This window comes from Lepisma saccharinum, chromosome 17 (assembly GCF_977018435.1).
Source record: "Lepisma saccharinum chromosome 17, izLepSacc3.1, whole genome shotgun sequence".
Lineage (NCBI taxonomy): Eukaryota > Metazoa > Arthropoda > Insecta > Zygentoma > Lepismatidae > Lepisma > Lepisma saccharinum.
In genome coordinates this window covers 39,034,992-39,150,968 of record NC_139245.1, presented here as the reverse complement: position 1 = coordinate 39,150,968, position 115,977 = coordinate 39,034,992, and the positions used below count along the sequence as shown (strand labels likewise).

Sequence of the window (115,977 nt, the reverse complement as noted above, 5' to 3'; positions counted from 1 at the left end):
AATTTCACCACTAAGGATGGAAGTTAGCAGCCCCCACTTAATAATATACCCCTTAACTGAGGAGATAACCCTAATTTTATTATTAACATTAATATGCCGCCTTTCTTTGGCTTCAGTCAAGTAAGCAAGGGTAATATATACCAATTTATTCAGGTCGAAACTGATTGCTCTTGCTTCTTGCTTAGTAAAGTAAATTGAATAATTCAATACCTTTTGAATGCAACTCAAATGTTATTATTAACTATTACTCTAGCATGCTCATTCTAGGGATCCTTGGGTTCATTCATGATACAAGCCTAAAAGTAAAATTAATAGAAGTAGGAGTCTAACACATAGTCAATATATTAATTTTGAATTAGTGATAATAACTGTTATTGGTAATAGTAATACAATTTCTACATCAAAGATTAAAAAAATTACTGCAATTAGAAAAATTTTTATAGAGAATGGAATTCGTGCTGAGGATTTCGGGTCAAATCCACATTCAAATGGTGATCTTTTTTCTCGGTCTGTAACTATTTTTTTTGATAGTAGTGTGGATAGTATTATTACAATTGATGTAATTATTATAATTAATAATGAAGTACTTATAATTATATTAATTATTTACTTTATTTTATTATAACCTTTTTAATTGGAAGTTAAATGTACTTTAAATATACTAAGTAAATTATCTACCTCATCAATAAATTGAAATATAAAGGAATAATCATACTACATCTACGAAGTGTCAATATCATGCTGCTGCTTCAAACCCGAAGTGATGTGTGGGTGAAAAGTGACATGAGATGTGTCGAGCTAAGCATACTCCTAGGAATGTTGATCCAATAATAACATGTAGTCCGTGAAATCCTGTTGCTATAAAGAATGTCGATCCATATACTGCATCAGCAATAGTAAACGGGGACTCATAGTATTCATATGCTTGAAGAATAGTAAAATATACTCCTAATATTAGTGTTAATATAAGTGCTTGCATTGTATGTGAATGATTTTTTTCTAATAGTCTATGATGGGCTCACGTTACTGTTACTCCTGAGGCTAAGAGAATTGCTGTATTTAATAAAGGTACTTGTATTGGATTAAATGGAGTAATCCCCCTTGGAGGTCATATTATTCCTAGTTCAATTGTTGGAGACAAACTTCTATGGAAAAATGCTCAAAAAAATGATACGAAAAATAGTACTTCTGAAATAATAAATAAAATTATGCCCCATCGTAGTCCTATTATAACTTGATTTGTATGTAATCCTTGATATGTTCCTTCTCGTGAAATATCTCGTCATCATTGAATTATTGTAAGGAGTATTGTTGTTACCCCTATTAATAATAGTGTTATATTTTGTTGATGAAATCATCTAATTATTCCTGTTGTTAATATTATTGCTCTAAGGGCTCCTGTTGCTGGTCATGGACTTTGATCTACTAAGTGATATGGGTGATTTTGATTTGCTGACATTAGTTATTTTGATTCTCTAGAATAAATAGCAATTAATAAGGCAAATACGTAAGATTGAATAAATGCTACGGCTGTTTCTATAATAATTAATATAACTTGTGCTAAAATTAGTATTGAAATTCCAATAACTTCTAATATTGTTCCTGCATTTCCAATTATTGATATTATTAAATGGCCAACTATTATATTGGCTGCTAATCGTACTGATAGAGTTATTGGACGAATTAGGTTTCTAATCATTTCAATCCCTACTATAATTGGTATTAATAGTGCTGGTACACCTTCCGGCACTAGGTGTGCTAATATATGTTTTGTATTATTAATTCACCCGAATAATATAAATGATAGTCATATTGGTAGGGCTAGGGTTAGGGTAAAGACTAAGACTAGGCTTGATCTAGTAAATACATAGGGTAATAATCCTATTGAATTATTAAATAGAATTATTGAAAATATACTAATAAATATTAGAGTTCTTCCTTGGTGGCTAATTATTCCTAAAAATGTTTTAAATTCTTCATGTAATTTTACTATTATTATATTATATAATATAGAGGTTCGTGATTGTATCAACCAAAATGGGGCTGGAATTATTAATAATCCCAAGAATGTTCTTATTCAATTTAGTGATATATTTATAACTGATGATGTTGGGTCAAATGATGAGAATAATCTTGTTATCATTTTCAGTATTTAATTTTTGGTTTATTTTCTATCTTAAAATTATTATTTAATAATTTATTATAATTATAATAGTTGACAATTAAAAATAAAAAATAAATTAATATAAATATTGTGAATAAAATAATTCAGTTTAATGGATATACTTGTGGGATAAAAAAGTATCTACGAGGATAATTTAGGTTTGACATTCCTATGTTATTATATATTAACTAACTCTTTTCATTAGAAGTAGTTGTTATATTACTATTTTGTGGTTTAAGAGACCATTACTTACTTTTCAGTCATCTAATGATTCTTGTATAATTTTTATTAATCAACTAATAAAAGATTTGTGAGTTGTAGTTTCAACAATAATTGGTATAAATCTATGATTAGACCCACAAATTTCTGAACACTGTCCAAAAAAGAGACCAATTCGACTAATATTTACCCCTGCTTGGTTAAGCCGCCCTGGAGTGGCATCTATCTTAATTCCTATAGATGGTATGGCCCATGAATGTAGTACGTCTGCAGACGTAGTTAACACTCGGATATCTATATTAATTGGTAGTACTGTTCGGTTATCTACGTCTAATAATCGAAATGAGTCTAAAGATATTTCATTTGTTGGGGATATATATGAATCAAATTCTGCCTTTATAAAATCTGAATATTCATAACTTCAATATCATTGATGCCCAATAGTTTTAAGTGTTAATGAAGGTTGATTAATTTCATCTAATAAATATAATAAACGTAAAGAGGGTAGGGCAATAAAAATTAGGGTAATTGCTGGCATAATTGTTCATATTGTTTCTAATGTTTGTCCTTCTAAAAGTATTCGATTTGTTAATTTGTTATTAAATAATGATGCTATTAAATATCCTACTAATACTGTAATTATAATTAAAATTAATATTGTGTGGTCATGGAAAAATATTATTTGTTCTATTAATGGGGAGGATCTATCTTGTAGTCCTATTTGATTTCAGGTTGCCACTTTTAAGTAAGGGATATCCCTTATATTTGAAGCTTAAATTCAATGCACTTCTCTGCCACCTTAAATATTAGTTGTTAGTAAGGAGTATTGGAAGTTCTGAGTATGTATGTTCAGAAGGAGGTGACATTTGATATCACTCGATTGATGATGCTTGTTGTAGATTAAATAATGTTGGTCGGGCGCTTGTTATACCTTCTCAGGTAATAAAAATTATAATAATTACTGCTGTAAATGATAAGATTGATCCTAATCTTGAAACAATATTTCATATTATATATGCATCTGGATAATCTGAATATCGTCGTGGTATTCCTCTTAACCCTAGAAAATGTTGTGGAAAGAATGTTAGGTTGACTCCAATAAATATTGAGATGAATTGAATTTTTAATCAATCTGGATTTATTATTACTCCTGTAAATAGTGGGAACGAGATAGGTTGTGAATAACCTAGAGTCGCCAAGCAAAGAGTCACAATAAAAGCCCCCTCCTGCAGTGGCGCGCGTTGTTTACGGTGTAAACGTCACAGATACTTTTGTAACAATGGTGCTAAACCCAGCACCCTGTTTTGCGAAAAGAAACCGAACATCTCCATTTGAGGAGTGGACGTGTTTCAGAACAAAAGATAGTAAACCGTCCGAGGGACCTAACCAATGTCTTTTATCTCTTCCGCATCTCCCGGTGGTAAAATCTAAGAGGGTGCACGGAAAACACCCTCAAGTTTGCCCTTTCTCAGCACCGACACAAGGGGTCTGCCATGCCTCTATTTTCGGACAGTAAATCGTAGAAAATTGTGTTCACAAATGAAGCTAACGTGCTGCTCTTCGTTGTCGGGTATTTTCCACAATCTTTCAAGTCGAATGCTAACAATAACAAATTAATTTGCCTTCTGCTGGTGTTCGGTGTACAGGTATCGTTAGAGGTTGGCACGCGTCCTGCACCATAATAAGAAAATAAATTACGTATGTGAAATATATTGGTGAAATATACAGCATGTCTTCCTCAATAATTGAAGATAACAATGCTTATGCTAGGGTTCACCCATCTGCTAGAAATAAACACACACACCCACACACACCGACACCCACCCACCCACACCCACACATCGTAGAGGCACAAAATCGACGTAAAATAACTAAAATAGAAATAGAGTTTGGGGTGGGATAAAATACAGCCATCTAAAAATAGTAATATAGTAAAAGTAATAAAATAATGTCCTAGCACAATTGAGTAGCGTTTGACATAATTTCACAGTTCAAACAGCACTTTTCACGGCTGAGTGGAGTTGCACTCCACCTCTCCCTCCATGTTCAAGTAAGATGAGCAGGAAACGTATTTTTGAGCTGGCCCTTGGAGGTTCCATGGCAATAGTTTATTAAGGAATTATCCCGAGAAATCAATAGGAGTGGCAACGCTGACGTGAGCCGGCTGAATGTTCCTTCCCCCTGCCCTTTCCCGCACCCGCCGGCGGGATGTGCTTCTGCGCAGGTTTTCTGCTTGTGGTTCCACTATACCAAAGAAAACCCATATCTAAGCTGGGATTCGAACTTGGGGCCACCGACATCACAACTTTTCGATTTCTCTACATATGTGTATTGACTATTTCATATCCAAAGACAATAGACCTATATGTACCTGCAAAATAATGTATACCAACAGTCTTACAATATACAAGTTAACTTAAGCATAGACTAACGTGATTGGTCAGTTTATTCGAGGATCTATAACATTTAAATATCTATTTTCCAGTGTTTCATTAGTACCCATGGTGCAGTCAACATAGCTCTAATTTATTTTGTCTAGAATTTGAAATTGAAATAGTTTTTTTTTTTTTTTAAATAACTGTGACAGTTTTGTTCCTTGTCAGTTGTTTCATAGAATTTCCAGAGAGGAAAACTTAAGTGCAAGAAATCTTGAAAGAAGGAAATATTTACATAGGGAGCATCAATACGTTTTACCGTTGTGGAACAATCTTGGGGTAACAATCTTGTGTAAATAATAACATCGCTATTTTGTTTCATTGCAAAGGGATTTTTAAGCAGCCTCTGTACCATATTAACTGCTTATGCTTCTTTTCCCCAAAGGGATTGAAGCTTTTTAAATTATTTTTTTTAATTTTTTTTATTTTAGAAGCAGCAACTACATGAAGTAAAGTTCACGCGGCTTGAACTGAATTTGGGGCAACCCTTTAATCCCTGTGTTTCAAAGGGAAGCAGCTGAGCCACGTAAATGATTGGCCTAGAAATTGAGTTGATGGCAACGGGTCAGCTACATTTTCATTACACGTTTATTGTAGCCGACCTGAAGAGCTACGTTAATTGCAAGCACCGGGGCCAATCCCGGACGAGCACCCAACTGGTGCGGTTCGAGAGGGGAAAGAATGACCCATGCGGAAGGCATCTGCTCCTGTGGCTTTACGCAACTCTAACTTCGTTACGAGTCTCTACGTCCAAGTTGTGGAAACTGCGATTTGCTTGGAGGTTGACGAACTGGTTTCCGATACGCACCCCACGTGAAAAAACGAACAAGTGTTCTGGAAACTTTGTTCGGAAGAATTTGTATACCCAGATATAATTTTCCGAGTTGTCCAATGACGTATTCAGTGCAAGTCCAGGGGGTGTGGACCCCCCGAAAGGCTAACCAAGTCCAAAATTAAATAAGCAAAATACTTGTTGCTCTAGTACAATACGAAGTTGATTTATTTGCGGAGAACTTATGCAGAGATAAGGATTAGACTGCGAATATATAGGGTGGGCCAAAAAAGGTAACCGAACACATAATACAACGGTTCTACATTTCTGTTACCTTTTTTGGGCCACCCTGTATAGCTTTGCGTTAACAGTACCTAAAGGCCTGCACAAGACCTGGAGCAGACCCGTTCGCGAGACATCGCTCCTGAAATGCCATGCAACCTGCGCAACACCCTCGCTTGAACAGCTTGTATGCCCACCTGCACAGATCGTTCCTGGCAGGCATTGTAGACCCGGCGGGTACCCGCAGTCTTACGATAACTAGTAGGTCTCAGTTCGTTCTTTCCATCAACTGCAGACCCCTCCCTCTGCATGACGTAGTTGCTTCGAGTAGAAACTGCACCTGGCCCACACCGTTCTGCAGTGTTGCCAACTGCAATAGATTTTCACTACTTAAAAAAGGGAACTCGAAGCTTCGTAAGCTACATCACCAATGAAATGAGATTTACGAATGTTGCTACCCCCCCCCACACACACACATTGAAATAGGTTTTCCGTGGCACAGGATCCATAAGTATATGTCGTAAACAACCAATATACGTATATATAGTGATATAGGACAGGACTGAAACATGCCACGTTCGACGCTGAGGTCGCGAGTCGAACAACACACTGTTCTACTGCGAACACCAGGGCCGTAGCCAGCCAGGGCCATTGCCGTTACCCTCGTTTGGGGGGTAGGGCCAAGTACTTGGATAAACGTGCCAACAAGAACAATCACAATAATAGTAATAAAGTAGCATGAAAGGCATTATTATCCTCATAAATCACGCAAAAAGGGGGTAGAAGTCGGTTCTCACGCATTTGTGTTGAAACAGAGGATTAGAAATATTTTTTTTCAACACGTCAATTTCACATTAGCTAATAATGGAAAACAAGCACACAAACTGTTTTTGAAAGAAAGAAAGTGCATGATAAATGCATTCCGAATGTACAGACATATGGCATGTAAAATTTCGATCTACAATATTTTCTTTTCACATGGAGCGACGTATTACATAATCAATTCATCCAACTCGTAACAAACCAACATTAATAGCAAATAATATCACGGGCCGCCATAGCATTCTCTGTTTTAAAACTTTTCTCACTTAGATCGTTCGGCGCTCAGGGCCGACTCCCGCTACCCCTTTGCTACGGCATTGAACTTGATGAGACTGGATAATATTTTATAATATATTTCTACTTTCATAAAATTTGAAATCAAGGGGTTGCAATTACCCCTCCATTCCCCCTCTGCAGGTGCCCTTGGCCGCCTGGAAGGAAAATGCAAGAAAAATATGAAAATTAATTCCATCTTGAGTACCCTTTAGCCCTGCTACTCTTAAATTCTGCTAGTCTGTTTTTTCTTGTACTTTAATGTTTGACCCCCACCCTGACCCTTCCGCTAGACTTAATTTCCGTCCAAGCTTGTGAGCAATGCACCCTACCTCCTCTGGTTGCGCCACTGCGTGCCTGGTTAAGGCACCATGCAATGAAAAGCAATTAGTTTTCAGTGAGGAGATTTTTGTTTGCTCGATCATTCATTTAAATAAATGAAGCTGTAATACTGCGTGCATTTCCTGGCAATAAGATAAAAACTGCTTACGCTGAACTGAAATCGCTAAGTATATAAATTCTCCTTGGAGGAGAGAGCTCCTCCTAGGACCTCGTAGGATTTACGAGCTACGTAAGTAGGCAACACTGGCTGAAGCTGTCCACGTGGTGATGAAACACCTGGAGCGACACGCTGCCGGAGGGCTGTTTCCTTCCAGCAGGTTTTGCAGGCTCCCGGGTCTTGTTGAATGCCCAGTTACCTTGTAAGCGCAGAGCGCCTGGAAGACGAAGAACCCGGGTAAAGACGCAAGTCGACTCGTTGTCGTGGGCAGGCTAGTAGGTATACCTGTCCTCACGGGCAAGCGGGCAGTGGGTAGGTAAAATGCAGACTATGCTGGCCTCTAAACCTATGAAAATTTATGTGTACCACTGCTAATACATGAAAATAATGATCAAGGGCTTACTTTTCATCATCTAGACCTAACAAGCTTTTTGTTATTCAATAAATTATCCAATACATTTTTTTTGACATTAATTTCTTTGGTAGAACAACTCTTTTAAAACAAATGTAATAGAAGTGTTATTGATATTAATGAAACAAACGCCAGATTATGAATACATGCTTCTTTTTATTTGTTCATGCAATAATATATAATATTTATTTAATATACTATTTATTTAAGTGATGAGCAGGATTTGACAACTAGGTACATCACATGCCAAAATTGGTCATACAAAATTACAGAATTGAATACATAATTCTAAAATAATACAGTGGATCCTACAATCTTATACATCATCATAAATTCAAATTGTAGGTTTCAACAAATTCAGTTACTAAACCTCTGACCTTATTTAGGCATGTATGAATTGAAATATACCTCTGGTAATGTCTGGGAATTTTATAAGATATGTTATTCAAAAAATGTTCACTGCCTATTTGTAAAGTTAAGATCTGTACAAAATTTATCCCTTTCATTTTTCTTCTTTCTTCTAAGGTAAACATATTCAACTGTGTTAACCATTCAGAGTTACGTTGGTCGTAGCATTTATTTTTAAACTTTGTGCATAATAACCTGATACAAAGTTTTTGAACTGTTTGAAGCAATAATAATAATAATAATTATTTTACCCATTTTAATAATATTATTATATTGTTATTAACATATTGATTATAAAATTTATTATTATTATTATTATTATTATTATTATTAAGAGGTGCGGTGGTCTATTAGGTAGGGCGTGTGACTGCCACGGGAGAGCCCCGGTTCGATTCGCGGAGTGGATGATCTGAGGTCGGAATTTTTCCTGTCTTGTCTCCACATAAAGCGGCTCTGGGGCTCACCCAGCCTAAAATCAAGGGGTACCTGCGGGCAATCCTGCTGGCTAAAGGCGCCCGGAGAGTGGAGTTGATCACACCTCCAAAATGGTCGAGATCGAGAATATGTGGGGCCCTACCTCCACATCCTCCAAATGTGCCTTCATGGCACTGTGCTATATGCACAGGGGAATTTTTACTTTACTTTATCTTCTTCTTCTTCTACTACTACTACTACTACTGCTGCTGCTACTGCTGCTGCTGCTGCTGCTGCTGCTGCTACTACTACTAACACCACTACTACCACTACATGCGTGTCACTTGCACTAGGAGTCCCGGCCTGGGCATGCGCGTTTGTGAGTGTTCCTTCATCAATTTTATCACCACTCAACCTCATCTTCGCGATTAGCCAAAAGTGACAGAAAAGCGAAGTAAAATTAACCAAATAAGTAAGTCAAAAGACCTACAGGTATCAGTTATGAATATCCGTTAATATATGTGTTAACAGCAGAAACATGATACTTCAACCAAAGAGGAGACGTACATGGAGTTTTGGCTTCCCTCTGCGAACCCCAGACGCTCCTGGATATCTTGAGAGCTCCGAGCCATGGGAATTTCATAACGCGGTCGCCGGTCTAATTCCCTCTCTGGATATTTGGCGAAATATTAGTGACCAGCGCTGAGACGCCTCTAAGCGTACCCATAGCTGGAGTTATTGAATTACGGCGGTTTCCTCTCGACCCATGATGTCTCGGTTAGGGGCGAGCATGTTGAGACGTCGCGTTTCATCAGCTGAATTAGATCAAGCTCTTTGAGCTTGGATATTGCGTGTGCCTTTCAATTGTGCCATTGAAAGCAGAAGTGGAGTAAATTAAAAATCGTAATTTGTGGAAATTTAGCGCCACAGCGAACCTTCTAACAAGCAATGTTTGTAAGTTAATAGTTTTTACAAGACACAGTTTTTTTTAGGAGGGAAAGTTCGCCCATAAAAAAACTCGATTTTTTTTAGGAAAGAAAACAAGTAATTACCTTCAAATGACTTTATCACCCTCAAAATAATCACCAGAGGAGGCAAAACACATTGACCAGCTTTTGTACAGGTCTTGAAAACACTGTTGATAGTCATTGACAGTAAGTGTTCGCAAAATACGCGTAACATTTAATTTAATGTCCGCGACGTCGTCAATCTTCGCCCTTTCATAGCCATCTTAAGCTTGGGAAAAAGGAAAAAAAATCAGCAGGCTATACGTCCGGAGAATATAGAGGGTGATTGATCACTGTCACGGAATTGTTAGTAAGGTATTGCTGTACAGACAATGCGGTATGAGGCCGAGCATTATCGTGTAAGAGAAACCATTGCCCAGAATCACAGAGGTCCTTCCTAACCCGCTTCATCCTGTTTCTGAGCCGACCAAGCACTTCCTTGTAATAGCACTGATTAATTGTTTAGTTTTCAGGGACAAATGCATGGTGGATCAGTCCTTGGGAATGCGATCAGCAGCACCTTTGTCTTCGATTTCGACATCCGTGCTTTTTACTTTACCGGCGAGAACTGTCCTTTCCACTGCACACTCTGTCTTTTCGTTTCGGGGTCATATCACCACACACTGCCCGTATCATCTGTAACGTTTCGGTAACAATTTGTAACAAAACTTTATGCTGTAACGTTGTTCCATCTTTGTGCGCGTATTTTGTACGCCGCCTGCAGACGACCTGCATCTGACGCACGCTTGCCCCGATACCGACTGCCAGTAACAGGTTGAAACATACACTGACGGGAAGTTTAGATATAGCTCTATGCAGAGTTGCCAGAATACGGTACCCATTTATTTGGTTTGGTTCTTTTTTTTTGACAGTTCGGTTTCTTTACGGGCGGACCTTGTATCTACCTTTAAAAGCAAGTAGCTGAAACTATAATAGATTTGATTATGATTTGATTTGCTGTTTTAAGTTCACTTTATGCACAGTAAGGCTAATCGGGACTGGACCTACAGTTCAAAGTGTGATCCGAACCACTTGTGCCTCCACCCGGTATCGAAACCGGGACCCCTTGATTACAAGGCGAAGATGCTACCTACCACTGCGCCATCGGGGAGGCCAACTATAATAGAGTTACAGTTAGTTATCAACAGTTTCTTTGCGGCATGTCCACTGTAAACTTCAAAATTTCTAACGTATGGCAATAGCTAAATTTGGGAACCCTGTTATCCAACTATATGTGTTCTCTGGATGCTAAGGTGAAATGATTTGCGTTGAATCGCTTAAGACAAAGAAGCTAGGCTTCGTTGCATGCTAAATTTAGAACATCTACGTTCTATTGCAATTAGTAATTTCTTATTGCACTTGAAGACTTCAATGTCTTGTTGTAACTTTTTTGTTATTGTAATCATATTAATATTGACTTAGATTATGTATGAGAGACATAAATAAAGCACATGTATATCTTCACATATTTATTTTACAATTAATGAATATTGGTTGTGGGCATTTTTTGGCAAGAACATTTCCTGCAGAAAGTAAGTGTAAAGGCAACTTACAGCTATTTTTCAAGTAGCAGTAAATGTAACCGACTTACTTTTTTTTTAAATGAGCAACTGTAAAAAAACTGAAGTTAAGTACAGTGTAATGGAGATACTAATATCCCCTATGCCCTATACACTCATTGCCAGTATCTCCAAAAAAATGCCTATTTAAAAGGGTTTCCTAATTGCCTACTTAAATTGAGGACCAGTCAATTTATATCTTAATTGGTGTATGCTGGCATCATTAATTTAGAAAATTCTCCGCCTGTATTTCACTTCATTCATCTTGGTTTTTCCGCAAGGGATTTTAGGGACCTTAACATGCAATTTGGAACATAAAAAATTAACTGCGACAAAAAGAGAAGAATATATTTTTCTAGTAAGCTCAGTCGTTTGGGCGTCTGACTACCATGCGAGAGACCCGGGTTCGATCCCCGTCGGGGTAGAACAAGGATTTTTTCAGCTGTTGGAGCGGCTCCGGCGCTCACCCAGCGTCGTAAAAAGTGGGTACCTGGAGGAAAGGGGGATATAGGCGGCCAGGGGCGTGGTGCTGATCACATCACCCCCACCTTAGACCGTGATCACGAAAGTGTGTGGCCCTAACTCCAAATCCCCTATACGCCTTCATGGCGTGGTGCATAGCACAGGGGAGCACTTTACCTTTTACTTTATTTTTCTAGTAACAAGTTTGCATAGGAAACTTTATCTATTTATTTGTTTCATTTCCTTTAATGACGTTACACTCAAGGCGTAGGATGGAAATTACATAGTTTTTTCACTCTTCGTTTTAATTCATTGATTTAATTTCCTTGGTTTCCTTTCCTATTCTGCCAGTTTTGGCTAATTGCGAACATTAAGATGAGTGATCACTTGATCAAACTGATGAAAGGACTTCACAAGAAATACCAATGCCCCGGCCGGGATTCGAATCCAAGACTCTTTTTGTCGTAGCACGCTGTAACCAATCCGGTTTGGCACCCTTCGTAGACACTATTTTATATTTTTTTAGTATAAAAGATACAGTATGAAGTAGATGCAACAAAGTATGTATGTTTGCATTTTCCCTTCCTTACTTCTCTCGCGACTAATACGTACCTATGTTACGGCTCTCGTTTGTGCACTCGATCTCCCACCAGAAGCTAGAGGCACATTACGCTACGGTAGAAGATGGAAAATGTGGCGAAACAGCTATTTACACGTGCTTTCATGCAACTGTAGCTCATTGGTGGTTAAAATTCTGGACAATTTTGGTCCAGATGGTACAATTTGGTACATTTTTTTAAAGCCTAAAACACAAGAAATGTTAAATTCTCGCAGTATATTTCTTTTTTAACAGACGAAATGTGGCCAGATTTGCGTTATTTCGCGATTTCGAATGCATGAAAAATATGTTGAGAACATGTCACTACTCATACATACCCACTTTTTTTTTGCAAAAAGTAACATTTTTCTGTGTTATCGCGTTTCCGAGAAAAGAATGTCCGTAGTAATTGCTCGTGTACCATCGAATAGGGAACACGTACCCTTACAAGCAGAGACGACGGAGTTGCAAAACGGTTGAGAACTTTATCAAATCTCATCACGTAACCCACGAATCGATTTTACCTTCCTATAGTGGGAGGCCGAAGGAAATTAGAGTGCGTACAGCGTACAGAGAGGGGGGGTGGGGAGAAAGGGCAATGGGACACGTACTTGGACTTCAGCAAGTTAACAAACGGAAGTGCAACGGACGTTAAGCCCGAAGAAGCATCTGGGATTCTCTGGAACTTCCAGGTTTATGAATTGGAGGGCTGAATTTGCACCCACCTGACGCCAGCAGAGAATATGCTTGGCGAGAACAGTTTCTGTTTTGCTGGGGTAGATTTTTGGAGCGTGGACTTTCCCATCGTTCATACGATATTATAGACAGCAATAGTCCGTTCATAACATTTCCTGAATATTTAACACCCATTTCCACTAATCCCAAGTTTACCTGGAAACGCAGGCAAATTTTCGTGCCTAGGGTTACGTTTTTATAAGCGAGAATAATTTTTAGACTAAATAAAATGAACTGTGAGTTACCTATATTTACTTTGAAGGTAATATTTCATGCACTGAGATAGATACGTATAACTTTAATTATATTAATTTATTGTGCAAAGAAAAACACATGACGAGAATGCAGTTTACAAACAGTTTGTTCCAATAGCCAACCAAAATTTGAAATGGAAAAGCACGGGGAAAATTCGGGACGGGGAAAATTCGTAGTTTCCCGATCAACTAGGAAAATTTTGGGACGGAAAATGTTGAAAATTTCCCGACAAAGTGAATACCTTGAATTCTAACCGCCATTTTCCCTTAAGTGATTGTTTATTGCATTTCTGGAAAAAATTGTAACAATTTATTCGTACAATAAGATTCAAACACTTACAATGCAGAAAACATATACCACTTTTAAACAAGACCATTTGGAATTTTCCAACTGTTCGGCATCTGGTCGGAAATTATTTCCCAGTTCTTTTTGGGATCCCGTACACCCCTAAATAAAATTGGTAGACAATGGATAATATTAAATAACCATAAAAAAGGTAAAGGTAAAGTGTTCCCCTGTGCTTAGCACCACGCCATGAAGGCATATAGGGGGTGTGGGGGTAACGCCCCACACTTTCTTGATCCAGTCGTGAGTGGGGGTGATGTGATCAGCATCACTCCCCTGACCGCCTTTACCACCCAGGGTTTCCCCCAGGTACCCATGTTATTCGACGCTGGGTGGGCGCCGGAGCCGCTTCCATCGTTAGAAAACCATTGCTTCTAATAAACAACCATTGACACTAACATTGAGAGAATTATTCAAATTTCTTATCGTCTACCTCTCCAATTTGGCACTCTGATTCCATCGAAAATCCCGAGAGATCAGCATCATTGTTGCCCGTGCTTCCTATACCAACAGAGCTGGTCCTCCTCCTCGTGGATTCCCAAAGGAGAGGAATGTATATATCCAGCATCTCCCCCTCTCTCTCTTCCTGGAACTTCGACTTCCAATATTCCTCCAGGCTTATATTTGCCAGACGATGCCTCGCCCATCTGCAGGGAGTGCCAGTGTGGTTTCCTGCCGCATTCCTTTCCCGTTCGCCTTCAGGGACATCATTAGATCGTGTTGTTTTGCGGCGAATTGGAGTTTCCAGAGCAACATGTTTTGGAGGTTTTCTTTTTCTATTAATGGATGCTATCTTGTGCGCTGTGTCGGTGACTTTTTTGGTGACAGAAACCCGGTAAGCAATTCTGCCGACGGTCAACTGCAGAATAGGGAACATTAAGAGTTGTTTGACCGAAGAAAATCGTGCCTAGGGTTACCACTGATCTTGAAATTCTGGAAAACTTTATGGAAACGGGGAAATCAAGTTAGTATTGAAGAGATCACTTGTAGGTCAGTTTGTAAGAACGTTCAATAACATTGGAAAATCAGGGAAATTAAGTGTGTCTTTATTTGCTTGTTATGATTTGAAATTGAAAAGTTTCATATTTTCCTTCCAACTTATTTTTTATTGGGATACTTTATGTAAAAGAGAGAGAGAGAGAGAGAGAGAGAGAGAGAGAGAGAGAGAGAGAGAGAGAGAGAGAGAAAGAATTGAATACATTGAGAGAATTGAGAGAAGTGGAAGAATAGATGAGGAAGTAATCAGAAGAGGACAAAGGGTGAATCGGTGGTGAACTCTATCAAAACATTCGAAGATTAATATGGAACAGGGATGTACCTATGAAATGCAAGAAGGTAATATATAACACAAACTATGTGCAAATAATTCCGTATGGAGCAGAGAATGGACAATGACAGAGAGAGAGACAAAAGAAAGATGCATTCAGTGGAGATGAAATTTTAAAGGAGTATACTGGGCAAGACTAGAGGTGATAGAATACAGAATGAGAAGACCCGACAGCCAGTGGGGGTGGTGAAGCTTCAGGACAGAATAGATTAGGTACAGATGAGATGATTTGGACACATGAAGAGGGTATGGGTGCAGAACTGCCATTAAGTGCTTACAATGCACAAGGTGTGGGAAAAAAGCCAAGGGAGAGACGAAAATTTCATTGGAAAGAGAAGATAATGGAGAGTGTTAGGAGAAGAGGACAAGATTGGAATACGTGGGAATACAGAAGTTGTGGAAGACCAGAAGAAAATGGAGAGACGTGACTTCTATGCCGACCGAGCCAGAGGCACGAAACGGCAAGGGATGATGATGACTTCATGTAAAAATATTGTTTTATTTTTTTCACTTATTTTCAACAATATTGAATGCACTTGATTAATTTAATTAACATGCAAATTTGAAAATTACGATGTAATAAAATGCTTTTTCTGTATGACTAAATACTAAATTCTCATAGCAAAGCTATTTTTATTTGTGCAAAATCGTAACATGTAAGTACTATTCCTCCCTGTAGGTATTCCATGTTGTTCGTAACGAAGTTTTAAGCGACAGCCATAGGCGTAACTTGGCAGGGGCAAGAGGGGAAGTTTTCCCTTCCCGATTTTCAGGTTATTATATTTAAAAGTGAAGGATAATTTTGTTAACTTCCTGGGATCTGAAGGTTTAAAGTATTGAAGATTATTTTTTATTATTGCACAAATGTAAGTGATTTAGTATGCTATATTTATTAGATGGAAAACTTGTCGATTCTGCTTCCGAAGTAAAGTCCTAAGTTTGATTCTGCCCCCTTCCCCAAGTTAATTTCCAAGTTTGATTCTGTCCACCCAAAGTTAACTCACAAGTTTGATTAACCCTCCCCCCAAATTGGGTCGCAAGTTACGCCCATGCAACAGCCACGTGTGATCTACTAGTTCTTGTTGCTACAAGTTACTGCTTCTATTTCAGCTTGTGAGATTGGAATTTCAATTCTGACTCTGTGACGCAGGGATACCTAAGGAATTACTGGCATGATAAACATGAAACTCTCTTCTGGGAACACCTGATACCAATGACTTCAGTCCGGTCACTTAATTACCCGAGTCTACCCTGCCATATCATTTAGTATAATTCATCACATACAGGAATAGTCATGTGTTTGACACCGCTTTCAACAGAAATGGACAATAATTAACTGATATTGTGTGCGATACAATGAGGAGAATCAATTGTTGGTAGACATCAAGGAATGTATAATTAATTCAGTTCCAAACACGTTTTATGCGACAATGAAGTTCGTTATTTATGTAGAAAAGTTAATATCAATGAGAAAAAAGCGGATCTCTACTGCATCTCTTGAAAGGATCTGTACGTGCACATAGCATACAAATTTCAATTACATGCCACTCTATTGAAAAATCCAATTCTGCTCTCAATATCATTAAAAAAAGCGGATATAAGTTCATTATTGCTCATTGTTAAGAACAGAAGTATTTCTACAATTAACTTAAAAACCATTTCAATTGCCCTTTGTTTGTAGAATTATCGATTTTTTGCCAATTAGAATTATCAATTAAGAAGATGGCCTATTCTGCAAGGTAATTAACTATTGAGTAAATATAACGGAGAGGCTTTTAGAATTCTTTGTTTTACTAATGTGTGCACTGTACTCGTTGAATGGTATGGAATTCAGAGTGTAGTTTTGCGTGTGTCATTCAAAGTTGAATATTTCCCATAAAACTTTTGCTAGGGCGTCGCTATTTTGGAAAAATGGCTGCAGGAATTTGAAATCATAAACGTAGAAGTCAAGCAGTTAGACGATGACACATTTTTTTTATATGTTTTTAATAATATGGAAATTGTGTCAAGGTTACAGCAGAACTAGTTGACATTGGCAACAGTGATTCTGTTCTGCGTAGTTACATAGTCACAGGATAGAAAATGTTCAAGGGCTCGTAGCGTCGAAACGAGGCTTCAGTGAGCAAGACGTTATCAAGAAAAGTAATAAATAATAGAAATTATATTTTGAACAGTCTTTTGTAACTGAAATATATAACTAAGAGACTGAAAATCGAAAAAAGATACGGCGAGGAATAAATATAGCATACAAATATAGCTGAATGAACAACTCCAGCAGCCTTTCCCCCATACTGTTTACTGTTACTTTTTCTTTAATAATGAAATAGCCCTCTCTTGCCACCCCCTCTACTTCAGATGTCCGTACCAGGACAAGATAATTGAAGAGCTCGGTTCTAAAACATGGTAAGTGACATTTTGGACATATCTGAGAACATTAAGAAAAAGTTATTAGAAGCTATACTGTAGATAAATTGTTTTCATGTTGTGTTAACCAATTTCAGAAGGCTTCACTGAGTAAAATGCAATTGTATGACATGGCAATTTCACTCGAAAATTGAAGGATGGCACATTTTACATTGTAACTCGAAAAGTGACCAAAATGACACTTACCATGTTTTACTCCCAAGACCTTCAATTTAGAATACAAGATAACCTAACCTCAGCAAATGGTTTAATGCGTCTTAAAACTCCCTAATCTTATGCCGTGGCTCTAGCAACTCGCTACGCTCTGCAGAATCATTAAAAGCTTATTTGATTTAACGACATGCATCCTCCTGAAGGCAGCCTTGCATTAAATTGGCACAGGGACTTCCCCTTGCACTCGGCAGACCTTTCTTATCATGGCAAACCCCAAGTAAATTTCACCCAAAGGGACTCCATCAGAAAGTTCCAAAGAATGAAAAAGAGGAGAGGTCCACATTGTTGTACTCATTGGTGACGTGTAAGTGGCACACTTTGTGAGTTACCGACCCGACGCTGAGGACGAAGTCTGCAAAGTTTTCACTGCATTAATATTCATGGAATCGGTAACAAACTTTGGAAATTCCTCCGGAAGGGGACAAAAAGGAGATCGGGCCATCTTGTTTGCATTTGAAAGCATCACGTACTACTCTGTATTTGAACCTTCCAAGTTTTTACAGCTCTATAACAGCATTGGGAAAATTTTTGGTGGCAACTAAAAGGAAAATTTTCGATTTAGCCGCAAAAATCTTTTGAGTGTAATAATCACACTGCAATGTTGATAGTGTAATTCCAAGAAAATGGAGTGATATTGTTGAGAAAGCAAAAGAGCAAAACGGAAATATTGAAAGTTTATTTAACATTCAAGCATTCGGTCCAAAGGAGAAGAAAACAAGAAGTTTCGATTTATTGGTCTGACGGAGAGTTGGAAGAAGAACAGTTTGTTTTCAGGAAGGAAAAAGGCAGAAGGGATGTAACTGAATTACTGCGGAAAATTGGTGAAAGATACCCAGAAAAAGGAAATGAAGTATTTATAATATTTGTGGACCTGTAGAAAGCATTTGATAGAGTGAATTGGATGCAACTTACAGAGATACTGAAAGGAATTGGTGTATATGAAACAACGAGTTAATAATAATAATTAGTAATAATATTATTAATAATAACAGTAACCAAATCGTCTTTATTAGAACGGGCATGTTTCGGTCTCAAGGGTCGTTCTTACAACAGACCCTTGTCTGAGAGATTAATACTATACAAAGAAATAAAGAGTATACATTGAAAAATATGAAAAGGATTACTCATAAGTACAGCGCCTTGAATAACGTAGTGTTGAAAACCCAAGAAACTAGTTCCCGAGACGGATGACAGTGCGATCAGTCCGAGTGCTAATTTTTTTATGAAAGTAATGCGACTTTGTTAGTTTTTGGAATATATTGTGTAGATTTGTTTGTCCTGAAAAGCGGTACGTGAATTGATGGAAACAGTTATATTTGTGGAGTGATTTGCAGTCACGAAACGGCATTAATTTGGAAAGAAAAGTAAAATAAAATTAATAAATAAATAGCATGCGTAACACAAGAAGAAACATCGCCAAGTGATTCCGGACGTCAGGTGATTGTGTACTAGAGTTTTATTTTCCTATGTTATTAGGATATAAATAGTATCCTGAGAGATATTTCATACCGAGGCGACAAACCACAAGTGTCGCTTAGAAGCGAGCAGTCTGTAATCAATGCAGCCTTTCGAACCATAGGGACACAAGCTCTGACTGCACCGTTTCCTCAAGGAGATTTTACACCAAAGCGACACGCGACAAACGATACGAGGATTTCACACCAAAGCGACACGGATCCTTCGGTCCAAGGCAACTTTCATACCGAAGCTACACATGTTGCTCGGAAACGAGCCAATCAAGAGCAACATTTCACATCGTAGCGACATGACGGGAAGCACAGGCCAGCATTCGGTTGTTGAAATCCTCAAGCGATAAGTGTCGCTTGCCGGTTGTCGCTTTGGTGCGCAATCTCCCTAAAGTAAGATACTCATTGCATCGCGCATGCGCGAACAACAAACCACGGCAACATGTTGCAACCTATTGAGGAAATGGCCCAGTTTGAGCGACGCACAAGCTTATCGTGTCGCCTAGATCTGTTGTTGTAATGTGCGGTTTATCGTGTCGCCTATCTGTTGATGATAATGATGATAATAATAATGAACCTAATTCATACACAAAAATGTGGTTGCCAAGAGCATTCTACGCGTATTTTTTCTCCCGTATTATTAACGAAAGCATGACGATAACATTACGTGGTCGACTGTCTAGAATGTTCGTTAATATCTTCGCGACCACTATACCAAATATCATAGCAATTATCACATTCATAGAAATGCTTCACGTAAAAGAATCAGACGTTGCAGCGAAAACTCCATTTACTTCCATTATAAGCAGACGAATGCCATGCACGTGTACCGACACCAGCGCCTCTAGCGGTATCATATTCGAGTGAAACCAGCCAGAGATGACAGAACAGTGCCGTTTTCCACACTACGTTATTCAAGGCGCTGTAATATAAGTGAGAATATCAGTGGCAAGACAAGCCTTTAATAGAGAAGAAGTGTGTTTGTCGACCTTTGGACAAATAACTAAGAAACAGACTAATGAAGTATTTGTGTGGAGTTTGGCGTTGTAAGGCGCTACGAAGAAGTGAGCATAAGCGACTAGAAACTTTAGAAATTTGGCTGAGGTGAAGAATAGAGCGTGTGAAATAGTTTGAGAAAGTAAGAATTAAAACTGTATTGAGAAGAGTTCGTAAATGAAGAGCAATACTGAAAGTGCCCAAGGAAAATTGAGAAGAAATTGGCTAAGACGCTGGATAAGCTGGAACCGATATCCGGGAGAGAAGATATCACATGATAGATGATAATAAATTAAGTGGATGCTATGTTGGCATGAATTATACGAGGGTTGGAGCATAAGTCATGACATGAGAATGCGGAACAGGCACAAAAATCCGAAATACAAATGGAAGGGGGCAGTGTATGGTGCTATAGAACATGTATGAACAATGTAGATCATGTGTATCAGGTGTAAGATAGGGAAGCGAGCAAAACATCCTTACAGACAGCATTGTTACACATGTGTTTACAAGTCGAAGTATACGTTAGCATCACAGGAACAAAAGAGGCCTAATCAACGATAGGACACTATTTCATACAGCTTCCACCAGCTCCATGTTGCATTCTCTGGAATTTCACTCCCGAAGAACGGCTATTTTGATACAGGAACGCTATTCATACAGTGCGACTTGTGTTGACTAAACAATTAATTACCACTGCCATCTGTATGTAACCGTACATCAATCACACTGGCATTTAGTGACGTGTTCACATAACCACGATCATATTGTAGTACCGGCGTTTACCTTTGAGAAAACATATCGTTTCCATTATCAGAGTAAAAGCGTAATTGTATCTTTGAGCTTGGTGTATCACAATTTCATCATTCGACGTCAAAGGTCCAGGGATCGAATCCCGGCCTGGTCGTGGTTGATTTTTGTGATCGTTCCTTCATCAATTTCTTCATATTATCACTCGCTCTCGTCTTCACGATTAGCCAAAAGTGGCAGAAAAGCGAAGTAAACTAAACAAAAATCAATAATCATTCATTCTTATTGTCTGAATTAACCCCGGTAAGCAGAAAGGCGCTTTAAATAACCGAAACAAACAAAAACGGAAATTCTCATAATAGTCAAGAAAAGGTAAAGAAATCAATAAGTAGCTTAAGAAGTCAATAAAAAGTCAATGACTGTGATTCATTTAGTTTATTTTACTTCACTTGCCTGCCCCTTTGGCTAATGAGGATGAATTGCAGTTTAAGACGGGTGAAGGGACAATCAGAAATATATAGGGAAGATTATAAGATTATACTGGCTGTGACTCCAGACGCTAGAGCCTCACAGGTCTGACACTTGCAGTCCAGGGTGCATTCATACATAAACCAAGTCTAATTTTCTTTTTAAATACAGCATCAGTTTTCATATTAACTGGCATTTTGCTAGGGGTTTTTCATTAAATAAATATTTATTTTCTTCATTGCTAATTCCCAAATTTGGCCGGGTAGGGGTCGAATAAATAAAGTTAAAAAATCGAAAAAAAGTCAAGAAAAATCATGAAGTCTTATTTTGTGAGAAATGGTAGTCACCAAGGCAGAAACTAAAATAACTCGTCCATTTATGTCCATTTATGTGGGAAACAGCAGAAAGGGTACATCCCTTCACCACTGTAGAGAGCAACAGGTGGTCCGTAAATTTTCGAGAGCAAGGAAATGGAGCAATCGCTTTAAACTGTGTTGAATGCAAGGTGCTGTGGTGATGAGATATTGCTATAGGAAGCCAGCTTGATATAGGACCTTAATAAGCTAATTCGGTTTAAGCACTGCTTTATCAGCGCACCGCAGGCCTCGACTTGCCAAACGATGCTTTCGGTGGGGAATATACCCCATTCAGGGCATCAGACTTCTCATTAATTTTGAACACCTCTCCGTCCTTGACCCATTGATACGTGCCGATCATATCAGCCGATCAATACCACGTTTTGCGATTGCAACTTGTGTTATGACCTGCTTCGATGCTTGCAACATTCTTCTCAACTCCTTGAAAGTTAGTTGATGGACGATTTCACAATATAATTTCGGCAATATACTTAAACTTGAAAATACACCAAAATTCAATAACTTTTTGCAGTGCAAATTAGAAACAGAATCAGTTATTGCAGATCAACAAGGTTCTTGCAATTGGAACTGCAAAACAGAATTCTCACCACCAATTTTTTCCAAATCAAGAACCTATAATTGGAGTAGCTACTACGTTGATTGTTGCTGAGTTTGTTTGCAAGTCCATTTTATGAACAGAAAGACTAATCGGGACTGAACTTACATTTTAGAGTGGGATGGAAATCAATATGTGCCTCTACCGGGTATCGAACCAGAAAACTTTTGATTACAAGGCGACAACGTTACCACTACCCTATCGAGAAAGCCCTGAGTAGTTAATACGTATTACTACATGTATTAAGCTTATTAGCCGACTCACGTGATGGAGTAGTTATTACAGCTCGCTACGACACCAAGTATTCACGGTTCGCCATATCATATCATCATATAACACGATCATAACTGCGGACTGCACTGGATCTTGCTAGTTTCCGCACGACGAACTGTAATCATTGATACTTTAAGCCAACAAAAACCTAGCCTTATGTTTTCTCGGATCATGTATAATAGACACTCTGGAGAAAATCCCTTCTTGAAAGCGCGAGTCCTTCTTTTAGAAATGGTTTTCCTCTTCCGTTCGTCGTCAACTTTTTTCTATCTTCCAACGTTTTCTCCGTCCTCGGAACAAAATTTCATCTGCAGTGGTGATCCTTGTCAAGCGAGGGAACATCCTTCGTCACCTGCTGCTAATCCCAGTAAATTATTTGAGAGTCTGAATTGCGCAGAATCAGAAATATCTGGAAAACTTATAGTCGCCAGGCTCTATTTTTTTAAACCCCGGCAACAAAAATCCAGAGCCGCTGCAGAACGGAACTTTTTCTTTGAATTGCATATTCCCGGTTTGGTGGAAGATTGACTGCTGAAATCCCTGGCGGAGAGGATTTGTGTCACGGGGGAGAGATGTCACTTCTAAGCCCCTTACGAAGGGAAATGCGAAATTAGATTTTGTGGATCTACAAAACGAAGAGACGTAGTAATTGTATGGCATTGATTATTATTGCAGCACTAATAATACTGTTTGGTGTTAGTATGATATTTAGCCTCCTCGGTGGCCAAGTATGTTGGTTGGTTGTCGCACGATCTCGCCATCAAGGCTTCCGGGTTCGAGTCCTGCCAGAGGCATGGACACTTCTTTTGTGAGTGTGTTTCAATTGCATCTCGTCATCGTTCACAAAATCGTCACAATGGACCATGAAAGATCGAAGAAAAGCGACGCAAGATATCCAAATACAACAAGAAGGTATTTCTTTGATTTGTGTAGCCTCGCTTTTCTGCCACTTTCGGCGTGATCGTGACGACGAGGATGATGTGATGGCATCACTCGCAAATAACACCAATGCCGAGGTTGGGATTCTAACCCGGGCCCTCTGGCGTCGTAACGCACTGTACTAACTACTCCGCCACGATTGTCGGAGGTAAATCATTTGTAGATATATGCCTGGTTGTGGTCACATGAATGTTAAAAGGATAAGTGAGGAATAAAGAAACCGCTGTGCTACTTTGTTGATACAATCCTGGTAAAAGTGATGCTATTTTCTTACTTGTTGTTTAGAGTATTTCAATTGGAAGTTTTGAAGTAGAAGTTTTAAGTTCATTTTATGCACAGATAGGTTAATCAGGACTGGTTCTACAGTTTAAACTGGGATCCGAACCACTATATGCCTCCACCGGGTATGGAACCTGGGATCCCATGTGATCAAAAGGCGTTACCAATTCGTCATCTCATCGGGGAGGCCAAAAGTGTTTCAAATATATATTTTCGTTTGTTTTCATGAAGTTCCTTCTTTTGTTTCCCAACACAATCTTTGGTATAATTATTGCATGTCGGTAATTTTGGGCACCATATTGAGAAATGGGTGCAGGAAAAAATTATAACATTCTAAAATCATGTCTTGTTGCTCTTGGAGTCCCCAAATACTCTGATTCAGCAAACTATCAGCACTCTCCCAAACATGCTCTAACGTCCCACTCTAAATAATTTGCTCTCAAGAAAATTCAATAATAACTAGGGCCCGGACTTTTAGGATTTTATAGAAATCATTTTAGGCTTTATAAAGGGATGATTTAGCCCTTTTTAGGATTTTTTCCCTACCCTTATTTTTAATGAAATCAATCACGAATCTTTGCATTTACATGAGCATCAATACTGCAAACACATTTTGATTTTCCTTCACATATTATATGTTTACTAAACTTAAAGCATACAAAAAAACACAGTTTTTAGAAAATACAGAAAATAATAAAAATTTAAAACGTGTTATTGTTAAGCTATTTCTTTTGTAATGCCAACTTTGCTTCCCTTATCTTTCTCATGCTCTTTCCCTTCTCTCATTTCCATTCCCCCTTCTGTGTGTGTGTGTGAGAGAGAGAGAGAGAGAGAAAGGGGAGGAGAGAGAGAGAATACGTTTTGATATTGCCGTACAGTTCAATCTGATGAAACAAAACAAGATTTCAGCATTTTTTGATTTTTTTTACATTTATTTAGCTGAAAAGTTTAGTTTAGCCCTTTTTAGGATCTTAACTCCTTTTAGCCGTTTTTAGGATCTATAGGATTCATTCATTTCATTAAGAAATGGCTAAAACAAAAATATATGTTAGAATAGTGACGTTACTAAGTAAGGAATAAAATAAATTAAAACCTGAGAATCTGGGACCTAATAATAACCATCAGAGGACCAGAATTTTTCTTTACATTAATTTAAAAATATCAATACAATCCTAGTTTCAAAGTGCTAGAATGAAGAGACGTGTGTTCAGTGCAGGCACATTTCATAACACTACAAATTAGTTCTTTCTTGCCTGTATGACATCAATGTAAACTTAAGATTTGAAAAACTACGTCATACATACATGTATGTTCTGGCGTTATTATAATGATACACACAAACAAACAAACACACACACACATACCTGGCGATCAGCCAAAATTGGTAGAAATGTGACGCAGACTCATTACATGAATCGTTATAATGATACATGAAGTCATTATTAACCTTTTCTTTCGTAAAACATAACTTTAGTATATAAAATTATAGACAAATTATTTTACACCGTATTGTAACGCCATTTGCACTAGCCGAAGATACATTTGAGAGGAATATTTTACTCTCCTGAACCTTTTTAATGATACGCATCGCAGAATATTCCAGATGAATAAAATATCTATTTTCAGTCTTAAGCGGGAGAGAATACCTTTGAAGTTTCGAATTAAATTCCTAAAAGAGAATGGAAATGCATCGTGTGAGAAGACGCAGAGAAATAAGACAGAAAATTTCCTTCTCATCTTCGGAACTTAAACAGCTCCTCCACTTGTCCTTTCACGACGTGGGAAAAAAGTTATTTTCTGCCAATGCAAGATAAAAGGAAAATCTGACAGCAGAAAATTGGGAACAGGAAGGAAAGAGGCGGTTGTGTTTATGTTTTGAAATTGGGTCCCTAATCTTCATTCTCTTTTGAAAGGAGAGAGGAACAAGAAAGAAAAGTGGAAATAAATGTTTGTATCATCTGCGTAGAGTTGAAAGTGAGGAATTTATACATTTTTTATTGTAGAAGCCAAGATGTAGGGAGAAATTTAATGAAAACATAAGTGAAATCGATTGATTCAAATCACACCGTTTACTGACGAGTTTAAAATTCTTCTTATCACTCTAGTGTTCGAGTGCCAATAAAAAGGTAGCGAATTGGATCAAATCTGAACGAGACTGCACCGTATTGAATTAGCTGCAGAGAGAGCCGAAACATGAATATTCGATTATCATCGCTGTTCGCTAATTAAAATGATAATTACCTTGTACATGCAATCGGCCTGAAATACAGAATTGAAATATTTTATTTTGGTTTTAATTTCGAGCACTCATTAGAATGATATGATCCTCCCGAACCATATCAAAGATTCGGTCATATTTAATATTATTCTTAATTATTTTACTTTTTATATTCACTATGAAAACGTTATGAAAGATGAGATATTTAATAGTTGAACTAATGACCTAATTCTGTCATTCGAGAAGTTTAGAATTTGTTATTTGCAAGCTTCTTGAAAGAAAAATCTTTCATTGTTGACAATTAGTCAAAAATATGTGTTCTCAGTTTTAGAATCAAACTATTATGAAAGCCATAAGAGCTAAATTTCAGTTGGAGTTATTAGTAATATAAGCCTTATGGACATTGGGAAGAAGTTTTTTAGAATGTGACAACTTTATAATAGAGAATATTATAGAAACTTTAAGGATCATAACTGTTGTTTTAGACATAGAAAAATGAACCTTATGGAACATACTGTTTAATCTTTAGAATATTGCCATTATACACAAATTAGTTCTGCATATCACAGCTGTAGCTATGTTTATCTTTTGTGTCACGGGAGGCGCTCTGCTTGACATGCGGGGGTATAAATACAGCTTCGGAACCTAATTCGGGGGCATTTTCATCACCGACTCCGATGGATTAACATCTTAAATACTCAGCTCCCTTTATGGAAGGGTTCAAGAACTCAGTCTTCGTTCCCAAATTAGCTTAGAGACATAGTTATTCTGTCGTATGGGTAGGTTCGCCCTGTGGACATGCTAACATGTCACCATACGAAAGAATAAGTTCATTTCAACTTTATTTTGAAGTTTTCTGAAATTTTAAATAAAATCTTCACAAAATAATGTTAAATTTCGACTCAGAACTTACTGTTATTCTGACGCATGGGTAGGTTCGCCCTGTGGACATGCTAACATGTCACCATGCGTGAGAATAAGTTAATTTACGATTTCTTTCAACTTTGTGATAATTCAGTTTGATTTCTTCGAAACATATACGTAATATATTTTCAATTTTTGCATAAAGCAACAGGACTTAATGTTATTCTGCCGTATGAGTAGGTTCGCCCTGTGGGCATGCTAACATGCCATCATACGGAAGAATAAGTTCAGATTATTTCGTCTCCATGATTATTATTTATTGATCAGGTTATTCATTATTGATATCTGGCATGGTTAGGTTTCGCCCTGTGAACATGCTAACATGTTGCCATACCCGATATCAAGTCGATGTCTCTAATATTTTACGAATTATAGCCGTTTGTATTTCTGCATATATCTTGAAGCCAGACCATACTGTCCAATTTATATTAAGATCGGAGTCAATACTTAAAACCTTCGCCAGTCACGTCAAAGTCATGCTTCATTATGTCAAGGAGAGTTCATAAAGTTCCAAGCAAGCGCCTGGTCATCTTTATATAACTGATATGACAGCTTGATCCATATTATGTAAAAAAACTGCAAAAGTCTTGTAGATTTAATTATAAGAAGGAAATCTGTTCTGTCCTTTATTTATGGAGATCTGTAACTAAGATGTAAATTTATAAAAGTATCTTGAAAATAAACCATCTTCAGGAAAATAATTGCCCATAAAGAAGCCTACTGAAGACGCAGACCTTTCTTCGGAAACAGATGTTATTCATTTATAAAATCTCCCTTTTCCATAGCCTGTAGTAGGTGGAACCCAACCCAACGTTACAGTGCATAAAGCAAGGTTGCCAACCCGCTGGTACTTTTGCCATAGCCTTTTACAAGAAAAAAAAAAGAGAAAGGGAAGAGTTAAACAACCGACAGCTTACCCACAGCCTTTTTTGCTCTAACCTAACCTAAAGCAAGGAGCTGGCAATTTTGCTTGTGCAATCAACCCGGTTGACCGCCCTCAAGTAAAAATCAGCGTTGCCAACTCCTCACTCGAAAAAAAAATCACCAAGGTTTTTTTTTGGTCTAACCTAACCTAAAGCAAGGAGGTGGCAACTTTGCTTGTGCAATCAACCCGGTTGACCCCCCTCAAGTAAAAATCAGCGTTGCCAACTCCTCACTCGAAAAAAAATCACCAAGGTTTTTTTTGGTCTAACCTAACCTAAAGCAAGGAGCTGGCAACTTTGCTTGTGCAATCAACCCGGTTGACCCCCTCAAGTAAAAATCAGCGTTGCCAACTCCTCACTCGAAAAAAAAATCACCAAGGTTTTTTTTGGTCTAACCTAACCTAAAGCAAGGAGCTGGCAACTTTGCTTGTGCAATCAACCCGGTTGACCGCCCTCAAGTAAAAATCAGCGTTGCCAACTCCTCACTCGAAAAAAAATCACCAAGGTTTTTTTTGGTCTAACCTAACCTAAAGCAAGGAGGTGGCAACTTGCTTGAGGCTTGCCTTACAGCGCATAAAGCAATTTTTGCCAACCTGCACACACTGGGCAAGGAGAGCCGGCACTGCCGTAAAAGAGAGAGAGATGGGTGGATGGCAACGCAGTATGTGTGTGCGTGTGTGTGTATAATATGTAGCATTATTAACTAGAGTGTGTTGGCAATTTACTTACAACTAAGAAAAATAGAGATGCCAACGTTGGTGTAAGATGAAGAGAGAGAGAGACCCGTGGCTGGCAACAGTAATAAGCGAATGCGCCATATCGTAATTTTCCAACTCCGTATATCGTGACCTTTGTAAACCTCTCTCGGGGGAACGATGTGCCACACACACGCGCGCGCGCGCCTTTTTGTGACGCAAGCGAACAAACAAATAATAATTGTTGTCTTTTAGGATACCTGGCCCCTATAACCTCGCGAGGGTGCGTGGTGCCCAACACAGTTCTAATGGCCACGGCTAACAAAGTCATGCCTCTGTAGAGTTTCACGTGTTTTTTTAACACCCCCATGACTCCCTACAGAGGACCTCCGTGTGTAATGTGTGTGTTTTATGATTGAAGAGAAGAAAAAATTTTGGTTAAGAATAGAAAGTGTAAGAAGTAAAAAAGTTTCCGTAGGGTGCTGCATCTGAAAGAAAAAAATATCCTCAAAATAGTGTACATAATATGATAGAAAAATATAAAAAAATGTGAATGCAAAAATTAGTGTGAATGATTGTTTTTTTTAAAAAAAACGATAGAAAAATATAAAAAAAGTGTGAATGATTGTTTTTTTTTAAAAAATAATAGAAAAATATAAAAAAAATGTGAATGCAAAAATAAGTGTGAATAATTGTTTTTTTTTAAAAAAAAAAAGTGGTACAAGAAATAATACATACTTTTTTGATGAAGAAGTCTAATGGTGCGAGCAGGTTTCTTCCTCGTCATGACATCCCCATTCTCGGGTGTGGATGTTGCAGTCCAGTAGCCTCAATTTGGTGTCGTGGGGATCAAGCGCCACTTTGTTGATCGTGGATGTGTACAACTGGTCGATGGTGCTCGTGATCCGATGTTCGGTCATGCGTTTGATTTTTTTGTCGAACAAGCACGACTTGTAATCTTCTACGTTCAGTTTGTTTGTGCTCGAACGCCCCACCCCTTTTGCTTTTTTTATTTCGGTCTCGTCCTGGATTTTCACGGCGTACATTTTCGCTCGAAGACCAGCAAACTCTGTGATGATGCGGCCGTTGACTTCATCCTTCATCTTCCCGATCGTCATTTTCTGGCTGTTGTCGAAGAGAGCGTGATCTTTTGGATAGTTCGAGAAGTCGAAATGCTGGCTCATGCTTTTTAGATCTTCGTATAGATCATCGGTGTGGATGTTGTACACGAAGCTGTCCGTGTCGGTGTACGCCACCTCGATCGCCTCTCCATAGCGTGGTTTCATGATGTCGTAGTGAAACTTGTACATGGCCAGCTTCGACAACTCGAGGATCGCGACTCCCACGGCGATTGGTTTGTCGAATGTTATGTGGCGGAGAGCACGTTCGATCAATACCAACGTGTCGCTCAGTATCGTGAAGTTCTTGTACGTGGGCTGAGCGACGAGCTTGTTTATTTTCTTCGGGTCGGAGACCAACTTGATATTTCTTCTTTTCCTCGCATCTTCCATGCTCTTGCCGTAGATGCTGTTGTTCATTAATTTGTATAGGTCTTTGTCTGCGGAAGAAGAAGCTGATGCTCGACGTTGAGTGTTGCCGTCGATATAGGGTGCTAGCCACCTGGTCTGTCTAAACTTCAATCCCGAGTGCACGCGCTTCAAAACCAATCCATGCTGGAGGTAGAATTGTAGGAGACGATAATGCACCACGTAATTCTTTTTGCTCTTGAAGGTGAGCATCAGCTTTTTCTCCGGAGCCGTTTCCATCACAGGTGCCATCGCAAATCCATGGTGTTCTTGATGAAGCGATGCAGGATATTCCAAATCTACTTTCAGGAAACATCCATTTTCATGATCTTCGCTCCATTCCAAACAATCTTGAAGTTCCTGCTCGCTCATCCATTCGTATTCTCCGATGGGCAGAGGCTCGGACATGGCATAACCATACAGGTTGTTCATGTCCCAGTATGCCAAGAAGTTTGTCGGTTTCCCTGCATCGAAATCGCCAACATATAGATTGTTGGCCTTGACGTATCGAAGGGGACACTGGACGATTCCACCGCGTTTTGCCTCTTCGACAAACAAAAATTGATTGATGTTTTTGATGAGCTCTATCTTCACCTTCGTGGATTTTAACATCGCCTGCCAAGAATAACCCGGTGTGGTGTAGCTGAAAGCGGGGTCCAAACCATATGCTGCCATTCCTCTCGAGCGATGGAGATGAAAACGGTCGCTCAATAGCGTAACATCCAGTTTCAGATACAGATCGTGATAGTCGGCCATGGTTTGACAAGATAATGTAGACCAGACGAGCTGAGCATGATGGTAGTCCTCTTCGCTGCAACAGGTGTCGCTAAGACGACTGTAGAATGCTTCTCTCGGTGGTAACGATGTTTCTGAGAATTTGGAAGCATCCGTCATATATTCGTAGGGGTAAACACCCTTGCGTCTCAACAGTGCTAAATGTTGGTCGCCGAAACATTTCCTGGTGGCGACCAAATCATCGTCGGTGAGTTGAGACGCGAGTGTCACCAAACTCGAAGACAGAAAGTTGTAGGAGTCCAAGAAGCGAATTTCTACGTGATTGCCATTTCCAACGTCGACCTTCTTGCTGAATGAAATGAATTTCTCGTTGGTGCGAGCTACGACGCTAATGGGTTGAGCGTCGCATCCCATCTCCTTTATGAAGATTTTGGCGTCGTAGCCCTCCAAATTGTGAATGAATACAGGAATAAAATTTGGTTTCTTGATTTGTAGATTACAGTTGTTACACAGGGGGGCCACATATTTTCCCGTGTGATGATTGTGGTGGCGAACTTTGATATTTTCGAGGGTGAAGTTACTTTCGCACACACCACACTGAGAGGCAAGGTCGTATGCTTTCTTCTCTTCCTGGGTAAGAGGCTCCATTGCTTTGTCTTCTCTTAGTAGAGGAGCGAATTGTATGGCCAGCCGTTTCAAGGTTTGAACAAATTTTTGTGGAGCATCATTGCCGCGATGTAAAATAACATTGCCTGTGTTGTTGACCATCAATCCAAAAGCGCAGGCTTCGTGATGTAGAATTTCGGTGGTGCTCGATACGCTGGGATTCGGTTCGCAGATGGCGAGTGGAAGTTGGAAACTTTCAAAGTCGGCGCATATCACCAAGGGATGCCAGAGTAACGCCTTGTAGTTGGAAAATGTCATGTCTCGAGAGGGCATTTTGATAGTCGTAGCCGAATGTTTACTGCACATTTCATGATGATCTCGGAGTTCTTCATCAGCATTCTTTTTTCCTTGACCGTAGAATATACTCAGGCATCTGTCGCATACTCCAATTTTATGGTGATCTGTGGTAATTTGACTTCTTGTTAATTTTGGAAGATTCTGGATTAGACAGTAATGATAATTATCATCATTTTCGATCAGGAGTAATCTGATGACGCGATTACTCTTAATGTTGCTGTGTCTGAGAACGTAGATGGTGTTGTTTTTGTCTAATCCGAAGATGTGTACTGCTATATTTTCGTTTTTATCTGTCTTGTACTGTGCCTCAAATTTACTAATGTCTCGTAGATTTACAGGGTAATTAATGCCAGCCATAGGTTTTTCAAATTCTGAGAGATATTCTGGCTTGTTGTAGTGGTATAAACAATGTTTGTTATTATTGGCTGGGTGATGATCGGCAATGATGCACCACAAAAAGCATCTGTTATCTTCATTTTGAATGTTTATTATGGCTTTCTTACTGGCTATTTCCCGAGGCAAATCGATGAAGCTGGATGCTCCCATCGGGTTGTATCGTGCTATCTTCAAAGTTAAAGTGTGAGGCGAACCGCAAAGTGTCCAACCCGATCCACGTTTTTGGAAAGTCTCGTGCTTGTTCAACAAAGCGTCAAACATCTGGTTGCAAATGGCATCCACCTCATCGACGTCGGCGGCGTGGAGGCTTTTTACACCAGTGTAATGATGGAAAGTTTCTCGCTTTTTTTTCATGTTTTCGTAAATGACGGAAACGATGAGGTGGATTTTCAACGAGCATTGCAACAAAACTTCGGTGATAGACGAAATTAACTTGCTTTTGACCGAGCGAAAAAAATTGTTTAGATCAGATGTTTCTTCAGATCGGAAAGTCTCCTCGGTTAAAATATTTCGAATAGTTTCGCCGGCACTCTTCTGCTTTTTTCGTGGCGCTTGATCGTCAGCATCGAGCTCTCTCTTACTTGATCCTTCGCCATGCACATTCTTCCGATGTCTTCTCAAGTTAGAAATGGATATATATTTCCCACATTGGTCGCATGCACGTTTCGCTTCCTTCTTCTCCATTTTTTTGCTAAGAAAAAAAGATGAAGTTACTAAATTGCACACATTTTTTTGTGGTGTTATTTATATTAGACCCCGAAACCCATAAATGATCTACCATAGATGAAGTTACTATTTGTAGTAATTATTTATATTAGACCCCCAAGCATAAATAATCTACCATGGATGAAGTTACTATTTGTGGTGTTATTTATATTAGACCCCAAAACCATAAATGATCTACCATAGATGAAGTTACTATTTGTGGTGCTGTTTATATTAGATATGTTCTCAATTTTTTTCTTAAATAACCAGCATGAATCTTTTTGGTTTTCGAAAACAAACCAACATGGAGGCTGTACACCGCACGACGACAGATCTACCTTCCATGTTAACTAAACTCAATGGTCTACTGATTGTTCATCTCAACAGTATTTGGACGAAATTGGATGATGATGTGGGCAAGATGTTTTACGTCTTCAACAACAATTTACATTTTTACGAAATTCCGATCGGTGGGAAACTTCAAATCACCGTGAATCCGGAAAACGTAGGCGAAATCAAAATATCTACCGGCAAGAATATTTTTCGAATCAAGCACGACAAGATGCTTTCTAACATTACGTACGATGTTTCTGCAGGAGATTATCTTTACGTTCAACTCCTAGGAGATTACGATAAACTTATTCCTCTCTTCGTAGAATTACGTATCGTCTATCCTATTATAAATAACCGTTAACCAAAAATGCCTAACGACATTTTCGGCAACACCAAGCGTGTAGACCACGCAGAAGAGATTCTCATGTTGGACGTCCGAATTAAAAAATTGAGGAGCGATTTGATCGCTTTGCAGGAGACCTTAAACAAAAGTTTAGAGTCGGAAATCGCTACGCTCCAAACGCAATGTCTCGACCCCATTCTGAAAATCGATTCTGAACTGAAAACGCTCATAAAAAATTATGTCGACGTACCTTCTTACGACAGCGTTCAAAATATACAGTTGAGCGTGGATTCGCTTCAAAATGATTTGGCCAAATTACAGCAATTTCAATCGAAAAATGAAGATTTGGAAAAATTGAAACTTGAAATCGAAGAACGAACTTCCGCAATCGAAAAAAATTTCTCAGAACTTCAAACCGTCGTGAAGGATATTGATGTAGAACGCTTGCACGTCGTCGTTTCCAAATTACAAGAAGAATTCGCCAGCACGTTGGAAGAAATTAAATCCAAGTTACAGACTTTGGAAGATACCATGACGAACCTACCATCGTCAGACGAACTGCAGGTCATCGGCAAGAGCGTTGCGAACATAAAAATTCAATTGGAGGCTTATCAAGATTTCGAACACATTCAAACCACCATCGCTACGCTTCAGGCATCCTTGGAATTGATCAACGAAGAAATTAAAAATATTCACGACGCTGAAGCGAGCGCGTTGACGAGCATTCAGGACACGTTAATCACGGTTCAGCAGAAGATCGAATATTTAAAAAATTTGAACGTAGAATCCAATCTTGCTCATTTTCATCACGTACTCGACAACATACAGGGTGACTTGGAATCGTTACGGACGAGCGTGCCTTCGAGCGAAGATTTGGAAAAATTGAAAACGGCGGTGACGGCACTATCCGATTCGAACGACATCAAAAGCTCGTTGAGCGATCTCGAGAGTAAAGTGGCCAATCTCCCCACCTCCAAAGAATTGCACGTTTTGAAAAGAAACATATCTCGAATGCTGAAACGACTAGAAACGGAAACGGCGAACGTGGAACAGATTCGAGACGAACTTGCTTCGCTGGTGTCGACGCTGCCCACTTCGCAGAGCGTCGCCGATCTTCACATGCAGTTTACCGAGATGCGAAGCATCGTGAACGATCTTACCGAGAAAAGTTCGAAATTGAATCAAGTCGAGAACCTTCAGAGTATTGTCGTCAACATCAGAGATCAAGTTGGAGTGCTGGAATCCACGCAGGAATCGACGCTGGCCTCTTTCGGTGCCAAGCTGCAAGAACTCAACGAAAACTACAAGCAGTTGAACGTGGAAGTGAAAATCAAACCGTCGTTTTCTGCCGTAACGGATACCATAGTCGAATATTTGTTGCCCGTACAAAATACACTGGGACAGCTTCACAGCAACCTCGTTAGCGTCGATACTAAATTCGCTAAACTGCATTCTCTGCAAGCCATCGAAATCAACAGCGTACCCAATCAACAGAGAATCTCCACGTTCGTCGAAGGTAACAAACTGTACATGTTGCATCCTTATCATCCGTACTACAAGTTTCTTCTCGATGGCACGATTCAGATAAACGAATTTTCGTACTGGTCTCACGGCAGGAAAGCTAGTGTTCCCACCATGACCTTGATATCGAATCGCGGTGTCCAGAAAGCAGGAAACATTCCTCTGGCACGTTGGAACGAAACGCGCAACGTATATGAAATACACGAAGACGAAGATCTCACCGTTTTCGACGTGAGTGCCGGCGATAAGCTGATCATTCAAAACACGAGCGAAGTGCCACCCTCTTTGAATCCCATCACGCTTGTGCTTCTCTTGAAACGTAATCTCTAAGAAAAAATGTCTAGGCAAGCCATCGTCGAAGAATTGCATAAACCTGCACGCCGTAACTACGAACGTTTGGCTGTGGTAACCAAGGGCATCGACGACCTCTGGCAAAGCGACCTCGTGGAGATGAGCAGCGGCAATTTGAAAAACGTACATAAATTGAACAAGGGCAACAAGTACCTCCTCACCGTCATAGACACGTTTTCGAAATTCGCATGGGCTCTGCCTTTGAAGGCGAAAACGGGAACGTGCGTCACGGAAGCATTCAAATTAATTTTTCGCGAAAGCGGCGGCAGACGACCACGGTTTCTGCAAACGGACAACGGTAAAGAATTTTACAACTCCGTATTCCAAAAGTTTATTCAAAAACATGACATTCGACATTATTCGACCTTCAGTCACATCAAAGCCAGCATCGTGGAAAGATTCAATCGAACCTTGAAAACACACATGTGGAAACGATTCACGCTTCGGGGAAATTACAAATGGGTCGACATCCTGCCGGAACTCGTCGACACCTATAATGATACGGTACACAGAACGATAGGCATGAAGCCAGCCGACGTTACGAAATCTGACGAGCAGCGTTTAATTTCTACCGTTTACTGTCCAAAGTACACTCCCACGACAAAAAAAGCTAAATACAAAATTGGAGACCAGGTGAGGATCAGCAAATTCAAACGCACCTTCGAGAAGGGATTCACAAAAAATTGGAGCACGGAACTCTTTAAGGTGGTTCGAGTTTTACCCGGAAACCGACACACGTATATAATAAAAGATAGTAGCGGCGAGATTTTGAAAGGAAGATTTTACGAAGAGGAACTCTCTAAAACAAAACACCCCGACACGTACCTCATCGAGAAAGTATTGCGTAGGAAAGGTGACAAACTGTTTGTCAAATGGCTGGGACTTCGGGAAAAGAGTTGGATCGACGCGAACGAAGTGATCTTGTGAGTACGTGGAACGTGGTGAAGCGTCTACCGGATCCGGAAAGTCAAACGAAGAAAAAGAACGGCAAGTTGCTTCCCGACAGCATCCGCTGTCTGATCGTAGGTCCTTCGGGGTGTGGGAAAACGACACTGCTCGTGGACAATTTTCTCCTCGCACCGAATTGGTTAGATTGGAAGAACAGGCACCTGTACGTGTTCTCAAAAAGTTTGGAGCAATCCAAATACCAGCAACTGATGAAACTGTACGATGGTCTGGACATTGCAACGTTCGCCTCGGAAATAAAACCACTCGACGATTGTCGTGAAAATTCAGTCGTTGTGTTCGACGACGCCATCCTGGAAAATCAAAATGAAATTCGCAACTTTTTCACGCAAGGTCGTCACAAGGGAATGGATTGCTTTTACCTAGCTCAAACGTTTTCCAAAATTCCAAAACAGTTAGTACGCGACAACGCTAATTTCATATGTTTGTTTCGTCAAGATCACACCAACCTCAAGCACGCGTACGATGACTACGTAGGCGGAGACATGAACTACAATCAATTTTCGGAACGCTGCTGCTCTTCTTGCTGGAACGGTGACGATTTCGGATTCGCTACGATCGACATGACGAGGAAACCCAACGACGGAAAATACAGAAACAAAATCAACGACTTTCTAAACGTTGCAACGTTGTGAGAAACGACGTATATAAATAACGTTCTGACGAAACGAAAAATCGAAGACGAAAATCTCAAGCTTCGCGATTACCTCGCAAAACGCTTCAAAGGTTGGAAATCCGAGAATCGCGGATTCTACGAAGAGAAGAAACGTCAGGATCAACCTGTGATCGATGCCATCAGCGGTCTAGGTAAAGAAATTAAAAGTGTCACGGAACAAAATAAAAATTTGATCAACGAACTCGTGCCGCTCGCAGCTAAAAGTTATGCTGTACCCACGCCCATTTCGAGCATTCCTTCGACGCCGTTCGAACTGAAGGACGCACCGGCACGACGTCGAGCCATAGGCAGCACGTCGTCTTCGGATAAAATCGAGTTGGGGCCTTTGGCACGAGACTACCTGAGTACGGGGAAGTTCGACAAAAATGAAGTGTTCGGATTGTATTCCAGCATGGAAACCAGCGAAGGCGGCGGTGTGATGTGGAAGATTGGGAAATCGAAGGTGACCTTCGAAGGCGACGATATTAAAGTCAATTTAGGCGACAAGGATAGTTGGAACAGGTATCCGGGTACGGTGGGACTGTGGGAACTCGTCGCCAAAAAGCAGCCGAAAGATTACACCGACGAAGATTACCAGAGTTACAAGGAAATTTTGATCATGACGGATGCCTTGTACCAGAACAACGACGCCTCGCAGAATAGGGTGAAATCGAGCAGCGGCGAGAAGTACAGGAATCTCATCAAACCGATTTGGAACCAGGTCAAAACGGGCAGCGGCGTCAAACGCTACAACACGTTACCCAAAGAATTCGTTTGGGTGGACGACGTTAGGAAGCTCGTGGACCGATTGTTGGTGATAGCCGGCGAAGAGAATGCAGGCAACCGTAATTTCTACAACGAGAAGGTTGGCATCGTGGACATGATCAGCACGAAACTTTCCAACTTCATCGTGAACGACGACAAGGGCATAGGTTACCTGATCAAAATCATCAACACGCTGCCTCCGAAATTTTGGAACGTGGCCGAAGGAAAGGGACTCGTGAACGACATCATCAACAAGTTACCTTTCGAGATGCATCTACCTGGCTACCAGTACTGCGGACCGGGTACCAAACTCGAGAAAAGATTGGAGAGAGGAGACAAGGGTGTGAATCCGTTGGACGCGGCATGCAAAGATCACGACATTGCTTACAACACCACGCAGACGGATCTGGACGCACGTCACGAAGCAGACAGAAAGTTAGAGCACGCAGCTTTCGAAAGGTTCGTCAGCAGAGACGCATCGCTGGGTGAACGGGTCGCCGCACTGGGTACCACCATCGCCATGAACACGAAACAAAAATTGGGGTGGGGTATATAAATAACATCCAGTAAAAAAACAACATGGCTTGCATAACTGATTTGCCACCCGAGCTACTATCTAAAATATTCAAAAAAGTAGTAAACAGAGATGTTAATAAACTTGTAATCATGGCAAAAACGACGCCGGAATTTCGCATCCCTTGTGAAATGGTTCTCAAGGACCATCTTCTTGAGATCAGCGGCCTGAGGTGTGGTGATCTCAACATTCTGCTTTCGGCTGCAGGGGAGAAATTAAACGATAGGTTCGATGAATTGCACGAGGCAAGGCAGGGAAGAAGACGGTACACAGTAGATTGGTACAAGTCTATGCAGGAGACGGAAGATATCATTACGCACATCATCGCGTTTTCCGAAGCACGGACTTTCTTCCTCTGTTAAAAATAATAATATATATACGTGTCAAAAAAAACTTGATATATAAATAAATAATCTTTTGTATATATAAATAACACACATCGTGAAAAAACAATTAAATTTCTCTCTAACACTTTGAAATTTTTTTTGATATGACGACTGAAAAAATAAGTGATCTCCAAGCATTAAAACAAATGCTAAATTTGTCAGTCGAGTATGTAAAAATTCAGGAATTGGAAGTCGACAAACCTTACACGATAACTTCCGGTTCAATCGTTTCTACCCAGTATGGTCCCAAGGTACGCCTGTTGCTCAACGCACAATACAGTCTATTTTTACCAGATCGATACGCTAACATGTTATCTGACGAGAAGCTATCTATTTTAATCGAGAACAAAACTCGAATTGTGTACAAGGGGACAAAGGAACTTCTTGGCAAGAAAACAAAGCACGTAATAGAATTTGTGTAACGACTGCGAGGCCTTGAAAATATATAAATAACATACCGTAAAAAACTACACAAGAAAAAAATCTCAGAATATATATATAAATAACATACCGTGAAAATAACACATAGAACATCAACATGAAGCCCAAGGGTGTCGTGTACCAGATACCATATTCGAATCTAAAAAATCTAGGTACCCTCGATGGGTTACTCACCAAGAAACAACGCGAGAAGAAACGTTCTTGCTTGTCGAAAGGACACGGAATGAAATTGCTGCTCAGCACACCTCAATTGAAAAGATTGCAGCGTTCGCGGAAACAGCAAAAGATCGGAGGTTTCATATTCAGCATCCCGGCCATCCTGGCAGCATTGGGGGCCGTTGGAAGTTTGGCCGGCGGAAGTGCCGCCATCGCGAAAACCGTCATCGACTCGAAGAAGAACAAGGCGGAATTGGAAGAACAGAAACGTCACAACCTGGCCATGGAGAAGAAAGGGAAGGGCGTGATGAAAAAGTTTAAAAAAAAGAAACAGCAGCACTCACCAACCGAGACATTGAATCTCTGATCGGACCGTTACAAATCAAACACTTCAGAGGAGTTTTCATGTCCGACTCGTTACCTTCAACCGTCAAAAGAAGAGAATGCGGCGTAGTCAACTTGGACGGTCAAGAAAATCCAGGCACGCATTGGATATGTTACCACAAAAATGATGATAAAGCATTCGTTTTCGATTCTTTCGGAGGTGTTCCACCTACAAATTTAGTTCATTATCTGAAAACGAACAAAACCTCTATATACTACAACGACGAACGCATTCAAAATTTAGGAGACGTGAACTGCGGTCATCTCTGCCTCTCCGTGCTCGCGTTTCTCTCTAAAATAAATAACCCTACGATCGAGGATTTCCAGAAAGCATTGTGGAACCTCAAACAACATCACTAGGATGGGCGTGTTCCATCTCACGAGCGAATCTTCGATCTTGAAACTCACGCTGCACGACGACATCGTCTATCCTAAATCCGTGGCTCTGCGTGCATTCTACAGCATGTACCTCATACCCAATGTTACGCAGCACAACAACAAAATTAGCGTCGGAAGCGAACACATCGTCGTCACGCCAGGACAATACAATCTTTCCACTTTGCAAGCTCAATTACCCAAAGGCACGTACCTTTCTCAAAATTCGGTCACGCACAGAGTGGAAATCCTATCCGCGACGGAGACCGTGGACCTGGGCACCATGGGAGAACTTTTAGGTTTCGAGAATGACACCAAACTCGAAGCTGGCATCAAGCACGTAGCAACCAACATTCCTAAATTCTTGGCCATAGAGACTCTGAACGTACACTGTAACGTGGCCGAAGGCATGATCACGAAATCTTCGGACCGATTACTAGGAAGTCACAAGCAGACGGGAATCATAGCCACTTTCAAACCAAGTTCCGAGTTCATGGAACCGATCATCTACACGCCCTCTTCGCCGATCTATTTTCCAGTATGTCGCAACCGCATAGACGACATAGAGTTGGTGGTGACGAACGAGAAAGGAGAGGTGGTGGATTTCGCAGGTGCAACGACCACTGCCATCGTGGAGATCAGCGTATAATAAATAACACACATAGTGAAAAAAAATGGAGCAAATCGAAAGTTACGAATTGCAATCTTTCCCTCCCAACCGTCGCACGTTCGCCAATCTGAACGAAGCGAACAGGGAGATCGAATACGACGTGGACGTAGGGGATGGGTTCGTTCATCCTCACAGAGCGGACCTCTACCTTCAATTCGACGTGGTGAAGAAGGAAAGCGGAGACGCGTTTCCCGCAGCAGCAAACTTGATACTCGTGGACAACTTCGTGCCTCACCTGTTCTCGCAGGTGGAGGTGAGGAAACACAACACCGTCATCGACAGAATAGATTATCCAGGCATCACGTCGACGGCAGTGGGAACTTTGAAATTATCCAAAACAGACGCAGCGTACTACCAGGCCGGGGGATTCGAAGCGGGAACCAAAATATCGACGACAAGTCACACGGTACTCTTTCCCATGCGTCTGCTGCCTGGTTTCTTCTCGGACTACAAGGAGATCATGTGGAAGGGAGGACTGCGCGTCACGTTTCGAAGAGCTGCCAACGACAACAACGCACTGATGCGATACGCTACTTTGGGTCCGGACGGCACCACGCCGATAGCCAACACATTACCCGAAGCAGCCAAGTGCGTCATCCGGAGCATGGAATTGAGAATGCCGATCGTGGAATACGAAACAAACTACGCCCTCAAGTACAAAGCGGAGATCTTGAAAAGTCCGCAGGTGCCGATTCACTTTCACGGTTACCAGTGCGTGCAGAAGATGGCGTCGGGAAGTCACATGGAATTCGACGTGACGACTCAGTTCAACAACATACAGTTCGACATGCCAGATTTCGTCGTAGTGCTCTTTCAGACCGGGAGGGACAACAATCAGGAAAAGGATTCCAGCAAATTCGACGACTGCAAGATCAAGAACGTTTATCTCAAGAATGGACGCAACGAAGTGTTCCCGCGCGAAAATTACAACCTGGACATAACCAAAGATGATTACCTCAAACTTTACGAAGCTTACACAGCTTACAAACGCGTGACCGAGGGAAGTGTGGACATGTACTACACCCCCAGCGAATTCAAAATCCGCAGGCCGATGTTCGTCATCAACACCACAAAAAGGAAGCAGGTGGTAGTCAACGATCGTACCAACATCAAGGTCGTCTGCGAGTTCCACGACGCGCTGCCTGCCGATACTCTGTGCAGCGTCATCCTGGTTGCAGAGAAGTCCTTCGCCTACGACGTGAAGAACGAGAGGGTCACAGAGCAGTTTTAACAAGTTTTTTACATCTTTTCTTGCACAATAAGAAATTTTTTGGACTAGCACAATCAGTTACAATAGCACAATACAAATTTCACTAGTTCAGATCAGTTACAAATGTCAATTTCATTAGTTATCAGTTACATTATCTTTTTTTGCACTATAGCACGAGACAATCAGAATTTGCACAAAATTTGTTGTTGTTTTTACACGTGAAAATTAACAATAAAATTTCTTTTTTTATCGTTTCAGATGCTGTCGAAACATCAAAAACACATACACACACTAGAAAAAAAAGCATGCAACTTTATTTGTAACACACACATATTCTCCATCTTCATCAAGAAAATATTATAATAAACATAATTATTTTTATCTATATCTCACAATAAAACTCTATATCCAAAAATATCACAACATCAAATAACACTAGAGTTGTTAGTACACGTTGCATGCATTACGGAGGTCCTCTGTAGAGTTTCATAGAAGTTTGAGAAAAAAAAAACACGTGAAACTCTACAGAGGCATGACTTTGTTAGCCGTGGCCATTAGAACTGTGTTGGGCACCACGCACCCTCGCGAGGTTATAGGGGCCAGGTATCCTAAAAGACAACAATTATTATTTCTTTGTTCGCTTGCGTCACAATACAGGCGCGCGCGCGCGTGTGTGTGGCACATCGTTCCCCCGAGAGAGGTTTACAAAGGTCACGATATACGGAGTTGGAAAATTACGATATGGCGCATTCGCTTATTACTGTTGCCAGCCACGGGTCTCTCTCTCTCTCTCTCTTCATCTTACACCAACGTTGGCATCTCTATTTTTCTTAGTTGTAAGTAAATTGCCAACACACTCTAGTTAATAATGCTACATATTATACGCACACACGCACACACATACTGCGTTGCCATCCACCCATCTCTCTCTCTTTTACGGCAGTGCCGGCTCTCCTTGCCCAGTGTGTGCAGGTTGGCAAAAATTGCTTTATGCGCTGTAAGGCAAGCCTCAAGCAAGTTGCCACCTCATTGCTTTAGGTTAGGTTAGACCAAAAAAAACCTTGGTGATTTTTTTTCGAGTGAGGAGTTGGCAACGCTGATTTTTACTTGAGGGCGGTCAACCGGGTTGATTGCACAAGCAAAGTTGCCACCTCCTTGCTTTAGGTTAGGTTAGAGCAAAAAAAAACCTTGGTGATTTTTTTTTCGAGTGAGGAGTTGGCAACGCTGATTTTTACTTGAGGGGGGCGGTCAACCGGGTTGATTGCACAAGCAAAGTTGCCAGCTCCTTGCTTTAGGTTAGGTTAGACCAAAAAAAACCTTGGTGATTTTTTTTTCGAGTGAGGAGTTGGCAACGCTGATTTTTACTTGAGGGGGGTCAACCGGGTTGATTGCACAAGCAAAATTGCCACCTCCTTGCTTTAGGTTAGGTTAGAGCAAAAAAGGCTGTGGGTAAGCTGTCGGTTGTTTAACTCTTCCCTTTCTCTTTTTTTTTCTTGTAAAAGGCTATGGTAAAAGTACCAGCGGGTTGGCAACCTTGCTTTATGCACTGTAAGGCAAGCCTCAAGCAAGGTTGTCACCTCCTTGCTTTAGGCTAGGTTAGACCCAAAAAAAAACCTTGGTGATTTTTCGAGTGAGGAGTTGGCAACACTGCGAGAAAATACCTCAAGCAAGGTTGCCACCTCCTTGCTTTTGGTTAGGTTAGACCCAAAAACAAAAACCTTGGTGATTTTTTCGAGTGAGGAGCTGGCAACACTGCGCGCGAAAAGTAGGTCAAAGGACGTCGCCAGAACCTACCCTTCCACCTACTACGCCTTACAGAAAAAAATCTTAAGGGGAGACAGCCTTATAGTAAAATGTCGTAAGGCGAAAAGTAGGTCAAAAAACGAGTTAGCATAAAAAATAGCTTAAACAATAATGCCAGAGCTTTTTCTGTCCATTTTTCTCTCATTGTAGGTTAGTTTAGTGCGTAAAACAAAAACCTTGGTGATTTTTCGAGTGAGGAGTTGGCAACACTGCTCATGCCTTACGAGAGAAATCCATTAAGGCGAGAAAGTAGGTCAAAGGACGTCGCCAGAACGTAGCGTTCCACAGCCTTACAGAAAAATATCGTAAGGGGAGACAGCCTTATAGTAAAATGTCGTAAGGCGAAAAGTAGGTCAAAAGACGAGGTAGCATAAGAGCAAGATTTGAAAATGGTAAAAAAATAGCTTAAAAAGTGATGCCAGAGCTTTTTCTGTCCTCTTTTCTCTCATTGTAGGTTAGTTTAGTGCGTAAAACGTCGTAAAATAAAAAGTAGGTCAATGGACCCTTCCAGAACGTTGGGTTCCACCTACTGCCTGTCAAATGATTTAGTACATAACAGTCGAAGCTTCATATCCCACGTATTTCTACTACTATACCCGTACCTGAGAGGGGTCAGAGTATCCCATTAGCCCACTGAGTTTTAGGCGAGGTGAATAAACAGATGACATAGGATATTGAAAGGTGATTGAAGGAAATAGGAAGGTAAAGATGAGGACGGACGCTTTGTCTTCGTGATTTATTTATTTTTATATAATAGCTGCGATTGTATAGTTTTTCGAAGGCGATTTATGCTCGGGGACGCTGACGACAGAGGGTGGCCTAAAGGTTCGAGAGAGGAACCGCCACGAAGCCTAGTTCAGCATGAGAGCAGCCTAAAGTGTTGCGATGGATGTTTCCGCTCACTTTCTTCGTCTCCTTGAAAGTTTAGAGCTGGCGATCGAGCGCAGGTCTCTCCCCAGCCATGCAGCTAAGCAATGATGATTTCAAAAGGATGATATTTGTTTTATTTTGATTTTGAGCGTTTTCCCTCATCAGTTATTATGTTTTCCTTCCCAATTTTTCGTAACGCTATGCGTCGCTCTTCATAGTCATTCACCTGTTGATATGTGCTGATAGGAATATTGGCAGCCCTGAAAGGACTCCCCTTGGAATTGGAGGAAAGGAAAACTGAAGGGAGAGATAGTGATCACGGAACGTTTCAAGAAGTTGCAGAATTTTGTAACAGTTTCTATTTGGTTGACTTGCTTGACTTGTGTTTTATGTTCACTTTATGCATAGATAGGCTAATCGGGACTGGACCTATAGTTTAAAGTGGAATCCGAACCTCCACCGGCTTTCGAACACAGGACCCCTTGATTACAAGCCGACGTCGTTACAGTTTCTATTTGGTTATTAGCCGGTTCCCGTGGCAGAATGGTTATCACATCGCGCTAACCCATCACATGCCCAGGGGTCCCGGGTTCGAATCCTGGACTGGGCATGGATATTTGTGAGTGTCCATTCATCAATTTCATCACTTATCCTCATCTCCGCAAATTAGTCAAAAGTGGCACAAATTAGCGAAGTAAAATGAAGGATATCAATCAATCAATAATTCATCCTCATCGTCGCGGTAGCGATAAGTGATAGAAAGGCAACGGTAAATAACTAAAATGAAATCATATCTCTATCGTATACTAGTGATAGTTCAAGAACGTGTTATTCGCAAGCAAAATTTACGTAAATAGTAATCTAGGGATCCCGGGTTTGATACCCGGTGGAGGAACATTGCACAGTGTATCGGGTACCAGTAGCCTATCTATGCATAAAGTGGACTTAAATCAACAATTCAATTCAATTCAATTGACGTGAAAAGTTGTCATTGGTTGAGAGGTTTGTTTGTCCTTCTCCTACACATTGTGTGGTCATAATTAGTCTGTTTTGCAGTGGAGGTTAGTCAATACTGTGGTTAGGAGTCAGTTTTTCCGATAGAGGTCTGTCCGAATCCCACAATTAAAATTCGCGTTGTGGCGGCGTGCGCTACTCGTGTGTTTGGTTTCCCACTTTGTGTTTTCGAGGTGACTATTGTTTTGTGTGTATAATAAATAATGTAGGGAGTGTCCACAAAGTCCTGTCCCTTGAATTTTGAATAGCTGTAAGTTGGTAACGAAATGTCGGAGATGAATACGACTTTAACACAAGAGAGCATGTCGTTTGTCATGTTTTTGCGGTTGAAAGAAATACACCACGTACCTAAAGAAACGTAGGAGGGGGAGGGGTATTGTGCAGGGTGGAGGAAGAAAAATGAACAAAAGCATATTTTTGTCCCAAAATTTCTCTCAATTCCTAGTTTACGACAACTTTCTCTGAACTTTTAGTCTCTACGTACACATAAATGTCGAGAGAGGCTAATTGTTTTTGGTTGCAATGTGTAGTGTGACAGAGAAATGAAATTTATGACGTCAGCAGGCAAACCTACTTCTTGCACATTTTCACGGCAGTTTGCAACGCTGCGAGCATCAAATTGCACGGAACAAAGCATACTGCGTATCTACACAACATGGATAGAAAAAGTACTGACATTGACGAATACATATTTATTTTGAATTTTTTTGGAAATTTGTAACAAACAGTAAACTAGTTACATGGGTAGCAACACTGGTCAGAACACTCTCGTCTAAAGAAAATGCTGGAAATGCCCACCTTTCTGTTCCAAGGCACATTGCAGACGACGCCGTAAGTTGCGGAAGACTTTATTCACTTGTGCTGATATTGTTAATGGCATGCACAATGTTTGCCTGTAGATATTATAATGTTCGTGGATTGTAATGATAAACAACGTCTTTTAAATAACCCCACAAGAAGTAATCTAGGGGAAAAGAGGGGGACACTAGCCCTTTCCAATCAATTTGTTAAGAAAAAAATTCTTTCAAGAAAGGCATTGTTTCGCGTGATGTATGACTTGAGGCCGCATCTTGTTGAAACCATGCCTCTATCTCATCCTCCTCTAACATCGACATAAATTCCTGCACAATGTTCATATACACAGCACTATTCACAGTCTCCTTGAAGAAAAATGGTCCAACAATGCGCCGCCGTGATATCGTAAACCAGACATCTATTTTCACGGAATGAAGTGGCTCCTCATGTAGATGAGGGTTTTCACTAGCCCATATCCTACAGTTCTAACTGTTAACATAACGCGATAGGTGAAACCATGCTTCATCGGAAAAATAGGCTTTGTCAAGTTCCCTTTGAGACCTAAATGTCTGAAGAAACGATCTAGGAAATCGTATTCTTTTGTCCATATCCGGAAATGTAAGTTCATGTACAGCGCTATCCATTTGTATTTCCGGACGGTGGGGAGGGAAACTCTCCTTCCAGACAGATAGGACCTTCTTCGCTGGGTACGAGCCAAGTAACGTCTGTGTTGAACGGTTTCATCCACCTGACGCTCGTGAAATAGCAGGCGAACTACATTTGCAGAACCGGTTTCTCGTGCTGAATTGGGGGAGGGGGAGAGATAGATGGATGCATACAGCGAAATAAACACCTGCGTGTTTGTTACTTTTAATGGCAGCACTGAAAAATGCACATGTATATTTGAAGAGCAGGAAGGCTTTAGATCGTGAGTTTGAATCCTCTGAAACACACATTTTGATGCCATGTCAGCTTATATACCTTGATAGTTCATTTGTATAGAACAAAGGAAAATCAAAATATTTCGTGTTGAGAAAGGAATCTTTAATGACTGCTCAATCCAGTTATTATTACAAGTATTTGCTAAGAGAAGAGGAAGGAAGCTGTAACAGGAATTTGACCCTCGAGTAGACTTGCCAACTTCAAAAAATAAAATTCCGGGAGATTTCTTTGCAGCTTTTGAACGCTTTAGATTAAAATGTTATGGAAGATTAATGCCCTGAATGTTAGCTGTGGACTTTCTATTGCAGGGTGCGAAATCATATAACAATGTTGGGGGTGGGGGAGAAAGATCTTAATCTACAAACGCCCCTGCCCACAAACATACATATAAATTATACGATATACATATTCATAATGTTATTAAAAGTAAAAATAAATTACTAACTTAAAAACGTATTATTAATTATCCATAAATAAATAAATTTGTTATTTTTAAGTATCAGATATTATAATGTAGCAAACTACGTCCTTTACTAATTTTTTTAAAGATGTTAATAAATTATGAAATAGTTGAAGTGGTTTTATTATGTGTAAGTTTTTATTAAGTTTTTGCTTTATGTTCATATAAATCAATTAGATTTCATAGTTATTATTGTTTTGCATTCTTGTTTTACTTTTATTGTGTGTATTGAAGTAGAATTGTTAATGATCTCTTGAGAGAGAAAAAACATTGAACACTCACAACTACACTAATTTGTGTATGTATTCGATATTATTCTTAGCACAGTATAGTTCAAATTAAAAGTAATTGCTTATCTCTTGTTTGTTGTAACAAAAACTCTCCCCGCCCCCGAAAATGTTTGGTGGGGGAAATACCCCGTCCCCCAGGATTTTGCAACCTGTTTTATTGGGAATACAAAATTTTATTTACAGAGCAACCACAATTTGTAACTAAACAGATCAAAATTAATATACTCTACAGTCTTACACGTATAGGGCCTCTACATTCCTTTTCAAACTGACTCTTTTAACCAATCGAAATAACTATTCCACGCATTATTGAATTGCATTGTAGTAATACTTTGTTTTCTTTTCTCACGATCTGAAACTGGTAATGACAAGAACTGATAACCACACTGTGCAATAACGAACTAAATCTGAATAAAGAACCAAAATTGGGTGCAGGGAAATAAGGAAGTCTCGAGACAATGCCTTTCTCTTCGTTTTCTGCCAGACCCTGTGGCCGAGTGGTGAAAAGTGTAAAAGTGAGAACAAGAGTGAATGGTGGGGGATACCTCCGTGTAGGGGGTATTTCCTTTTTTTTTTTTTTTTTAAAAAAAAAAAAGTGGTTAGCACATCGCGCTGCGACGCCAAGGGTCCCGGTTCGAATTCCGGTCGGGTTTGGTTGTTTGTGAATGTCCATTCATCAATTTCATCATTTCATCACTCATCCCCATCTTCGCAAATTAGCCATGAGGCACAAAACGCCAAGTAAAACAAACAAAATCAAATCAAATCTTCGTTTTCTGCACCTATGGTGTAAACGCTTTGGGGCAACAATATGTTTAAATTTTCTATCTCTCCTTCATCTCACTCAGATAAATATGGACTAATTTTTCATGAACCTTCGAAATAATATTTTGAAGTTTAATTGTTTCTTTTGCAATAACAAGTCTCTTAACTCTGTTAGTGAATACCAATTGAAAAAAGAAAAATGATAATAATGAAAATGTAATAATACTCAATTTTGTCATGCCTGGAGATAACAAAATTTGTCCTGGAGACCGGGAGAGTGAGTTCGGTCCCAGGAGACTCGGTCATTCCGAGAGGGTTGACAAGCATAGTTTCAAGTCAACTTTGTGCACAAATAGGCTAATCGAGGCTAGACGTCGGAGCCCCTTCGTTTTGCTACACTGGGGAGGACCTAGCTGCAACATGTGAACCGCATGTCAACTTCCATTATTTACCGCGAATATTTTATTATAAATTGTTAAAACAGTTGGGAAAATATACATTAAACGAGTGTATAATCAAAACTCATCTACAATAAGATAATCCAAGAGCCACAGCAACTTTGCTAGAGGCGAAATACAAAAAATATTTGATTACATTGTGATCAACACGATGCGCAAGTCAACGTGGACAATATTTCCATTTTGAAATTGTAATGTAGGCAACTGTTTATCTAGGGGTGTAAGGGGTGATCTTCCACGTAGTACACCCAAATGTCAACCTCACTTCCACGTTAGTACACCCTGGACTGAAGACTAACGAGGCTCTGGCGACTGGCTCCATGGCCAGTATAATTTTGTTTATGTTGTCCTGTTGTTTTGTCCTTATGTGTGCTGAGTGCCCCTGTACAGCCTCAGCTTTTAAAGAAAGTCAGAACATTTTAATATTTTATGATTTTAGTTCTGCAACGATAGAGTTGCTATTTGTAACGATAAGGGGCTGGACCCCGTATAATGTGACGGGTGCAAAATAGCCTTAGTGCTGACGCACCCAAAATTTTAAATTCAATCAATCAATCAAACTGTTTATCTACACTTGACAGTAAGTTTATTGCTGAGAACTAATATGGAAACAGCTTTCTCGAGCAACGTATCTTCGCCATCGTAGAGCTACATTAAAAAAAGTAATAGTGTGTTGATTTTGTTTAATGCTCCATTTAAGAAATTTTGGCGAGGAACATTAATTTTGCGAACACGATAACACTAAGACTGAGCGGAAACTATCATAGCTGCTAGATACTTCAAATGGTCGGTTGCGTATTGTGAATGAGAGAAATCAATTGCAGTGTTTCACGACGCCAGAATTTAAACCTACTGTAACAAAATGTTAGCTCATACGTTTGGCGTGCATGGGAGTCGTCATAAATTTTATTAGAGGTGGTGAGTCCATGACATAAAACGTATTGATGTAATTTATAACAATAATAGATATCATTTAACTAATAAACTATCATTTTATTATATTTATTATTATTATTTAAAAGTTTTAAAAAGTAAAATGCTCCCTTTGCTTTGCACCACGCCATGATTAAGGCGCACAGGGAGTGTGGAGTTAGGGCCCCACACTTTCTTGATCCCGGCCTAAGGTGTGGGTGATGTGAACAGCACCACGCCGCTGGCCGCCTTTACCTCACAGAGTTTCCTCCAGGTGTCCACTTTATACGACGCTAGGTAAGTGCCGGAGCCGATTGAACAGGTGGAATAAATCCCGGTTCACCACCGCCGGGATCGAACCAGGATCTCTCGCATGGTAGTTAGACGCCCTAATGACTGAGCTATTATTATTATTGCCTTCGGACAAACTTCTATTCGAGCCACTACACGAATGAAAATCCGTTATATTTAATACACTGAAATGCGTAGTTATTTTATTTTGTAATTAACTTTTACGCAGCTAGTTTAACAAAAATCTTTAAAACTAAAAGCAAAATTTTAATCATATATTTGCGCTTTGTAACTTGTTACATCAAAATCTTCCTAATTCAATTTTTTAAAACTCGTGGATACATGTAGAACTTGCATTAAGTAGTAGAATATGAAAACATGAAGTTTTGATCTGGTTCATGTATTTTATACTTTCATTACTCTGGTGGCATATTTATTTCGTTTATCGGTTACAATATTAACTAGCTTTTATTTTGATTTAAAATGTCATTTTCCAAGGTAGTTTCAGAAACCGGTTTGCTCCCCACCCCCTCTCCAGATGCCCATGTGCTAGATGCACCCAAGATATCTTTTCCAATGGACCCTTTGCCATGTTTTACAAGAGACCGGGAGTGGAAATGTTTATTATAAGACGATATTGTAGGTTTATATTTTTTAGTGTATTTAAATATAGAATGAACACTTTTCTATAGTCTGCAATTTAGTCCATCAATTAAAATATTATTTATTAGCACTATAACCTATTTATTCTATTCACAAATGCTTCTCACTCTGTCTTTCCTGTTTCACTCATGAATAAAATTACGAACATAATATTATAAAGCAAATACAAAATCAAGACAGTACAAATAGAGTGAAACATGTTTTTGTCATCAAGTTTCTTTTTTTTGTATTGTTCCTATTCTTTCCCGTATTCACCAAATAATTATTACACATTATTCTACAAACTACTATTTCAGTTAAATCACACCCTTTACATAGAAAATTACAATTGCAACAGGAACTTTTCTTTGCTTTCTACACTAATATTGCTGTTTACAATACTATTTAATAATGTGTCCACCATCCGTCACAATCTATAACCTCATTAAGTCTCTTAGGAACAGACTGAACTAGTCTCTGACAAATTCGTGGTCGGTTTTGAACGGTCTTCCACACGTCCTGAACATGGGCAACCAACTCTTATCTTCTCTGTTCTTGCCGTGGTTCCCACTCCCTTGCAACCATCGACCAGATGTGCTCGATAGGATTTAGGTCAGGTGATTTTGGTGGCCATTGTAAAGTTGAAATTTCCTGGTGACTTAAAAGCCAATGCTTGGTTACATGAGATGTGTGGACACTGCTATTGTCGTGTACAAAATTAATGATGGGCATCTCCTCAACTGGGTATACTGTACGGACAGTAGGAAGCATACATTCTTCTAACACAGAAACGTACTCCTGTGAATTCATTCTGGGAGAAATTTATATCAATTCACCCATAGTTGCACTGCTCATCCAGGCCCAAAATGCAGCACTCACCCTTCCACTTCTTTTCTGCGCCAAAACATGTTGTGGAACGTAACGAGTATTTTTTGGTCGCCACACCGTAAGTTGACCAAGTTGATCTGAACTGAACACCTTTTCGTCACTCCATATAACTGTGTCCCAGAATTCTGCAGGTTTACTCATATATTCCAGAGCAAATCCAATTCTTTCATTTCTGTGATAGGTTGTCAACATTTCTTTCCTTGCTGGCTTTCGGCTGTGAATACCTGCCGAATGAAGACGCCTCCGGACAGTTGATGCTGCGCATGCCAGGTTCAGATCTTGACAAATTTTTGATGCTGGTAGAAATGGGTTCATTCTATTCATATTTAATATTTCCGCATTTTGTTCCATGGTGGTTTTCTGCGAGTTTTTAAACCATCTTCACCCTCCTCTTCATATCTTTTAATCCAATATTTAACACAAGATGGGTCTCTGCCAACAGCCATAGCGATATCTTCCAATGACCGGCCACATTCCGACATTCCGATCATTCGACCCCTTGTCACCTCACTTGTATACGGCATCACTTAGAAGTAACAAAGGTCTCTTCAATATTGGTGTATTATTATTATTAATATTAATGGAATTTTTCATTCATACAATCCGTCCTAATAGATAGGGGTAAAGTACGGTATTTTGTATGAATCACCGACTTACGTAAGGCTACAATTTTATATTAATAACAAGTTCACGTCAAAAGAGAGGTTGGTTCCAATAGGTTGAGGATATTCTGACCCTTCATACTATCCCCTGGGATTGTCTAGTTTTACTTTTCTCCGATAGCGGCGCCACTGTATGTCGACTGCTACATTTGAACCAACGATTTATATAAACGTAGCTAAAGAGCACGAATACATTAGCTAAATATATAGAAGTTAACGCAATTTACAATATATAAATACTTGCGAAGTATAGAAGTGTTTAAAACATTCATATTCATTATTTTTCACCCACTACTGTAAACTAATTTATGACTCGGCATGTTAGTTTACGGGCACATTTACTCTGTGACACGGTGTCTTACGTAATGTAAGAGCACAGAAAAGTTGCCTACTACAGTGGTTCCCTCCCCAGGAGATCAATTTCAGCTAAGGGGGTGGAAATATAGTCTGATGATATTGAGATGTTTATATTCTTCCCCGGGAGAATAGCATTGTTAATAATATCGAAAGAATTAACGAAACTGTAGCTTAGATCTTCATGAATAAAAATTCACTACCATTATCTTAGCTACGTTTTCAGTTAATTGTTTTGACTTATGAAATAATGCAAATCAACAAATTCATATCCAATCACCTAACACAGACTTGTTTCATTATTTTAAGTAGTTGTATTTGTGGTATAACCAGGACCACTTACAAGTGTAGAAAAGGAGAGGCTATTTGATTGAACAATCCGATTTGCCTACACTTAAAACAATGGCAAGAGGGGCTTATACCCCAATTCTTCAGGTGTGATATGCCCTGATTTTTTAAGAATTTTGAATTCTAGTGTAGAAAAGGTGAAGCCTCTCAGACAGATTTGCCCACACTTAAAACAATGGCAAGAGGGGCTTATACCCCAATTCTTCAGGTGTGATATGCTCTGAATTTTAAGAATTTTGAATTCTAGTGTAGAAAAGGTGAAGCCTCTCAGACAGATTTGCCTATACTTAAGACTATGCCAAGTACCCATATCATCTTATTGTTTATAGTGTGTTTTTCTGTCAAAATTCCTGGGATTTTGAATTCTAGTGTAGAAATGGTGAGCCCCCCTCAGATTAATTCTGCCATGTGTACAAAAGCTGAATCTCTCAATTTGCTGTCTATAAGCTTGTCAAAAATAAGCCGCCCCCCTGTTATTGTTTTGGCTACATTTGAAATTGAGCGAAAAATATTTATATTCTCAAGCAAAACTCCCCGATCAATATATTGAGCCAAGTGCAGGCTGTTTCATGTTTTTTCTAATCTTTTGATCAGTCACATGTCCCGGCAGGCAATTAATTATGTAGGGGCCTGGGAGAGTTATGCGTGCATCCAAGAGATATAATCTATATTGTGCTTTTCAGGGAAAATTCCCCCATACATGCTCTCATGTTATTGACTCCAAGAGGAATTCTCAGTAATAAGAATATTGACCCCTTGCATGTTGTATGCCGGAACACAATTCTAATCTTGTCTTGTTGTGTTAATATAAACCGAGCTGGACTTACAGAACATTCAATGCACAATTTTTATAGTCCAACTATGAAATTGTTTTTTGATATATAGCTATGAGCTCTGGGCTCTCAATAAAATGTGGACATAGTGCCATGGCTTATTGCCTTGTAAACAGAAGGCTCGGGTTTGAATCCTGATAAAATATAATGCCTCCCCTGATGGCAAAGTGTTAATATTGGGGCCTTGTAAACAAGAGGCTTGGGTTTGAGGCCCGACAAAATGTGTAAGATTGAAATACATGTGGCAAAATAATATCTCTACACGTGAGATTTTGAGAATATTCACTGCTAGCTGATATACAGCTGAGGTTTGAAAGTGTGTTGTACAACAGCATAAAAATATACACACACGCACATATTTACTTCTGGTTTAAGTTCAATTGGGCACCAGGCTCAACTCATATATCTAATACTAAGACAATGTAATTCTTCTAGAATTGTTCTGTGACTCTCTCATTTCTTACATCATAAACATATGATTTTTCCCCTATGAGAATAACACTACATATGGTGTCATCAGGTAATGCCTCATGGAATTCACAGATAAGCTTAATATTTGTCCTGTCATTAACCACAACTTGTTTTCTTTTTGAGGTGTTGATTACAAACATGGGTCTCTGTGTTTTGAATTCATCTGGTGTGTAATACATGTCAGTATTGCCAATAGTGACTCTTTTGAATGCTGAAAATGCCTCATATAATTTAAGGAAATCATCCTTGGACATGTCTAAATTATAATTTTCTCTAGGAAATACCTCATTTCTGCCATTTTTAAGATATATGTTCATGATGTTGCAGTTATCAAATCTACTTGAATTTTTTTCCTGATTATTGTGTCTTCCATTCTGAAACAATACCACCACAAAATCCGGCATGTCATATTGTATACTGGAGAATGAATTTGTAGCATCAAACTCATAATAAGTACCAGATGCGGGCTTCTGTACACATTGATATGTATAAAATTGTAGAGGAATTTGTGGATTTTTTATTATATCAGCTTTGTATTTAAGAGCATAACTGGCCTCATATTCAACAACCGGGATTCTTAACTCCATAGTCTGAATAATGCACTTGCCTTCATCAGGTAGGGTATTGGGCAGAGCTTCCCCTGTAGAGTTTAATGTGCTGTACCTCATCAAAGCATTATTATCATTGGCAGCTCTTCTAAATGTGATTCTTAAACCACCCTTCCACATAATATCTTTGTAATCTGAGAAGAATCCTGGCAACAGGCGCATCGGGAACAGCACTGTGTGGTTCTTAGATAATATCTTATCACCAGCCTCAAATCCACCTATTTTGTAGTAAGAAGCCTCGGTTTTGGATAATTTTAATGTGGCCAAAGCTGTGGAGGTAATGCCGGGATAATCTATTCTGTTTATAACAACACCATGCTTTCTGATCTCAATTTCAGAGAACAGATGCGGCACAAAATTGTCTACCAATCTTATATTTGAATTTGCCGGATAATCTGTTCCATCGAGCTTTACAACATCAAATTTGATGTATAGATCTGCTCTGTGGGGGTGTATAAATCCATCCCCTACAGCAAGATCAACCTCAATTTCTGTGTTGGGTTGATTTAAATTTGCAAATGTCCTCCTGTTTGGGGGGAATGATTGTAGCTCATAACTCTCAATATTTTCCATTTTCTTCTTGTATGTATTTTTATTTAAATATTAATCTCTATGATAGCAGTTGTTGTGGCTCCAGCAAAATCAACTAATTCTTCTTTTTCATTAGTGACCATCAATTCAATATTATCTATTCTGTTATGACACACAGGAAAATATAATGTTGGGGATGGAGTGTAGATGATTGGCTCCATAAATTCAGAATTAGGTTTGAATGTTGCAATGATGCCAGTTTGTTTGTGAGTGCCTATGCCATTTGATTTGGTGATCATACCCTCGGCCACATTACAGTGAATATTCAGAGTCTCTATGGCTAAGAATTTAGGTATATTAATAGCAGTGTGTTTGATGGCCGCTTCAAGTTTTGTGTTGTTCTCAAAGCCTAACAGCTCTCCTATAGTACCCAGATCCACTGTTTCTGTAGCAGATACAATCTCTACTCTGTGAGTGACAGAATTTTGACTTAACACTACACCTCTGGGTAATTGAGCATTTAGAGTGGACAGATTATATTGCCCTGGAGTGATGACAATTTTTTGATCCCCTACTGCAATTTTGTTGTTGTGGTGTGTAATATTAGGGATCAAGTACATGCCGTAAAATGCTCTGAGAGCTATTGTTTTGGGATACACTATGTCATCATGCAATTTGAGTTTCAATATTGAATTTTGGCTGGTGAGATGGAATACCCCCATGATGTTTTAAATACCACAAGGCCTTTTGAAAATTTTCAATTGATGGTTTATTAATTTGAGACATATATCTAAGAACAGATAAGCACAAATGTCCACAATTAACATCTTTGAAGTTTTGAACACGGGCATTATTGTAATAAAGATTAGCTGATTTTAGATATTTTATTAAATTTTCAGGAGGAACACCTCCAAATGAATCAAACACAAAAGCCTCATTGTTTAAATATTTAAGATAACAAATCCAGTGAGTGCCCTGATTTTTGTACTTATCCAAATTAACAATGCCACACTCTTTGTAGAGTGGTTGCTCTGGCAAAGAATCAGACATGTACACACCTCTAAAATTTTTGATGCCCAGTGGCTTGATTAAAGCTTCAATATCTTGGTTTGTAAGCGGCTCTTGTTTTTTTAAACTTATTCATGGCTCTCTTAACACCTTTGCCCTGTTTCTCCATGGCCAGGTTATGGCGCTTCAATTCATCTAATTCTGCCCTATTTTTCTTGGCATCTATTACTGTTTTTGCTATGGCAGCTGATCCCCCAGCCAAGCTCCCAACAGCCCCAAGTGCTGCTAAGATGGCAGGGATGGTAAATATAAATCCCCCCACATGTGATTTTTTCTTGATTGCTGTAATTTTTTTAATTGGGGGGTACTAAGCAACAATTTCATACCATGGCCCTTGGCAATACAAGAATTTTTTTTCTTGCGCTGCTTTTTGGTCAAAAGGCTATCAATAGGCCCAAGAGATTTGAGACCTGCATAAGGTATTCGATACATAACACCCTTGGCCTTCATTGTAGGTTTATTATATACATATTCACAGCCCCCACCCCAGTTTTTGTTTGGTGCTCATAGCTATGGTGGTTCCCAATGCTGCTATTTTTTCACTTAAAGAAGCATCTTTGCTTACAAATCTACCAAATGCAGCCTCTTCTAATTTCTTGTCTGCAACATGTCTCTTGTCAAGATCAGAATGTGTGTTGTATGCTATGTCATGGTCTCTACAAGCAGCATCTAGGGGATTTACACCAGGATCCCCTCTGTTTAATCTATGATCCAATTTTGTGCCTGGACCACAATACTGATAGCCTGGAATATGTAGTTCAAATGGCAGCTTGTTTATAATGTCATTAACCAGGCCCCGACCCTCAGAAATATTCCAAAATTTGGGGGGTAGAGTATTAATAATTTTTATAAGATATCCAATCCCCTTAGTGTCATTCACTATAAAATTAGACAATTTTGTGCTTATCATGTCCATAATTCCAACTTTTTCATTGTAAAAATTGTGGTTCCCAGCATTTTCCTCCCCTACTATCACCAATGACCTATCTACAAGTTTCCTGACATCATCAACCCACACAAATTCTTTAGGCAGGGTGTTGTATTGTTTGATTCCACTGCCAGTCTAAATTTGTGACCATATGGGCTTGATTAAATTATTGTATTTTGCCCCACTGCTAGACTTGACTCTTTTTTGTGTGGGATCATTGTTCTGGTATAGAGCATCTGATTTTATTAATATTTCTTTGTAATATTCATAATCTTGATCTGTATAGCTGCCAGGCCTTTTCCTAGTCATCAGTTCCCACAATCCAGATGTTCCGGGGTACTTAACAAAAGCACCTTTTTCTCCGAGACGAGATTCTGAATAAACAATCAGATCATCTCCCATAAATGTTACTCTGAAATTGCCAATTCTATGTATGATGCTACCATCAAGCTCTGTGTCAGCATATAAGCCAAACACCTCATCTTTATTGTCTTTAGGTGTGGTTAAATATTTTTGAGCAAGAAGACCCAATTCAATAGGATCCTGAGTAGCTTCAATTCTTCTAGGAGCAATAGGACTAGGTGTATGAATACTGGAAAGTGGGGTGAATGGATAATCTAATATGTTCCTAGCAGCTACAGGCACAAGCTCTGTGATCAAATTTTGATTTTGCTCTGTAACAGTTTTGATATTTTTACCTAAATCACTAATAGCATCAATTATGGGCTGTTCTGTTTGTTTGTGTTTTTCATAAATTCCCCGGTTCTCTGATTTCCATCCCTTAAATCTTTTTACAAGATAATCTCTTAATTTAAGATCATCAATAATTGGCCTTTTCATGTTTATTTATATATGTTTCAATGTCTAGAAAATTGTTGATTTTATTTCTGTATTTGCCACTATTGGGTGTTCTTGTCATATCAATTGTGACAAACCCATAACTGTCCTGGTTCCAGCACCAACTGCAAAACTTGGAAAAGTCATTGTAGCTCAAGTCCCCACCTACATATTCATCATGTATGTGTTTGAGGTTGGTATGATCCTGATGAAACACACATATAAAATAGCTGTTGTCTCGGATCAGTTGCTTGGGTATTTTTGAAAAAGTCTGTGCCAGGTAGAAACAATCTATGTTTTTGTGCCGCCCCTGTGTAAAAAAATTTCTAACCTTGTTTTGATTATCCAATATAATATCATCAAACACAACAACAGAATTATCGAGACATTCATGAAGTGGCTTAACATCTGATTCAAAAGTGGCAATATCCAATCCATCATATAGCTTCATCAGCTGCTGATATTTTAATTGTTCCAAGCTCTTAGAAAAAAACATACAATTGCCTGTTTTTCCAGTCTAACCAGTTGGGTGCCAATAAAAAATTATCAACCATTAGTGTAGTTTTACCACAAGCAGATGGCCCAACAATAAGACACCTAATATTATCAGGCAGCAAGTTGCCATTTCTCTTATTCTGTTGTTCAGGTTCTGGCAGCCTTTTTATAACATCCCAGGTGCTCATATTATTATTTTGTTTGCATCGATCCAGCTGTGTTCTGGAAGTCCTAGCCATTTGACAAATAACTTGTTGCCTTTTCTGAGGATGATTTTTTCTATGAGATATGTGTCAGGCTGTTTAGTTTTGCTGAGCTCTTCTTCATAGAATCTGCCTTTGACAATTTCTCCTCGATGATCCTTTATTATATATGTGTTAAGGGTCCCGGGTTTAACTTGAACCACTGTAAATAATTCAGTGCTCCAGTTTCTTGTAAAGCCTCTTTTGAATAAGTGCTTATATTTGCTGATTCTTACTTGATCACCCACCCTGTATTTGGCCTTTCTTGTTGTTGGCTGGTATCTAGGATAATAAACAGTCCTGATCAATTTTTGCTCATCAGATGAAGTTACTTCAGAGGGTTTCATGTTGATTGTGGAATGGACCGAGTTGTTATATTTATGTAGAAGTTCTGGAAGAATATTAATCCATTTATAATTACCTTGGAGGGAAAATTGTTTATACATAAGATTTTTTAGGGTTTTGTTGAATCTCTCTACAATTGAGGCTTTGAGATCACTGTAAGTCGAGTAATGTTTTATTGCCTGGCTTTTAATAAATTGTTGAAACACTGAATTATAAAATTCTTTGCCATTATCTGTTTGCAAATAGCGCGGGGATCTTCCACTCTGATTGATGATTGTCCTGATGGCTTCTGTAACACATGACCCAGTCTTGGATTTGAGTGGCACAGCCCAGGCAAATTTTGAAAATGTATCTATGATAGTGAGTAGATACTTGTAGCCCTTGTTGATTTTGTCTAAGTTTTTCAACTGTCCACTTGCCATTTCAATCAAGTCGCTCTGCCATAAATCATCCATGCCCTTTGTGACTACTGGCAGTCTCTTAAAATTATGCCTGGCTTGTCTGTGTAATTCATCAACAATAATTTCTCTAGACATAATATGAAAACAAGAATATTGCAACTATAGGGTGTTCAGCAGCTGATACTACAGGATTTTCTAAATATAATTTGTCCCCTATTTGTATTTTAAATTCCAAAGAGCCATCATCTTCAGCATAGGCTGTTTCTAATGTATTGGGATCTGTAAAATCCTCTAACTCTACACTGGTGATTTTTACTTTGTTATCAGCATTTGTTATTGATAAGGTGGGGTAGTGGTGTGCCTGTGGTTGAAGCCAATATTTGATCTTGATTGGTCTCAATGTGCCCCCAACAAAAAATTGGTAATAAAATTGTGCAGGGGACAGCATATATATTTTGCCACCTGGTGTAAATGGAGAATCATATTCTTTGTTGGGGATGCTGTACAATTCAAGAATTACTGTATGTTTTGGATTCTCGATTATGCCTGTTATTTCCTTTTCTGCTGTAAGCAATCTCCTTGTTACAGATTCAAGGTGCTCATTGATGGTCCTAACAACATCATCATGGCCTGGCTTGATTTTTATGTCCACAATAAGTTTCTTGTATTGTTGCACAATCTCTTGAAGCTGGGTGGCAAAAACAGACAGAGCATTTGCTTGATTGGATTCCATGGTTCCTAGCTGTTGCTTGATATTAGCTACAATTTGTTGCAAATTTTCAACAACTGCCAATTTTGAATTTTGAGCAGTAAGATCATGGACCTGTCTTCTGATATCCTCAAACAGGGCATGCAGTTCATTAATATGTTGATTGGTTGGTAGAGTGGCCACTGTCTGAGTAAGATGTTTGATCTCTGCTTGGATATTCTTGATATCTTCTGATTTCAATATCCTATTCACTGCCCTCTTAATATTTTTAAGTTCCTGTGATGTAGGAAGATTTGATACTGTATTTTGCAAAGATTCAAGTGCCAATTTTACATTGTTTAATTCAGAAGCATCAGCCACATTTTGCATAGCATTTTGGAGCAGGGCTATATCTGCCTGAGTGGGTGTTGATTGTTGTAAAATTTCAAGTTTTGTTTGAATATCATCAATCAAATGATGAAAATGAGATAGTTCAGATTCAGTGTTGAGGTTTTCAAGCTTTGTGATTTGGTGCTGGACACTAACAAGAGTATCTACAATACCGGGCAGGCGAGATTCTAGAGTTTCTTGTACATTTGCCAAATCACTTTGCACTGCTGCTATTGTACCTTCAAGATGGGTTATGGTACTTTGAATTTTTCCAAAATCTTCATATGTTTCAAGTTGCAGCTTAACATTTGCTACACTCCGAGTTATTGCACTCAAAGCATCAGAAGATGGCAAATTGTTCATAAAATTTTCAAGTGTCTCAATTTTTTCTTTAACCTCGGCTATGGCATTGTGCAGAGGATCCAGATTAGGTATTTGGAGTGATTGAATCTGTTCTTTTAGAGTGGAAATCACTAGATCAAAATCTTCTTGTGATTTTATGCTTTTGACAATTGTTTGGAGCTGTGCCTGGACATTATTTATCTGCTCTTCCAATTGTTGTTTCAATTGCTCAGAATTGGTGGCCTGGGTCTTAAATTTGGCTTGAAGAGCTGCTACAGCTTCTTCTAAACTTTGAAAATTATCTAATGTTGCCAGATCAGTATATTTTTGAAGCAACAATTTGAGTTCAGAATCAATTTTAAGAAGAGGGTCCATGCATTGTGATTGTAAATTTGTAATTTCTAATTGAAGACTGGCATTGAGTGTGGTTTGTAAAGCTTGTAAATCACTTCTTAATTTCTTGACTCTGACATCAAGCATCAGAATCTCATCACTGTGATCTTCATGTCTTGTATGGCCAAATATATCATTAGGCATTTTTGTTTTAGTGGTTATTTATTATAGAGTATCTGAATCTTAATTCTATAAAAAAGGGTATAAGCTTGTCATATGATCCAGGGACCTCAATATATAAGCAGTCACCAGCAGAAACAGTATATACAGTGCCAGAAATCATGTTTGAGTGCTTAATTCTATAAATATTTCTCCCTACTGAAATCTTGACATCACCCTCAGGGGTTGTAATAAATTGCAATTGACCACCTACAGGTAATTGGTAATGATTTAAATTATTGTTAAATATGTACAATATTTTGCCTGTTTCATCATCAACATCTGTAAGTATGCTGTTCAGATGAATAATTAACAAGCCACTCAGTTTAGCTATCATATCAGAAGAGGGTTGTGGTGTTGGCAGCTCCATAATAGCCTGTTTTTTGAACCCAAATAAGTTCATAGGCATGTTTATTTATTTCAAATCATGCTCTGTAATTGGGCATTGATTTCCATTTTTCAAATCACAATGCCTCCAAGGTAAAGTATGTATGCCACATGATAAAATGCATCTCTTATCATCATGTGGGTCCAGAGCCACTTTTCTTACAATATTTGTAGTCAATAAGTGATTCACACTCTGAATTCTATTTTCTGATGTTCTGATTGTGCTACATGATTTGAGGCAATTTTTGTAATCTTCAAATTGGAGCTCTGTTTCCACAATCACTCTGCCAATGCCCTTGGCTTTTTTGGCAACAACACCACTACATGTTTCAAAACTGTACATCTTGGCCCTTAACCCAGCAAATGCCACAATAACATCACCAAGTGTCTCATCTTTTAACTTGCCAGGCACCTTTTTGTTGTGGTGTTGAATCTCTTATGTTCACTGGTATCAAAGTATTGAAACAATTCAGGCTGTGCAATATCTTGATAAACATCTTCTGTTTGAATATCAAGAACAAAACTATCAGTGTCCATGTACATCAATTTTACACAATCACCATAAAAAGGTTTCAGCACATCATAATACAATTTTAACATATGTAATTTGGCCAATTCCAATATCACAGCCCCTACATAAATAGGTTTATCAAACTTAATCTTTGTTTTTTTCATGTTGAAAAGAGCCATATTTTCATCATAAATTCTTCTATAATTGAAATTAGGCTTTGCAACCAATTTTTTGCTCAGGCTGGGGTCAGTAATTATTTTAACATCGGTATGTTTTCTGACATTTTCAATAGTTTTGCCATACACAGAATTGACCATCAATTTAAACAAGGCCTTATCAAATTGGCTCTTTGCAGATGTTCGAAGCTCTGTGTTTGTATTAATATATGGCTCCAACCATTTTGAGTGCCTGAACCTCAAAACTTTGCCAACTTTGCTCACTTGAACACCATGTTTCATCAGGAACTGGAGGTTTTTGTAATATATGACATAGCCCTGTTTTGGCTCCAGTGTCATCATCAATTTCTTCTGTTTAGAGCCAGGTGAGCACTTAACCTCGGGAATTGGGGGCAGATCAGAAAATGTGTTGTGTAAATCATCAGGAATTGTCAGATCAACCTCTAAGAAGAGGCCATAGTTACTGTCATCAAAATCCTGAAGATTCTCAATATTGAAATTTTCAACCCACTCAAGCCCTGCATATGGCAGTTTTTGCATCATGGCATAACCATACAGGCTGTTTGCATCCACATACAGTATATAATTTGATGGCAGTGCTGGATCATAATCAGGAATATATTTGTTATTTGCTCTGGCATATCTCTGAGAACATTGCACCATGCCTCCTCTTATACATTGTTCCATAAACAAGTACATGTCCTGATCCTGGATCAGATCCAATTGCATTTTAGTGTTCAAAAACATTGCAGACCATGTTAGGCCCGGAGCACTGTAAAAATACATTGGATCCAGCTTATAATTTTGCATGGAAGATTTTCTGAATGCCTGCAATATATCAGCTAAGAGGGTCACATCAAGTTTCAAATATGCCATGTGATAATCACCAAATGTCTGGCATTTTAAATTGTTCCACATCAACTGGGCATGGTGATAATCATCATCAGTGATTCCAGATTCTCTGATTTTGCTGTAAAACTGTTGTTTTGGTGGCAGAGAACACTCATCAAATTTAGAAAAATCTGTAACATAATCATATGGATATACACCCTTCCGCCTAATTAATTTCAGGTCCTGATTTGGAAGCAAAGCACATGTGATTTTGAATTGATCATCAGATAATTGAGTGGCCAGTGTAGCCAGGCTAGCCGATAAAATTCTGTAAGAATCAAGAAATCTTATGTGAATAGGAACACCATTAACTTTAATTATTTTGCTAATGGCAATATATTTCTCATCATTTTCAGCTAAAATATTTAAATTATGCTTTTCAAACCCCTCGTACCTGATCAGATGATGGAAATCATAATTGGATGCTCCATGGCAAAATATAGGGATAAATTTTGGTCCCTTGATCTTAATATTACAGCTATTACACAGGGCCATTAAGAATTTACCATCTGTATGAGAATGGTGTTTCACCTTGATATTTGTATCTGAAAATTCAGAATCACATACCGGGCATTTTTCTGCATTGTTGAAATCTTCAATCTGTTTCTCTGTTAAAGGCAACATGGGTTTTGATTTTAATAGAACATTAGATGCTATGTCATGGCACTCATTTTCTATTCTATGTGCAAATTCTTTGATGGCATCTGCTCCCATGTATAAATTTTCTTTACTAACAACACCATCCTGTACAACCACATAATAAAAACTGGAAGGTTCATGTAGCTGGTATGGTGTAATTGAAGATTCTTCAGGATCTGGATTGCAGAATGCAAGAGGTTTGAGGTTTGATTCAAAATCACAGACAATATATGCTGGGTGTTCCAACAAGGCTTCAAACTTTTTGAATTTTGCTTTTTCACTTGGATTAGGCATCACCATATGAACAGGTTTATAATTGCCACAGTATTTCAGATGCTCAATTAACTTGTTTTTAGCAATTTCTGCATTCTCTTCCCGAACCCCATTCACCATTTTTCTACCATCAAATACACTTAAACATCTTCTGCACAACTTGAATATTGTATTGGATTTGTCTAGTTGTGTTCTCACTAAAGCTTCAAGATTATGTATCAGAGTGTAATGATTTGTGCCATCCTTTTCAATTAAGAGCAGATCAATCGGAACAGCAGATTCATCATCAAGTGTACTGATTCTGAGAGGATGTATCAAGCAATTGTCACGGCCAGTGGAACAAATAAATACATTAATAGATAATTGTTTTCCATTAATATTCCTGGCCTTTTTTTCAAATTTATCAATATTCTGAACAAACATTGGATATTCTAAACCCTCCATTGCCCCATCAAAATCATTTTCATGTTGTTTATAATAAGTTATTCTCTCAGGATGCCTTGAAACTGGATACAAAGCAGCTAAAATACACCACAAAAAGCATTTCTGGTCATTATATTTTATATTAACCACGGCTGTTTTGTTTTTGATATTGGCAGGTAATGGCACATAAGTGGAACCTTGTAATGGGTTGAATTCAGAAATATTAACATATAACTTGTGTGAAGATCCGCATAGGCTCCATCCAGACTCTTTTGCTGCAAATTCAGAGTGTTTAATATTCAATTGATCTATCAAACTGCTTATTATTTTGTCTGAATTTGTATTTGAATATACCGGTACAGTTTCTGTTATGTGGGGCTGTGTAAATTTTGTGCCATTTGGCTTCTTATATTGTGCAAACAATTTGAGGGACAGCTTATAAGACCCATTTTGTGCATTTAGAATTGCCTGCACAATAGGATTTACACTGTTCAAAAAATTCTTAATGCCACATTTTGGCTCTGATTCAAAACAGTGATCCCTTAATTGGCCTTTAAAACTGCTATGGATGGGTTCATAGCGTGGCTGCTTTGCAGGTCCAGCATTAACAGGTGTTTCATGCTTCCTTTTCAGGCCAGATGTGGATGGTTGTGAGGGCAATGCTGATGACTGTACATAAGAATTACACTTATGCCATTTGTAATATGCCTTGCTTAATATTTTGTGGCATCTTGGACACATTTTCATGGCCTTTCTGCATTTCTTACGGTCGCAAATATGCCGGTGCCTGGCCCAATGAGAACTAGATATATTTTTATTACACTGATTGCAATATTTTTGTTTTGGCATTTTTGTAGTTTATTTATATAAAATTTCTTGGTCAAAAAAAAACAGAACTATGCCAAAACAATAACTAGGCCCTGGTGATCCCCAATATAAAATAATTTTGCTCTTTTTATGCTGTTGTATAACACTTTTTACCAGGTTTTCAGATCTGGGAGCTATCAATTATATATCAACTAACAATAATTATTCTCAAAATCTCACGTGTGGAGATATTATTTTGCCACATGTATTTCAATCTTACACATTTTGTCAGGACTCAAACCCGAGCCTCTTGTTTACAAGGCAACAATATTAACATTTTGCCATCAGGGGAGGCTTCATATTTTATGAGGACTCAAACCCAGAGGCCTCCTGATTGCAAGGCAATAAAAACCATGGGGCTATGCACCATTCTCTACTGGGTCTCCTGGGATTTTGACAGAAAAACACACTATAAACAATAAGATGATATGGGTACTTGACATAATTTTAAGTATAGGCAAATCTGTCTGAGAGGCTTCACCTTTTCTACACTAGAATTCAAAATTCTTAAAAAATCAGGGCATATCACACATGAAGAATTGGGGTATAAGCCCCTCTTGCCATTGTTTTAAGTGTAGGCAAATCGGATTGTTCAATCAAATAGCCTCTCCTTTTCTACACTTGTAAGTGGTCCTGGTTATACCACAAATACAACTACTATTTTAGTAAATCGATCGTATCCCTTTTTCGTTTGTGTGTGTGTGTTTTGCAGCAATCACTACTTTTGTAGTCCTTTTGGAAACACGATTACTTAAGAGTGAAGTTATAATTTCAAATTGTTTTACCAGTTTGAATAATTTCTCGATCCTTCTACTCAAAACACTGCGCAGATCGAAATAAATCTTTCAAATAAAGAAATATTTTCAGGTGGGCATATATCAAGAATACTAGGTAAATATTCTGTGTTAGTGTAATTCTAATTTCTCAAAAATTAATAGATTGGTTGGGAGTGGGGGGGGCGAAGATTTGAAATTGAGAAACTCACTATTGTCTAATTCGTATGTGGACGAAAATTAAGGGGAAAACTAAAATACAAGTAAATGTATCATTTTCATGCTTTTTTTACACGCCAGCCAGTTTAATAAATATACACATATATGCCATACGGATAGGTGATCTAGTGTGTTAATTGGTTGACGCAGTCACACACCGAAGTTCCCTGTTTCGAATCCTGGCATGGGTGTTCTCTGTGAGTGTATTTTCAAATAATTACTCACCCTAATCGCCGTGATTGATTAAAAATGACAGAGAGCGGCGCTAAATAACAAAAATGCGTTATGAAAAAACTTCAAGCGTCTATGAGTTTCAAAACTCGCGAAGCCTGGCCAGTTGTGCTACGACACTCACTATTTCGCAGTCGCTTCTAAATTTTTAATCAGAAAGGAAATCGAAAGTGCTCTAAATGTAGTATCTGTATTCGATTATGGGCTCTCAAGTATATGTTTTTCACCAAAATGTGCAGGCGTCACGGGCCGTTCATGTGAATCATCGCTTACTTTCTTTCCTGTCAACCATAGCCAGGAGCTTGAGCTGCCTGTGCGATATGACGTAACAGGCAGGTAGAATCACCTGACCAGGCTCGTCCCTAGCGACATCCACACAGCTGTCTGGAGAAGAAGAAGGAGAAGCTTCACTCCCCGCCTTCCGGGAGTTTAAATAAATCCCGCTGTACGACATGAACACGGTAAGCACGAAACATTATCTTACGCAGTGCTTTATGTATGGTAGATTTGGGGATATGCAATTATTTTGATAAACGCCGCAGTGATTTCTTAGGCGAACGAACATACCAATGTTCCAAATCACTAGGGGTGTGCGGGACAGAATTTTTTGAGTCGGGACGGAATCGGACGTGACATTTTTTAAATCTTGATATTCGGGACGGGAAAAATTCGAAATTTCCCAAAAAAGTCGGGAAATTTTCGGGACGGGAAATATTCGAAATTTTCCGAAGTTCTGGAAATCTCGATTTCTACAGGTAATTTCACCTTAAATTGTTAGTTTTTGTACGAGAAATGCAAAAACAATCACTTAAGGTCTGGAAATCTCGAATTCTACAGGTAATTTTCACCTTAAGTGATTGTTTTTGCATTTCTCGTACAAAAACTAACAATTTCCGATAAGTTACAGACATTTACAATGCAGAAAACGTCGAGAATGAACGACTTTTTTAAAATGACCATTCGGTTATTCCCGACTGTTCGGGATCCCGAATATTCGGGATCGGGACGGGAAATTTCTTTCCCGATCCCGATCCCGACTTTCCGGGATCCCGCACACCCCTACAAATCACAGTTCCAAATCTTTTAAAAAATCAGCTGCTACGAGATTCATGAAATTTGTTTTTAAGCCGCAATATTGTTTTTCTATGTGGTACAGGTACACTCTTGCCAGGATAACCTCAATGAAAACTGTTCCTGCACCAGTTCATGGCTGTTCTCAAGAAGCATTTGAGGATAAAAACACGTTCTTGCAAGGTGTAACTCATTTCAAAAGATAAAGTAATCATAACTTTTAAATCAAATTAATAACAGCATTTACAGCAGCTAAAACAACGTCACTCACATACGACACAACCAACGATCCAACAATGCAACAAACAGACCAGCGCTGACTGGTTTGATCCAGTTACAAAGCACGGCAGCGTCGCCTGGATTGCTCACCAGAGAAGTCAGTGTTGCTAACCAACAAACAGTAAAAGTAACAGGGTATGGGGCACGGGGGACGAGGTCCTCCAACCACCTCTCACCTCGCACTCAAAAGCACCCTCTCTCCCAGCGCAGTTACCGTAGCCTGCCGGCTTGTGTGCATATTTTTTTGCTGGGAGCGGTTGTGCCCCATTATGGATTAGGAGATTAGGATTTTGAGAGGAGCAAGGAGAGTGAATACTAGGCCTTGGCACCTAAGAATTTTAAACCAAGGCGTATTTGCTTTTCACTTAGAACTTTAATTTTGATTAAAATATTAAAAGAGAAAAAGACAGAAAGAAAAAAGAAAAAAAGAGAATACGAGTAAATAAATAGAAATAAAATATTAGAATCAGATATTTACAATATAAAACATATAACTCTGGGTCAGCATAATTTAAATATAATTATTAGTCAAATACTTTACTATGAGTCCTTAGACTCTTCAAAAATTAAATGGTGTAATCTTTGAAAAAGAGACTAAGATCTAGTGGGAGTTTCCATAATCGTCCGTAGACTAGAAACTCTCATTCAGAATTAAGAGAGGGACTATCCCGAAGTTAGGGGTGTTCCCATGGCTTCCTCTTCTGTCAGCTGGCTGAATCAAGCATCAGGCATCTTCTTCTTATAGTGAAACCTTCGAACATCTAACATCTTGGTCCTGGAATAGGGTGCAGCTTCTCTCGACTGGTGGACCACAGGTGGGAGAGAATCTTCCAGGATCTCCTATGACACACTTTTAGAGTTGTCTTCAGTTACTACATGTCTTTTTATCAAAGTCCTCCAATGGTTCTAACACTAATCACAACATCACAACAGAGCACACACCAAAGTCTTCATCATACTTTACTCCGGACGTCTTCTTCCTCGTAAAGAGGTAATGTAGAACTTCCTCATAAAAGGTTTCCACTCACTGATCTTCTATCTTGGAGCAGCTCTTTTTCTTTTTTATCTTGAGCGAGTTTCGTAGGTTCTGATGTTCACCAGTTCCATCGGGATACTGAGCTGAGGTTTTGTCTTTGGACTGTACTGCGACTCTTCAATATTTGAGATCTCACCTACGAGTTTATTCAAGATGGACAATTCGTACCTGTCTCCCAAAACAGTGGTTGCTGTAAATCTACCCAGGTTCCTTCTCAGGTCCAAAATATATTTGGAATTATACTTTTGACATGTAAGAATTTTATGCTCAGGAGTATCCAAGGTTTTACACTGATTACAATTGTCTTCTGTCCTGAGCTTAATTCTTTTTAAGTACGATCCTTAAGAACCGTGGCCCGTTATGTAATGAACCAATCCTTTGGTCGGGTTTAAGTGTGTCCAAGAATTTCGTATGCTCACGCTCGGAATATAGAGTTTTGAGTGAGCTGATGACTTTTGTTCCCATTCATTCTCCCACTTAGTCTCAAAATAGAGTCTAGCCTCTTTTACACAACTTACATTAATATTTTGTCTTCTTAAATCCTCGCAGCACTTTTTCTTCAGCCAGTAATTTGTTGCTGCGAGCTGCACTTCCAAATCCAGTGGGAGGACTCCCGCTATAGCAATCAGGGAGCGAGTTGGAGATGTTTTAGACGCTCCTAATATTATCAATAGCACGTTGCGTTCTGCTGATCTTAGCTTAGATATTATTCAAATGCTAGGTGAGCCCACACACTAGCAGCATACCTCACAGTCGAAACAAAAATAGCATTCTAATACAGAAGGGCAGTATTAAAGGGAAGCTTAAAGGCTTTATTGGCGAGACTTAACACTCCATGCAGTGTGGTTTTTGCTTTGCTAGTAATATATTCAACGTGAGATCTGAATTTCAGTTGTGAATCAATATACACTCCTAGATATTTAAAAGGTTTTTTTTCTCGTGTATTGATTGGCCATTAAATCTTACACATAGATTTGAGGAGTTTGCCTTTCAGCTGTGCAATCACCGTTTTATTTGCTGCTATAGAAAGTTTTGAAACTTGGCACCAGGTATTGAGTTGGTTCAGTATATTTCTCGCCTTTGCTTCAAGATCTCTTCTATTATTTGCCCCCGTGATTATCATTATGTCGTCTGCATATGCCACTGCGTCTATGGTGTTCGGATTCTCGGCGAGTTCTGACAATAATGGATCTATTGTCATGTTCCAAAGTTGTGGACCGAGAACAGATCCTTGTGGACAGCCCTTGTTGACTATTCTTTGGATGAGTCGGCCTTTGCTTCTATAATTGACTTTCCTATTATTCAGGCAGTCATGCAAGATATTGTATAGGGCGTATGGAAGATTCATGTCCCTGAGGATTCTTAATACATATGGCCACCATACGTTATCAAATGCTCCCTGAATATCTACAGCAATTCCCAGTACGTATTTCATAGATGACTCTTGGACCAATTTCTGAACCTTGTTTATAGCATCCTCTGTGGCCCTGCCTTTCTTAAAACCGTACTGGTTTGTGTTTTGATTTCTTAGAATAACTTTCTCCTCGATTCTCTTCACTAAAAGTTTTTCAAACATCTTTCCAAATCCGTCAAGTAGACAGATTGGTCAGTACGACTTGACTTTGCATGGATCTTTGCTTCTGTCTTTTAAGATGAGTGAGAGATCAGCAGTTTTCCAACATGTAGGAAAAATTCCTTTCACAAGGCATAGGTTGTATATTTGCTGTAGATGGTAGTTTATATGATTTTTCCTAATTTTAATTAATTCATTTGGGATTCCATCTGGTCCTGGTGATTTATTTAGCTTGAGTTGATCAATAACTAACGCCACTTCCTCAAAAGAGGAGGGTACTATCAGGTCTTCTGAAACGTAGGGTAATTCCATAGCATTTCTTATGTTGGACTGCTGTATGTTTTCCTCCTCGGGGACATCTAATGGTAATAGTTGTTCCATTAGATAAGCAGCAGTGGCTTCCCAATTATTTGTTGTTGAGTTGATTTGGTGTTTTAAGTCCACTTTATGTACAGTAAGGTTAATCGGGACTGGACCTACAGTTTAAAGTGGGATCCGAACCACTTGTGCCTCCACCGTGTATTGAACCCGGGACCCCTTGATTACAAGGCGACGACGCTACCACTGCGCCATCTGGGAGGCCCCCCAATTATTTGTAAATTCATTGTTAGATTTCTTGATTGATGTCAATAAAACAGGTTACTTAATTTTTCCAGCATTTATCCTGTATAGCAGACTCCAAGGGTTACGGGCCAACTCACGCCTAGCAAAATCTGCCCAGGTTTTCTCCTTATATTGAGAGAGTAGATTAGAAAACCTCCACTTAGAATCTTTATATTTTTCCAAGTATAATTGCTTGTCCATACAAGTGGTCGATTTTTGGTAGGACTTTCTAAATTTTTGCATAATGTTCCTTCTCTTTAATAAGTCGGCAGGCCATTTGTTGACCTTAATTTTGGTTCCTTGACTGGACTGTCTTAGTCCATCAGTCATTGCCTGGTTAACTATAGAATACAGGTGCTCAATTCTTTTGGTAATATCCTCATTTAAATCCTATTCATTCACTTGAGTAACATGCTTGAAGAGATGCTCATTGTTGATTTGTTTCCAATTAATTCTTTGCTGAATAGTGTTTTGCATACTGTGGCCTTTTTTGTATATCTTAATCTTAATAGTATTATGATCACTAGTTATCTCGTTATCTTTAATCCACCAATCAATTCTTTGAGACTTCCCCTTGCTGCTAATGAGACTTAGATCTATATTAGAGGAAACCCCTTGCGTGTTTCTAAAAGTAGGAATGTCAGACTTCATATTTAGGACTGTTAGGTCCTTTAATGCAATGCAGTCTTCCATTAATAGCCCCCTTTCATCTGTGAGTTTACTAAACCATAACTTCGATTTAGCATTACTATCCATACATACAATGATCCGACATGCTGAATAAGCATCTATGATATTTTCCAACATATAAATGTACGACTCAATCGGGTCCTTGTATTGACAATAGAGACTCACTATTGTCCATTTCGAGTGTCCAAAGTCTATTTCTGCCACTTGGCAGTGAGTAGTTGAGAGGCATTTGTTCCAAAGTACCTTAAGGTCTTTATTTAGTACTACGATCGCAGAAGATGGTTCTTGATCATCGCATATTATGGTTGAAGTACTTGGGAATCCAATAATTTGACATTTAAGGTGGTACGGCTCTTGAAGAGCTATAATGTCTGTCTTATTTTCTTTACGTAGTTGTATTGTCTCTTCAGTGGCAAGTTTAGATCTTCCCACATTTATCTGGAGTATATCAATGGAAGAGTTTTTGTCACTTTGACATATATTTATAAAATTAGCCATAGTTTGTTTTTGTGACCGCTCTGTCCCAAAAATCTCTAAATGTGGGACAGGCATCTGGAGTACACGTCCTCTTCCTATAGGAGCAGGGAATACTGCGCTTGAACCGATCATGTTCTTTACAATTCTCCAACTTGTGATGTTCGCCACATCGACTGCACACTGAGTTCCTATTGCAGTATTTACTATGGTGGCCATAATCATAGCAATTATAACATTGCGGAACAGATAGAAAATCCCTCGTATTATGTGCGGTAAATGGAAGGAATATTTTTTCTCTATTTTTGAAGAACTTCCTAACGACAGGAGAAGTCTCGATGACCACATGGCTTGTAAGGCCATCTCTCCTGCCTGTCCTAAATCTGAACATTGTTGAAGAATTCTTCCTTTGACAATAAGTTGTCAAAGTTAAGTGCGTGTAAACTTGTTAGTAATTTTTCTTCTTGAATGGTATTTGATACATCATAGATTATAGTTAGTGGATTTTTCTTTTTTACTGGTTCTACTATAAGTGCCCTGGTAGTCAATTTGTCATTTTTTTGAAGCCTCTCAGACTCCTCTTCAGTTGCAACGTCAACTATCAAAGTACCTTTTGTTGATCTTATATTTCCAATTCGAATTCTGTCTTTCACTGGATCTACAAATTTAGTCACTATTTCTTGAACTTCTTTGGAAATTTTGCCACTTGATTTTATAAAGAGCGTAGGAATCTGAGCCTTCTTATATGTCTTGGGTTGATCACTTTGAATACCAGTACTCACGATCTCAGTATAAGATGGCTGAAAGTTAGTTACTGAGTTGCTTTGACCCACTAGGGCCTCTCTAGTACGTTTGAACTCATCTTGTACGAAATTCTTATCTTCTTTTAACTCGTTGTTTATTGCCAGCAAGGTATCATTCTTAATCCTTAAATCTTCATGGATTGCATTTATTTTCGAAAGTATGGTTGTAAACAACGTTTTCGTAGGCAAGGTTAGTTTTTCACGTGCTATATATGTGTAGAGTTCATTAATCATGAACCGAAAGTTGCCTAACTGATAAATAGTTTCATGCGGCTCCGGGCCTCCATCCAGTACAACATCGTCTCCCAAATCTCTTAGCGCTTGATCAAGGACAGAGTTTACCTGACTCCCTCCTCCACCAACATCCCCTTGGTTTCTTCTTTTTGCATTGGGGGTGCTTTCTTAACTTGGTCGTCTTTTAGGCGACTCCTGTTTAGGCATCTTTCACAAATACACAATACACATAACACTGCTTTAAACAAACAGTTAAAAATCTTAATATCAACTGGTGGCTCATAGTAGCACTTACACTTTAAAACACCATGCTATTCTGCTTGACAGGGTAAGTAATAATTCTAAATTTAATTTTGGTATGCTAATGTTTCTTCTCCCATCTTGTTTCTGTTTGTTAAACCTCAATTCTAAAAATGGCTAATCTGGCAACAACGCATCTCGGTGACAGTGGACGAAATTCTGAAGAGGGTCGTCGCTCTGCTAATTGCCCTGGCACTCCGCCCCCCGCGGTCAGCACAGCCGAAATTCTCGGAAATGAGCTGAAGACTTGTTCGAACTCACTGTTGGTGTCACACGTGAATGCACAGAGCATCGAAGCGCACCTCGATAGCTTCAAAGCTATTTTCTCCCCCCTGAATCTCCACTGCATTCTTGTATCGGAGACATGGCTTAATCCCCTCACACCCTCCAGCATGGTCTCCTTGCTAGGCTACAACGTCTTCCGAAACGACAGGTTGGGGAAACGAGGTGGCGGGGTGATGGCACTGATAAGGGAAGATATTACCGCGGTGGTTGTGGCTAAATCTGACGGTAACTACGCACGAATGACAGAATATCTTTTCCTGGAACTTACCATCAACAAACAGAAGCTACTTCTAGCTGTTGCGTACCGTCCACCTGGAACGTGCTTTGTAAATTGTGAGGAGGAACTGGCTAAACTCATTCCCATGTACTCGCATGTATTATTACTTGGGGATCTGAACTTTCATTTAGAAACTGACAAACCCGAAGTAAATAAATTCCGCGCTGCTATCTCTTCTTACAATCTAAATATTTTGAAGCTCGATCCTACCTTCCACACGGCTACATCGCATTCTTGGCTAGATGTCATCTTAACAGGAGACTGCTCTCGAATCACCAAACATGGACAAACGAGCGCCTGCGGTCTCTCGTTCCACGATCTTATTTACGTTGCTTACTCGCTCAATGTTCCGAAATCCAAGCCAAACATAATTGAATACCGCGATTTAAAGAAAATTAACCCCGCTTCACTAAACGAAGATGCTACAAGAACCCCATGGAATTCAATAAACAGCTTCACTGATATTAACGATAAGCTTAATGAATTAAATAGTCTAATCTTACACCTTTTCGACAAACATGCTCCACTCAAGAAAAAACGCGTCACGCGGCCTGCTTCCCCCTGGATGACCGACAGCATTCTCGCACTTATGGCTGAGCGCGATTCGGCTCACCGCAGGTTTAAATGTGACAAGCGCCTCAAATCTCCAAATACTTTAAACAGTTTTAATAACTACCGCGTGTTGAGAAATCGATGTAATCAGGCCGTGCGCAACGCAAAGAGAAGGCTCTCTTACGAATTATTAAATATGCAAGGCAACCCCCGAATGTTGTGGAATAACTTAAGAAATCTAGGGCTAGGAGAGAAACGTAACGTAGATCCTACTCGTGTTTCGTCCCTTGATGAATTAAATACACATTTCTCTCTCTCTAATTCAATGAATAACGATGCTAAAAATGTTACTATTAGAGCTATAGCAAACCACAAAACAGAAATGATAGAGTTCAATTTTAACCCAGTCTATGAGTTCCAAGTTGCAACTGCAATCGGTCGGATCAAATCTGGTTCTGAAGGAGCCGACAACCTCCCATTGCGACTAATAAAGCTGATTTTACCTCATGTATTGCCATACATCACTGACATTTTTAATCTTTCTCTGCGCTCTGGTATTTTTCCAGATAAGTGGAAAATAGCACACGTTCTTCCTCTCGCCAAGACTGACCCCGCCACTTCCATTGACAATTTCCGACCTATCAGTATTCTTCCCGCGCTATCGAAAGCATTAGAATACATTGCTCACGACCAAATCAGCCGACATACAAATGAAGTTCTGGCTCCGTTTCAGTCGGGATTTAGACCTAATCACAGCACTAGCACCGCCATGACTCACATAACCGACGACGTCAGACAAGCTATGGACTGCAGACAGGCGACAGTTTTAGTTTTATTGGACTACACGAAAGCTTTCCAGTCACTCGACCATGATATTCTCATTTCCAAGCTAAAATCATTTTTTAATTTCACCACCTCTGCAACCGACTGGGTCAAATCCTACTTAACTGGACGTAAACAAAGGGTGGTTTATGATGGCAAGTGCTCGGCGCTATCTGAGATTACTTGTGGCGTTCCGCAAGGAAGTGTACTCGGCCCTTTATTATTTTCTTTATACATTAATGACCTACCAAATATCTTGAAACACTGCCGTTATCACCTGTATGCCGATGACCTCCAGTTGTACTATTCTGCACCCCCAGTAATGTTAAACGATGGTATTTCCAAGGTTAATGAAGATATAGAGAGGATTGTTAACTGGTCGCTAGACAATGGTATGTATATTAACCCTAATAAAACACAAGCAATTTTGATTGCTTCCGATAAACTGAAACGTTACGTAGATCTTAACATTCTGCCTTCCATTCTTGTAGATTCGACTCACATTCCATTTAACCAAACTGTTAAAGATCTGGGAATTGTATTAGACGGAAATTTATCATGGTCACATCACACAAGTTCGGCATGTAGAAAAGCTTTCGCATCTCTGTATTCTATAAGACGCATGGGCAAGTTCCTCCCCACCTCTATCAAGGCCAAACTATGTCAGTCCATAGTTTTATGCCATTTAGATTATTGTGACGTAGCGTATTCCGGCTTAACAGGTGAGTCAGCTAGACGTCTGCAGAGTGTTCAAAATGCCTGCGTACGATACATTTTTAATTTAAAATATTGGGACCACCTATCACCTTATTTTCTCAAATTGGGGTGGCTACGTATGCAAGAAAGACGAACGCTGCACACTCTGATTTTACTTTACAAAGTTCTCAACCTCAAGTCACCTTCCTATCTCCTCTCTCGCTTCCAATTTCTTCACGAATTTCACGATCGCGACACCAGATCACGCAGCTCCTCAGTTCTCTCTATCCCTGTCCACAGATCAAACTTCTTCTCCAACTCTTTCTCCGTATCGGCTGTAAGACTATGGAATCAGCTGCCAGAAAGCACTAGAGCAGTAAGCTCCGTCGGTTCCTTTAGCAGACGTGTTCGCCACTCTCTTCAGAGTAGTCGTTAGATCTTCCCCTTTCAAGCAGACTAAAAAGCATGTGCAAGTGAACGAATTCTTAAAATACCTTGCAGTTACTTAAATACAATTTTAAATTTTGCATTCTTTCATTCCATATTTAGTTTTTTGTGTATTATATATTTTGTATTTTGTGTGTTATATTCAGGGCTTTAAGACTTGTGTGTATGAGTATAATGTGTGTGTGTGGACCTATGTGAAATGACTTAGTGTACTTTGTGTATAATATAATAATGTATAATTTTAAATGTATGGTTGAGTGGAAGAAAAGGCATTGTACGGCCTTAACTCCGCCATTTAAAACAAGGCATTAATAAATAAATAAATAAACTCGACGGACACTACACACTAAAACTCCCGAGGGCGGCTACCCACCCCCTGGGGCGCTAAGCCCAGATCCGCCCGACCTCTTCTGCTCACTAATGCTATCCAAAGCAAAGTGGATCCCCTGAATAGTGATTAGGATGCAGTACGTTTATAGTTGGAACTCACTATTCAGAGGGGGCCGGTCGCGGGGGTCGGGATGATTGAGTAAAAGTAACAGTCCATACCAGATGTTACAATTTACGATCACTCGATATCAGTACTTTTTTCTTCCCGTGTTGTGTAGATACCCAGTATGCATCCTGCGGTGCAATTTAATGCTCGCAGCGTTGTAAACTGCCGTGAAAATGTGCAAAAAGTAGGTTTGCCTGCTGACGTCATACAATTTCATTTCTCTGTCACCATACACATTGCAACCAAAAAAATAGCCTCCTTCGACATTTCTGTGTGCTTAGAGACTAAAAGTTCAGAGAAAGTTGTCGTAAACCAGGAATTGAGAGAAATTTTGGGACAGAAATATGCTTTGTTCATTTTTCTTTCTCCACATTGCACGATACCCCTCCCCCTCCTGCGTTTCTTCAGGAACGTGGTGTATTTCTTTCAACCGCAAAAACATGCCAAAGTACCATGCTCTCTTGTGTTAAAGTCGTATTCATCTCCGACATTTCGTTACCAACTTACAGCTATTCAAAATTCAAGAGACAGAACTTTGTGGACACTCTGTAACTGATGACATGGCGGCGAATCCAGCTATACACCGAGAATGACGGTCAACATACCGAGAAGTTCGACCAATGAGAGCTGCTGCACTGACATTAATCTTGTAGGTATTCTTGTCCTGCTTCGCCCATTAATGTACTCTATCTAGTTCAGTTCTATACATTACCGCAATTTCTTTCGCAATAATAATACAGAACGTCTAGTCGTTGTGACGCCTGAATCTTGATATCCAGTTAAAAAAGAAAAAAAATAGTAATTCGGTTCACTTATGGAAATTTCAATTACATTTTCTTAAATGCATGTTTGTGTTTTTTCTGAATAATTAAATCAAAATAATAAACATGACATTATACATTTTTTCACTGTTGCTATCCGAATTTTAAGACCTGCAACGACTTGGTGAAGTCGGTCATATATTTTTAAATGTATTGCATAGTTATTCATGCTTTTACCAGTTGACCTTTCTTTAGGAATGCCAGCCCGAAGCAAAAATTAATTACTTTTAATCAAATCTTGTATTAATTAACAAGTTAGATGTTTTTAAGATCAGATTTCAAAATGCGTAGCTTATCTTAGTTGCATAGAGAATACTTGCCTCTCAGGAAAGAGGAACGCGTCTGATTTATTTTTAGTTTTCTCTTGATAATGATATTATATCAATATCCGATCGTGAATTTCGTAGTATAATGATATTTATATTGGGCACCCTGTACAGTACAATATAGTTTACTCGATTTTGGGTTCTAATAAACACTTTTTCTATTGGTCGTGATTGAACTAACTCCTTTGCATTCCTACACCCAAAGGTTTATTGCTACAACAACATATGTCTTCCATCTGTCCCTATCATAGGCAAGATCAATCCACTCGTGACCATCATTATCAATTTCCTTCAGCCCATCTTAATATTTTCATTCCATGTTCGTCTTGGCCTTCCCATAGGTCCCTTACCATCAGGTTTCCTAACAAGAATTCTGTAAAATTTTCTATCCTCTCACACGGCTTTCTCATCGAAGTCTTCTTGATCTAATTGTTCTAATGATTTCAAAGGATGATTATAGATTTTGCAGTTCAATATTCTGTAACCTTCTCTCCACTCACCTGTTGCATCATCTCTTTTAGGTCCAAATAGCCTACTTTAGATTTTTATTTCAAAAACTTTTAATTCGTATTTTTGCTATTTACGTTTTTACGCCACTTTTGGCTAATCGTGACTATGAGGATAACCACAGGAATTTGATATGACACTCACAAAGAACACGTGGCATCAAAACTTCTCCACTAACCTGTGTCTTCACTTCATTTAGATCGATGTGTTTTTCTGAGGATTTGTCAAAAACTCTTTTCGAGTGAGGCCCATGTTTTTAGAAATGGAGTAAAAACTTTAAGGATCCTTATTTTTTATTATGGTTTTCTAAAAAAGGGGGAGGGTCTGTAATTTGTTTTTGTTTCGAACTACATTGTTAGCAAACTTTGTCCCGCGCTATTTCCTAGCCTAAGGGACACAATTAATCAGAGCTCTGAACATAACTTTCCACCTCTCCATGAAGACAAAGGTAAAGAATCTGTTTCTATACAGTACGACGCTTTCGAAGTTGCAAGAATATGATCTGAAGTTTCCCTGACCCAATTACAACCTAGCCCATTGAATGATCTAGTTTCGACTTTGCACAGGATTTTCAAACATTTTTCGGTGTTACTCGTGAAGACAAGTCCTCTGCTGTCGACAGAGGCAAAATCAGAAAGTGGAAACCTTATTATGGTCTAAGGTTTGTCCTACAAGGTGGAATTCGCTGAACGAAAACAGACATAAGCTATAATAAGAGTTCGCTTGCTTAGAGATCTGCGCACTCTGAAGCCAGTTCTTCCATCAAATCTTGTCTATAATTACGGTGGAGGTTTAGACGCTTCTTGGAAATGTGATTAGCCCAAAAGTTAATGAAGCCAAACACTGCTGTCACCTCCTGTTTCAAGCGTGGGTGTTGCTTCACGGGTACTACAACAATTATATCTCCATAATACCAGCTGATGCGAGAGCCAAATTGTTGTAATATTTCCTGTTTTTGTAATAAGTCTTGAGTGGATGGATGCGGGGCCTAAAACACTAAATTTTCACTTGAATTTAAGTTTCCTTTGTACGGAGATCCTTGCAGAAAGAAAGTACCGAGATTCCAACAAATCTCTTAAAGCAAAACCTATGACTCTGTTCTCTTTCTTCATGTTTACTTAAAAAGCTATTTTTATATCAAACCTTAATATTTGACACAGCAAATTAGTACTTTTTGATGATATTACACCATAATTTCTATAATAATTCAAATGTTTTTTGGTGCTAGCCCTCATTGCGGAGGAATTTACAGTCTTTGCATAAAGTCTTACATTTTTACAAGGCGCTATCTTTCTCTAAAGCAATAAATTGCACTTATGAAATATATATAGAATAGAATTTTATTATAGTACTAAGTTATTAACTTTTACAGCTAATATACACTACGAATTAAGAATACGCATAAATATAATGATCAGGTACTTTCCTTTTTATCAACTGGAAGTAACAACATTTTTAGTATTCAGTAAATAATCCATTTTAAAGATTTTTTACATTAATTTTTATACAAATTTTAGTGATTTAACTTTAAAAGCTAGATATTGAATGCATGCTGTTATATTTATATTCTTATAATTAGTAAACGGTCCATTTTAATAACAGTATTATTAATATACTTTTATATCTTATTAACACATTAATTATCAACTTACTACTATTATTATTAGTACTATTAGTGTTACAAGTTAGGCATTTGGTTTGGACCCTTTCCGAAATGTAGTTTTAGATACTTTTTTTTTTTAACATCGCATCCCTTAAATTTCATTACGCACACGCTTATGATTAGTGCTGAAGCCGCCGCTGTATGTTACAATATCATTTCAGAGATCTCCAAAATTTCAAAGTGTGTCAGAATTCTGAATGTTTTTTATTTATTTATTTATTTATTGCAATTTCCAATACAGCAGAAGCCATTTTAAATAGTCAAGACACAACAGTAAAACACTACCGTAGTGTTAAAAGGAACACACGAAACAAGATAAAATAAAATAAACAAAATATATACATAAATATAAACATAAACAAGCCAAGACAGTACCAAGGTAAACAGATTCCTTTCACAATGCATTACTTATGTACATTTTTTTCTAAGTTGGTGATAAAAGACGAATATGAACTGAAAATATCTACTTGGTTTGAGATGATATTGAATTAATTCGGTAGCCTATGGAATAATGAACGTTGTATGAGTGAGAGCCTGGGAGTTGCAGTGTTGAAAGTTTCCTTGCTCCGTGTTTTATGCCTGGGCACTCTGAGAGAGAGTTCGTGGAGTGGGATGCTACATCTTAGGTTTCCATTAATGATCTTATGTAGTAATTTCATATCTGCAACGTATCTACGTGATTCTGAAGTATTTATGTTTAAGTTTACAAGCATATCTCCAACACACAAATTGTTCTGCCTCTTAATTTCTCTCAGAAGTGCTACGGAAATATGAACTTTTAAGCTTTCCAACTTCTATTCATCCATGTTGTGAAGTGATGACAGTGTTTTAACAAATGATTTTTGCTTTTTGAGAAGAGCGAGCCTCATATTCACTGATTCACTTATTAATTATAGCAGTGTCCGTCAAAGTCTGTTAAAGTGGGTAACGAAGGGAAAAAAACTATCGGTAGGGGCCTACATTTTTCGGTGTTATCTCTCCCGAAATTGCTGTTATTTTTTTTAAAGAAAATTGTGTTATTTTTCCAAAGCTTCTCGTTTTTATTTTGGCATATTTCCCTGCCAAATATACCTAATACACATCCATTGTGCTTTTAAACTAGTACTGTATGTTAATTTCAAGGTCACATAACCCAATGTGCTTGTGACAGTTCCATACACTAGAAACGATATTTGAGGAAGTTATTTTCAATTACTTCTCGCGCGACAAATACCGATGTTATGACCGACATCCTTGTGACGATAGATAAACTCGACTTTTCTCGGTTTAAAACATTCCCTTAGAAGGTGAAAATCTTCGTGGGATCATCGATTTACACATGGTTTCATGTAGTTGTCGGAATTTTTTCATGTGTGACACAAACTATCATTTTTTGGGGGGAGGGGGATAAAATTTTGATAACCGAGTACGCTATACACCCATAAATTTGGCACAATTTAGTTATAACTAAAGTACGTTGGATTTTTGCTGTATTATTCGATTTTTAAGCTCAAAATGTGTTGGAATTCACGAAAAGGAGACAATTCGAATTTTATGACCAAATTCACGATTTAGAATGCATGAAAAATATGTTCAGAACATGTCCCTGTGCATACATAGACACTATTTTTTCGCAACAATTAATATTTTTTGGTGTTACAGCATTTGCAAAAAATCAAGGTTCCTACACGTCGAATAAACAACATCCTTGTTGCAGTCAAACGCCTATTTGCCCGCACTTACCGGAAACCTCGAGACATACGAAAAGCAAATTGGAATTACACAGGGTGATATTGTGCGACAACATTCTCCTTGGAAGCGCGCGATAAAGGCAAGCGGAACGCTCGTACGGTAAAACATGTCTGCGGAAGCTTGTGGAAACGGCGGTCTGCTAATTACGCTGACAACTTCTCTAGGCCGAGAGAACCGAAAGCAGAAATTAATGTCCATATTGCGTCATTCATGTGTTGCGTTACTCCATTCAAGCTCTCCATTGTTTGTGCTTTGCTGTTAAGCGACTAGCACAATGCCTGGATCCCTCATGCCGCAAGCTCCAAGCTTCAGAAGTAAACGGTTCCTTTATTGTGGGAGTTAAGCGCGTGCCCGCGGAGCTTAATATTTGAGAGGTTGGATGCTCAGACGCATTGTGGCTGCTTTAGTAGGATTTCACCTCTCTTGAAACTTTAACTCTGCCTTATTGCTACATACTGCGCTGAATTAAACTCTTCACTTTGGTAGGATGTCATCCGTTACTGGGTTTAGTTGATAGCAGGAAAATTAATATCTTTTGGGAAAACGGCAATAAATGAATATTATTAACAAGTAGAAGAGAACATTTTCTACCTCTTGCAGGTTTGGGTAAACAAAGACCGTTCTGCGACTACAGAAATTCCTTAAGCGATATGTTCTTCCTAAATTTATTTTTCATTTTGGTCTGTAATTTAATAATTTTTGAGGCAAACGGCTATCTGGCATCCTCAGAACATATTGATTCCACTTTAACCGATATTTTAAAATATCTTCTGCCATTGCTTCGACTGATGATACAAATCTAAACAATTATAATAGAATAAAGCGAGAAGTTAACCGCACGTTTAGAACTAAAGGAAGAGATTACTTGAAAAGCAAAATTAACGAAATTGAAACAAACAGCAAAAATAAAAATATCAGAGATTTATATAAAGGCGTAAATGAATTTAGAAAGGGGTGGCAACCTAAAGTAAACTTGATAAAAGATAAAGACGGTGATTTTCTAGCTGATCCAAGCGATATTCTAAATAGATGGAAGAACTACTTTAATGACCTTTTAAATGTCCATGTAGGAGATAAATCAGAAGTGAATGAAGTACACACAGCAGAACCTTTAGTTCCAGAACCTAACTTGACTGAAGTTAAAGATGCTATTAAAAGGCTAAAGAATAACAAAGCACCTGGCATTGATTTAATACCAGCTGAGTTAATTAAATATGGTGGAAATTCATTAATATGTCAAATTCATAAATTAATTTGTTTAATATGGAATAAAGAAGAAATTCCTCAACAGTGGAAAGAATCCATAATTGTTCCTGTGTTTAAAAAAGGTGATAAAATGAACTGCAATAATTACCGTGGAATGTCTCTACTCTCAACAACATATAAAATGTTATCTATATTATCTAACATTCTTTTAACAAGACTAACCCTAATGCTAATGAAATTATAGGTGATTATCAATGTGGATTTAAATGTAAAAGATCAACTACAGATCAAATTTTTCACATCAGACAGACACTTGTAAAAAAGTGGGAATATAATCAAAATGTCCATCAGCTATTCGTTGATTTCAAAAAAGCATATGATTCTGTCAAAAGAGATAAATTATATAATATATTAGTAGAGTTTGGAATACCTAAGAAGCTTGTTAGTATGATAAAAATATGCACCAGTGAAACAGAAAGTAAAATTCGTGTGGGTATTAATATGTCTGACAAATTTACAATTCATGATGGGTTAAAACAAGGAGATGCATTATCTCCATTGCTCTTTAATTTTGCCTTAGAATATGCTGTTAGGAAGGTAAAAGAAACTAAAGAAGGACTAAAATTAAATGGTGTGACTCAGTTGTTAGCATATGTAGATGATGTAGACTTACTGGGGGATGATGTGAATACAATTAAGAATAATGCTAAAATATTTTTCAAAACTGCTAAAGAGATAGGTTTGGAAGTTAACAAAGAGAAAACTAAATATATGCTTACAGGCCGAAACCAAGTGTTAGGTAATAATCAAAATCTAATTATTGATAACAACTCGTTTGAACCAGTTTCCAAATTCAAATACTTACGAGTAATATTAACAAATGAAAATTATATTAAAGAGGAAATAAAAAGTAGGCTTAATTCAGGAAATGCATGTTACTTCTCTCTTCATAAGCTTTTGTCTTCTCGTTTAATATCTAAGAAACTAAAAGTTAAAATATACAAAACAGTAATTTTGCCTGTGGTATTATATGGATGTGAAACTTGGTCCCTTACATTGAAAGAGGAACATAAATTGAGAGTATTTGAAAATAAGATCCTTAGGAAAATCTTTGGACCTAAAAGGGATGAGGAGACAGGTGAGTGGAGAAAGTTACATAATTTAGAACTACATAATTTGTATTCCTGTCCAGATATTATTAGAATAATTAAATCAAGAAGACTTAGGTGGGCAGGCCATGTGGCACGAATGGGAGAGGAAAGAGGAGTTTACAGGATTCTTGTTGGGAAACCTGATGGTAAGAGACCTGTAGGAAGGCCAAGACGAAGACGGAGGGACAACGTTGAGATGGACCTAAGGGAAATAGGTAGGGATGGAAAAGACTATATAGAACTTGCTCAAGATAGGGAAAGATGGAAGGCCTGTGTTGCTGCAGCCATGAACCTTCGGGTTTAAGAAGGCTAGAGAGTTAGTTAGTTAGTTATTGCTTCGACTATGGTTATTTAGGATTTCTTCATTTTTAATTTTGTCTCGTAAGGTCACTTCACTTAAAGACAGCAAAAGTCTCATTTGTGAACAATTTATTCTAATTTTATCATGTTGACGAAGAGTCCAACATTCTCTACCGGTTTTGAAATTATGGCATGGTATCTAATTTGAATTGTTTGTTGAATTGAATGTTTTCCAAAATTCCACTTAATCTATTATGTTTATAATTTTTTTCAATATTATAATCATGCATATTATCCTACACTGGTCTCCATTTTACATTCCCTGAAGATGAGAGGAATGTATGCCTTCGAAACGTTGGAAGCCAACTCCAATTTAACCTGGCTGATAACCCTAGAACACTTGTTCGAATCACGTCGCCAGGAAAGAATTCCAATCTTTTTGGTGTTCGAACTGTAAAATATGACTTCCCAAACATACAAAGTTTGTTACACGTGACCACCACTATCTTGCAGCCCCTACAATGATAGTTACCTGTCTGCAAATCGTGCATTTCTGAAACAGGGCCATCCGAAAGCAAGAGTCGTCCAACCACAACCCCACACGCACCCTCAATGAAAGTAAACATTGGATTCGGGAAGAGGTGGCTCAGTAACCTATCCAAAAGACTAATAAAGTGTGTTGAATGAAATGGAGGTCATCTTAGTAATGATATTTTCAAATAAATGAAAATCAAAATGTAAGGATTGTATTTTCTCAACGAATAAAGTATTTAATTTTGCCTTCATTGTGTACGTTTTCTTATCTATATATCTATATATATATATATATATATATATATATATATATATATATATATATATTATTTTGTCTTAAGTGTAGAGAATTTAAAAATCGCCCGATTGCTTGCCCTACCCTGTACGTACAAGGACCTCACGGATATACAGTTCGCATAGGACCTTCCTAGCCCAACCCTGTGGCCAAGTGTCAGTCTCGCGCCTAGCGCGGAACAGGTAGGTCGTGCTGTACGAGCTCTGTGCTTTGAGGAAAAGTGAAAGTTCAGCGCGATATCGGTACGTACGTGTGGGAGAGGTTGTGCTGTTGAACTGTGCTAGTGAAGAATTGGACAAAAGTAAAATATAGAATGGATCGCGAAAATACGATACAAATCAGTTTTGAAACGGGAACTTTGAAACCTAGTCCTTTGGAAGTACATGAATTTATTCATGATAAATTCAAACTGAGTGTGGATGAAATTGCAGCCATACAAATTCCCACGACGATGAAATGTGTATTTTTGAAATTAGTGCGTCCGGGAAAAATGAGAAAAATATTAGAAGAAAATACTGGTGAAGTGAACTTTTATTATAGTAGTGGAGCTGTGACACAAGTGAAACTGAGTGATGCGAATCGAATTTTGAAGCCGGTTCGAGTGTTTAATCTTCCTTTGGAAGTGCCAGAACGACAAATTCGTGAAAAACTGAGTGAATATGGGACAATCGATGAATTGAAAGCAGAGACTTGGAGTGACAAATTTAGGTACAAAGTGTATAATGGGGTGCGTCAGGTTTTGATGGCAATTAAGAAGCCAATTCCCTCCTTTGTGAAAATAGGTCAATATACGGCACATGTAGTATATAATGGTCAAATCCCGACTTGTGAATGGTGTGGTAGTAGTGATCACATGCGGTTTAATTGTACCTTACGGAAACCAACAGTGTTCAAAGTCATGGGTCGTGCAGTTCGGTCCTATAGCGAAGCAATTGCACCGTCTACATCTACACACGAAGATATAAATGTGAGTCAAGAATCAGCACAACTGTCTGTGATAGAAGGGCTTCAACAGGGAAAACATATACAGGAAGAGAAAAATATTCACAAGAATGATCAACAAACTTTGACCAAGGAAGGAACTGAAGAAAATATGCAAGATCAACCAAAAGAACCTGTGTTAAATGTTCAACTTACGCGACCAAGTGAAGAAATTTCCCTGGATACTATGGAGCAGAAGAAGGGTGGACCACTAAGACGACAAGAAGACATAACTAAAGTGCAAGAGGAATCGCGTGATGAAGTGCTACAGAGCAACAAGGAGAGGAAGCAGAATCAGACCAAGCAAAAGGACTTCAGACAAGAAGCTGAACAGGAAAAAGATTCGGAAACGGATAGTGAAAGTGGAAGTGTCCAAAGTAGTACGGGTCATTCGGTTTCCGGCTCACAAAAACGACCAAAGAGTATAAGGAAAGCGTCAGGCAGCAATCGGACGAAAAGACGATCATTGCGACATGTAAAAACAAATGTCCAAGACATGGTTATTGATCCAAGTCCGATAGGCCATGAAAGTTTGTGAATACTGGATACAGGTAATCACTTTAATGATTAGAAAATAGTATTATTTGGAATGAATATTTTTATATGGACTGTCAGAAAGTTAATGATATTGTATTGCGTGGTGGTAGATATTTATGGATTAAGCTATACAAAGGGAAGGGGTATTTCCTCCCCCCTACTAAAATAATATTGTTAGTGTGTTTGTTAATTTTTGGTGTATAACATTAGGGGCATATAAAAATAGTGTAAGAACTATTACTCTTAGATGGGGCAAAGGTGGAAGTATAAGTATTGGGAATACCCAATCCCAAAAATTTTGTTCATAGTATTTATGATGACGACCCTTCGTTTTGCTACAATAAATATAAACAAAATGAAATCCCTTACAAAACAGGCGGCGTTAGAGGACTTTATTATACAAGCTTCATTAGATATTGTATTTCTCCAAGAATGTGGTCAAATGAATTTCAATTTTTCCCCAACGATAAGAGTTCATAATAATGCAAATTTCCAATCGACAGGAACAGCTTTGTTAACACGTAATACGGTTCCCCTCACAAATGTGGTATGTCATCCTAATAATAGAATCATATCAGCAAAAGTTGCAAATGTATGGATATATAACATATATGCTCCATCCGGGTCACAGTGTAGAAAACAAAGGGATGAGTTTTTTGCGCAGGAAGTTGCTGTTGAAATGCAGGGTAGGAGAGAACACATAATATGTGGGGGAGATTTTAATTGTGTATTGTATCCGCAGGATCAAAGACCTGGATTTAACACGTCGAATTCATTGCAAAAATTAGTAACTGGCTTTAACTTCACAGACGTCTGGAGTGACAAATGTTTTGGGCAGAGGGGTTTCACGTATATACGTGACAATTGTGCATCCCGTTTGGATAGATTTTATGTCTCACCCACATTACGTCAGAACGTAAAGTCCATCAGTATAACACCTACATGTTTTTCAGATCACAGTGCTGTCATTATGATGATAAATGTGGACATTCCAATAGTCCCGAGAGGGTACGGTTGTTGGAAATTAAATGCTTCAATTCTTAATGAGAAAAATTTCCAACAAGCATTTAATGACCAATGGTCGAGATGGATAACACACCGTCTGAGGAGGATAGATATAATCCGCTGGTGGGAGGAGATTCTCAAACCGGGTATAAAAAGATTTTGTATCAGTTACTGTAAGGAACGGTCGAGAGAGTGGACAAATAAATATAATTTTTACTACAGGGTATTGCGTGAACAAATTCAGCAAGCAACAGACGGGAAAAAAGTGCAAACTGAAGTCAAACGTATACAAGCTGTATTGTTAAAAATGACTGCAGAAAGGCGTCAAGGGGTTAAAATTCGTAGTAGACTTCCTCATTTTGACAACGATGAGGTCGCCTCTATCAGCCATGTAATTCATGAACGAAAAAATGCTAAAAGACAATGTATTAGTGAAATATTTGATAATGGGGGAACAAAGATCAATTCAGCCCCTGAAATACGTAATTGCATTTATAATTATTTTGAGCAACAATATTCCCAACCAGCGTCACATAATGGAGCTTTAATGGATGAATTGGCATCCGAATCAGAGGTTTTTACATATGAAGAAAGTGAAAACTTAAACAAAGAATATACAAGTGAGGAAGTGTTTCGAGCGGTTAAGGTAGGGCAATCATTTTCAGCTCCTGGTTGGGATGGGATACCCAATAAGTTTTATCAAACCTTTTGGAAATTGATGGGTCAAACAATAACAGATTGGATAAATGCAGTGTTTAGCAAGTATCAAATGGGTAAATCTTCCAATACGGGTATTATAATTCTAATCCCAAAATGTCCAAAACCAAGCGAAGCTGGTCATTATAGACCCATCACCCTCCTTTGTACGGATTATAAAATATTGGCGCGATGTATGCTTGGCAGACTTATGCCTTATGTCGACAAATTAGTAGGAGAGGATCAATATGTTTTTGGTTTAAATAAGAAAATCACAAATGTTTTACAAACGATGCGTGAAATAATTACATGTTATAGATTACAGAACTCTGAAAATGCTATATTAGCATTAGACTTTGAACGTGCTTTTGACTCGATAAATCATGAATATCTATTTAACGTTTTGCAGGGCTACGGTATACGTGGACATTTTCTTTCAGTATTTAAAAGTCTTTATAGTCATGCAACAGCAAAAATTCAAATAAATGGTTTTCTGACAAAAGAACTCTATATTTATAAAGGTGTAAGGCAAGGAGATCCTTTGTCGATGTTAGCGTTTTGTATTGCACTGAGACCCATTCTGTCTGAAATAGGCCGAAAAGTTCAAGGAATTAACATACACTCTAATACCATTAAGGTGTTAGCGTATGCTGACGATGTTACTGTATTAATAAATGAACAGTCTGATATTGATGAAACATGTCAAGTATTACAGAAATTTGGAAAATGGTCGGGATTAAAAATAAACCAAGAAAAATCGTCAATTTTGAATTTAAATTTGGTTCATTCTCACTCGCAGCGAGGTAATTTTAAGGTTGTACAAATGATACGTATACTAGGTATAATATATACGCACTCTATCCAAAGTATGATCCAATTAAATTATGATAGAGTATTAACTGGGGTTAAAGCGATATTACAAACAAATACATTTCGCAGCCTTAGTTTACAGTCAAGGGTGACCTTTGTACATGTCTATGCACTGTCAAAGGTATGGTACATGGCAAAAATCCTCCCACTACGGAAGTTAGATATAAATAAACTTAAGAGTGCAGTAAATTGGTTTATTTGGAATGGTCAGATATTGAGGGTGAAACATGTATTACTTTGTTTGCCTTTTGCCGAGGGAGGAATGAATCTTGTGAATATAGAACTCAAATGCCAGGCCTTACGTATTCAAGCTGACACGCAGACATTGATTCAGCATCCACTCAGCCTCACAAGTAAAGTTTTGAGAAGCGCTTTGGACTATATTTCACTAGAGGCTCCTATTGATATTACTAGACTGGTAGACACTTTATGGTATTTTAAGTCAACAATAGTGGATATTAGTTATGCCCTATTACAATCTCCGATATTAACAATACCAGTGACATCGGAAATATATCGCAGACTATGTAAATTAGAACAACCAACTTGTAAAATTATTGAGCAAAATCCTAGAATGAAGTGGAGAGAAATATGGAATAATATTCAGGCTCACCATCTTACATCACGAATCCGATCAGCATGGTATATAATTGTCCACCAAAAATTAATCACTGGAGAGAGACTGTATGATCTTAAATTAATAAATACGCCAATGTGTGCCAAATGTAATGTATCTGATAGTTTAGTCCATAGACTGAGTGAATGCCAAATAATAGAAACATCATGGCTTTATATAAGGAAACTTGTGAGTACTATTTGTCGAACATCAGTGTATAACATCTCTGTAAATATTCTTTTATATCCAGCTTTTGAATATTACCCAAAAACAAAACGTAAAAGTGTACAATGGCTCCTAGGACACTATGCCTATTTCTTATCGACATATCGACAACCAGATTTTAATATACAATTTGTAAATTACCTCCATCAAGAATACCACAGGATACCTGACTGTAAAAGAAATAGATTGTATGCTAATTTTCTTACTGTAATGTTTACTTGCCCAATGAGTTGAAATGTAAATTGCAAATGTAATGTAATAAATTGCAAAATGTAATAAAAAAAAAAAAAAAGTGGTTAGCACATCGCGCTGCGACGCTAAGGGTCCCGGGTTCGAATCCCGGTCGGGCTTGGTTGTTTGTGAATGTCCATTCATCAATTTCATCATTTCATCACTCATCCCCATCTTCGCAAATTAGCCAAGAGGCACAAAACGCGAAGTAAAATAAACTAAATCAATCAATGAATCAAAAAAAGCATAGGACTTCCCGTTTCCTAACGAGACCTCTGCTTGTAGAGCATTTCAGTGAAATATGTCGGCGCGTATAAAAAATGGCGACTTTAAAGCCACAATATTGATTTTGATTCAATTTTTTTTATTATCTCCACTTTTCTGCCGCTTTTGTCTAATCCCGACGATGAGGATGAGTATTGATATGATGAAATTGATGAAGGGACACTCACAAAGAACATCCATACCAAGACCGGGATGTTCTTTGCTAGATCCCTGGCGTTGTAACGGACCATGCTAGCCACAACCCTGAAAAAAGTCGGCTAAACCTATGAAATGTACAGAACTTTTGCAAATATTCTTGATGCGATTGACTCACAGTAGAGATAGATTTCACCCTCGTCCCTTCCTGTTTACCTATTATGTAATTTTAGGTGAACACGCTCCTAATTTTTAATTTATATCAATTTCCAGCCAAAGTCCTTTGTACTACAGTAAAACCTCGTTGATCCGGTTTAATGGGGGGATAAGTAGACCGTTTTAACGAAAGTCCAGATTAACTGAAATAACCTAAAAGAACAGTAGAAAGTGCATTAATACTTCTTTTATAGCAACAAAACACGTTTATTATGGTGTATTTAAAGGGTATAGGCCTAAATACACTATACAGTACAGTACAAAGTCTGCGGGAAACAGAATTTCATCAGTGGTTGACTGACTTTTCTTTGGGAAGATCTCTTGTTGACTTCTAGCCACATTTAAAACCTTCATTCTGCTTTTTTTCCCTTTTGCCTGTCCGGATTGAGCGAAGTACGGCTTATCGGTGTCCGGATTAACGAGGTTTTACTGTACTTAGTATATTAGATCATGATTGCGTACATCTTTGATTTCATGTATCATTCCACTTCAAAGACCTTGTCGTTCACCAGCTCTTTACTTGTTCGAATACTCAAAACTTGCAGAGAAAGAGAGAGAGAGAGAGAGAGAGAGAGAGAGTGAGAGAGAGAGAGAACAGCCAACAAAAAGACGTGCCTGATAAGTTCCACCTCTCTAGAAAGGGCTACTTTAGTAAGTCTGTCCTTTGGGATGAATGAAACTCTGGGTTCTTCGAACGGAATGCTTAGAAACGAAAGCCAGCAGGTTTGAAAATCTTCACGTTATCTCGCTCGTGTAGAGCGCCGTGACAGGTCCACTTTCCCTTCGGATTCAATGTTTACGCCGACGAGCTCCATCGGATACCTTTGTGACGCGGCAATGGAGTTGAGTTGGCCCCGAGAAGGAGGTGACCTGTGTGGAATATCTTCCTTTGGAAGAGATAGAAGAGAAGATGACTTGTGGCGTTGCTTCTGATTCTGCCTTCCTCGCTTTGGCGTCTCCAATAGTGATGGCAGGCTGTAGAAAGAGAACTTGTAGTGTTTGGAAGTAAGTTGTTACTTATAACGCAGTTACAGTAACAGTTACTTTATTCAGGAATTATAACTGTAGCTAGCTAATTTTAAAATCAAGTACCTGTAACTGCAATAGAATACATAGGCGTGCGCAAATTATTTTGGGGTGCATTATGGGGAGTTTCAATCTGGACAATGTTTAGCCTAATTGCTGTAACTTCATGTGTCTTTCTCACAGACACTCTTATGTATATGGATATGGAACATTAACATTATAGTCAATGTATATGAGTAAGGTAGGTGAGCCAAAGGTAGCCAAGGTGGTCCACATTACGAACATCATATTAGTATTTAACACAGCTAACAAATGGCTCTACATTAAAGTACCCAGTCCCCCTCAGGTGCGCCATGCAGAAAACGAACTGTCTGGGGCTGCCAGCAGACATTTTATTTAAGTTATTGTGAAGCCTCTGACGTCATAGAGACTGAGCAGACGAGTCCTCCACGGAGGTCGGCTATTCGTTCTTATTGTATATAATGCATGCCAACAATCAAAAGTTTGACACCAACAATTTTCTCTAATAACATGTAGAAACGTTAATAAACATGAATAACTATGTTTTCTTGAGGACAAGCATCATTTTCTAACCCAGCTATAAACGGGTCACCTTTGGGACCTATGGGCCACCTTGGGAACAGATGTAACGGTTTTGTATTTTTAAAAAAAGAAACAGTTACAAGCAATGTTACAAAATATCCATTTGGTACAGTTGTTGGAGTTATTTCTTTTAATTTCAGAAATTTATCTGTCATTAGAGATTTGTAAATTGCCCTAAAAGACTCTTAACTAGGTCCACCTTTGGTTCACCTACCTTATTAGTTATCACATCAGCACAGGTTTTCCTATCATTGTGACGATATTTATACGTATTATTTAAATAATTAAAGTAAACAATTGAAAATCCATATTGGTACAGAATAACTAATTCAATCAATTGTAACCAATATAAGGTGCGATCGAAAGTCCCCGAACCCAAACTTCAAAATTTTTTTTCGCCGGTCGTTATGATAATAATGTAATAATTTCTGTGGAAGCTGGTTTGCAAGGGTCTTGGCTGTACACGACACAAGAGATGGCGCTGGGGAGTGGCGCTAGCAGTCGTGGCGAGGAAATGAACTACGAGCAGTGCTGGTAACAAAATGATCACGCCAGTTGCAAGGATGAGTTTGTCGGTGGAGGAGCGTGTGTTTTTCTTAGAGGAGTATTTTAAAACGACATCATACAGTGCTGCGAACGAGAAATTTGAGAGGCGTTTCGGGCGTTCTGTGAGTAAATCAACTCTTCATGCATTAATCAAGAGATTTCGTGAACATGGTAGTGTGCACGATGAGCCGCGTAGTGGGCGCCCTTTAGTTGTGACGAATGATGTTTTGGAAGACGTCGCCGCACGATTACAACAATCACCGCAGAAAGGACTGCGGCGGTTATCACAACAGGTGGGCGTATCATATGGCTCAGTACACAAGGCAACAAAACAGTTAAAATTACGGCCATACCACGTGAAAGTGGTTCAGGAACTGCGACCAGGTGACAATGGTGATCGAATTAAGTACTGTCGGTGGTTTCAACAATTCACTTGCAACAATATTGCTGTCCTTGATAAGGTATACTTCACGACCGAGGCCGTTCCATTTGTCAGGTCATGTTAACACAGAACACTCGCTACTGGTCCACAGAAAATCCACAAATCTTACACGAGGTCCCCCTCCACTCGCAGAAAATTGGTGTCTGGTGTGCCGTGTCCAGATCACGAATTATTGGACCAATTTTTTTCGAAAACCGAGTGAACTCTATTGTGTACCAGGACATTATACAGCAGTTTATCGCGCTTTTGGACGCCGATGAACGAGATGTGTGGTTACAACAAGACGGGGCAACATGCCATACGTCCAATGCCACCATGGCATTTCTGCGTGAATTTTTTGATGACCGCCAGATTTCATCAGGGCTTTGGCCGGCAAGATCACCTGATTTAACCTCACCCGATTTTTTTTTGTGGGGTTATTTGAAGGGGAAAGTGTACGAAAATAATCCCCACGATTTAGATACCCTGAAAACCAACATTGCCCAGTGCATTACTGCAATTAATGTGCCTATTCTGCATCGCGTAGCACGAAACATGTGCCGTCGCATACATTTATGCATGCTGCAGCATGGGGGACACTTTCAGCATCTCTTGTGATGTGCCTACATCCACCCAGATATCCAATGAGAAAGATCTTCACGATCACGCAGGTAAGGTCCACTTGTTCCTTGCTTTCACAGTTTAGGTTAACTGTTGGTTTGGTTTACCTGATTATTTTGTTACCAGCACTGCTCGCAGTTCATTTCCTCGCCACGACTGCTAGCGCCACTCCCCAGCGCCATCTCTTGTGTCGTGTACAGCCAAGACCCTCGCAAACCAGCTTCCACAGAAATTTTTACATTATCATAATAACTACCGGCGAATTTTTTTTTTGAAATTTGGGTTCGGGAACTTTTCGATCACCTGTATCTCTATTGATAATATCAGCTGAATTCCTCTCATTAAAAAAATCTGTACGTTCGGTTTTCCACGTTTTCTAATGCGCATTACTTCATAAAATATAATATTGTGCCAGGTCACTTGATAGTTAATACCACGTTAGAGTTCTAGCTTCCAGATGAAATCAAAATCTGAAAAAGGGTATTTTTGTATATTTTAGCCATTCAAACCTAATTAAGGGAGTTAATAAAGCGTTTTTGTTTGTGTGTGTGTGTGATTTTTAAATATACATTACATTACTTCATGCGACATATTATTTCATAAGTGAGCAAACATTTCCCAATGAAACCATTACAATAGCAGAATAGTTACTTGTTTTACTTACAGCATATTCGCCTGAAAACTCACATAAATATTAGTTATCATATAGCTGCAATGGTGTTAGCACAATCGATTCTGTGCTCGAGAGAATGATAAGTGCAGTGCAGGCCGATTTGTGGAAGAGCCATTGCCGGATCTATATAAGCCGCAAAACCCCGCAGTGCGGCGACACATGCACGAATAATCTTATAAGGGACCCTTGCCATTAATATAATAGGTATAGGGTTCATACTCAAGTAACAGTAAGTAAATAATAACCGTAAAATTAAGTATTAATTTATTTCTAACCGCGAGTTTATTTTCCCTAACCATAACACCATTAAGCCTTGTTTCCATGATATGAAAAACTCAATATGCTGACCAAGGCAGTAATTTATTTTATTATAAAACATAAACTAAACGTAACGTTTCAACCTTCTGAAGAAGACCTTGCTAGAAGGTTGAAACGTTACGTTTAGTTTATGTTTTATAATAAAATAAATTACTGCCTTGGTCAGCATATTGAGTTTTTCCCTAACTAGTTGAGACTGCATTTACAGTCAGGAACAGTTATGTGTTATCCCATTAAATTTCAATAGGATCGTTAGAACCCAGAATTGGCCGTGACTGAACAAAGAAAGTAAGAAGTGAAACGCATCGAACTAGAAGTCAACGGCGAAATCAAACCTAATTTGCTTACCTAACCACCACTACATGCCCAACTCAACGCATGAAACGACAGCAAAAGCAGAGCAATTACATAAATATTGTGAAACAGATATTGGTTCATCATTCCCAGTTAAATTATTGCAACTTAAGGAGCTCTCAAAAGTGATAATTAAAAGTTTAACCTGTTTACGATTTTCCAAGGCTTCTGCTTGAGAAGTACACTACAGTACCGTCTAGCTTTCCAGAAATATCCACTGCTATTATCCTTCAGTTTCTTCAGTGTGTGTGTGAAGAAACTGAATAGCAGTAAAAGTTTCGAAGCGTATTTTATATTGAGAGGGAGAGAGAGGGAGAGAGAGGGAGAGAGAGAGAAAGAGTGAAAGGGAGAGTGAGGGGGAGGGAGAGGGAGAGAGAGGGAGGGAGATGGGGAGAGAGAGGGAGGGAGAGAGAGAGGGAGAGAGAGAGGGTAGAGGGGAGAGAGAAAGAGAAAGAGAGGGGAGACAGAAAGAGAAAGAGAGAGAGAGAGATAGAGAGAGAGAGAGAGAGAGAGAGAGAGAGAGAGAGAGAGAGAGAGAGGGATCTCAAGTGAAATTCAACAAAAATTGCTGCTGGTAACGAATCAGATAAGTATTTGCCGTCGATATATACCAATACTTTGTCACTATACCCTGTCCCAGCTAACTGTAGAACAAAGCTGCGCACAGCGGCAGAGGAGGAGGAGGAGAGAAATCAAGTGGTGAAAGCGCAACGTTGCCAACCGTACGGTCCTGACCGTACATGTATGAACATTTCATGGTATGCACGACGTACGGCACAGACCTTAGTCCGGATGCTAAATGTACGGCTTGTCAAAATTTGCTCTTGCAGTTTTATCCCTAATATTTCCCTAAGAAATTCTTAAACCAATCGTACGGACCTGGAGACAAAAATACGTTCCGTTTGCAATGTGCGTTCGGTATTATCGTTTTCAAAAGTTTGCAACACTTACAGTAAGAAGGAGGAAGTCGGGTAACTCCCGTCGCCCATTACATAATCCCGTTTCTCTCACTGTTCATTGGTGGAGCCGTATCGCGTCACTACTTGCGCAGAGACTTGTTCTCGTTCGCCTGGTCTACAGTTAGCTGGTACACGATATAGCATCAAGGTTCATTCTGCGCCAAACCAAATGTGTATATAACACACACACACACACCAAGTTTTGCCAAAGTTTGTCGGTATGTGAAATATTGCGAATTACAAACGTACCGTGCAATATCTTTTGTGAAGAAAAATCGCACAGTTCGCTCAAAGAACTAAAATATTCTAGACACGTCGGTGAATATTGACGGTGTTAATTGATTTGAAAAATTCTTCACTTTCTGCCATCTGCAGAACTAGCCTCTGCTGGAATTCCCGCTCACCAAAAGGGGTCTCGCTTTTCACTTGTCGCACACCGTATTGAACACTTTTCTCTACTGACGTCAGCGCGGATTACTTTAGTTGTTAGGTTAAGCATGCTAAGTTTAGGGCTCTTAGCAAACACACGATAAATACAGTTAAATTTTTCGGGGTGTGACCAAAATGATATTTATGTTAACAGCCCTAAATAAAATAAAAAAGGAGAATTTTCACATTTTTCTGAATGAAGAACAGGACGGCAAAATGTACATATTTTAATATAAAATTTGTCTCGTCATAAGCACTCATGTTTCAAAACTATAACTAAATAAATAAATGCTGTGTAAATAACTTGCATAATATGGTGATATGCACTGCACTCAAATCAATCAGTCCTTTACAATTATAAATCAAAGATTGATATTTTGCCGATGAATGGATCTTATTCAGTACATCCTTCTTTTCAATTAACATTTTGTAAAAGTTTACACATGTGTGATTAAGGACTGAAAGAACATTCTTGCCATTTGTTAACAAAACCAGTACGAAATGGGTTGATATGATGTGTCTGTTTCGCCCAAAACGTTATCTTTTCACGTTCCATGCATTCGTACAACGTTTCTTGGTCCAGTATTTCGCGAATTTGCGTAATGGGAACAAATCAATCAGCACCAGATATTATTCTTAGCGGTTTATTTTGCACACTTTGTAGCGATCTTTGGTATGAAGGTGCGATATGCTACCAGGCCACACTTGCATAAGTCAGCATTGTTCTGATTAGCACATTGAAAAGCGTCTCTCAGTTGGTAGTCGTTAATGTGGTATTTTTAAACAATAGGTACAGCCTTCATCTAGTAGTAATGCAAAAAAGGCTGTTTTTGTTTCCTTTTATAGCATCATTAAGCCTTGTTTCCTTGATATGAAAAACTCAATATGCTGACCAAGGCAGAAATTTATTTTATTATAAAATATAAACTAAACGTAACGTTTCAACCTTATAGCAAGGTCTTCTTCAGACTCTGCACCAAGTACAAATGTAACAAGGTACAAAACAGAACGATATATGTACACAAAAATTACTCCCCTCCAGACTATTAGAAAGTTGTTCTGGAACATTCTAGCAGGTGGCTTTCCCTTGTCAACTGTACTTTCACCTAAAAGGATAAACATATTTTCTTCCATCTAGAATGTGGTTGGACTCTTTATCTCACGCTTTTTTTACTTCATTCTTCTTCCTTCTTCTCTCCTCTTTCTCTCTTGTCCTTTCCACTCTTTCTAACACCTTCTTCCATTCTTTGTTTATCTTCAGTCCCCCATTCCAGTTCATTGTGTCTTCTTCACCTTTCTTCTCTATTTCCTTGGCTTCTTTCCATTTTCTCACTAGTATTATCTTCTCCCTTCCTATCTGCTTAGCCTCATCCCACTCTATGGCATGTCCTGTTTCTCTCATGTGTTTAAATATCGCATTTCTCTCTCTCTTAAGTCGTACATCATCCCTATGTTGTTTCAACTGTCTTTCAGCTTCTTTTTCGTTTCTCCTATGTACACACTCTGCCATTCTTTACATTTCACTTCGTAGATAATCCCTTCCAATCTTTTAGTTTCCTCCAGCTAATATCAATAAATAAATTTGGTAAGTGCTGATTTTAATTGGCATGTTTCTTTCGGACACCAAAATTTATATTGTTTGTTTAGTCTTGCGTAGTAGTTGTGCTGTCTAATTTGTTTGTGTTTGTCTTGTGTAGTAGTTGTGGTGTCTAGTTTGTTTATGTTTATATTGTGTAGTAGTTGTGGTGTGTTTGTGTTTATATATTGTGTTATAGTTGTGATGTGTTTGTGTGTGTCTTGTGTAGTAGTTGTGCTGTCTAATGTGTTTGTGTTTGTCTTGTGTAGTAGTTCCTCCATTCATATTGGGGGTTAGGCGTAGATTAGGCACCTGGAATGTTCTGAGCCTTTACCGGCCTGGGGCATTTCAGTGTACAGTTAATGAGATAGTAATTTAATTGTGAAAAGTACCACTTTTAAACATAAAGATATCCATAAATATACCTGGTCTTCTCCAGATGGTAAAACTCATAATCAGATAGATCATATTCTCATTGATAAGAGAAGGCATACTAGTATAATTGACGTTCGTACACATAGAGGTGCTGACTGTGCCAGTGACCATTATTTAGTAATTGCTAAATTAAGAGAAAGACTCTCAGTGATAAATCATAAGCAACAAAATCTAAAAGTTCTAAAATTTGATACACGAAAGTTTACTGATGAAAGAATTAAGAAAGATTACCAAATTAAACTGTCAAATAGATTTGATGTTTTGCAAGATTTAAATGATGATGAAAATATAAATGAGACAGACGTAAATAAGAATTGGGAGAACATACGTAATGCAATAGAATCAGCAGCTAAAGAAAGTATAGGATACCATAAACCAAGAAAAGTAAGCCATGGTTTGATAATGAATGTCATAATCTAATTGAAATAAGAAATCAGGCTCTACTTAGGTGGTTAAATAACTCTGATGTTACAAATCTAAACAGTTATAATAGAATAAAGCGAGAAGTTAACCGCACGTTTAGAAGTAAAAAAAGAGATTACTTGAAAAGAAAAATTAACGAAATTGAAACAAACAGCAAAAATAAAAATATCCGAGATTTATATAAAGGTGTAAATGAGTTTAGAAAGGGGTGGCAACCTAAAGTAAACTTGATAAAAGATAAAGTTGGTGATTTTCTAGCTGACCCAAGCAATATTCTAAATAGATGGAAGAACTACTTTAATGACCTTTTAATGTCCATGTAGGAGATAAATCAGAAGTAAATGAAGTCCACACAGCAGAACCTTTAGTTCCAGAACCTAACTTGACTGAAGTTAAAGATGCTATTAAAAGGCTAAAGAATAACAAAGCACCTGGCATTGATTTAATACCAGCTGAGTTAATTAAATATGGTGGAAATTCATTAATATGTCAAATTCATAAATTAATTTGTTTAATATGGAATAAAGAAAAATCCCTCAACAGTGGAAAGAATCCATAATTGTTCCTGTGTTTAAAAAAGGTGATAAAATGAACTACAATAATTACCGTGGAATTTCTCTACTCTCAACAACATATAAAATATTATCTAACATTCTTCTAACAAGACTAACACCATATGCTAATGAAATTATAGGTGATTATCAATGTGGATTTAAACGTAACAGATCAACTACAGATCAAATTTTTCACATCAGAAAAAAAGTGGTAATATAATCAAAATGTCCATCAGCTATTCATTGATTTCAAAAAAGCATATGATTCGGTCAAAAGAGATAAATTATATAATATATTAGTAGAGTTTGGAATACCTAAGAAGCTTGTTAGTATGATAAAAATATGCACCAGTGAAACAGAAAGTAAAATTCGTGTTTGTATTAATATGTCTGACAAATTTACAATTCATGATGGGTTAAAACAAGGAGATGCATTATCTCCTTTGCTATTTAATTTTGCCTCAGAATATGCTGTTAAGAAGGTAAAATAAACTATAGAAGGACTAAAATTAAAATTGAATGGTGTGACTCAGTTGTTAGCATATGCAGATGATGGATGATGTGATAAACAATTAAGAATAATGCTAAAATATTTTTCAAAACTGCTAAAGAGATAGGTTTGGAAGTTAACAAAGAGAGAACTAAATATATGCTTACAGGCCGAAACCAAGTGTTAGGTAATAATCAAAATCTAATTATTGATAACAACTCGTTTGAACCAGTTTCCAAATTCAAATACTTAGGAGTAATATTAAGAAATGAAAATTATATTAAAGAGGAAATAAAAAGTAGGCTTAATTCAGGAAATGCATGTTACTTCTCTCTTCATAAACTTTTGTCTTCTCGTTTAATATCGAAGAAACTAAAAGTTAAAATATACAAAACAGTAATTTTGCCTGTAGTATTATATGGATGTGAAACTTGGTCCCTTACATTGAAAGAGTAACATAAGTTGAGAGTATTTGAAAATAAGATCCTTAGGAAAATATTTGGACCTAAAAGGGATGAGGAGACAGGTGAGTGGAGAAGGTTACATAATTTAGAACTACATAATTTGTATTCATGTCCAGATATTATTAGAATAATTAAATCAAGAAGACTTAGGTGGGCAGGCCATGTGGCACGAATGGGAGAGGAAAGAGGAGTTTACAGGATTCTTGTTGGGAAACCTGATGGTAAGAGACCTGTAGGAACGCCAAGACGAAGATGGAGGGACAACGTTGAGATGGACCTAAGGGAAATCGGTAGGGATGGAAAAGAGTATATAGAACTTGCTCAAGATAGGGAAAGATGGAAGACCTGTGTTGCTGCAGCCATGAACCTTCGGGTTTAAGAAGGCTAGGGAGTTAGTTAGTTAGTTAGATAATCCCTTCCACTTCTCTGTTTTCCTTTTTCTTGTTTGCATTCTTCGCTATTCTTACGATGCTTCTCCCTCCCTTCCTGTAAGTTTTAATGCCCGCTTTCCTAAGCACTTTGCATATCTTTTCTGTGGTCTTCCCCATGCTCCTTATTCCAAACTCCTCTCTTTTTCTTTCTCTTCCTCTTTTTCTTTCTCTTCCACTTTTTCTTTCTCTTTGTTTGCTGTGTAATATTGTGTCCTTCTAGCCTTAAGTTTAAAGAATGCATTTTCATTCTCTTTGAGAAAATGACGGATGCGCTTTTGTCTGGTAAACAGATAAGGAACGCTAATATTTAAGGAAAATTAGAATATGGCACATTGTTGACATTGAAATAATTTCTCCCCAACAGTCGTTAGGTGATGCTTTTTCCAGCTTCCATTGCTCCAATGTTTCTGGCATTATGTACTGCATAATATACACATACTCATCGTAAGTCATTGTAAAAAAGGGACAGATTGGCTTCCAGTTTTACAGTCAAGAAAAATCGGTACAGAGACTATAAAAAGAAGGGAGTGCATCGTTTAATACGTGACGTCTGCTCACCTTGGCCCTAAACTTAATATACCTAACGTAACAACTAGAACATCTATCGTAACGTCAGTAGACGAAGGTGCTCAATACGGTGTGCGATAAGTTAGGCCCCCAACCAATAAAAGGAGCTGAGCGTGAAGCGAGGAAGGTTTTATAAATGATCAATTGAGCCGCCGACCCGAACTCCATACGTCTCTCAGTGTAGACCAAAAATCTCCGAATTGTAAATTTTTAATGGAGCTCTACGTACGCGAATTACGTATGTTTCGTACAGAATAGGAACATCAAAGCCTATCCCCCTCTCCTTCGTTCTCATTTTCCTCCATTTCTCTCTGTATTCGAGACGAGTAGGTTAATATGACAGGAAAAAGGTCATGGCGGGAACAGATATTTTGTGATGCATCGAAAGCTGTTCACATGATGCGAGAAAGAGTGGACAGTGAACAATGCATATTTCAATTGCACTGTTCTCTTTTCATGTCCACCGATAGAACACTTTACTCTCGCTTTCCGTGTCTGTGGGCAATAATGTGCGGATGTGTGTAAAAAATGTTGTCTACTTTCACCATCCCCTCAGTTAGGCTTTGAAATCATTAATTTTAAATTTATGTAAGTGCCTATTACCATGGTGCCTCTTGTGAAACTAGAAGCCTATAAATGCACTTCGTAATACCCTCCCTGTGGCGCGGTGGTAACGTCGTCGTCTTGTAATCCAGGGAACCTGGGTTCGATTCCAGGTAGAGGCACATAATTGCTCGCACCCCACTTTAAACGTTAGGTCCAGTCACGATTAGACTATGTGTACATAAGTAGAATTAAAACACAATCAATCAGTTCCATATCTTAAAATTTTGATCACAGAAGACCATAAATTTCCGCTGCCAACTATCGTAAAATCACCATGACCACTGTTAAAGTGAATGTATATACGGGGTGATTCAGAAATCCGAAGTCCGTGCTTCTAAATCAGCAATGTGTTTTCGTGACTTTGAATCCAGGGGCGGTTATTGATATTGTTGTACTGATGGACAACGACCAGATATTTTACAATTTAATTTCATACTTTTTGTTAGTATATTTTTAATTTGTTTTCCTATTAAATATATTGAACACAAACAAACAATTTTGCCCTTCATTGCCTCATAAAGCAAATTCCATTACGATCCGTTAAAAAAAGAAGGCAACCTACGAGATATCACAGTGTATGAGTAGACACACAGGTACGCGTTGCAAAGCCGGAGCAACGGCCTGATGTCTACAGCGAGCAGCGTTGCCAGGTCATATTTTCAAAAATCGGGAGATCGTCCCCTGAAAAATCAGGAGATCTGCTTAAAAAATCAGAAGAACTAATAATAGCGTATTATCAACGTTCTGGGGGGGGGGTTGAGTGGGAAAAGCTTTCCACTATCATTATTGAACGTTAATTATTAATTTTAGATATCAGAAGATAATACTGTCATGTTAATACAAATTTTATTATGAATTTGTACTTCAAGTGGTACGATAACCCCCACCCCCTTAATTCACCTAAGGTAAAGGTACAGTTTCCCCCAACCAGCGGCGACGATCGGGTGCCAAAACAGAGGGAGTGCAAGTAACAGTACTGGAAAAAATCCGACCTCGATTTTCTGTTCATCTCAGAAATATTCTAAAATAAATGGTTGTGACTGTGCGTGGATTTATGTACTTGGCGTTTAGAAGTTTATGGAAACATTTCGTGATTTTTGGGTTAACTATGACTAGAGCTTCAGCCACTACGCATTCGGCGATATATTTTTTAATTACTCTACCTGATAACACCTTAGCTTGCTTTTATTTAAAATTAGACAAAGTTAGAGGATGTAAGAACGCCCACAATTTTTTTTTTAAACAACACATTCAAAGCATACTCGCATTAATGGTAATGGAGAAGGGCTATCATGCCTGAACCCCCGAAATATCCTTGAATTAAAATTTTACTTTCAATCAAGGAAGGTAACCTACCAGTATTAGACAGATTGATTGATTGATTTGGTTTATTTTACTTCGCATCTGCCACATTTGTCTAATCATAAAGATGTGAAATTGATAAAGGGACACTCACAAAGAGCACCCATGCCCAGTCCGGGATTCGAACCCGGGAACCAGTATCAGACAAGTCCAGTGGCGTGCGGTGCTAAATCAGGCAGGGGAACAGGTGACATGCACTTGCCCCCTCCCCTCCCATACCTATCGTAATATAATACAGTACACCAATGAAAATTCAACCCTTGTTGAAATGAACGAAATAAACATACGAAACATATGCTAAAAAATTTCAGAAGTCACATACATGAAGCACGTTAAAATTATGAAAATACCAATGTTAAAGCAAATATGATATAATATAAAGAAAACATTAAAAACAAAATTGTTGATGTGCAACATAGGAAACATTAATAAAAGCAATTTATGAGTGATCAGAGAAAAAAAATGTTTTGTCGAAACCGGTTTCATCTCTCTATTTGTAGATTAAGTTGACATTTTTTTAATAGTTGAGCATTGTAATTCAAACGTCCTCAATGCAATAATGGCAATCAGATGGCCGAGTTTTTTCATGACGTCCATTCATGGGCGTCCGGAAGGGAGCAAGGGGGGGGGGGCGTGTCCCCCCCGGAAAATGAAAGTCAACCAAAAATTATATATTTGTCACATATAATTTCATTTCAGCCACAATAATGTGTGTTAATTATTGCATGAATATGATAAATTCAAATTTAAGCAATGTTTTTTTTTTTGCGGGTACAACACTATTATTGGGAAAAAGGTACCTTGCTTGCCCCCCCTGGAAAAAATGTCTTCCTTTGCTTTCCCTGGAAAAAAGTCTGCAACAGCAGTTTACTAAGCCGACCTCCGTGGCTGAGAAGTTAGCACAGCGCTATGACATCAGGGATCCCGTCTCGGGATCGATTGATTGATTTAGTTTATTTTACTTCGCGTTTTGTGCTTCTTGGCAAATTTGATGGGGTGAGTGATGAAATTGATGAATGGACATTCACAAACAACCAAGCCCGAGCGGGATTCGAACCCGGGACCCTTGGCGTCGCAGCGCGATGTGCTAACCACTCGACCCCAGGGTCCGGCCGTCTCGGGATCGAATTTCGGCCTGGGCACGGTTGTCTCTTTATCAATTTCATCATATTATCATTCATCCTCGTCTTCGCGATTAGCCAAAAGTGGCAGAAATGCGAAGTAAAATAAACCAAATCAATCGATCGACAGTTTACTAAGAGCTTTTGTAACCATAACCTTTGGCTGCATTCGTAATGTGGACTCCCTTTTTATCAGAGTTGCAATAAACACCATAAAACTGAAAACTTGTTCCTATGTGTGGGTGGCAACATTGGTATTTAGTTGTAACCAGTTTTCAGTTACCTCCCCTCTGACAAAAACCGCACCAGATGAGACACCCGTGTTTTGAGTTCCCAATGCACAATGGGCTCAAGAAGCCGCGCGTCTTTCCCAATGTCATCAAGCCTGGTATAACCATATTCTATGGTATAACCCTCCTCCACCACCTACCTCTCTCTCTCTCTCTCTCTCTCTCTGCAGAATATTCATGGGTCTTTGCATTCCATCAGCTGAATATGTAAATTTTAAATCAACTTTCCATTTTTTTTAAAATAATTGTTCATTATAAATATTTAAGGAAGCAAAAAATTAGGAGATTTCCACATTTTCATGAAATTTCTCAGGAGATCAGTAGACCGTGCTGAAAATCAGGAAATCTCCTGCGAAATCAGTAGACCTGGCAACACTGACAGCGAGGAGTATTGGAGCGACGTTCAACGCTGTTCTTCCTATCCCCCGCTTCAGTCGGCTTGGTCGTTGCAATGGATTTACAACACACCAAAGTCTTGTGACCCGTTTCGGATCCCCCTGGGGGTGAGGGAAGAAGAGGACGGACCAGCAACAAACGCTGGGATTCAATTCTCACTGTCCTTTGTCGTAGAGCAACACACAAAATTTCAACGTTAGGCAAAGATAAATATTTTCTTTTGGGGAGAACCTTAACCTATTTTAAATTATGTGTGATACCGATACCAATGCTTGAAACTTGTAACAATTTGATTTGATTTGTTATTTTTTAAATCCACTTTATGCACAGAAGGACTAATCGGGACTGGACCTACAGTTTAAAGTGGGATCCGAACCACTGTGCCATGTGCCTCCATTTGTAACAATTAAAAACTGTTCAATATAGTGATTAATATTATTGGATGAGTATTCCAGTCCAATTACAAGCATCGACTCATCAGAGTTTTACGTCAAAATATTTAACAATTGAATCAGAACATTAAAGTACTTCTTACGTAATCACAAAAACACAATTCTGCATAATATTCCTGCCGAATAAATGGAAACTTCAAATTTTGTATGATGGTTATTAATTGTACTCCTCGAAAGTGTTACGTGTCACTCACATATAAGATTATAAATGCATATAATTACATTATAAATACCGGGTTTCCCAGGAGTCTTTCCCTGATTACAAACTTTATTCATATCCGCTATATGCATTGTAGAGATGTGAAAGTGGTGCCAAAATGTTGGAAAACTAACCAAGTATATTTGTTGCAGGTTTCAGTAATGTGGTTGTAGTGTAGCAATGTCGGTGCCAAGGAATCCGGAATTAATGCTCTTGACATCTGGTGGCATCTTTCCATACAATGTTTCTTGGACTTGACAGGACTTGGGAATGAAGATAAATTCCATTTTTTAAATACCAACTTATTGATGGCAGATATTCGAGACGAAAGAATTCTGTACATTTGAAAGTTCCTCTGCACCGTTATTAGTGACCGGGTCTCGTGATACCAGAGGACATGCTGAGCTTTTTCCTCATTTGTGAACATTTCCGGTTTTCTAGGCACTGACACTGCTACACTACAGCCACGTTACTCAAATCTGCAACAAAAAACTTGGTTAGTTTTCCAACATTTTGGCACCACTTTCACATCTCTACATTGCATATAGCGGATATGAATAAAGTTTGTAATCAGGGAAAGACTTCTGGGACACCCGAAATGTATTATATATTGATCAAATATATTCGCTGCAACCATCAACATTCTGAACAACGAGCCGCCACTGTTTGAATCAAACTGGCCAAGTGGATGGAGACTGACTCAGTTACAAATATGTATGTCCGGTCCGGAAACACGTCATTAAAAAGTTATAAGCCAAAACTACGTACTTGTGGCTGCCTATGGCAGTGGAATAAGACAACTGGAAGATGAGGCTTGTAGATTTAATACGGACATTACTGTAGTGTCGTAGCGCTTTACGACGAAATGGTTACACTAGTTGTTCAAAATGGCGGCCCCCAAGCGTCGATGCAGGTACGACAGCGTCGCAAAAAGCTCTGTCGGATCCACTCTACCGTCCCTGGTGTCGTTTTGATGACATATGTAACGCCGACGATCGACGTAAATAATTTGTACCAAATTTAACTTAACTTTTGATCATCATCGCCGCTACATCTCAATCGCGCATCTCGTCTCTTATGCCTGTCTGCTGCTTTAAACTGTTATTTGATTAGTTAGCACGCACCACGTGACCATATAGCACAGATTACACCGCACCAGAACGTAGTGCGCAGACACCAAATCAACGAAGTAGACCAGTCGGTGTTGCACCGCGTAACCAACTAGACGCCTGAGTGCACAGGGAGTCAAAGTCCAGAGACGGAGCTATTGTCTCGTCACGCCCTCTAGCCGAGATAACCTTGTCGGTTTAACGCCTTGATCAGCAACCAGTGTCTTTGCAGCAATCAACGAAGCTGTTCTCTGCGCAACATTCAGACAACCACTTCCTTCGCCGCAATCAGCTAAGCAGTTCCTTGCCACACTCGACAACCAAATCATTTCTGCACTCGACTGTTCCATTCAATCGTCAATCCACCCTCGGAAATTCCACGTTATGCAAGTGAGCAACATTCTTCATTCTCCTTGCGTGTGCTACGTCTACTTACTTGGTCCTTAGATGACGGGAAAGTCCGCTTAGCCTGCTACAGATTGATTTGACCGCCCGGATTTAACCATTGAGCAACTCGTACTACTTTTACCTCGTCAATTAGCCGTTTGGCTGGGATCAACAGGTATGTTTGAAAGGTAAAATTTCAATCTCCGGGAAGAAACGTATTTCTTTAATTCTACAGGAGAAAGTACTTACGGAATTGAGTTTCTGAAGACTTTTGAAAGGTCGTGGAAGTGTTTTCTCCCTTCGTTCAATTTATTCGGCCGGTAAATCATGTATTTTTCAAGATTAATGTCTCTCCAATGCACAAATGCTGTTGCCTCTATGTCCTTCCACTACATGACCCAAATGTTGCTTGCGTTTGATGATGTAACCCCCGGTCAGTGTTTCCAACCATGCCGTTCATTTGCAAGAACATGACAATTTTGAAGATGACAATTTTAACTATATTTGCTTAACCTAACGTAACCTAACCTAACCTTGCCGTGCATGGTTCGTTGGGCTATTTATGAATGGTTCGTGGGGCTATCCGTGAATGGTTCTTGGGGCTATTTATGAATGGTTTGTGGGGCTATCCTTAACTGGTGTGTGGGGTTACGTACATGGTTCGTGGGGTTTTCGAACCCGGAAAAAAATACGAAATCAGTAACACCAAAGTAGGTATTTTTCGGTGAAGAAGGTTGGAAACACTGCATACCCACTGAATGATAGACAACGCTAGTCAAGATTGCAAGCGAAAAACGAACGAACAATAATTACTCGATATGTGAAAAATTGAAATTGTTTTCATGAAAGAAGCGAAATCCCACATTCAAGAATCCTTAGTAATGCAGAATATGTAAGTATGAATGTGAAAAATAACAAAATAAACAAATTTGAGACGTTTCGTGGAGATTGAAATTTTAATGTTTGAAGTATCTATCATATGGAGTCGAGTGAAAAAGAATTTAAAGTACATTTGAAATACATGTTGTCGGAAGTTTTATTTTGTGCAAGAGAACTAACCGATATTATTAAATTGTCAGAACTGCATCCCCTAAATTACCAGGGCGTACTATCTAAGTAGGTGAACCAAACGTTGTCATAGTAACTAGGCTATAGCTTTATGAGTATCCTTTCATCACTTTCATCATACCATCACTGATCTTCACCTTCGCAAATAGCCAAGAGTTACAGAAAAGTAAAGTAAAATATACGGGGCCGTTTACCCGCTGTACACCCTTAAGAATTACGTCGAAATGTCTCTTAATCGACAGATTTCAATGTTTTACGTAATGTAAAAGTGGTTCCAGTTTTAGGAAAGCATAAATAACGGAGATATTTGATCCCAAAGAGTCGCCCACGTAAGTTAGAACCTGCAATTTCAGAGTATTTTCGCAGCTTTTTGTTAGTAAAAACTGTTTGCATTCACACTAAAATATCGAAAGAACATGTCGAAAAGAACTATCAGTATCAAACTTAACAATCGTACGCTAACTATGTAAAATTATAGCTGGTGTTGTGGAATGTCGTTTTCGGTGCTATATTCACTTGCGCGAAGCCTTCGGGCTGTTCTGCTGCACGGTAAAGTAACACGCTAAGGTAACAGACATACTTTACTTCACAGGAACACATTTCCGAGAGCTAAAATCAACTGAAAACGTTCGTGAACAACAAAATCTTTATAAGCCATGCAAAATATTGCACATTCTCCAGGGGATACAGAGGATCAAGGGTACCAATTGTACCAAATCAGCCATGGGCCACCTTAGGAACTCGCTTCTGGACCATGTTTCTAATCAAAAGTAGGTTAGGTTAGGTTAGGTTTGTCACACAAAAAGAGAATTTTGTTAATTTCAAGGATGTACAAACCGTAACAACGATCAGTCTGCTCGCTCCCAAACACAATAACTTACATAAAATGGCTGCTGGCAGCCTTAGACAGTTGTTTTCTGCATAGTGCACCAGATGGGGACTGGGTACATTAATGTACTGCCATTTGTTAGCTGTGTTAAATACCAATATGCCTGATATCAACGTACAAAACCTTTCTTCTCCTTTTCGTTGTAGACCTACATGATTACTAGTGTGGACGCAAATTGATTCTTGTGATAACCTTGATGAACATAATAAGATTAAAACTTCGTTGAAATTCAAAGTATTGAGTATAAGCTGCAGTGAACCAACATCATAAAAATCTTTCGACCGAAATTACGACTTCTCACTCAATATCCCTTTTGCATAGTAAAAAGTCAGTGCCCTATGTATACTGTGAATAATGAACTTGAATTGAACGCACGACGATCTTTTGGAAAGTTTACGTATCGTGGCAAAATTAACAGAAGTAAAGAAGTAAAATATACCAAACGAATCAATCGTAAATCATTTTCTTTGACTTACTAAAAAAAAAAAAAGTTTTCCCCATGTCAAATGCTCAATACCAAGGGTGAGAAGTTCACAAGTAAATTTGCATTTTTGCGGTCTGTACTAATCTCTTCTTTTCCGGAGGTTTAGAGAAGGGGTTTGCTAATACAATGTGCGATGTTAATTGAACGTCCGATGCCATAATACCCGTTTCATCACCCCCTTCTGAGCGTCCCAGGAATATTTTCGTCGGAAACTCAAAACTTCTCCAAAGTCAAAAACAGCAGATAGGCGGGAGAAAAAAACCTCCTTTTTGGCCAATGTAAGGAAATTTATTCCGTAACTTTCGCTCTCTCTCTACCGAATCTTGGATCTACGTATTTTTCGAGGGTTTTCCTTGGAGGTATAGGTAATGGATAGGTTTGTGGATGGTTCATAAATATCAGATCACCTGAGGTCTTTGATTCCGCGAGCAGGGCCAAGTGTGTGGCATTTTGTCATCGAAATGTGCCCGTATGATGTCCCGACTCACACATAAACCCTGGGCGTAATTTCCGCAAAGGTTCATGGAACTGAAAAACGTTCTTTTAGTTTATATGTTCACCATAGTTTGAAACTCAGGTTCAGATTTAGCGGGAACGTCTTTTGTGGTGGGTGTGTATGTGGAGGGGAGGTTGGGGTTGGGGCCTGAGGTTTCCATTTACAAAAGTGGTCCTCACCAGAAAAGGGGGCTTTGAAAAGAGCACACAAAATTTTAAAAAAGACACTGAAATGTGACGAAAATATATGAGTGAGTGATTGATTTGTACAATAATGGATGCCTCAGGACTTTGGCTACTTGCTCCCGTCATACAAAACGGGTGCAAACCCTTTGTTTCGGTCAGGGCCGTTAACAATTTCATAAAATACGCCTCCTCGATGACGTAGTGGTAACGACGTCGCCTTGGAATCAAGGTGTCCTAGGTTCGATACCGGGTGGAGGTCCATTGCACAGCGGTTTTGATCATATGTGTGCCCAGATCATCAGATTAATGGGGGGGAGACTTGATGAATGTTCAGTCTGAGAAAGAAAAACCCCATTCCATCTCACTGTTTTATTGTATTAATGGGTACTAGACAGAGACGTACATAGTGTGTGTGTCCGGACCCACTGAAAATCACTCTCTTAGAAGAATTCCAGCTTCCGTGGCACAAAAGTTCTCTGTTCCCTTCCCCCCTTTATTTTCGTTCTCTGTGGTTCAGACAAATTTACATATAAACATGATTTCGTACAGCAGATTCAAGACAACTATATGTAATTTATGTCTGATCAGTTTATTCTGCGACCACATAATTTCTAAGTGAGAGTATTAGGAAGGTTAACTGCCCCGCTTGCACACCCGTGCGCAAGCCTATGGTTCTGATCCCACTTTAAACTGTAGGGCCAGTCCTGATTAAGCTATATGTGCATAAACTGGACTTAAAACAAAAATTCAAACAGTTCACACAAGTAATTACTTAATATTAAGAGTTTGGTTTGGTTTGAGTTGATGTTTTAAGTCCACTTTGTGCACAGTAAGGCTAATCGGGACTGGACCTACAATTTAAAGTGGAATCCGAACCACTATGTGCCTCCACCGGGTATCGAACCCGGGATTACAAGGCGACGACGCTACCACTGCGCCATCGGGGAGGCCCCCAATATTAAGAGAAACTAGACTATCGTTCGAACACTAAAATCTCCACACCGTAATTAAAGGCCTAGGCTGTACACTTAAGGCAAGCACAGGATAACATACAATCTCAAAGAAGATTACACCTGTCGTGGATCCAAGCGTTGGAGCGTCCTGGAACTAAGTTTCCATTCTAACAAGTTCCAGACTTATGATGCGCAACATGCGCCGGCTCATGTTGCGCGTCATTTAGTGCACTGTTTCCAATTCAAAACTACTTCTGCAAAATACGCCGCAACAACACTGGAGTGCAGGACCGCAGTGTAGCGTTGTGCAGTGCTTTAGAGTAGTTCAGTGTTTCTTCTCTTGTATTGAAATAATTTGGTGGTGATTTAACTTGTGTAAAGATGGAGAATACAGCTATGGTGGGATTTGTGGTTATGGCAGGCGCGTACCATGAACTTCTAAAAAAGAGGCAAAAAAGACCTAGATGTTATCTAGCGAGAATAAATTCGGAAGGAGCGTATAACTAGTTGATGAGAGTCTTACGTCTTCAAAGTGGATACGAAAAGTTTGTAAGAATGACTGTAAGTGATTATGAATTGTTATTAAATCTTGTTGGACCAGAGATTACGAAAAACAGGACATTCCTGCACTTTTTCGTCTGTTTTTTTTTTCGGCACTTGCGCCGCGGCATGTTGCAATCAGTTTCCATTTCAACAAATGCTTGGCACATGCCGCGTCGCATGCCGTGCGTCATGTTGCGCGGCAAATTTCTGGTAATGGAAACGGGGCTTTAGCCTGCAAGGGGTACCACGTGAAAAATAACGTAAAGACTTTTGGTGCCTTCTCAGATCACCCCTTACAAAGCACAACCTATAAGTGAGAAAGAAGAAAATATCAGTCGTAATCTGATCTAATAAATGAGTTAATCAGCATACCAGTGATGTAACCCACTTTTGCAAAAGTGAATATTGCTGGAGTCAAGTCGACAGGACATTGTTTGAGTCATAGAAACATGCACTATATAGCAACGTGACATTGATTTTGAATCAGTTAATTAATTTCGTTTTTGTTTGCGCTGCATTTAACAATTGAACGTAACTTAGGTGGACTGCGCCACTGCTGAGCTGAATCCCTCAATTATAAATGTTAATTTATCAATTGTAACGTGTAGCAATGTCCAGGTTACAAATATGTATATAAGCTTAATATTTTCTTTTTGTAACTATAATTTTATATTTTAATGGTTAATTACCAAGTAATGATGAACACACATTGTATATAAACTATACACCCTGGTCTTAGTTATAAGTTCCAAGAGTTTGTTTCTTTCTGCCAGCAAGCTGAGCTGGAAGTTTATTATCGGTGACAACAATGCAGGAAAGCTAACGCTATTGTGTAAGAGCCAGGCAGACTCTACCTTATGAAAACGTTGTTTCACAGAAAAGACGAAAGATTAGGCTGTCTTTCCCACTCTGTATCTGTCGCGTCCCTTGGTGGACAATAATTAGACTTATAATAATAATCCCTGATTCTTTAACTGCAGACAGTATTTTCAGAATTTAGTTACGTTAACGCAAAATAAAGTTATGCCCGCGCAAAACAAAACCTGTATATAAATATGTTTGCTTAACATTTTCACGTTGTATATTTTTTCTTTCTTTGTTGTCATATCGAGTGGCCGTTGCAGGGACAGAGGGGAGTTGAAAGAAGCCATACTCCCTGGTCAAATTAAATACTGGGTATAACATTTAAAATTCTATTGCATATTTATTAATCACATAAGGGTAAAAATAATAATTTTTACATGTGACTGTTTATGTTTCTCATTGATACTTAATTAATTTGTATTTTATTGTGATGGAAAATTGGTGTTAACATAAAAGTCTGTAAATCCATTACGGCACCGAGAAATCCTATATAAGCAGCGAAGCTCGGTGCAAAAATTACTGTTGTGCTTTTTGTCGGATTTGTTTTTATTCTTCACTTCGTTGTCCAGTGTTGGAATTCCTCTAACTGTCGTCTCAGTGTTGCGTAGCAGAACTTTAGTTGGCGTCTGGATGCGAAGAATGCAGAATCGTCCGCAAATAGCGCTGGAAAGCATTCTTGAACTATCGGAATATCTGCTGTATAAAGGGCATACAATATAGGCTCAAGGTTGGAGCCTTGGGGAACTCCTGCGTTAATGTAGAGTGATCAGATATGTGTTGACCAAAAAGAGTATAGTCTATAGGTTGAAGGTGTGCATGCACAAAGCATAAAAAGAAAACGAAAATAAGGGTGGCTATTTGTTATTGCTTCTATAAAGCCTGGTTTACAAAGGTCGAGTAGACGAGAGAGTAGCTGGAGCGAGTAGCGCAAAGCGAGCTACTCTCCTCGTGTAAACAACTGGGGAGAGTACTGGAGGCAGTACTCGCTCCAGTAGTCAGGACAGTTGATTGGCTGTCCACAGAGGACAGCAACTCGACCGAGTTCCATCCCCAATGTTTTTCTCACTTGCGATTCGCGCGTAAACTCGACAGACCACTCAATCAATGTAAACACTT

General features: G+C 38.7%; 1 pseudogene; it reads right to left on the bottom strand.

Annotated features, from left to right (window-relative positions):
- Positions 1-2,434: 2,434 nt before the first annotated feature.
- Positions 2,435-68,052, bottom strand: LOC146001382 (cytochrome c oxidase subunit 2 pseudogene; annotated as a pseudogene).
- Positions 68,053-115,977: the final 47,925 nt, after the last annotated feature.